General features: G+C 38.6%; 4 protein-coding genes and 1 long non-coding RNA gene across 6 annotated transcripts in view; 2 read left to right on the forward strand and 3 right to left on the reverse strand.

The window, feature by feature from the left end:
- Positions 1-13,482: 13,482 nt before the first annotated feature.
- LOC143863250 (pectinesterase-like) lies at positions 13,483-16,183 on the reverse strand. The gene is made up of 2 exons (XM_077373920.1): positions 15,077-16,183; positions 13,483-14,369 (listed from the first exon to the last, which is right to left on the reverse strand). Exons 1-2 carry the CDS (start codon positions 16,107-16,109, stop codon positions 13,675-13,677), a joined length of 1,728 nt encoding a protein of 575 aa, XP_077230035.1. The 5' UTR covers positions 16,110-16,183; the 3' UTR covers positions 13,483-13,674.
- Positions 16,184-36,786: 20,603 nt separating this feature from the next.
- Positions 36,787-53,769, forward strand: LOC143864062 (26S proteasome regulatory subunit 7A-like). The gene is made up of 10 exons (XM_077374882.1): positions 36,787-36,946; positions 37,657-37,738; positions 42,186-42,277; positions 42,380-42,457; positions 42,553-42,614; positions 43,623-43,767; positions 47,059-47,277; positions 47,455-47,636; positions 48,257-48,432; positions 53,432-53,769. The coding sequence occupies exons 1-10, from the start codon at positions 36,860-36,862 to the stop codon at positions 53,587-53,589; spliced, it is 1,281 nt and encodes a 426-aa protein (XP_077230997.1). The 5' UTR covers positions 36,787-36,859; the 3' UTR covers positions 53,590-53,769.
- Positions 53,770-76,910: 23,141 nt separating this feature from the next.
- Positions 76,911-79,449, reverse strand: LOC143863941 (CASP-like protein 2A1). Its single transcript, XM_077374744.1, has 3 exons — positions 79,163-79,449; positions 78,922-79,045; positions 76,911-77,392 (listed from the first exon to the last, which is right to left on the reverse strand). The coding sequence occupies exons 1-3, from the start codon at positions 79,432-79,434 to the stop codon at positions 77,120-77,122; spliced, it is 669 nt and encodes a 222-aa protein (XP_077230859.1). The 5' UTR covers positions 79,435-79,449; the 3' UTR covers positions 76,911-77,119.
- A 25,165-nt stretch (positions 79,450-104,614) lies between these two features.
- LOC143863577 (uncharacterized) lies at positions 104,615-113,060 on the forward strand. Of its 2 annotated transcripts, none has more exons than XR_013240907.1 (3): positions 104,615-105,027; positions 105,560-105,696; positions 112,403-113,060. It is a non-coding gene; the product is annotated as an uncharacterized LOC143863577 (long non-coding RNA). The 2 variants fall into 2 exon arrangements; XR_013240908.1 differs by having other exon boundaries at positions 104,616-105,027; positions 105,568-105,696.
- Positions 113,061-135,372: 22,312 nt separating this feature from the next.
- LOC143863477 (protein DETOXIFICATION 18-like) overlaps positions 135,373-144,179 on the reverse strand; it is a 12,090-nt gene continuing 3,283 nt past the window's right edge. The window contains exons 2-7 of the mRNA XM_077374148.1: positions 142,596-143,140; positions 138,640-138,726; positions 138,436-138,492; positions 138,099-138,337; positions 137,888-138,006; positions 135,373-136,072 (exon numbers count right to left, since the gene is read on the reverse strand). Of these exons, the coding sequence (XP_077230263.1) occupies positions 135,956-136,072; positions 137,888-138,006; positions 138,099-138,337; positions 138,436-138,492; positions 138,640-138,726; positions 142,596-143,140 (1,164 nt within the window). The 3' untranslated portion in view covers positions 135,373-135,955. The remainder of the gene's footprint in view (positions 136,073-137,887; positions 138,007-138,098; positions 138,338-138,435; positions 138,493-138,639; positions 138,727-142,595; positions 143,141-144,179) is intronic.

Genomic DNA, 144,179 nt, shown 5'->3' on the forward strand with positions numbered 1-144,179 from the left:
AACATAGTAAGAGATAAGCATAACCAAGGCAAGAGATAAATATAAAATTCCTACCTACTAAGATTGACCTAATTGCTAATTTAATTAAGCTACCTAATCTAGCTAGCTTTCCCATTCAACCCACTTGCGTAATCCCATTCAACTCACTTGCCTAATCTACACCAAGATAATCCAACGGTCTGATTTGACAAATCTTAACACCAAGATAATCCAACGGTCTGATTTGACAAATCTTAACACGCCCCCTCAAACGTATATTGATTGAAAATCAATAAACGTTTGCTTACAATAAAATTTTCCAAATTGATTACAATAAAATGTCCCCAACACACTTAGCGGTGCAATGCACACCAAGCTGATGAAGAAGGTCTTGATTGATTCTTCTTGCCAAATGTACGCCAAAACCGGTGGCCGAAAGGAAGCCACAATGGACTAGATGAGACTCAAGGCCCCTATGGACGAGTCTACATGAAATGGGCAAGAAACCCTCTCAGGCACGCACTCCAAGGGTCCGAGAATACACCTCAATGGACTGAAGCACCTCAACTGAGTAGAGTAGCTACTATTTCAGGCACATACCCCAAGGGTCCGAGGCATATACCTCAATGGACTAAAGCACCTCAACTGAAATAGTTTGAAGAATGAAGAATTAGAAGAAAAAGAAGATAAAAAGGAATGGCAACTAAGCGGCTTAAGGAAACAATTAGTGGCAAACATCAAAGTCATATGAAACCTTTTAAAAAGAAATGAGATAGTGTATCCACAAAGAGGGGTGCAAATATCAAATTGGGGGGAAAGATAGATAAGGACTTGAAGAAGGGATTTATGGATCAAAAGAAGATGATGCAAATCCAAGGGGTGCTGAAATTAATGTTGCCATGTATTTGTTTTTAAAGAACAGAAGCAAGAGGTCTGGTCATATAAAAGTTGGATATAGGCACTATCTTTTGCAAACCCAAGAGAAGGAAAAGAGAGTACATCCACACAAGACAAAGGCAACATGGTGGCTGTTGAATAATATTACTTAGCTTGCTTCCCTTGTATCTTCCAGGTCTCCAACCCATCAATTTTTCATTGATTAGAGAGCTTCATCCGTGTCTTGTCCCATCCAAAATAAAATATCACAACCTGCCTCATCAAAGAAGAAACCAATAACAGCCCCTTTGCAAAAAATGGGATGACAGGAAACAACACATGTTTTTTTTTTTTTTTTTGGCTGGGCAACGTCCTTGCATTAGTGGAAGGCTAACATGCTCGGCATAGGTGCACAGTAAAAAGTAACAACCACAAGCCCACAACACCGATGGAGTGGGAGTAGGATGGAGACAAGCAAGAAAGAGGTAATAAGCAAAAGCCATATAAGGAAAGCAGAGAGATAGGTTTAGAGTTGCAGCGGTAGTGGTCCGGCGGATGGCGGCAATGAATGACACACGGCAACAACAAACGGAAGATTTTAATGACAAATTAGGCGACAACACTTAACTTTTAAAACATAGGGCAATAGTAAGAAGGTTTATAAAAGATGGGATTTGCAATATGGGAGTTGATTATGAAACCCAAGAGAAACTATTCTCATCCGCCATGACAGAGAGAGGATGACCATTTTCTATGCGGAACCAAGAGAATCACCTTGTCTAAGATTAGAATGAAGGGGAACAAGGAAAAGAACACAGAGAGCACATGGCCCTGTGTGAGAAATGGAGGTCCGGCGTGGGAGATTGTAGGAGGCCCGGCGGACGGCTAGATCGACCGTCCGCCGGAAAACGGTGTAGCAAACTTCGCGGTTTGCCTTTTTATAAACAAAGATATCAGCACAACCATATTTGATATTCTCACAAACCATCTTGTCTTCTAGTAATTAAAGAGCTGTCAGAAGGTTATTACATTTCCCAAAAGGCTCTCACAAGCCTAATAAAGAAGAAAAGACAGCTGGGTTTGTGCAATATCAAAATATGGTTTTGTTGATAAAATTTTCCCAAAATAATTCCTATTCCAAGTCGATCTAGAATCCTAACACACAAGTGACAATTGTCCACTTTCTTTTCTAACCAAAAATCCTATTTTAATTAAAACTCCTTTCTAAAACCTAATTACTTTCTAAAGACTAATTAGAAACTAAGATGATTTGTATAGCAAGTCATATTCTAATTAGACTTGTATAACAAGTCAACAAACAAATTAGAAACTAATTAAACAAACACTCTTAACTGCTAAACTAACAATCATAGACAAAATTAGAAACTTCCAACTTATGATCCTAGTTTAATTAGGAATGATCCAGGTGTGGGCCTGCATCCGCCCGCTCGCGTTGGCCTGGCCCCTCCGATGTTGTGAAGAGTCGGCGATGACTCTCAACACTCCCCCTCGACGCTGATACTTTACATGTCAGGCTAAGCTCCTCTGTAAATTTCTTCAAAGTCGTTGGTTTTGTAATACCCACTTCACTATCTAATGTATTTGCATATGCCACATCCACAAAATTTAGATTTGGCTTCCGTATCCGCGAGGATCTTTTAGACATGATCACTTCAATGTCAGATTCCTTTAGCTGAGATGGTCTCATCTATCCAGTTGTTCTTATCTGATAAACATATGTTTTTCACAGACTTTGCTGCTTCAGACTTATAGGGCTCTCTTGTCTAGGCACCCCCTCCTTATAAGGTTTTGTTGATTCGGTGTCATCTCCACTTGGAACGTCCTCTTTTAGTCTCACTTGCATATTAGTCTCCAGCTCTAGACTATCTAGAAGACTAACACGTTTAGAAGACCACCATGATGAAGTTTCGTCAAACAACACATTTCTTAAAACGTGTAAACATTCAGTTTCTGGGTTTACACGTCTCCATCCCTTCCTTTCAGAGTCGTACCAAGTAAAAAAACATTGAAGTTCCTTTTTATCAAACGTGTTACGTAAATGGTCAGGTATAAACACATAACATACTGAACCACAAATTGTTAAATGGCTTACAATGGGTTTGGCACTGTACAACTTCTCATATGGTGAGATAAACCCAAGCTTCGGTTATGGAAGACGATCTGTTACATAAGTGGTATTTATCATACTAAGACGGTATATTCTTTAGATGCATTATACAACGCGAAACTCCTGTCAAGTGTCGATTCTTTCTCTCGACCGCCCCATACTGATGAGGTGTATTCGGACACGTGAACTGTCTATGAATCCTGTGCTTATGTAAGTAAGTTTTGAATTCGTTTGGTGTGTTCTCACCACCATTATCGGTTTTCAGGTATTTGATCATGCAGCCAAGATCACTCTCCACCTGTTCCTGCAACTTTATGATTTTTCAAGTATTTCTTATTTTTCTTTTAGAAAATAAATCCACACATAGTACAACTGCACAAAAAATCATCAATGAATGTCACCAAATAATTCATACCTCCGATGGATGGTATTCTCCCATTTCCAAAGACGTCAAAGTGCCCTAGCTCGAGTATCTTCTTTGCTTAAAATACTGAATCGGTATAAGGAAGTTGATGCACCTTTCCATATTAACACCCATCACGTACTATGTCATGCTAAACCTCTAGATCAAGAAGTCGCTTCACTAATTATTTTTCCATCATCACCTTGAGCTTTGAGTACCCAACATGTGCGAGTCTCGCATGCTTAGATCAACAGTTTAATTCTTTCGCATTCTTTGTACATATGCTTCTTGAGCCGATATCATGTAGATCGAGTCTACCCTTTTTCCGTCCATAAGAGGAGTACCCGAAACTTGTAATTCCTTGTAGATCTTCACATCGTCAAGGCCAAAAGAGAACATAATTTCCTGCTCTCATAAACCGAGAAACATACATTAAGTTCCTCTTCATGTATGGAACCTGGTAGACGCCCTTTAATAAATCATGCTCTCTACCAGATCGAGAAACATTACCTATGTGGGCCTATTATAGCTGGTCTCCGAATCATAGCTGCTGTATTTTGAAAATCTCTAATTTAAAATCCTGACATCTTGCTAAAACCCAGATAAATCTTGAAAAACATGCTCTCTGGAAAAACCATAAAATTATGCATTTGTAATCTGATCGTTTTTACAAACGTACGATCAGCTTTAGAACGTACAATCGTCAGATCTGTTCCCTCCAAATTGAAATTTGGAATTCTTCGGTAACTCAAATCGTATGAATTCAAATCATACAATCAAAATTCGTATGATCTGAATGACAATCGTGCATTTTGAATACTAAGGGAATTTGTACTATTCTTTGAGTTTTCTTATATTCGAGACTTAAGAGTGATTTTAGGGGTTATTTAGCACTAATCTACCCTAGAATCACCTACTGGATCTCAGTAAATATTAAATTACAAAGAATTCTGTTGAGGATGCATGGGAATTATGTAAAGATGCTCCACAATTCTCATGATCTAGCAATGGATCTCACTTGAATTCAAAATAACTAAGCTAATCATTCCTAGAAAAGCAGAAATCCTAGCCTAAACCTATCTAGTTTGGGGAGAAGTCTTGAGAATTACGGTATGGAACCCTAATTTGCTAGACTCCTCCCTAATCTAATCTAAGCTAAGGAAAATAAAGCAAATTGAAATGTAAAATACCTAAATGAAGAAACTCCAACAAACTACGGCAATCCGAGTAGCCCCACTCCGGTCCCTCAAACGATCTTTTTTTAATTTTTGATAGGTAGGCTGGGGTTTGGCGGGGACCCCTACAAGTTTATTAGAAAGTGAAAGATAATACAATCAGCATACAGAACACTAATCCTATCACAAGAATAGGAATACAGACCAAGAGAATAAAGACAAGACCTATTTTTAGAAGCAATATCTAAGGAAAAGTGGAAGCACAAAGTATTTTAAGAACCACTAATAATCAAAGGCGTCTATCATCCTCTGACTCAACTTCGCAGCTCTTTGGCACTTCTGCAAATTTTGGTAGTTCTTTCTATTGACCTCCTTCCACACTTCATTTTCGTGGGGTTCTTGAGTTTGCTATTCCTTTCCGTAAGCAGATCCTTCAGATGAATTTCCTTGATTGATATAATGTCTTTTTTTTAGAGGTTGATGTTCCTAGGTTCTAGTTTCTTCTTTCTTAACGTCCCCTATTTCCTCTGTTTCAGAGCAGTATTGCCTCTTCTATATTATTGTCTTCTGTCTTGGAGCTATCCAGTACACTAAACGTGTTTGCCAATGTGATATTACTTTTCTCTGAGCTTTGGGATCCATGATTCTCATGATGAATATGTTCTTTCAGATTGGGCTCCTCCTCTTCCTTGTGGAGAGAGGTAGTATCATTTTCTTTCCTAACCCATTCCTTCTTGCATTCCTTTTCTTTTAGGATCTTGTGGGGCTAATGGGCATCTAACAGTGACATGGCTGAAATCTTTGCAGAACTTGCATGCAGATGGTCTCCATTCATACTCAACAAGTTGTGTTTCTCGGCCAGTTGGGGTTTCTATGTGAATGATGTTTGGGAACTCTTTTCCAGCATCTATCTCAACATAGATTCTAGAGGGTGCCCAATGGCACTCCTCAATTTGCTTAGGCATTTTTTTGTCCAGAACTTTAGATGAAGGCTTGGGAACCTGAACCAGATTGGAATTGTTGTGAGTTTCAGACGATCAAGAGCACACTCGGGGGTCCATCATAAGCTGGGAAATATCCTTTTCATTTGTAAATTTGAAGATATAAAATTCGTTTGCCAGGTAAATATTTAGAACCCTCCTTTCAAATTCCACTCTTTTTACAAATAGCTTCTGAGAGTAGGGAAATGTGGTTTTTTGCCCATAAGGTATCCCACAAGGTTGCAAACCTATCAATCTTTCGCTTCATCGAAGTCGTCATCCTTTATTTTGACCAGAGTTACTTCCTCTTCTAGTTCCCCAAGATCATTATGATCGAGCTCTGAGGATTTACTGTTTGGTGAGGACCTAGAGAAGAGTTGGCTCCATTTTCCTTTATCTCCTTGAGATGCTAGCGTCTGATTCTTATTTTCCACCTTGGGTATATGTATCTCAGCTGTATTTCCCGAGTGGAGAGGAGTTGGCACAAAAATTTCTGGTTTCCAAATGGTTGGGCGGGAAGTAGATTTAGATTTTGAATTTTATGGAATACTCTTAATAAATGACTTTGAAGAGTCATTTTCCTTGACATTCACACAATCTGATATAGCAAGCTGCAGCTCAGGGCTTGCTGTATTTTGACCAATAGATAGTCTTCCAAGAGTTTTCAAACCTGCAGAAGTTAGGTTCTGACTTTGGGTTCCATATGTTGAAGACCCAATCCTTGGGGGTTGTGCTGGGTGGTTGCAACTGCCATGGTGGAGGCTGGGGGATATGTTTTTGAAATCGATTTCGTCTTTGATACTCTGGAGGTTTTTCTTGGATTTGTGCTTGTTTTCCTTTTTCTTCTTCTTGTTGGAGGAGCTTGAGCCCTTTTATGGTAGTTTAGATGAGTGAGAGAGCTCCTCATTGACCTCTTTCAAGATATCCATTTTGGCTTGAATGGAGATCATTAATACTTCTATTACTGACAATCTCTCTCAGCTTCAAAATCCCATCACTTAGCATAGTTGTTGCATTTAGCTTGTAGTAGATGGACTTGGTTAATGATAATGGTTGGTGAGAGTCATCCTCTGAGTCCGGACCTTCGTGCCCGATATGATCATGAGACTTGTCCAGTGGATCGTCGGAGGGGAACTCTGTCAGATCCTCCATTTTCTCTTCCCCTATGGCATTCCAACCCATTTCTCTGAAATCATCGAGTTCCAAGAAACCAAATCCCTCTCAGGCATTTCATCGAACACTCGTTGGGCATTTCATCATGCCCAACTTATTTGTCCAAATCTAGTCTGCAGAGATTTTAGGAGAACCCCTAAAATCATCTAAGTCAAAAGAACAATCTCAGAAACCAGTCATAAAAACCTTAAAATTTGCACCCTCTTCTCTCGATAAACAATGGCACTCTTCTCTAGTTCATAAGAATTTCACAGGAATAAATGATAATTAATAAAGAACTAAAGAGAAGACAGGTAAGTATCTTACCAAAAGTCGGCAAAAACAACTAGATCTATGAATCCAAAGCTCCAGCAATCCAAACTTCTGCACTCGTTGAACGCCGATCCCTCTTTACGTGAAAAAAACCCTAATTATTTCCCAGCTCCACTACACAACTCGATTCGCACTCCCTACAGGTTGGAACCCTAGAACTCTCACGAATCTCTCTGAGTTAGCAGGGTTTGAGAGAGATCAGTAATCAGAATCTACTCAAGGGTATTTAAAGTTGCAAGTTAGACTTTTGTGAGCATTGCGTCTTCGGCACACAGTACAGAGTGAGTTTCAAAACTTCAGTTCATTGAAGCAAGGGCAAGTTAGACTATCTTCACTCAGATGTGTGGGGACCAGCCCCAGTTGCTTCAAAGGACAGTGCTCTCTATTTTGTGACGTTCGTTGATGATTACTCTAAAAAAGTATGGGTTTACTTTCTACAGAGAAAATCTATGATGTTTTCTACATTTAAGCAATAGAAAACCATGATTGAGAAGCAAATTGGCAAGAAGGTAAAGTGTCTAAGGACAGACAATGTAGGAGAATACACGTCTTCTGAATTTATTGAGTTCTGCAAAGGCGAAGGCATAGTTCACCACTTTACTACACCGAAAACTCCACAGCAGAATGAAGTTACAGAATGACTTATCATGACTCTTTTAGAGATGGCTAGCAGTATGTTGAGCAATGCTGGATTAGAAAAAGACTTCTGGGCAGAAGCGGTTAATACAACATGTTACTTGGTCAACATGTCACCTTCGACAACGATTTCCTACAAAACTCCAGAAGAGGTATGGTCTGGTAAAGCTAATGATTATTCTATGTTAAGAATATTTGGTTATCCTGCTTCATGTTAAAAATGATCAACGCTCTAAACTTGACCCAAAATCCAAAAATTGTATTTTTCTTGTATATGCAAGCGGGGTCAAGAGATTTAGAGTGTGAGATCCTTCTTCTAACAAGCTAAGCATTAGTCAAGATGTTATTTTCAATGAATCTTCTATGCTAAAGTCACATAAGCAGATTAGTAGAAAAGGAAAATAGGACAAATGTGAGACCATTGAGGAGGAAGTTGACACTCCAAGAGAAGTGGAAAAAGAAAATATTCAAGTTGAATTTCCTGAAGCAAGATTGCCTGAGCAGGATCAACAGATGCACCAATCAGGAGCATAAGTTAGAAGATCTCAAAGAACTCATAAGCCACCTGTACGATATGGCTATGAGGATATGTTCACTTTTGCATTGGTAACTGAGAGTGGAGATCCAGGCACATTTCAAGAAGCAGTTTCTTGTGAAAATCCAAGCATTGGGAGGATGCAATTGGTGAAGAAATGAAATCTCTTCAAAAGAACCTGACTTCAGATTTGGTGGAGTTACCAAAAGGCAAAAGGGCAATTGGGTGCAAGTGGTTTTACAGGAAAAAGGAAAGAAGCTCAGAAAATGGTAGAGAAAAATACAAAGCACGTTTGGTGGTAAAGGGATATGCACGGAAGGAAGGAGTGGACTGCAATGAGATATTTTCACCAGTAGTGAAGTATACCTCAATCAGAGTATTACTTGCCATAACATTAGTATTTGATCTTGAGCTTGAGCAACTTGATGTGAAAACAACATTTTTGCACGTGAATCTAAAAGAGGAAATCTACATACACCAACCAGAGGGTTTTGATACTTTCATGATTAGACAGGGTTTCTATAGAAGTGAGTATGACTCGTGTGTTTATTTCAAAAACCTTAGTAATGGCTCTATCATTATTTTGATCTTATATGTTGATGACATGCTTATAGATGCTAAAAGCATATTAGAAATCAACAAGTTGAAAGCCGGGTTGAGCAAGCAGTTTGAAATGAAGGACCTAGGCACTGCAAGGATGATTTTGGGTATGGAAATTCGTCGAGACAGGAAAAAGGAAAAGTTGTGGCTATCTCAAAAGAAGTATTGATGCTCTCAAGGTATGTGATGGATAAAGCAAAGCCCGTAGCTACTCCACTTGGTGCTCATTTTAAATTTTCCTCTAAGTTGTCACCTACTACAAATGAAGAAAGGAGGTACATGTCTCGGGTACCATATGCGAATGCTGTTGGAAGCATGATGTATGCTATGGTCTGTACTAGACCAGATATTGCACAGGCGGTGGGTGTTGTTAGTAGTGTCACGCCCCAAACCCCACCCTGGGTGTGGGACGTGACATCATCGTACACCTGCAAGATAAATCCCACAAGCATACAAGGCGACAAAGCAATAATAGAAATAAACATGTCATTCCCTAACTAAAATATTAAAGTCTCAAATAATGTGGACCCAACATAGTCAAATCAAATCTCAACTCTCCCCTGAACCAAAATAAATAAGCATAGACGTAGTCTTACACATTTGTTTACTAATACTCACCGTCTGAAACAAAAGCAAATAAGGGAAATAAAATCTCCAAGCTCTTACGGTTCTGAAACTAAGCTTCATCTTTCTTGTTCACCTCACGAGGATCAAACTATGAAAATATTAATATAACCACAGTCAGCTGAAAAGCTCAGTACATAAGCATGCCAAGGCTCAATAAGGGTCGAACAAAAAGGTCAAAACCGAATTCTGAAGTCTCAAACAGAAAGAATGGGTATAACAATAATCAAAAGTGAGTATCAAAATAGAATACTAAAAGGAGGTGCAATCGAAACTAAACAATATCAAAATAGTAATTAAAGCTAGAATCGAAACATAAGTCAAAGCCAGAATCAAAACAGAAACCAAAGCCAAAAAGGGTGTCCAGAATATCAGAGCAAGAGTCAATGCCAAAGGGTGTTCAGAACACAAAATCTAGAATGCAAACTCCACTTCAAGATCATTGGCTTGGTCCAGAAGTCGCGTTATTGCTAACACCGACTCCCCACGATGTTGGAACTAGTTCCTCAAAATTCAGATACAAGTCAACAGGGCCAGCATTTTATCAGAAGTTCCAATGTATTACCCCCCACGGCAGGTCCAGAGTTGCCAATTGATTTACCCCCATATGTCAAGGTCCAGAAATAACCCAAGCCTCCACCAAAGTGTCCAGAACTGATAGTCCAAAATCCATAACAGATAATATCCAAAAGTCCAGATTGAGAAACAATAGTCCAAACAGATGGTATCAAAGAGTTGATAAGGATAATAGACAACGCTCAACAAAAGGGTTCCATAAGGGTTTCAAAAGTTCACTTTGTAGGTAAAATCAACAATATCGTGGCAAAGGCAAAAATCAAAGTAATCCATATTGGTACAAAGCCAAAGAGTCCATATCGAAACAATATAATAATGAAACTGAAATCAAATAGTCCATGGGGTAATAAGAATAACATGCTAGACCAAAGTGATAACTGAAAGTGTATAGGTACAAATCGAAGGTACACAAACAACAACATATATAATCAAAGAGAATGAGTTAACGGTTCACCCAAAGTAGTACGTTATTACGTACCTTGATGACGAAAACTTTTTCTTTTCATAATCACTTACAATCAAGAGTATGAGTATTCTTCATGAGTTTCATCATTAGTTTCAATCCTATCAATATATATATATATATATATATATATATATATATATATATATATATATATATATATATATCTCCTCCTACTTACGTAAGACACCCTTTGGTGCCCCATCGGAAAAGAATTGGTAAACCTTCCCAGGGTTCTTTTTTGTATTTTGAAATTATCATTATTATGGAGTCTCCAAAAAATTTTGAAACTATTTTTAACAGAAATTACGCTTTTTCAGCATGTCCGCTGAGTACAAGAGCGTCGAAAACGGATGAGAAACGAAGAAGTTATGAATTTTCAGAGTTTCAAAAATTCCTGCGTTCAGACCCCCGAACACCCCATCGGAAAAGAATTGGTAAACCTTCCCAGGGTTCTTTTTAGTATTTTGAAATTATCATTATTATGGAGTCTCCAAAAAATTTTGAAACTATTTTTAACAGAAATTACGCTTTTTCAGCATGTCCGCTGAGTACAAGAGCGTCGAAAACGGATGAGAAACGAAGAAGTTATGAATTTTCAGAGTTTCAAAAATTCCTGCGTTCAGACCCCCGAACACCCCCTTCGGACGCCTCTATGATTTTCTAGAGGAAAGTCACTCTCGGGTTTTCAAATCTCGAACCAAACTTCGGACGCCCGAAGACACGGACTGGGTTTTTCTACGATAATTCCAGATTCGTCCCCGATTTTACCAAAACTTCTATATACCATAACTTTCTCGTTTTAATTCCGACTCCCTCGTGGTCGGATCCGTTGGATTCGTATCGACGAGAAGAATCCATCTAATCTAATTTTACCCTCCAAAGATTAAAATCTATTTATCATAATTTAATCTATACTTTTAGGGCATAACCCAAACTTAGATTCTTAGAGTTCCAAAACTAAATTCTTTGTTTCTTAGGGATCCATAAATTCATCCCTAAATTCTTTACACCAAACATAATAATTAAATCATAATAACAAGTTTCATTAGATCCTAGTTTTAGGGTCCTTAACATGCTAAATCTTATGTAGAACATAGATCTTACCATGATTTGCGTTTTTCCAATTCCAAGACGTGATCTCCTTCTCCTTCATGAATTTCCTCTCTTGGGGCTAAAAAGAACGTCTAGAGTTTGTTTATATCCCTAATTTCCTCAAAAATGTTGTATTTATAGGCTTTCTTAAAAGAGCCCTAATCTAATTCTAATACTTGATGACAAAAACGCCCTCTTTAACAAGGGGAACCGAATTTTTTAAATTTTTAGGTATTTGCAAGTAGGTACATGGTAGACCTACGAAAAAACACTGGCAAGCAGTCAAATGGATACTTCGATTTTTGAAGGGTGCATCATCCCTTGGGATTTTGTTTGACAAGTGTAGTGCTGGAAAAGGAAATAGCATGGACTATGTGGATTCTGATTACGCTGGAGATTTAGGCAAGAGAAGGTCCACTTTAGGTTATGCTTTAAAGCTTGCTGGGGGACCTGTCAGTTGGAAGTCCACTTTACAGTCGACTATAGCTTTGTCTACTACAGAGGCAAAGTATATTGCAGCAACAGAAGCAGTGAAAGAAGTCATATAGCTGAGAGGACTTATAAGTGAACTTGGGGTCGAGCAAGAAAACACGTGTGTATTGCGACAACCAGAGTGCATTGAACATGGCAAGGAATCAAGTTTTTCATGCTAGGACAAAACACATAGACATGAGATAACATTTTGTTCAAGAGGTCATTGACGGAGATGAAATTTCCTTAGTAAAGGTCGACACAAGGAACAATGTCGCATATATGTTGACTAAGCCTCTGCCGACGGAGAAGTTCAAGCATTTCTTGGACTTGATTAATATTCGACAAGTTGGGTCGAACTAGCACGCTTCGGGGTGTGATGGAGAAGACTTTATTATGAAAGATATTTACAAGTGGTGGATGAACCAAATTCAAGCCAAGGTGGAGAATGTTAAAGTTACCTTGAATGGTAAAAGTCAATTACTAGTTTTAATAGGAATCTGGAATACACAGAGTCGGTATCTAGTGGTTTTGGAAAATAGTATCCGATTCACTTGGGAAACCTTATAAATGGCTTTGTGAGAGTTATCTTTTAACGCAAAAGATACCCTTGTATACAACAGAACACAAAATGTTGTTGGCGTGGGTTTGCGAAATAGAGAGAGGAAAAACATGCAGGTAACAAGGTATTAAAGCTTTGTGTATAGTTCAAGCACTTTGGTGAAGTGTGGTTTTTTCGGATCTCTCTTGGGCAAGGAAGAAGAAGAAGCAAGGCTATTTTAGGGAGTATTAGCCCTTGGATCCCAGACGGCGTAGAGATTGTTTCTCATGTAATCCGGGGAAAGTTTTGGGCTTTTGTAAGCCCATGAGTGCTTCTTCTAACCCAATTATTTTCCACACAGTAAAATCTTTTGAAGTCTTCTCCTGTGGACGTAGCCACACACAAGTGTGGTGAACCATGTAAATCTTGTGTGCTTTATTTATGGTTTGGCTTGCGCTTTTAGTTATTTGTTCTTGTGAATCTACTTTTGAAACATTGCGTATTGTTAACACATAAATCTAGAAACACACTTTCGTATTTGGATTGTTAACTTGTCACCGCTGAGGGCTGTTTTGAGCCCCAATTCCGCGACACCTACCCACTAGGACCTCCCTATATGGAAAAATTGCCTATGGGGACACCAAAATACAAGAATTGACAACGGGAGGACACAATTTTGAAAAATTGTTAAAGAGGGTTGATAACCCCCTTTTGAGAGTTTGATAACCCTATTCAGGGAGTTGATAACCCACTTTTAGAGGCCTCATAACCCCCATTTCGTCCCGCTCTAACAATTTTTCAAAAGTGTGTCCCCTATTGACAATTCTTGTATTTTGGTGTCCCAATTGCGCTTACCAGGTCCACTGTTATATGAACAAACAAACAAAAAAGAAAGAAGAAAATAAAACATACGCGTCGTCGGAAATGAAGCTTTTATTCAAGAAATAGACAAAACAAGCTGTCCGACTCACGAGGCATGCTCTTACTAAGAAGGGATACACAGAACTCTTCCTCCTCATTTAGCCAACAAAAAAGGGATAGAGCTGGACATAGAAGGTACACAAGTAATTTTGACAAGGCAAGAAGAAAAAGGGATAGATATTATTTCTATGATAGAGTAAGGGAGAAGGGAAAGCCAGTTGAGCCCAACCAATTACTACCCCCGATGAAGGTCCCAGCCGCAAATTGTTGGGCCTCGGTAGCGCTCGTAATAACCTTATATCCCTTCCAATTCACCCTATTTGCAGTACCAGAACCAGCTCCAGTATTCTGATATTCAGCATAATACAAGGTGTTTAGAGCGAAATTCCCGTCCCAAGGGAACCAACCTTCCGGCCGAATTACATCGCTTATCACTGATTGCATATACACTGTCCTAGAGTACTCCTTCCATGGACGGCCTAGATACGTGGGGAAAGAGCTCTGGACGGGCAGTAGATCAGATGTTGCACCAATTCTACACTTCTGGATGACGATGCCGGTGTTCTGGTTAGGGTCATCTCGGCCTTGGGCTGTGAGCATGTTTTTCTGGCCGGAATTGGGGAGGCGCGCATGGATGTCACATTCTTGGAAGACGGCAGCCGCGTTGCCAAAGATGAAATCAACAGTGCCGGCTAGAAGACAGTCTCGGTAGAATTGGCGGAGGGAATGGACGTAGAGTGTGTCCTGGTAGGCGAGCATGTCGCATCGATAGAAGGCAGAGAGGTCTGAACCCACGCGGAGGGCCACCGCCTGGTGCTTTGATGGGCCTGCAGTGTTCTGGAAGCTTATGTCCCGGGCTAGGAACCCATCCCCAACCACGGCTGTGTATCACAACAACAACAACAACAAGATTAATTATAGTCAGGTAAGCTAGCTTCAACCACAAACTTGTTCACCCCATGCGAACTACCTTTTGTTTAATGACATAGGTATCCCCATGCATTTTAGGGTGGGACTAATCCCTACGAATGCACGTAATCACCCATAAACCACGTGCATCGGGTAACTCTGAGGGGACTCGAACTCGCGTCTATGGGGAGCAAACCCACTACGCTAGCCGACGTGCCAACCATGTCCGGGTTTTACCCAAACAACCTTTTTTCTAACTTATCTAGGGACAACCCTAATTAATATTCAGTTCCTCAATAGATCGGCTCGAACTTAGCTATGGACCACTCCGATTAATAATCAGTTCCTAAAAAGATCGGATGGATGGAATTATCCTATGCAAATGACTTTTGGGCCACATTGTAATTACGTTGTGACCCATCAAATGGACGGTTTGGATCATCCTATGGTGTGTCCCTTATGGTAATAATGCAACATGACCAAGCCAGCTTTCTCTACCGTATCAGCTAGTAGATGACTTTCCCAAGCATATTGGCCATTATTTTACTTGAGGTTGTTGATTTCGAAGAGACACACTAGCTTGGTCAGACGGAGGTGAAACAATCTCAGAAAAAACCACCCTTAATCCTGAAGACTTCCTCTCTGATAATAAGAGAAAGCGAAATAGCAGATAACTTACCGACAGTTGCGGAATTGAAAGTGGTACTTCCATCCACGACGTTTCTACTCCCAGTGATGATGGTGGTCTTCCTCCCATCCCCTAAAAACATGATATTCGTCTTCTTCTTTGGCACTTCAACATTCTCCCTATACACACCAGCTTTTATCCTAATTACATATCTTTTGCTACTACTTTCCGGTGCGGCTGCCACTGCCGCCGACACTGTCTTGTAGTTCCCGCTCCCGTCCGCTGCCACCACCACATCCGGTGTCACTGTCGATGCCTGCAACAGTCTCCGATCACCTGCAGACAACCACGACGGGAAGCCATTCTCATTCTCCTCCAGCCAACGTGTAGAAGTAGAACTAGACGCAATGTCGGTGTTGGTCATGTTACAAATCATGGCGAGGGCATTACTACACATGTGGAAGACGTGAAGGAGAGATTTCTCTACAACTCTTCTAACTTTCTTATCGGCTTTTTCATGAGAGAAGCCGTCGAGGCAAGATTCCTGGTTGGTCATGGCGGCACTCATCAGAATCTTGAGATCGTCGGCCAGCATTTTCTTCTTCTTAAGAGGGTAAATCTTGAGGTCGTCTGAGGTCTTGTGTAGCTCGTCAAGAGTCTCGTCGATGTTTTCGAGGCAATCATGGAGTGCAGTTTTCTCCCGGACGGTCAGAGTAGGGGAAGAGACGATGAGCTTCTTTACCTTGAAGAAGAAATGCTCCACTGCCACAGTTGTAAGGTTTAATGATGCCAGAATGACGTCTTTCATTGTGGCGAGGTTGTTTGCCACTCCGGGAAGGGCAGCAGCGATCGACGAGTAGCAGAGGTCTGGGAACCTTGTATTACTGCATGAAGATCGGATGATGGCTTGAGAGGCAGAGTTAATTGCCTCTTCTGCTTCACCGGAGGCGTTCTTGTGCGAGGCAACGACAACAAGGAATGAAGAGAGGAGGAGGAGGAGGAGTTGGAAGAATCTGTTGCTCTTCCTTGCAGAGGCAGAAATGCGCTTGCCCTTATCTTTGAGGGTTGCCATGGTGTGGGTCATTTTGGTGACCAAGTTTGGGCAGTGAGTGTGAGGAGAAGGGGAATACAGGTGGGCCTTTTAACAGCAAAGATTCCTCCTGCTTCTTCTTCTTTTTTTACTTTATTTTTTTCATTTATGAAATGTACGAATTTCAAATCCAGTTGGATACTGTCATATTTTTCCAACCTTTCCTTTCACAAGAAAAAGTTAGAATGTCATATTAACAGTTTTATCTGCCTCCTCTCTCGCTTTCAATTTATTTATGAAAAACACAGTGTGGTGGGAAATATGACCGTTACTGGTAGAGACAAAGAAGCTCATTTATGATTTGACCGTTTGCTTGCTGTAGCAAAAGTCGAGCCGTGGCTAACGATGGAACCCACTCCTTTCATTTACAGTTGCTTCACTTCATCCATTGGTTTCATGTGCTTCTACCATACCGAGTCGGATTATCTTCGGGGGCCAAAAGACGGCTTTGCCCTTTCCTTTTCTCGTTATAACACTCCCACACAATCCGGCCTTATTATACTCCCGTCAATTTAATTTGCTAACTTTGTATAAGATGCAGACGGGAAATGAGAGATTTTATACGGTGTAAGCGCTTATAGTCTCTTATTTCTCAGAAAGTACTCTACGGACCACACTGATATATTATTCGTCTATATCGTTACAAGGAGATGCACAATTTATAGACGTGAATTTCATTGCTAACATTAAGTATTCGTCTATAAAGTGGGTGACCCAAGTAGAAAAAGGGACAAATATAGCATTTCCGTATATATTCATCTTCTTTTCTTCCGCAGGCCACCCTCCAGGGGTATTCCTAATATCCTACTACTCTTTTTATACTACAAGAGTTGGAACGGGTATGATACAAGTACTTTTGATAATGACACTACTCATTTTATTAAATACACTATTATCTTGATTGCTGTTGAAATTTGCTCATTATATATGTATGATGAATGAGAGGTACGTTGTACGGAAGTTGGGTGGGTGCCATTATGGAATGCATGTGAATACACTAATGCTTTGACACAGTCGGTAAAATTTTTAGGACGGGGGATGGTCCTACTGATTGTACCAACTATGTTATTTTATCCAATTATTTTTACCGAACCCGACCCGAGCCCAAACCCAAGGAGGGTCAACTTGAACTTAACCAGACCCTGCCTCAACCCAAAGAGCATTTCAGAGATAGGAGTCAGTGGCAGAATGGTGGTAGAGGAGATGTGGCTGCTGATCCTCTGTGGGTTAGGATGCTTCCAAGAGTGTTGTGAGTTATGTGGCGTTGCTATTTTTCGCCTTACACACTAGAAGATCATGAGGGTGTTGGCTTTTTATGGTGTGGTCCACATTGGTGGGACCCACTTCAAGAGAAAACTGTACTGTCAGTTTTTCTACTCCTCACTACAACAGTTGTGTTTTCAAATGGAGTCTTCAAATATAAATCCCTAAGTGTTTTGAAACACTAAAACACGTAGAGAACAATAGGATAATGACAAAATTAAAAAAGATTGGCATTCCTTATTTCTATTCAGTAATGTACGAATAGTTCCTTGATGTTGGGTAAGTGATTGAATCCTCCTCGCCTTAGAATAAAAAGGATTGATATTGGTGTGACTCAACTAATAGGGTGTTGCTTGCTGCTTGCTTCAGGAATAATAGAGCTAACACGCAACATACTGATAAGGGCGTGATAGGGGGCTTGACTTGCCATATGTGATAGGGGCATCCCATTAGCCCTATTAGTAAGTGATGCTTGATTCAAGCAAGATAGATTCGTTCTCAATGAATCCTTCCCGGTCCTTTCTACTCTGTCATGCCCCAAACCCTACCCTGAGCATAGTCTGCAAACCAAGCTCTACAAGTATACAAGGCTAGCAGAAAATATCAGATCCAAACATAAAATAAGCTAAACTTAAAGAAATTTAGCAATGTCTTTTACAGGGTTCACATAATACTCACTGTCTAACTGATCAAATCAAACTAAAAGATCTCCAAGGTTAAGCCTCGACTTCCTCGTTCGTCTCACGAGGATCTAAATCTGAAAATGTTATAAAGCACAGTCAGCTGAAGAGCTCAATACATAATAAAGCACTACTCTAAGTGTAGATCTAAACATGACAAGGCTCAATAAGGGTCAAACAGAAAGGTCAGAACTGAATACCAAAGTCTCAAATAGAAAAAGTGGGTATAATGATAATCAAAAGAGTATGTCAAAACATAATACTGAATCAAGGTGCAATCGAAGCTAAATAGTAATCAAAGCTAGTATCAAAACAAAAGTCAAAGCAAAAAAGGGTATCCAAAATATTAGAACAATAGTCATTGCCAAAGGGTGTTCGGAATTCAAAGTTCAAAATGCAAATCCCGCATCGAGATCATCGGCTTAGTCCAAAAAGCAAGTTATTTTCATCACGACTGTATACGGGTCCAAAAAGCGTGTTATTGCTTACACCGCCCGCCCACGGTGTCGGAACTAGTTCCTCAAAGTTCAGATACAGGTCGACAGGGCAAGCGTTTTATCCGACTGACGGGCCAGAAGTTCCAGTGTACTAGCCCCACGGTGAGTCCAGAGTTGCCAATTGTATTACCCCCATATGGCAGGGTCCAGAAATAACCCAAGCCTCCACCAAAGTGTCCAGAAATAGAAGGTGAATCCAAAGTCCATAACATATAATTCCAAAGGTCCAGATAACGGATCCAAAGTCTAGAGTCCAAAACATATATTCTCTAAAGGTTCAGGTGTCATAACTAGAATAACCAAAGCAATGGCGGTACCAAAAGCAATATGAGTCCAAACAGATGGTATCGAAGAGTTCATAAGGATCAGCGTCAAAGCTCAGCAAAAGGGTTCCATAAGGGTTTCAAAAGTTCACTTTACAGGTAAACTCAACAACATCCTGGCAAAGGCAAAAATCTAAGTAATACATATCGATACAAAACAAAAGAGTCCATATCGAAACAATATCATAACGAAACTGAAATCAAATGGTATATAGGATAATAAAAATAGCATGCCAGACCCAAGTGATAACTGAAATCGTATAGGTACAAATCAGAGGTACACAAATGATAACATATGTAATCAAAGAAAATGGGTTAACAGTTCACCAAAAGTAGTATGTTATTACGTACCTCGATGAAGGGTGTTTTCCTTACTTCGCCATAAGGATTTATTTCCTCGAACCGTTGACTCTGACGCCCACTATAGACACTGACGATCGGATAGCCCTCGATTCTGCTCTTCTTTCCTCTTCTCTTTTCTTTGGCACTTTGATGGCAGTGCACGCAACAATAAAAGATCATGACTTGAGGTGTCCTTCATGGACCTTACATCTCAGCAAGGATGCATCTTGCAGTGCATAGAAGTTGTTCCTGACTCCAAAAATATTCTCACAGGAAAGAGGCTTTGATGCCCACAAGAGAAAGCCCCCACTTCCTCCATGTCCATCGGTTCACTAACCCCAAACACTTGTTGGAAACACAACTTCCAACACTCAATATACAGTTAAGGTAGATGAAGCCATCCAAATCTCTAACAGACCTCCCTCGTTCTTAATTGCATGGTACCCACCTCCTTGCACAGCACAAGAAGAAGTAACTCCTTCTTGTTCACGCCTAGACTTTCCCAATGTCTCACAAATGTGTAGACTTGTTTACATTATATGGAGTAGTTCCATTGGCCAATGAAAGAGAACCCTAGTTACATTGGAAAGTTACCATTTAGTAAAATAGAATCTGACGAAATCTCCACTCTCCTCCTAGCCGATCAAACAAATATATTTATATACTATCAAATAAGGAAGCAAGAGCCCACATTTTGGAGCTCTTTTCACACGTCCATCTCCCTTCAAAGCTAAACATATTTAGCCTATGCTAATAATCATGAAACAATCTCTCTTTCCTTATATTTTGTGATCGTTACTATTTAAAAGAGGTGTTTCTTATCTTCTATAGATCATAAAATAAAAGGATAACAAGGCCCACAACAGCAGCCTTGTATTTTAAATTTCTTTTATACCTTTGATAGGGTAAAATCCAACCCTTTATTAGGTTATGATATCCATTCCTACCGAAATAAATGTCCCACGGAAATCTGATCCGTTAGGATTTCACCTCGGTAAACTCTTGCTCCATTAGTCGTTTCTAACCCAATAAAAAATAGGATATATTAGAGGACTTCTCAAACTTAATCTTTAAGAGTGTAGTGAATTTAAAACATTGTGATATTAACACTCCATCAATTTAATTAGCCAAATGCCATAAGCACCATGCTCCCGTTTGGCAAATACACCAATTCCAAGTTCCTTAAAAGAAAATAAAACCTTAAGCTCAGTTTTTAGTAGCGGCACCCTATACAAGCTTTTAAAAAAATTGCACCTAGTTTTGATAAAGACAGCCACTTTGGAATGGGGTTTCGTACGGTGGGACTGGGTATTACATACTCCCTATTGCTGCTATTTGAGAATCAGCTTCTCACCACTCCATAACTTCTATTCCGACTCATACATGCATCCAATCATCAGAGATCGGCATGGGCCAACAAAAGTGCCCCTAGCTGTGGGACTACGAGTGGCTATGGTTGCTGATGTACTCGACTGCCACCTATCGGGGATCTATCAAAAGTGTCGAGTGTGGAAGGACACAATTCGTGTGTGTGCTAAAATCTATAAATATGGGTTGTGTTTAATGGGAACAACACTCATACGTAATAGCTAAAGTTCCAACATAAAAGGGTCTCTAATCTGAGAGGAAAATTATGCCTGCGATTCCGTTGATCGAGCCTTAAGGTCTTATACAGCTTAGAAGATCTCGAGGGATTTGTGATCTTCGTCTCTAATTGCCATGGCCGGAGGTAAGTTCCACATTAATTCAATTAAAGTAAGATTAGTAGTTAGTATCAGAGTAGCCTTCATGCCGTGGTGATTGATTAAGGAAAGATCAATTTGTTTTTACCAGAGAATTCATATCAATTTTATCATTCATTTTCCCTTAATCAATTGAATTCGATTTATAATCAATGAGATGGTAGATAATTGAAAAAATTGATTTGAATCATAAAGAATATGATTCTAGGATACAATAATCTCTTCTAGTGTATTTACGGCATGAATCCCATTAAAATCTGCAACTTTTATGTTTAAGAGCGGATCGAGTTTTGGAAACCACCGACGATGTGACCGTCAGATCTATGTTCTGATGGCATGAATAAAGACTCTGTCTCGCTGTGATTCCAACACCACCAACAACGAATCAATCCGACGGCTAGATCATCGCCGGGGACTTTTTGAAGTTTTTCTAGAAAAATTTTCGAAGTGGGTTTCATAAATGAAGTGATACATGTTTTATTAACATAACAATTGGAGGAAGATGGGTGCATTAGGTATTGTGGGTGCGTCATGGTGACACACGCGTCATCACGACGCACATAATTTGTCTTTTTCCTCGATTTTCCTTCGGGTATGATTTTGGGACCTCAAATCTCATATTCTGGAAAAGTGATCAACTGTAACCTACATTTTTTCTGCGTTCCGGACACAATGGTACTAGTTTCATAACCATCTAAGACCTATAGTTTGTTGTTATGATGTTCTTACTATAAAAGGGCTTTAGTAGTTAGGTCTAGAGAATGAGATTCATTCCCAAATTTTAACGGAATGTTTCAAGCACCCTAAGGTACTATGTATATTAGTTTTGGACTATTTGTCTTGATGGGTTTCAGATTTTAAGAGGCCTAAGCTGTTTTTGCTTAGTTTCGCCTACACCCTCAAGGCTCTTGAGAACTTATTCTGATTCTCCATTAAGTCCATTTAATCAATTCAAAATTTTTACAATGTAGTTAACAATTGCCTAAAAGTTTACAATCTGAATTTAAAGTGTTTATGTTTCAGTTTCACATTATGTGCATGTTTCTTTAAATTTAGTTCCTTATGTTGTATGCAATTCCTTCGGTTATATTGGATGTTTCCAATCAATTAATCTTACCCCATATAGTAAAACTGTAGGAATATGACTTAAAGACCAGTCATGCACCCATAGATACCATTATAAAGAGGTATTCGATTAGTCTGGGAGGGGCCTGATGAGCACAATTATATGTGAATTGTAGGAAGGAAAAATATGCATATTTTATATTTAGAGCGGTACTACTAAGGTATTTTGTGTGTTTTTGGTGTTTCAGGGTTCTAATTGGAGTTTTGAATGAATTAAAGCTAAAAGATGAAACATTAAAGAGAAACAACCAATTTCCAATGTTGGCCGAATTTCATAAGAGACCAAGGTGGTTGAATTATGCACAACCCAAATTATGTTGTGGCACAAAAATTGATGGTCTAGATCGTCCTATGAGACTTATAAAATGGGCCGTGATCAATTCACTTTATGACCCATTTTTGGAGTGAGACGGAGGGTGGAAATTTTGACTATATATGATGATCCGGACCATTCGCTGGGCAACCCGACCGTTGGATTTGTTGAAATATCCGGACAATGTAAGCTCCCACTAATATTTTTGCACCGCTCATTGTGGCTTATCAATTGGAGAGTTTGGATCGTCCTACTGGTGTGATATGAAAGCAATTTGTGGGGCTATGACCAATTTACATTGCGACTCATCAAATGAATGATTTAGATCATATTATTGGAATTGTTAAGAGGGGGCAATCAACATTTATATTGTGGTCCAATAAAGTGAACGGTTTGGATAAGCCTTAGGAAATGATTTGAGGGGCGTTATTAATTTACATTCACTAAAATATGAAGGGCATGGAGATGAATTAGAAGGGCAACCCATTCATGTTGATAGCCCATCATTTGAACGGTTTGGATTACCCTATGGAGGAGTCATGTCTGGCTTTGGCCCACTCAGGCTCTTGCAGATTTGCCTCCATCATGACTCTTAACGAAAGGATTCTCAGCTCAACATGGAGGACTGCTTCCATTCCATACACCAGATAGTACGAAGTTATACCTGTAGAGGACCTGATTGATGTCCTATAAGCCCACAAGGCATAAGGGAGTTTATTTGACCAGCCCTTATAAGTCTCTATCATCTTGCTAATAATAATCTTGATGTTCTTATTCGCTGCCTCTACAACACCATTTGTTTGTGGTCTGTAGGGAGATGACTTGTGATGCTTTATCTTGAACTCTTCACACAGATGCACTATTTCTTTCTTGAAATGAGACCCATTATCAGAAATCAGCTCATGAGGTACTCTATATCTGCAGATAATATTTGTTCGAATAAACTTCACAACTGTGTTTGAAGTTATGGAAGCATATGAAGCTGCCTCTATCCACTTCGTGAAGTAGTCGATAGCTACTAAAATGTACTCATGTCCGCTCGAGGACCTTGGATAGATTTTTCTAATAATATCTATTCCCCATACTGAGAACGGCCATAGCGAGGTCAAAGAATGTAACTCTGACGGAGGCACATGAATAAGATTTGCGTAGACTTGGCACTTGTGACATTTCTTCACGAATGCGAAGCAATCTGCTTCCATTGTGGGCCAATAGAAACCAAGTCTAAGGATCTTTCTTGCTAACATCTTCCTATTTATGTGACGGCCACAAACACCTTCATGTGTTTGCTCTATGAGTTCTGCAGCTTGATCATCATCAACACACAGAAGTTGTATCCCGTCAAATGACCTTCTGTACAATTATTCACCACAGATGATGAAGTTGGCAGCTAACCTCTGAAAGGGTTTTTCTCTCCTTGCTAGAAGATTCTGAAGGATATCCCTTGCCTGAAATGAGATTTCTGATGTCTGTGTACCACAGCTTTCCATCCGGACATCTAGTAGATATCTCTATGTCATGCACATGTGCCAGAGCCCACTGTAACCTCACAGCTAAAGGCTGAACCTCCATTGTCGCAGAAATGTCTAACATTGAAGCTAGAGTAGCTAGTGCATGATCAAAATAATTCCTGGTCCTTGACAGATGAGTGAAAGTGATACTCCTGAACTTCTTGACCAGAAATTCTAAATATGTGTTATATAGGATCAACCTTGTTTCTCTTGTTCTCCATTGCCCATTAATTTGGCAAATGATCAAAATTGAATCTCCAAACACATCTATATCTTGGACTCAAAGAGCCAAAGCTGCTTCAAGTCCTACGATGCATACTTCGTACTCCCCCATGTTATTCGTGCACTCAAACTGCAACTTTATGGATATCAGAATGTACTCTTTCTTTGGTGATACAAGCACTGCCCCTACTCCCTGTCCTTGATTGTTTACAGCTCCATCAAAGTACATTAGCCACCTGGTACTCAGAGTCTCTTCTTCAATATTCATGATCTCTTCATCAGGAAACTTAGCCATTAGAAAAACATTCTCTTCTATAGGAGTATCAGCCAATTGCTCAGCAATAACCCGTCCTTTAATGGATTTTTGAGTGACATAAGTGATGTCAAACTCAGACAATAACAATAACCACTTTACAGTTCTTCTGGTGAAGGTGAGTTTCTCGAACAAGTACTTCAACGGATCCATCCATGAAAGCAAAAGTATTTTGTTCGATAGTAGATAATTTATAAGCCTCTGGGTTGCCCAAACTAATGCTAGACATGTCTTTTCCAAGATTGTGTACTTCATCTCGTATTCTAACATTTTCTTACTGATATAGTAGATTGGCTTTTCCCTTTTAGACTCAGGATCCTGCTGAGCAAGCATACAACTCATTGTCGTGTCTGTAATCGACAAGTACAACAACAATGGTTGGCCTAGAATAACTGGTGATAAGACAGGAGGCAAAGATAAACATTGTTTAACTTTCTCAAACGCCTCAAACGCCTCTTGATATTCGTCATTCCACTTTTTCGGAGAATTCTTCTTCAAAAGCTTAATGATAGGTTCACATGTCATAGTCAAATGAGATATGAACATTCTCAAATACTGCACTTTTCCAAGAAAATCCCGAATTTGCTTTTCTGTCTTCGGCGGTTCCATCTCTTGGATTGCTTTGATCTTTTGAGGATCCACTTCGATTCCCACGAACCATGAATCCCAAGAGTTTTTCTGATGTGACTCCAAATACACACTTACTCGGATTCAAGCGGAGCTGGTACTTTCTGATTCGCTCAAAGAACTTTCTCAAGGCAATTGTATGCTCTAGTCGAGTCTTTCATTTAACAATCATATCATCGACATAGACTTCGACCTCTTTATGAATCATGTCGTGAAGAAGAGTAGTCGCAGCCCTCTGATAGGTGGCACCAGCATTCTTGAGTCCAAAAGGCATGACTCAATAGCAATACGTGCCCCACTGGGTTATAAATGTTGTCTTCATCATATCTTCAGGTGCCATATTGATATGATTATAACCTAAAAACCCATCCATGAAGGATAACAGAGCATGACCAGTAGTATTGTCCACCAGGAGATCGATGTTCGAAAGTGGAAAATCGTCCTTCGGACTCGCCTTGTTAAGGTCCTGGAAATCCACACATTCGAACTTTTTCATCCTTCTTGGGCACCGGTACGATGTTTGCAAGCCATTCGGGGTATTCCACCACTCGAATGAATTTTACTTTCAAGAGTTTCTTTACTTCCTCGTAGACTTTCAACTCCCATTCTGTCTTGAGTTTGAGAAGTTTTTGCTTCTTAGGCTTAACTTCAGGGATTAGAGGTAATCTGTGTTGTACAATATCCCCACTCAATCCTGGCATGTCATCGTAAGACCATGCAAAAACTTCCCTAAACTCTTTAAGCAAGGTGATCAATTCTTCATGCTCCTCAGGAGATAAAGTTTTGCCAATCTATATCTCCCGAATTAAGGATTCATCACCAATATTTACAGTTTTAATTTCCTCTTCAAGTGGTTTAGCTCGACGACTCTCCTCTTGTTGGATCATATGTTTGATTTTAAAAGGAGTTTCGTCGGCATCCTCATCTGAGGGGGAGTCTTGATTGTCGTCATTAATTTTTTGATCAGGTTTAGAAACAGAATCAGAAATAGAAGCAGAAACAGAAACAGGAATGTACATGAAAAAGTCCTTTATTTCATTAGGAGAATCAATGATTACATCAGATGACTCGCCCACATCAGGCGTTATAATGGACTTTGAAGCAGAATTGCTCACAACATCATTGGAAACATCAACAGACTTACTACTACTATTTACAGACTCAATGAAAACATTGACATCGACAGATTCAATATGACTACGTATAGATGAAATGTCAAACTCATCAGATGATATCTCGCCAGACTCTGCATCACGTAGAGAAAACTCGTCACCGACTCCGAAAACTAACTCGACCTCTACAGTACCTGCATCAAAAGTAAAGTTAGAAATAACATACTCTGGGTCAGACTCAGAAACTGACACACGTTTTGAAACGACTAACTCTTTTGGGGAAACCTGACTGTACTGTAGGACTACCTGGGGAATATCTTGTGAGGTCCAGTTATCAAGGGGTCCCTCAGCTGGGATAATGTGGTCTCTTGGGTTTTCAAAGTATGTTTCTCCTCTAATCATTGCGATGACTGATGACTCAATCTGAAATAGAGAGTCCAGAAGCTGTGACTCAAGATTCTCAACCCAATCTGTGTCTAGTTCCTCTATCTCTATAAATTGTTCAGCGAAAAAGTCCTCTAGCAACTCATCGGCGAAGAAGATTTCGAGACCCGACAGTTTTGTTCCAGTTTCATCATACCATGGCTCAGGAAAACCGTAATACAGGCAATCAGCTCCCTCTTTTCTGAATCGGTCATTCATAACCATGTTATATGGTCCCATAAAAAATTCTAAGCCCCGGCGGCGGCATTCGGCCCACTTCAACATGTAAGCTTTCATTTCTTGCACCTCCTTGCGAGTTGGCTTTTATCCCAACCCAAACAATACATCAACTGCTTTCATCTCTGGCCATTCAGTTGGGCCCTGTAGATTTCTTCCTAGACCGGCTCCCAAGACATAACCATACCGGCGCATCATCTTAACCACTTGGACATTTGTGCTAGACAAAAACGGGATCTCTTCACTCATAGCTTCTTCTATGGTGATAGTTGAAATCTCTAATGTAAACCCTGTTAGACTAACATCTCTTATGTTTTCAATAACTAACTCCTTAGATATCTGTCCAATTTTTGGATCAGGATTTTCCTTGACTGTGATCACCCTGTTGTTTCGAATGAATTTCAGTATTTGGTGAAGTGTGGAAGGAATAACTCCAACTTTATGAAGCCATGGTCGGCCAAGGAGAAGAAAGAAAGAGATTTTAATGTCCAAAACCTGGAACTCTACTTCGAAAATCTCACCTCCAATTTCAATTTATGTGGCTAATGTTTTGATGACATCTCTCCTTGTTCCATCATATGCCAATATCCCCTGTTCCGACGGGATAAAATTGTCTGGCCCAAACCCTAAGGTGGTGGCAGTGCTCAAAGGACACACATTCAGAGCTGACACATTATCTACTAAAACTTCTGGCACTTTCTTTTTATTACAAAGAATGGTAATACGAAGCGGTTTTGTATGATTTTGGCCCTCTGGAAGCAAGTCATCATCAGTGAAGGATAAAGCTCTTGCCATGGCCACTAAACTGACCAACTCATCTTGAGTGATCTCAACTGACACTTGGGATGCATTTAACTCACGAAGCACAACCTGTCTGTGTTTTGGTGATGCCATTCATAAGCCCTAGATGGAAACATTAGCTTGTGTCTTCTTAAGTTGTTTCAACAAGTTATCTTCTTCTTCTTCTTCAACATTCTGTTTCTGTCTCTAGTTTTCTACAGCTCTTGCAACTTCGGCAAGATTTTCAACTCTCAGCTCCGCCAGTTTAAAGACACGTCCACCACGTGTAACATGGCAAAGCTCATCACATTAGTCATTCAGAAGTAACAGATCTTCGTCCTCTAGCCTTAAAACATAGGGGACTTTCTCTTCCACCTCTTCTTCTTCATATTTGAGGACATAGGAACACTCAGAGGATTCTGTTAATCCCTCATCTCGAGCAGACAGTACATAAGGTTTCTTATTTCCGATCTCTTCATCTTCTTCTTCCCATCTCAGAACATACGGTTTTTCAGAAATGACAGCACAGATACGTGAATGATCTAAAGCGACTTCTTCTATGAAGATTGCATAAACATTTGGTTGAGGAACTACATGTGTCGGCAAGGGGTTCGTAGTTACATTCGGCAGTTCAATTGTAAATTCCCCTTTGTCGATCATGTTCTGTATCTGGTGTTTCAAGGCTAAACACCTATCAGTGATATGGCCAGTACTGCGGTGATAGTCACAAAACTGATCATCTCTCCAGTATCTTGGCAACGGATTGGGTAAAGCCTTAATGTTAGGTAGTTTGATCTTCTTATCCCTCAACAATTTCTTTAATGCTACTGAAAGAGAATATGGCAAAGGATCGAAATGTCTCGGTTCCTTCTTCTCTAGGCGACCTTCACTAAAGTTTGTCCTCTTTTTTGGCTGGGAAGTATTTACATTATGGATCTAAGATGCTATATGGTCCTATGTAAGTGCAAGTCGTCCTTCAGACTAATGCAGGTTAACCTACATCATAGGTAACTAGGTTTGTCCTAGGAAAATATTGGGTGACTAGTGTAACTAGATCTATGGCACGGTTGCTATCCATAGCAAACAGCCGTGATGAGGCTGGACTCCTAACTCTAGGACTCCCTAAAACCTAGGACACAACGTGACGTAAGTGTTCCTAAGGGGCCCTAAAAGATTCCTACGATAGGAGACCGCAATCCAACGGCTCCTAAGACTTTGATTAAGTTAATTTAATTTGTTGAGATTGGTGATTTTTAGATTGACTGATTTTTTATTTTCAAGGATTTTCGATTCCTAAATATCTAAGAGATACCAAAGGTTCTATGGTATCTCTTATAGTATCTTATTGCCTGGCATATTTCTCAGGATTTCCATGGACAGTGAACCTCGGAGCCAATATCATACTATAATTTACACACTACAATTATGTAGGATCGATCGCAATCTGTATACGATTATGGTTGCAATCTCGGCTAGTAAATTATCGCGCTATGGCGAATTTTCAAGGGGATCTATGAATCCTAAGGCTTCTGTTTCAAACAAGTTAGGGATTGAATTCATGATGGAAAGTTAGGGTTTTTTTAAGATTTTACTGATTTTTGTGTTAATATGCTATTAAATTGTGATTTAATATCATTAAGACCAGATTGCTAGGATTACACAGTAACCCTAAGCAATAGAACTCCAAATTCATTGAAACTCTTTCAGTAATAAGATATGAATGAGTTTAGAACAAGTTTTGCTATCAATTTCTCAATTTCCAAACTTTAGTTCAGATTGCAAACTAACAAATCAACTCATAGCATATGAATCTCAAATCAAGTAAAATTTTTACAGTATAGATATAACCGTGGTATTAGACTACTGTAAAAAATTTTAAGATTTTTATTAAGATTTGATGCCAATTACAATTCTCACAAAATTCGGATAAAATCAATGAATTAATTAAAAGGTAGACTAAATGGTATCCTAAAATTATGTAAAAATTCCAGTAGATATATAATAGATTATATGATTTTTTTGCTAAAATTTAAAAATCCAAAAATTAAAGCTCCTCTCTAAAATCGATTTTTAAGTAAAAGAGATAAATTTGTTTCATAGGAATTAAAACTCATTTATTAAAATAAATTGTAAAACCTTATCAAAGCTTTGCAAAATCAATTAAATTTTTTTCTCTAACATTCCAGTAACCTAAGTTACTGGTTTTTAAAGAAATATTTTAAAATTTTGTTAATTTAATATGAAAAAGAATTACGGCACGTAAAACGGGGAGGCGATTGGAAAACAATAAAGATCATATTTTTCAAACTTTTTTTTCAATGGAAAATTCAATTTATTATTAAGCTTTAATTCTGAAAATTTTCATCAATTTTCACAACCTTTTGATATTTATTAAAAATGGCCGAAATTTAAAATAATTAATAATTCAATTAAGAAATAACCCTTTGTTGGGTTAACTTTCGAAAAATAGAACGGAAACCGAGGCGGTCAAACCATGGTCAAAGATCATGATTTCCAGTAGCTTTAGAATTTTTAGAACCCTAAAAAAATTTCATTTTTTGAAAAAGATCCTTTTTTAAAACATGTGTTTTGAAAATTCCATTTAAATCCATATTGAAAAGAAGAGAAAGAAATTCAAGATTTATGTGGAGGAAAATTAATTTTTGGGCGAAATTTTAGATTTTAAAAGCCTATAATCTATGTTATAACATACTGGAATTTAAAAAAAAACTCATAGATTTGATGTTTAAAATAAATAAATAAAACCATAGCATGCTTTTCTAATTCGCAAAGAAGGAAAATTATTACCGTCGATCGCAATCCGTGTCTCTTGGGTTGGTAATCCGAGATATTTGCTTTGTCCAACCCTTTGGTGTGATGAAGAAGACCCAAAGAACACCCCAAAGATCCTTGATGTGTGGTTTGTTGAAGAAGAAAAGGGAATTCAAGAATCCATTTTGTTAAGAACCCTTGAGAGAGAGATGAACACACTTCATGAGAGAGGAGGTTTTTTTCTCTTTTTTTTTCTTGGGAGGAGAGAGAAAAAGGAAGAATTTGGATTCTTTTGGATCCCCTTTGTGTTGTGTGCTTTGATTTTTATACAAAAAAGCTATGGTTAAGAGAGAAATAGTAATTTCCAATGTGAGAGCTCCCATCTTTGGCTTATTTCCAATTTTCCCCTCTTGCTTTCTTTCTTTCTTGTTTCCAAATTGAATTTGATTCCAATCTTAATTTTTTGTCAAACAAGACATGTTATTCCCATTCCACATTGCTTCTTTGGAAAACTCATTTTTAAGTAACCATTCCTCTTTTCTTTCTTTCCTTCTTTTCTTTTTATTCTTTTTATTTTTTTTTAACCAATATGATGTCACCACCATGACATCATCTAGGTGGGGCACCCAACTCATGTGGGTCAGCCATGTGGGGCGCCCACCATGGTGGTCGACCCACATGGGCTCCATTCTTGCGGGCTTTAGCCCAATGGGCCATTTCACACGGGTTTCGGGTTTTTTTCGTTAAAATTCAATAAAATCATTCTAACTTCAACATTTTATATATGGAACCAATCCTTTTAACATTTATGGTGCATCCCTAATACATGATCGAACCATCTTTTTTGGAAAAATAATTTTTCGGACCATAATGCCCCTATTTGACAATTACACATCCAAATGTGATCAAAATACTCTTAAATTGGTTCACTCCTAAAGGAAAAAGTTAGAAATGGAAAGTCTTTGTGATCGAACTTCAAAAATAGAAACTTTTAAAGTTCAATCCTTTTGGTGAGCAATATCAAACATGATCATTTGGTACCCCCTGAAAATACCCAAAATGCTCTTGACACATAAAATTTCCAAGTCAAGCGAAACCCCTGGGAAACTCTAAATTTAGCAAGCTTTTCAAAATTCATGATATCATCTAAAAGTCCTTAGACACACCCTAGAGGTCAAATGAAACATATTGGAAATGACCAGATTACCCCTGAGGTACAAAATTTGGTGAAACTAGGGAAAACCGTGAGAAATTCTAAAAATAGCAGTGTTTTCAAAATTCATAGAATCGCTCAAGATTTCTCAGACACAACTCGGGGGGTCAAACAGGACAAATCGGGAATGACCAAAATACCCCTGTAATGCAAAAATTGGCAAAAATGAGGGAAACCCTGAAATTTCTAAAAATAGCAGGTTTTTTCACTTACTTGGAAACTTGAACTTTCATCTTCCAGATACCATTGGAACACCCTAGAAACCTTTAGGATTGCGAATCAACTTCCAAACACCTAAAATGAGATGAAATCTATCCTAGAATGTATGAATACCTAATTTATTTGCGGAATATAGACTCGAGACTTGACAAACTACCAAATCTTTTACTTTTTAAAGTGTAGCAAAATGGGGGTGTCTACAGTTGGTACTGGATTACTTCCCTGATAAATTTGATCAACAAAATCTAAGAGTAAAGGAGAAGTATTGTCAGTTTGATGAGAAAGGAGCCACCTAGCATAAACACAAAGAACTAAGGCATGAATACGACTAGTTTGGTGTTCTCGAGTGTATTTTCCCAAATTCGAAAAAACTGTGACCAACTGAGGAACTGATAAACGCTTTTCATTTATAAAGAAATCGATGGGCTTAGGTGAAGTGGGAAGCAGTTTCTTGAAACTCGTATTGTAACCCAACTTAGATTCAAGTCTGACAAGAGGACCTTTATAATCAAAACCCAACAAATGACACCAGTCTTCAAAGATTGGACACATTTCTTGCATGCCAAAACGAAAAATGTGAAGATCGGGTTGCCAAAAATCAACAGCTGCTTTAAGAAAATTCCAATCTACTTTGATGTAGGGTAAGCTTTGGAGTGCATTAAGGTTATGGCCAGTATGGTTCTCTAAAGGGCGATACCCCCTTTCATCATTCATCCACTCTTTCAACTTTGCATTAGACTCACATGATAATCAAGGAAGGTACATAAGTTGAGAATAAAGCAAATCCTAAATATGGAGTTACAAAGGAATGGTATGGACAATGAATCATACACTCAAAGGATACGGGTAGAATCAAACTTTTCCATCAATGATCTCAATATGATCCAAGGGTAGGAAACCAATTACAAATAACAGGGATCTGATCCAAGATCGAAAGAATAGAGAATAAACCACGGCCGCAATATGGGTGAAGTAGAACCATTGGCCTGATCTAATTCTCAAGGATGGATTGATACACTTGATAGATTTAGACAAGAAAACCTCACTGAAAGTAGGTCCTAGTCCAAGATCATAAAGAACAGATGTATCATCAATAACTCAAAAGATAGATCATGGCCATGAAGGCAGCAAATAAAAGCTATCCGGCATCTGAAAGATGAACAGACATAACTGATTGAATTAGATAAGGAAGCCTCATTGAGGAGAAAGCCCTAATCTAATAATAAAGGAAAATGGGATTTGAATTTGTCATCAACAAATCGAAATATAGACCATGACCATAAGAATGGTAAGTGGGAGCCACTAACCAGGTCTAAACCTGAAAGATGAACTATTTGAATTGATTAGATCAGATAGGGAAATCTCAATAAATAAGAAAGCCCTAGTTTATTAATCAATAAATATAGATATATTTATATATACATATATATCCTAACCAGGGGCACCAATCCTAGTCTGATATAGTGAAGTCAAGAAGGTCTTGACTCATGACAAACTCGTGAGTATGTTAGGACCGTGTTGTAGCCACATAAAGTGAACTATCCTAGTCTAGGGCAAGGCTCCTAACCCTAGGCTCCACATGTGTAAGCAACACATGTTCGTCCCTATATGCAAACAAAAGGACAATGCAATATATAGAGGGGTAAGGCTGCGAGGTCCACCTGGCCGGGTGCATAGTTACTTGAATACTGTAATTGTCGCACAGCATACGAACTATGTCCGTTTTACACACGAAGTGTCCAAGTGTTGAGTATACTACTAGTACGGTGGCGCTAGAAGACGGGTATAGCCCTCACGGCTCCTACTTATAGTATCCCATAGAAATAGGTCAATTTGATAGCACATTCACAACAAACAACAGCAGGAAAGTAACCACAAAACAGGAATATATGCAAAGGATGAGAGTGAGTGTGTGAGCCCTTGTTTTATTTACGCACCTTGTGGACCCCGATCCCAGATAGGCGGGGGAGGAGCCCCCGAGAAGTCTCTGGATCATCCACGTGATGGAGAGCTCTACCAAGGAACTCTCGAAATAGTGACCCTCACAGCATGAGTGGCGATGTAAAGTGAGATACCTCTCGATTCGGGGACTAGCCCGGATTCGAGACGTACCTGAATCAAAGAAGAGTCGTCATCCAAGGAAGTAGGCCTTGATCCCATACTATACTTTGTCGCAACGGATAACCAGAGATAACGTCTACCTAGGCATGCATGTCACGGGGATGGAATAACAAGCACACACAAAATAAATGAAAGAAATGTCACCTAAGCATAGCTAGGTTATGAGTGGCATGCCTAATTGGTGTCTAAGTTCTGGTGGATAAACACATGCACGCTACAGCTAAAGGTATAAGGTCTATACAGGAAAGTAACAAAACACAGCAAAACACACAACATGACAAACCCTAGACTCTAATGTGATACTTGACTCGGACCAGGATGGCCATCCATCCCGGCCTCGGGAAGAATCAGAATCGACGTAGTTCGGTGACCTATTCTAAACTACGATGCCTAACCATCTAAGACCGCTATCCTAGACTCGATCAACTAAACCTGACTAGTTTTTTAAAGCTTTTTTGCACGATTGCTGAAGTTCAAGTGAATTATAACTTTTTAGGACTCTCTATATATTCTAACTAATGCAAGTTGGTTAGCCTTAAGCTAATCCAGGTGATTCCTATATCTTATGTGTAACTAGGCTGTGTGTCTTAAGAAAAACCATGGGCTAACTAAGTGTTTCTTAGTCTAGCCATCGGCTCGACTAAGTGTCTAATCGACCACGACTCGAGGCCTCCCAACTCTAGGGACACTCTAGGGCATATGTAAAGCATCCAATGACAATCAAAATTTTCACACCTTAATCACAACAGCCAAAACTTCTGATGAACTGAGAGTGAAATCATCTCAATTTTCTTTTGGAGATCAATTTATAAACTTAAAAGCTTGTATGGGGAATTTTCACACAAAGAAATATTCACAACAATAGATCATGATCTCAGAACATTAATAAAATAGAAGACCAAGAGAAATACCTTTTCTCTTTGTTATTTATCTTCTTGAATTAATTCCATTTTCTCCTTCTTCTTAAGATGTTGTAGCTTCTCCTTGTCTTCAATCCTTTGCTTACTATGCTCAGATGATCCAAGCTTGAAATTCTTCGAATCTTAGAGGTACGAAGGGGATTTGCAAAGATCAAACACAATGATGGATAAAAACAACAGTAAATCTGAAATTCACAATGGATCTGAGATTTTAGGATTTTAATTTAGGGTTTTTAGGTTAAAAGAAATGAGGGCTGATGTGAGAAAACAAAGGGAATCACAAAGAAACGAGAGGGATGTGCTGGCTGGAGACTCATCGGAGCTTGCCGGAGAATAAAGAGAATGATCGGAGAAGAAACAAAGGTTTACAATTAGGGTTTGTAACTTGGATCTAGGGTTTGATGGAGCTAAAAGAAGATCAAAGAAGATGCTAATGACTAAAATTTTAATCTTTACAGGGAGAGCAAGAGGTGTAAAACATTAGCCGGAATATGGCCGAAATCCGACCGAAGTTCAATCGGATTTGAACGGAGAAGAAGGGGCTTGAACGGAGAATGAGGGTCTTTTCTCCTCTCTTTCTCTTCCTCTCTCTGTGTTGACAAAAATGAGAGCCTCCCTAAAACAAACGAGCTTCTTGGCTTTTATAAGAATAGAGGGGAGCTGATATTGGCACAACCATCTTTTATAGGCGTGCGGTTGCGCGAACTTTTGATGGGCGCGCGACACCATCGTGACCCATATAGCTCATGCTCTGCACTGTCCAGGATATAGACCTGGCAAACGCGACCCGTGCCCGCGGGTCGGCCCGACCCACCCGCAAATTTGCGGGCACAGGTCTGAGTTTTAGTGACCCGTCAAAACTATCCCGCGGGTGACCCAACCCGCAAAAACACGGGTCGGGTCGAGTCAACCCGCGGGCACCCGCAGGTCACTTGGCTTTTTTTAGGGTGGTGATTTTGTTATGCTAATCTAGTTAGATGGCTTTTTTTCCTAATGCAAAGGATGATGATTTTGTCATGCTAATCTAATTTTAAGGGTTTGATGCCTGAATAGGTTATGGCTGGCACCATAGAATATAAATAGGTTGTGGCTAGCACCATAGGTTGATCCCAACCCTCCGATTTGAATGTTAGAGGGTTGATCACTTGATCCTAACCCTCCGATCTATAGAGGGTTAGGATCAACCTATTGAAATGATTTTTGGGGCACAACCTATTTAGGCTGTGGGCCATCTAATGGACGGTTTGGATCATCCCACGGTGCTGGCCATACCCCCCTCATCAAAATCCAGTGATAACATTTTCCAAAGTGATAACATTTTCCAAAATAAACAACTGTTTGAATTTGCGGGTGACTCGCGGGTTGATCCGGCCCACCCGCGGGCCGCGCGGGTTACCTAAATTCTGACCCGCAAAAATGCGAGTCATCTCCTGACCCGACCCGTGTGACCCGCACCTGCATCACCCGCAGGTTGACCCGGCCCGACCCACCCATTTGCCAGGTCTACCAGGATATATGCACCCCCCTTCTGTTTTTACACTACATACATTGTTCGGCTAGTTCGCTAGGCAAACGAACTCGGATTCCAGCGAAATTTTACGGGGACTTAGCTGGGACCCTAAGCTGCCCTAGGGGTGAAATTTGGGGTTCTAACTCATTGATTTGAAAGGATTTTGATCAAATAAAAGGAGATATAGGGGTTCGGTCAAAATGGGGTGTCTACACCCGACACCTCCACCCGAACCTAACCCGGAAGCACCTCCGGTTCAAGTTTTTCAACCCGAACCCGACCCGACTCGACTGGAATCCAACCCAACCCGGCCTTTTTTTCGGGTGTTGGACCCGCCCAAGTTGCACCCCTAGGCCCGGTCCCACGGTTGAGTAAGGTTTGCAATTTTAAGGGTTGTTTATATAGAAGAAAAGGGCAACTAATACAGCTTCAGGGGCTCTCTCCATCGCAAGAAAGCATTTTGGTGGGTGGGACACTCGATGGCGCCGGAGGCCGCAGAAGAAGAGATGAACGAGAAGAACCCACGTCCTCTGGACGAAGATGACATCGCGCTCCTCAAGACTTACGTACGCTTACCAACGCTAATACCTACAATCTTTCTTCCTTTTTTTCTTTCTAGGGTTTTGAAGCTTCCATTTCCTACTAAAGTTCATTTCCTTTTGTTGTGGAGATCTCAGAGTCACTTGTTCTTTCTCTTCGACTATATTGATCCTATCTTTGGATTGGATCAGGTTTTAATTTTCTCAACTTGACCTAAAATTAATTATTCTTTTGTATTTTTAGCTGATGCCTTTTCAGAGTAGAAATCCCAATATTTAATTGATCTTGATCTCTGATGATATCAATGAGCTCTAAGACTTTAATCTTTTCTACAATCATATTGAATTTCGGTTGATGTACCGTTTTTCTTGGATTGGATTATCTGATTTTTCATTGGATTACTGTTATATACGTTCTAAGATTGTGGAATTCTTTGCAACTTTGTTTTCAATGTCCTTTCTGACTTAAAGCTTCTATGTTTTTTGTTCATTCTCTTTATAAATATCAGTTCTCGCTCTGTAATGTGATCTCCTTTTTGCTTGTCTGAGTCTTTACCAGATGCTGTAAGCAATTTACTATTATAATCTCTTTTGAACTGCTACTCTAATAAAAATAATAATCTCTTTTTAGCTGCATAGGATTCTTCACACTCTCATTTGTTGGATATGTGGGTAACAATTTTGGTATTTACATTCCTCAGTTTCCATATAATCGTTTTAGAATTTTCTTATGGCAGGGTCTGGGTCCTTACTCTACCAGCATAAAGAAAGTCGAGAAGGACATTAAGGAAATGGCCAAGAAGGTCAATGATCTATGTGGTATGCCTGTTAATTTTACTTTTGGCATAAAGTTTAATGAAATAATGACTTTGAAGCATGCAAGGGAAAGTAGAAAATCAACTTTATAATGCATTTGATAAATGAAAGTCCTCAATGATAACACATTGATTTGTTTTTCCTCAAAAAAAAAAGAGAAAAAGATTGCGGCATAGTTACTAGAATTAGTGGATTGTTTTAGAAATGGATGTGATGCCTAATTGTTTTGCAGACTGTTCCCTCTCTCTCTCTCTCTCTCTCTCTCTCTCTCTCTCTCTCTCTCTCGACAAGTAAATGAAATCTTGGTAAACACAAGGGGAACAAGATGTTAAGGGGGCTGAGATGGCTCCAAGGGAACAAAACAAGAACTGGGTTGTTGCTGTCTTGCAGACTCAGTTAGCCCTTTTTTTACTATGAACGCCTTTATTTAGGCAAAAAAGATCATTTTATTTAGTATACAAAGCATTGCTAACTTTAAAGCTTTTTTTAGTGGGGATTATTTGATTTTTGACTGATAAAAATGTACAATAGGGGTTATTTTCTTCTAGGGGAGTTTATTCATTTTTAGATTTTATGTTTTTACATTCAATTCCTCGAATACTGGTTTGTGATACTTCCAATGCTCGGAGGAAGTTGCTGGAGGCATGTTTACTGATAATGTGATTCATGATGACCATATGTACAATAGTGATATGGTTATCTTTGGTATGCAAAGATAACCATATCACTATTGTACATTTGGTGGGGGTTGCTACTTCCGGAGTCAATCTTCTTATTCCTGAATTGCATCCGTCCCATCCAAAGCACCTAAAATGTCATGTTCACATTCGTTTACCCTTTTCTCTTTGGTATTTCAATGGACGGTTGCTCCTCCAACAAGAAAACGTAGAAATATGGAAACTTCTCTGCCATTTGGATCGGAGAATTTATGGAGGAAATCGGGGCAGGGGGTGGGAAAACACAAAAAACTCTGCTTTTTGGGTAGTTGCGGACTGGGAGTCAGCGGAAGCAACGATTGATCGACGGACCGAGGAAGATCGCTAATTACAGGCAGTGTGTTCCACCCATGAGAAGCAAAATGAAACTGAGATTTCCACTCGCCACCATCGGATCACCAAGGCTTCTTTCGTACCTGCTTGATGGGTGAGGCTTGCAGTCAAGCTTCCTTCTGCCAGAGGGGTGAAAAGGATCGGGGATCGAAGTGGCTATCACCTCATTTGCATTTCCGTTTCTCCGAAACAACAAACGAATTCATGAGGGGTAAAGAATCGAGAAAGGGAGATGATTTTCCCTCTCCTTTAATGTGAATTGTGGCAGACTTTAACTCTTTTTGGCATCAGATCACGTTAAAAAAAAGGCGAGGGGGGGGGGGGTGCATTATCCTATAAGGGGGCGAAAAAAATCATCGCCCTATTATCCAAGAACTAGCATTTCATTTCAGTCAAAAGCATGTAAGTGAATTTCATTGAATTTGTATCCCCCAAATTGACCCCGAATAGAGAAAGAATTTGTTTGAAAGGCCCGATTTTAACCAGAATTTTCTCTCTTTCAGTCCCCCTCATTAGTTTCTAATTTAGAATTACGGCACATCGAATTTCAATTTACCCTACCCCATAGTAAGTCCTTTTGAGCTCCCATCCCTATTTCTATCCATACTCCCATCCATTGCTTTCCCAATTCATTCGGATTTGAAAATTCAAATCAATTCATTCTCATTTCCTTTTTCTCTTCTCTACGAAAGATTGGATTAGAAGAACCGACGAAGACCCCGAATAGAGAAAGAATTTGTTTGAAAGGCCCGATTTTAACCAGAATTTTCTCTCTTTCAGTCCCCCTCATTAGTTTCTAATTTAGAATTACGGCACATCGAATTTCAATTTACCCTACCCCATAGTAAGTCCTTTTGAGCTCCCATCCCTATTTCTATCCATACTCCCATCCATTGCTTTCCCAATTCATTCGGATTTGAAAATTCAAATCAATTCATTCTCATTTCCTTTTTCTCTTCTCTACGAAAGATTGGATTAGAAGAACCGACGAAGATGAACGCCAAAATTCTTTCTCTTTATCTATTGGTCCAGCCAGCACAAAAAAGAAAATGAATTCTCGTTTCCGGGTAACCTTCATTATCTCAATCCCGATGTGGCGGATCACCCGGAAAGACCGGCTAAGCGTCAGGTCCAAGTGCTGCCCCCGCGGGAATCCGGGCAGTGGTCATAAATTCGTAAGGTCCATGACCTGAAAACAGAGAGGCTACCTTATTATCGGCCATTTTTCGAAGAAGTGGCAGGATGAAAGAGGACGCGGAGAGTGTTTAAAAACTCCTTGACTAGACAAGGAACTCGCCCCGCCCGAGTCGACTCATTTTTACCTTGGCTGCGTTTCGAGTTGCACCACATCAACATTCCGTGTTTTGCCCTACAGAGTCAATAAACTCCTTTGACTCTCCCAAGTTATGACCGTGTCAACCGCATTCTTGGCTGCGTCCACCCCGACTCGAGAAGGATTTTTCTTGGCAGTGTTCCGTGTCACATCCGCATTTTGAAACACTGCGTGGACAAGGACATGGTCTGGTCCTCGTGGAAGAGGAAGGAGTCGGCCTAATCAAATCCTTTGGTCCACCCTTACAGGTAATCAAGATTCCAATTGGACTTATCAATGATATGCAATAATTACCACGAACCCGAACTATGGCGTTTATGCCCAAGAAAATGTTGGCGAGGTCATCTCCCATCCACAAGCACCCGCCATGATTGTTGACAAAAAATTGAAGACTGGTAAGAAGGGCGCAAGCTTTCGCTTCATTTTAATCTATGGGTCCAATCAGCCCTGAATACAGAAAGGTTTAGGGATTCTGACTGTAATTACTGGAAGCTTCCTATTTGGGTGATAAGCTCACTTCAGAAGCTAAATTCTTTTCGCCTCATAAATTTGGGGGAAGCGCGCTTCCTCTTAAGTAAGAGTATGCTTCTTATATATGTGATAAAGTTTTCATAGAGTGTTTTCTCCGTTTGATTGTGTCGAAGGAGTGTCTTTAAAATTTTAAAACTCATATGAAGTTTCGAATAAAACATATGCCGATCCTTTTTTTTTCTCCAAAACTTGACATTAAATCTATATGAAAACATGTAAAACTACAAATCACTAAAACTTATAAATCTAATCAACAGTGAAATCCTCTTTATTACTTGTCAGTTGTAACCCTAACCTACATTATCCCTTGCTCCCTAACATACTATAACCCTATATCTTTCTGTACACCTTTTGTTCGCATCCAGGGAGGCTATTTATATGCTTGACGTTGCCTTTCGACGACACTTCCCACACATTTCCTCTATACTTTTCTTAGAGCTTTTTTGGTTCTCGCATTTTCTCTTTTGTAGACCCCTCTTTTCACACTTCAATTTCCTACGTCGCTTCTTGTATTAGCACCTCACTCTGGAAACTGTGGTCTAAAAGACGAAAAAACTCAATTCCTTCATTCATCACAACGTGTATGACAACATATAATTAAAATAAATTAATACCTTCTAAAAAAAAAACATATAATTAAATTAAGGACATGCTGGTTAAAAGACCAAAAAAATTCAATATTAAAAAAAACAACTCAGTTCCTTTTTTTTTGAAAGGCAAGATGTCATTAATAGATAAAGAAGAATATACAAAGCCAACTGAGAAGGTTGACAAAAAGAAACGGAAAGAGAAGAAAATACAACGAACTAAGCCATCACGGAGGGAAAAAAAAACTCAGTTCCTTCATTCGTCATAATGTGTATTACAACATATAATTAAATTACATACATACTGGTTAAAAGACCAAAGTCTTTAGTCATGGAATGACCCTATTTAAACACTCTTAAGCTAACTGCTAACATGTGCATATTGCGACATGTTCAGTTTCTCTTCGAAGTAGCTGTGATGTTCAGCCATGATTCCCTTAGTGAAGATATCAGCATCTTGCTCTCAGCTAGTAACACAACTAGGATAAATCTGACAATATTCTACTTTCCCACGAACAAAATGATAGTCAATTTCAGCGTGCTTAGCCTTGAAAAAAAGTGTTTTATGATAATTTATTGGCACTTTGGTTGTTCACAATCTAGGGTATGTGAGTGTGACATAAAATGATTTTCCTGGAATAGATGCCCAAGTAACGTCAGCTTATTCGTAGTAGACGCTATGTTGTGAAAGCTGACTCAGCTTGTGATGTGATCCGGGCTTGATGGCTTGACATCTTTAGGGACATTTCATTTGTAGTTTTTATTTCACCTGGCAGAAGGCATAAAAAAAGATTGAACAGAAAAAAGAAATATGCATCATTACGAGCATTTCTCATCTGCATCGGACTAATGAATTTGCACATGTATGGTCGTCTTGTATTTGTGTTTGCACACTTTCTGAAAGCTAGCCTTAATTTTCATTTAAACAATAATTTTCATTTAAACAACAGGAATTAAAGAGTCCGACACTGGCTTAGCTGCACCTAGCCAGTGGGATCTTGTTTCTGATAAGCAAATGATGCAGGAGGAGCAACCTCTTCAGGTTTGTCTTTTAGAATATTGTTTTAGTTGTGGTTCTTAATGAACTGCATACTCTTGTATGTTACATTTAATTATGCTCTGAAAGATTTATTCGTTTTGGCAGGTTGCAAGATGCACTAAGATTATCAATCAAAACTCTGAAGATGCTAAGTACGTGATAAATGTTAAACAAATTGCAAAGGTATATTTCTTTGTTAATATTTTTCTCATTGTGGTTGACACTAGTTTAAGAAACATGTCACCCGAGTGTTGTGTATAAGTTCTCTGTAACTGCAGTTTGTTGTTGGATTGGGTGACAAAGTCTCCCCAACAGATATTGAAGAAGGCATGCGTGTGGGGTAAGTATTCCTTTTTTCTCTATTTTAAAAGTTATTTTTTTTAGCGTTCTATTTTAAAAGTTATTCTATGATTTTTCTTGAATAATTGGTTAGTGGGACACATAGCAGAAAGAGATAGGCAGGATATTTTTTCCTCATCCTTGTTTGAGCATTATATTTTCTTGAGATCATATTTGCTTTGTATGATATTTTGGGTTTCTAGTTTCTTTATTTTTTAGTCCTCAAAATTTTTATTTCTTCATAATTGATATTTTTATTCAGAAAAAACTCAGTTATTTTCTCTCCGGAGAGAAACTTTTCCTAGTCTTCAGTATTGGAAAGCTTGATAAAATATGATAGTTTTTTTATGGGCTGGTTTTTCTTTGTTTCAAAAAATGTATAGTAATTGGATTCTTTTGCACTACTGGATAAAGAGCTTTTAAAGACAAAAGATGCCTAAGTAATAGGATTGGGAGCAGTTGAACATTGTGAATAGTCAGAAGACAATAGAAGTTTGTTGACTTTAGTTACATATCTGAGCTATGATGTTCTTTGAACATGATTATTGACAACAAAATAGAAAATGTTAGATGAACATTGGTTTCTAAAAGGAGTTCAATGATATGGATCCACAGGCATGTCAGTGTTTCCAATGACAGATGTAAGTGATAGAAATAACAAATGTGATTTCTGAAAAACATAGTATCATCCATTTTATCAGTTTCAGCTGAGATTACTGACAAATCAAAGAAGCTTTATATATATGTTTCCTGAGCATTATTCGTCCATGGATCCACAGTCATGTCAGTGTTTCCAATGACAGATGTAAGTGATAGAAATAACAAATGTGATTTCTGAAAAACATAGTATTATTCATTTTATCAGTTGCAGCTGTGATTACTGACAAATCAAAGAAGCTTTGTATATATGTTTCCTGAACATTACTCGTCCTCGTTATTTGCTCAAGTTTGAATTTGCCACCTCCACTGAGTCCATTGCTTTTGACGACAATTATGTGTTATGTGGCAGGGTTGATCGAAATAAATATCAGATTCAGATTCCCTTGCCTCCAAAGATTGATCCTAGTGTTACCATGATGACGGTAGAGGAAAAGCCGGACGTCACGTACAATGATGTCGGGGGATGTAAGGAGCAGATTGAAAAAATGCGAGAAGTGAGTATAAAAAAACTTCATACAGAAATAATGTTTTGTAGTGATAATTCCCTCGTTAGGGTAAAAAGTACAATTTTAGACTCAGCTTATGAACATCCCACCAGCTTTCAAAGACAGATTTATCATCTGAACTTTTCTTGAGAGATCGCCACTAATTACTTGAATTCAGATGAAAAAAGCCTTAAATAAACCATTATCTCCAGGATAGATGATTTGACCAACCGAAGAAAGACGTTTCACGAGTTTTCCATCCCTGTGTCCACCTCACATTCGATTCTATCGTCCTGTCCTAAATAACTTTCCCTTCAGTTGCTGAAAGAAAGATGCTGATAACATTTGTAAATGAGATTAAGATCCAAGAATGTGCTAGATAGAAAGATGCTATGTGCTGCTATTCCATCTATTTGTGGATCAAGTCCGAAGTAGATCTCAATCTATATGATTAAGAAATGATAGCAGTTCATTGTTTTTTAGGCTTTATAATATCCAGTCAGAAGTTGCTTCAGTGAAGCTGGCGGCCTATTTAGAAATATTGTTCTGTTCTGTATCTATTTTTTTTAAGGACGATGATATTTTCAACCCCCTCCCCCCGCATTACGCATGCGCCCCCCCTTATGACGTGATTTGACGTCAGAAAGCGTTAAAGTTGCCCACTTTTGACGTCAAATCACGTTAAAAGGGGAGCGTGCGTGTAATGCAGGGGGAGTGAAAATATCACCTCCCTTTTTTTAATTGCACAAATCTTTTACTTATTGTGCTTCACTTGCTTTGAAAAGTTTTATAGCTGCTCTGTATCTACTTTGGGTTCTCCTTAAACAGTGTATATTCTCTTCCTTGTTACTGTTACTCCTCTTGTACCTTTATGACTTCTTGTTTCTTCTGGTAACTAATTTTGTGTGCTCACACACTTATATATATATATATATCCTTGACCCGTCACTTTTCCACTTTCATGCTGTCCTAGACGGGTTGTCCTAGGAAGGTCTCTGGGCCATGGACTATAAATACTCAGCTAATCTTGTGCATGATGTTGTTTATACATTTTTAACTCATAGCTTAACTCAGCTAGCTTTCTTACGATCATTACCTTGGGAATGTTGCAATATTGCTTCTAGTAGAAGTGAGCAAAGTCAATATTCTTGAGTCGGTCTTGATGTTTTTAGGGTTCTATCTTTTCAATTCATGACAAAGCTTGGATTCGAGGTAAACACATGAGCAAGGTTTTAAATTTAATTTCGACCGAAATCCGCGGGTTTCGGTCAACCCGAAATCGAAATTGGGTAAACTCGAAACGTTACAAAATTTCCACCGAAATTTGGGTCGAAATTTTGTTTTCCCTATAATTTTGGTCCGAAATTTAAGGAAAATCTCCAAAAAATTTGGATTTTATTCTTTTTTAATATTTTACCGAAATCTCAGACGAAATTACCGCTGAAATTTTGGTAATTTTGTTCGAAATTTTTTACGAGATAAAATATTATTTTATTTGATTTCGTTAGATTTCGTCTGAAATTTCTAAATTTCGGCTGAAATTTCGGTTTCGGTGTGTAACGAAACTCATTCCGAAACCGAAATTTGAAACCTTGCACATGAGTGCTATCCAGACGTATTGAGATTCTTCTCGGCTGCCTTCATTGACTATACTGAGCTTTTCTATTTCCAGAACTACATACATGATTTTTATTTTATAATTAAGTTTGTTTGCCTGTCACTCTCCTAGGGAATTTCTCATTGGAATTTGTGGGTCTTCAACATTCTGTTCTTAGTATTGTTTGATTCTCAAAACTGCTCATCATGTCTTCTTTTTTCTAATGAGATGTTGAAAGCATAATTTTAAAACTCCCCTGCATGATCGTGGACTCCCCCAAGTCAACTCCCTTTTACCCTGTCCTCATTTTGCATTTTGCCCTACAAAGTTAATAAAAACTCTTTTGACTCTTGAATTATGACGGCGACAATCAAGTACTCAGCCGTGTCAACCGAGTACTAGACCACGTCGTGCAAAGTTGACTAGGACTGCACATGGTTCGGTCCGGTTCGGTTTATGAGGATTTTTTGAACCAAACCGATCTCATCGCTCGGTTTGGAAAAAATCCAAACCGTAACCAAACTGATGGGGGGTATAACCGAACCGAACCGAACCAAACCGATTTCGACCGGTTCGGTTTGGTTCGGTTTACACTTTATCCGTTTTTTGCTTCAAAATTAACGGATCACATTGCAAAATGAAAAAAAAAGACAACTAACAAAATGAAAAAAGAAATCAGGGCTTCTGAGTTTCATGATACATTTACAAGAAGAGGCTTTTAACACCCCCTGAATGAAACCCTAATAAACCAAAACAAAAACCTAGTGAGATAATGGAAGAATCCTAACCAAAATCGAATGAAACCCTAAAACCATAACTGGAATAGAAACCCTAACCAAAATGAAGAGAAATAGCCCTAAAAAAAACAATCAAAGTGAAGAGAAATGTACCTGTTTTACTGTTTGAGTGTTTGAGGAGGATTTATAAAGCGAAATGAGTGCCCAATCTTCTTCTTCTTCTTCTTTGACAATAACTCGCAGGAGGTTTTTTGGCAGAAAAAAACTCAGCGAGCAGTCGGGAACGAGAAGAGAAGTCGGCTAGGGTTTTTTTGCTCAAAAGCCAAAAAGTAACTCGGATTGGCGTATTCCCGTAAATCTAAAGGGAAGAGATATATTATTCACCCCTTTTCTTTACTTGGGACACCCAAAATAAGTATAGGTGGCAATCTTGCCTGTCGATTTACAACGCTTTATAAATTATAACCCAAATGGCAAAAATACCATCGGTTTGGTTCGATTTTTTGGATTAAAAAAAAAAAACCGTAAATCGATATGATCCCATCTGTTTAGTAAAATTCATAACCGTGACCGAACCAATGGCTAGAAAAACTGAACCGAACCAAACCGAAAGGCCCGGTTTGGTTCGGTTTATTGGTTTAGCCGGTTTTTTGTGCAGCCCTAGAGTTGACTAGGATTTTCTTCGGCTGTGTTCCGTGCCGCATCCCAAAGCGGACATAGCGAACCCTAATGTCTACATGTAAAAGTCTTGGCGAGGAGCTTAGGTGCTATTTATATCTTTTGTTTCCTGACTTCTGTTTAATTTTTTTAAAAGTAGATGCCATTGTCCACAGATTGAGGCTTTTTTTTTTTTTTTAAATTTTTTCGGATGAATTTAGTTTTTTAGGGCTTAGAATTACCATATGTTTTATAGATGCCACTCCATGAGACTCGTGGTTTTTCTTCGACATGATTTTCTTTATTCAGGTTGTAGAGCTGCCAATGCTTCATCCAGAAAAATTTGTTAAGCTTGGGATTGATCCTCCTAAGGGGGTGCTCTGCTACGGTCCCCCAGGAACAGGCAAAACTCTCCTAGCGAGAGCTGTAGCCAACAGAACTGATGCTTGCTTTATACGTGTTATTGGAAGCGAGCTTGTTCAGAAATATGTTGGAGAGGGGGCTCGTATGGTCCGTGAGCTTTTTCAGGTTGTCTCTCTACCACTGCATGTTTCATCCATCTGTTTGCAAAGTTGCCTTGCTGTTATTTTTATTATTCAGATATTTTGTAGCTTCGTTTTTGGCTTTATTATTCAGATATTTTGCGGCTTCATTTTTAGCTTTATTATTCAGATATTTTTCCGCTTCATTTTTTATTTGCTGTAGATGGCCCGTTCCAAAAAGGCTTGCATCATCTTCTTTGATGAAGTGGATGCTATAGGGGGTGCTCGTTTTGATGATGGTGTAGGGGGAGACAATGAAGTTCAGCGTACGATGCTTGAAATTGTGAATCAGCTCGACGGCTTTGATGCTCGGGGAAACATCAAAGTTCTGATGGCAACAAATAGGTCTGCTTAGTTTCTACTATGTTCGTAGACAATGCATTGTACTTGATCTTTGCTTGTTTTCTGACCGCTCAATCTCCTCTCCTTGTTTTTTTCCCTTGATCTTACCTTATTATCTTACTGCTTGATTTTTGCTTGGGCATGAGAAAGTTATGTCAAAATTCCAGCGAGATAAATGAGGTCACAGAAACCTGTGTATTTAAAATTTTAGATCTCACTTTTCGCAAAAAACCACAAGTACCCATCTATTTTTTTTGGAGATGAATCCATTTTCAATAGTAACTTGCAAATTGAAAAAAAGTTAATTGTGTGGGCTAGTGTAATCCCCTAACACCACTGTGGGTAGGAATGCCCGATTTTCTCTGCAAGGCTATACACTGGTCAAAATCATTTATTATCATTCAGTTTGAATCATCAAATGGAATTTTTTAAGTATTTTCTATCCTTCCTTCATTTCAGAGTTCTTGATATAGATTCAGTAAATGTTGTAAATGTTGTATTTAGCATGATAAATTATATGTTGTTCTATATCTCCATGAATCTAGGAACTTTTGCTTGCATTGTCTTATTTGGTCTACCTACGGGAACTGATGTTTTCCTTCATCCATATAATATCCTCTCAGGCCTGACACGTTAGACCCAGCATTATTACGTCCTGGACGGTTAGACCGTAAAGTGGAGTTTGGTCTACCAGATTTGGAGAGCAGGACACAGATATTCAAGATCCACACACGAACTATGAACTGTGAGAGGGATATCCGGTTTGAGCTTCTTGCTCGTCTCTGCCCTAACTCTACTGGTAAGTGAAGCGTCTCAATGCACTTGTCCCTTTTTTCCCCTCTTTTTTCTGCCTTGCTGCTGTCTAAAGTTAGGTTCCAGTTGCAAGTTTACCCACAAAATGCAGTTAGATGGAACATGCAAAGAGACCCCAATAGTTAAAAAAAAAAAATGATGTTTCCTCGTTTACCTATGACTTATTTGGACAGTGAACCTATTGGAACACATTCATATGCGCTGTTTTTTTCAGTAATTAAAATGTATGCCTTTAGACTAACTTTGATTATCCGATATGTTTTATAAATGCCAAACGGACAGAGGCATACACAGTCCTTCATGCATGCATAAATTGCGTGTGTAAAACTATAACTTCACAGTTCACAGTTGCATGATACAGAGATTTGGGATCTATGAATTTTAGTAGTAATAAAAATGTAGTACGGATGTCTGTGACACAATGTGAGTTACAGAGATTTGGAATCTGCAGATTTGGATGAATAAGCTGTGGAATACAAATTTATAGAATCGACGGAAATGCCGTGGTCTGTTCATCAAAAACCATCGTTCCTGTTGTGACTAAAATAGTCATCATTTCCTGAAATTACATCAAATAAATGGCAAAGTCCTTTTACCACAACAGCTATGTTGTCTGTATGGAGTTATTAAATCTAGAAACATCAAGGAAATGTATGAGTTATTAAATCTAAAAGCCCCCGGGGTCTTTTTGGAAGGGTTGTAGAAACTAAGATAGAAGGCAATCACCATAATTGTATGAGTTATGTCTCGGCCAAAATTCTAGCCCCCCGTTGGCATTTCATTAGATCCAGTTTTAAAATTAGAATTCTTGATCTGACCTACACCATTGGGGTTGAGTTCCCGGAGGATCCTGTTTCCTTGGGCCTCCCAGGATGTCTTCACTCGCCGGTGGATTCGTTGCCGGCGAGTGAGGGGTTTTTGGGTAAGCCTCTGGATCCTGCTTGGATTTCAAAATTCAAAAATCCTCAGGTATTGCCGCCAAAGGAAATGCCGTTGGCTAGCCTCATAAAAGGTGTGGTGGGCCCTGAAAAGAGGGACAAGACTGTTGGCCTACACCCTAGCGCAAGAAAAAGCTTTGGCTTTTGTGCCCCCGGAGGCTTTTATGATGGTTCAATACCCTTGGCTAAGGGGCAAAGATCTCAAGGAAAACTCCTCAAGAATATTCTGGAGAATATTTTGGCTACTAATTTAGGGTCAACAAAGTCAAAGAGCAGATTAGTGAACCTCCTAAAATCCCTCTCCAGATTTCGTAGGCTAGGTTCCCCCTTTTGTTAATTCGGATTTTTGGCCCTTGATGGTTGTAGATTTTGTCATTTTGGCTGAGGGGTCCACTGTTGTTTAGAGCATGCACCTGTCCCCTGATCTCTTTTTTGGGAAGTTGGTCCTCCTCACGTCTTTTCTAGGAGCGGACTCCTCAGGGATCGGATTCTCCAAGGCTGGCACTGGTATTAAAAGGTTCTCTTAGTCTTAAGAACCCCTGGTCCTATCTCACTTTGTCTTCATCAATGATGGTAAGAAAAGCCCCGGTGATTTAGGAGAATTTTCTTTTGGCTCTGGAAGAAGATGATGACAGTCTTGCGCTCTGGAATCATCTTCGGCTAGAGTCTCAAGTCAGGCCATCCTTTGGATTCAGATTCTGTGGGCTTATGTAGGGCTGGCAACGGGGCGGGTCGGGGCCGGATGTTGGGGTCCCCTAACCCTTCCCCTCTGCGGGGAATTTTCCCCCTCCCCTTCCCCTTCCCCTTTGCGGGGATGGTGGGGAATCCCCCTCCCCTCCCCGCGGGGAATATCTAATCCCCTTCCCCTTCCCCTCCCCGCATCCTTCGGGGACAAAATCCCCTCCCCGCCCCGCATCCTTCGGAAACAAAGGGAATTCTCCTAAAAGACTGTTATTGTTAAGCCTCCTGATGTTTCAACTTTCAAATCAAATATCCAATGTCAGAATCAGGCCAAGAACACAATTGTAAATACAAAATCATCTATGTTTTTACTTGTCAATTCAGAGAAAGAAGTCAAAGAACTTGAAATAATTCAATGGTTCAAAAAATTGATATATTTTTCTTTATGGGTTTCTGTTCAAGAACTAAAACAATCGAACTTCAGAAGCACTTTTCTCTTCATCAACAAGGTACTTACAAGTATTCAAGGCTTTTCAGGTGGCTTAAAGAAGAGGGAATTTCGCCAGTGAAGAAATTGTTAGACAGATCAAGTGTATGAAGTCTTGAGAGCTTCCCTATCTCTTGGGGAATAGGTCCTGATATGTTGTTGTTCTGTAGCAGCCTGCAAAACATCTCATTGCAAAAGTATTAGCAGAAAAACCAAGTCAATAAGAAAATTTCAAAATTATGTTATCTTTTTTTCTCTCTACTTACACAGTCTGGAGATTTGTCAAGTTTCCTATACTTGGAGAAAGAGTACCAGATAAATTTTGGCTGGGAGTTCCTCTGCAATAGAACCATTAAAATAACTCAGGAAAAAAAACCCTCTTCATTTTACAGAAGGAATAAGACCTCCAAGTTTCCATTTTTTGTTTGGTGCGATATAGGCATAATTTCAAACAGAAAAGGCTAGTTTTCTTCTTTGTTTTGCTGAGGCTCTCTAGTGCAATTAACAGAAAACTTGAAAAGAATTTCATTTCTTTTGATAACATAAATCAAAGAAAACAAAATTTCTGACAATGTTACTTTAGAACTTAGAGTCCAATGACTAGATTTTCAGCTGAACAAGTAACCATAGTCCAACTACATGGATCAACAGAGTCCCTATCCCAATTTTCTAGAATATTATGAGGATCCTCCAGAGATTCTTTTACACCCATCAAAGCTTGCACTGAAACAAAAAACTCAAGGTGATCCGAGCTGTTGGTATGGTCTGGCAATTGGCACTTTGGGCCTTTGGCCACCGCCTGCTAGATTTGAGATTAGCTGATCCACAACTAGGGGGCGAAAAATCATCTCCCACAAATAAATTGTACATTTTTATTGTGGGGCTAGGATCGTTCAGATCAGTTTTAAGCCGTTTCTTTCGTGGGAAGGAATTAAGGAAACCCTAACTCCCTAAGTCCCTAACCAAAATAAAAATGCAATTTATTATTTTATTTTCGCCACCGATATTGGGCCTGTTGGCACTACGATTTTTTGATAATTGCATACACTCAGCGTCTCAGCTTGTCTTTATTATTTCAACATCTGTGAAAAGGTTATTATAGTTCCCAAAATGCTCTCAGAAGCTAATTAAAAGGAAAAGACAAGCTAAGTTTATGTTTGGGGGAATCTTGTAGCCGATCCACAGAGTTTCTAGTAGTTTTCCTTAAAAAAAAACTTAAAAATTTACAAAAAAAAATGGCATTGATTATTTGATTAGCAGGGCGGGGCGGGGCGGGGCGGGGACAACTCCATCCCCTCCCCGCACCGGGGAATTTTTATATTCCCCTTCCCCTCTCAAATCGGGGAATCCCCTCCCCAAACGGGGCAGGGCGGGGCGGATCCCCGCTTTTTCGGGTGAAATTGCCAGCCCTAGGCTTATGTCGATAAAAGACACCCTTTTTATGATGTTTAAGCCTCCTTTGAGGTAAGGGTTGTGAGTAGGCAAATTTGGGCTGTGTTTTTTACGGTGGGTCTCTGGCTGGTGGAAGAAAGGCTTACGTGCAACTGAAGTCTGGGATTCCTGGACAGGATGTCGGAGGTCTTCGTTATCCTGCCGAGATCCCTTTCCCAGTTCATTATGGTGGAGGGGCAAAGTATGCAGATGATAGGGCGCGTTCTTATCAGCACAAATGCACTTAAATTATCCATCAGAGGAGTGTTTGGTTGTTGGTGACTTGTCCAACAGTACAAACTGAATGACTATGTAGATGGTGATGACGAGTCTATTTTGATGAATGCCTAGCCTCTTCCCTGTTGCAAAGAGGGGATCGGGACCTCAAGAAATAAAGGGCTATGGTGAGGTCTTTGAAGACCTTTGTAGAGGTCGTCATTAGGATCTCTTGGCCGTGGAAGTGGATGAAGATTTCGAAAGGGTAGTTAAATAGTTATTCGGTAAGGTGGCAACGCATGGGAGAGCAGATCCCGCTGTAGTGGTTGACCCAGAAGACTTTCTTTTTAATGGTCCCGGAGCATGCTATATACCACCCCAAATTGATTCTATGTAATGCAAGTAGGGATCCCTAGTCCCCAGTAATTTCCATAGTATCAATGAATTTGCCAATTTTCAAAAAAATAAAAAAATCTAGAAACATCAAGATTTGATTATGGAAGCTATGGATTTCTGTGATAAGATGAAACCATCCTCAAAGCATATTCTCAGACCAGCAAATGATATGGCAGACTTGTGAGCAAGGGAGGGGGTGGAAAGATTGGAGCTACTGTTGGAAACTCATATCCATTGTAATATGCCGAAGAAATGGACTGTTTTGTATGTATTTGTTAAGGGTCCGCTTTCCCCCTTGTTTTATTTTGTAATGCTGTTCTGTATGTACTCTTGAAGCTGATTTTCATAAATAATGTTTTATTGCTAAAAAAAAGGATTTGCTAGCGTCCAGCACAGAAGGCATTTTGTGGATGGGCTGTTGCATGTGAGAGCAGCCACATCATGAATGAAGACAAAATCTGTTGAAAAGTGAGCCGGTGTGGCTGCCTCTCACATGCAACAGCTCATCCGCAAAATGCCTTCTGGGATGGACGCTAGTAAATCCCCTAAAAAATGCAATGTGAATGTGCTCCATTTCAAAAGAAAACCCAAAAGTGTGGTTGCACACTTCTGCAAGCATTTGTACAATTATCATAACACATCCTCATCATCATCATCATCTTGTTCGATGGGCAATGCCGGGATCCGGCCCCTGATCTCATCCTTGTTGCTCTTATCTCGTGGCCAGAAAAAACTTGGCATGACTTATTGTACACCGAAGTACATGTTGTGAACTGTCTGTGAAGTGTTTTATTTTCCCTTTCCTACATGTAATTTGTTTTCCATTATCGATTCAGGGGCTGACATAAGGAGCGTGTGCACCGAGGCTGGAATGTATGCAATCCGAGCACGGAGAAAGACGGTGACTGAGAAAGACTTCCTCGATGCTGTCAATAAGGTTATTAAAGGCTATCAGAAATTCAGTGCAACCCCCAAGTACATGGTCTACAACTAATCATGGCTTCCTTTTGTTTTCCTCTTTGTGGCCTGATGTGTCATAATCCTTCTCTTATCGAAATCCAGTATTGGGTTTTAACAGTCATGTTGTTGTTATCTTACTGGATTAAAAGCTTCTGTCTCTTTTGGAGGTTATTAAGTTCTATTTTCAATTTTAAGCTGCAGATTTCTTGTATTATTATTAACTTTCGTGTTGGGGAGTGACAATCAACCCGTCCTTTTTATATTAACTTTCTGTAGGAATTTCATGAAGGGGGGAGGGGGGGGTAGAGAAATCAATTCTACTTTCATAACTCTCATCCCCAAAAGGGCGGGTATTCTGGGTATCAAGGATTTCAGACCAATCAGCCTGGTTACCTGCATGTACAAAGTGTTAGCGAAAGTTCTGGCATACAGATTGAAGAGAGTAATAGGGGAGATAATCTCAGAATTTCAGGGTGCTTTTGTTGGTAACAGGTAGATTCTTGATGACATTTTAATATGAAATCCCAATAGGCAACCCAGGAGGTAGGTGAATTGGGTTTAAAAAGAGAAATTCTATTTTTAAGTTGAATAGTTAAGTACTTAAAATATGATTCCAAGTATAACACTTAAAGCACAAAGGAAAAATCAAATAATTGAGTTATGAAGCAAATCCTTGTTAATTTGTAAATATGAATACAACTACCCCATGTTAATTTAAAGATGAAAGAAAATAAGGCAAAGTAAAGAGCATACCAATCAAGTGTGAAGGAGGGAGTGCGAAAGAGTCAAGAAGATGAACACCATGATTTTTATAGTGGTTTGGCACTTAGCACCTTGCTAAGCCCTACATCAACTCTACTAAGACCTTCTTGGCGCTTCCATTATGTGATCCTCCTTTCTTAATGGATCGGATCAAAGAACCCTCTTGATTCACCTTTCTTAGCGGGCCGACTCAAAGACCTTCTTTACAAGTTTGATTCACCTTTCTTAGCAGGTCGAATTGAAGACCCTCTTTACAACTTGAAGAAATAAGAAGATAATATAGTCTCTATGTAAGCTTGATTACAAGTTGAAGTTCACACAAAAATTCTCTCAAAGAAGATTACAAGTAAAGCTTAATTGACTCTCAAAAGAGTTTAATTAAGATTAAGGCACGGATGAGGTGGAGAGAGATGTTCAAGGCAAAGAAGATTTGTAAATGTGTATAGGCCTTAGATATGTTGGAAAACATTTTTCTACAGTTAAAATGCAAGTTTAAACCAAACAATGTGGGCCCCCACTGTATTTTAAGCTAGTGTGTAGAGAACTCTCTACACATATGTGTAGGAACCGTTTTCTCATATACATATGAGAAAACGGTTCCTACACATATGTGTAGATAAGTTATCTACACACTAGCTTAAAATACAGTGGGGGCCACATTATTTGGGTGAGCTAAACCATTCATTTTTAAGGCCCTCACATAGATAGGGTGTCCACAAAAAATCAGATCCATAGGATCATCCTAACCATTCGAACTGTGGAGGCAAAAAATGGACTAATTTGTGAAGGTTTAAAGACATCCATTTTACCTACACAAATCGTAGGGTTGGGATGATCCTATGGATCTGATTTTTTGTAGACACCCTATCTATGTGAGGGCCTTTAAAATGGATGGCTTGGATCACCCAAACAATGTGGGCCCCCACTGTATTTTAAGCTAGTGTGTAGAGAACTCTCTACACATATGTGTAGGAACCGTTTTCTCATATGTATATGAGAAAACGGTTCCTACACATGTGTAGATAAGTTATCTACACACTAGCTTAAAATACAGTGGGGGCCACATTATTTGGGTGATCTAAACCATTCATTTTTAAGGCCCTCACATAGATAGGGTGTCCACAAAAAATCAGATCCATAGGATCATCCTAACCATTCGAACTGTGGAGGCAAAAAATGGACTAATTTGTGAAGGTTTAAAGACATCCATTTTACCTCCACAAATCGTAGGGTTGGGATGATCTTATGGATCTGATTTTTTGTAGACACCCTATCTATGTGAGGGCCTTTAAAATGGATGGCTTGGATCACCCAAACAATGTGGGCCCCCACTGTATTTTAAGCTAGTGTGTAGAGAACTCTCTACACATGTGTGTAGGAACCGTTTTCTCTATACCAAACTTATGGTGAGCTAGCTTGCCCAATCACATGGGGGGCCACTTTGTTAGGATAATCCAAACCATTCATTTGAAAGTCCCTTACATAGATGAGGGGTGTACAAAAAATCAGCTCCATAGGATCATCCTAACCCCTCCATTTGTGGAGGACAAAAATGGACAGACACAAATCTGCTCCATTTTTGTCCTCCACAAATGGAGGGGTTAGGATGATCCTATGGAGCTGATTTTTGGTACACCCCCTATCTATGATAAGGCCTTGCAAATGAATGGTTTGGATCACTCCCCAAAATGTGGGACCCATGTGATTGGGCAAGCTAGCTCACCAACTTTTGGTGAGCTAGCTTGCCCAATCACATGGGGGCCCACTTTGTGAGGATGATCCAAACCATTCATTTGAAAGTCCCTTACATAGATGGGGGGTGTACCAAAAATCAGCTCCATAGGATCATCCTAACCCCTCCATTTGTGGAGGACAAAAATGGACAGACACAAATCTGCCCCATTTTTGTCCTCCACAAATGGAGGGGTTAGGATGATCCTATGAAGCTGATTTTTGGTACACCCCCTATCTATGATAAGGCCTTGCAAATGAATGGTTTGGATCACTCCCCAAAATGTGGGACCCATGTGATTGGGCAAGCTAGCTCACCATAAGTTTGGGGTTTCCTCATATATATATAAACTGTTGGTTAAGCTCACCAAACTTATGGTGAGCTAGCTTGCCCAATCACATGGGTCCCACATTTTGGGGAGTGATCCAAACCATTCATTTGCAAGGCCTTATCATAGATAGGGGGTGTACCAAAAATCAGCTCCATAGGATCATCCTAACCCCTCCATTTGTGGAGGACAAAAATGGGGCAGATTTGTGTCTGTCCATTTTTGTCCTCCACAAATGGAGGGGTTAGGATGATCCTATGGAGCTGATTTTTGGTACACCCCCCATCTATGTAAGGGACTTTCAAATGAATGGTTTGGATCATCCTAACAAAGTGGGCCCCCATGTGTTTAGGCAAGCTAGCTCACCATAAGTTTGGTGAGCTTAAGCTCACCAACAGTTTCCTTATATATATATATATATAAATAAGCCGGTACAAGGGCAAAATGGTAATTCTGTTCAACTTTTAGAGCTCCAACGGCTATTTTTTTAAGTTCCAACGCATTTCACAGAATTCCGTGGGATCCCACGGAATTCCGTACCCCGATTTCCAAATTTCAACTTCCAACTTGTAAAATTCATATCTCATTCGTTTCTTATCGGATTTCGACATTCTTATACCCGATTTGAAAGGAAACGATGAGATCTTTCTGTTGAAAATGTTTTAAAAAATATTTGAAAATGCTTTGGACAAGTTATGATAGGATTTATGTGCTAGATCCATTTTTCAAGTGCTAATTTCATATCTTTCCATTTTGAAACTTAACTTAGCACTTGGACTTTGGGGCCACTTGATTTTGGGTCACTTTTAAAAATAATTTAGTGTATTTTTAAGTGTGCCTTGATCAAGAATAAGTCCTAAGAGAGAGGGAATATACATTCTACCATTTGAAGCACTCTCTTCGGTTATGAAAGCAAGGAGATATATGTCATTGGTTTTGTTAATGCTGATTTTGCTGGCGACTGAGATAGAAGGAGATCTACTAATGGTTGTTTTTTCTCCATGGTAGGTTGTGCAGTTAGCTGGGTTTCAAGGTTGCAACTAGTTTTGGCGCTGTCCACAACAGAAGGAGAGTACAAGGCAGCTACACATGCTTGCAAGGAAGCCATTTGGTGAAAGAGACTACTTGGATAATCCATGGTTGAATAGAATGTGGTGAGGGGGTATTATGATAGCCAAAATGCTTTACATTTAGTGAGAAATCTATCATTTCACTCTTAGAAGAAGCACATTGATGTTTGATATCACTTTGTACGTGATGTGGTAGAAGATGACCGGGAACTATTAAAGAAGGTGCATACCGCAAGAACTTAGCAGATATGTTGACAAAGCATGTGAGTCGAGAGAAGTTCGAATACTATAGGGCTTACTTGAAGTTTCTTGATAATCGCAACTTGTGGAGTGGTTTCCTGATAACTTTGTGACGAAACACATCTTCAAGTGGGAGAATGTTAATTGTGAAGACAGTTTACAGCAGAAAGTTCCCATGCGGCAGAAACGTGTAAAGGCAAAAACACGTTAAAAGAACGAAAATCTATAGTTCACGTCGTAAGTACTACTGACGTAAACTTGGTGCTCCTTTTCTTTTCCTCATTAAATCATGGAAATGGAGTTTTATGTTTGGGAACCCTAATATGCATTTACTATGTAGAAAAATAAGAAAGGTAACGAAGAAAGTTTTTGTCAATTTCTCTTCGAGAGGCTAGGGTTCTTTATCTATTTTCTCTCTGGACTTGTTATTGTTGTCATTGTTAAAAAAAAGTAGAAGATCATTCCTGTGGACGTAGGCTTTAGCCGAACCACGTAAATTTGTCGTCTCTAGTGTGGTTTGTATTTTTTTCTTTGTCTTTTACTCTTTCTTTATGATTTTCTTTCCACTACATTTCTGTATTTGTCTGCAACTGTTTTCTCCTCGGGCTTATTTTAGTTTTAACTGTGGGAGAAAATGGATGGTGTAGATGGTGGGAAAAAGAAATGAAATGAGATGCTTCAAGGCACGTTGTTGCTTTCCTTAAAATGATATTCGCTCCCACCAATTAGTGTGCAAGGGGAACCACAAATTCTCCTCCAAGATACAATGAAGCCCGGTGTTTTCTACACCAAATGTTTGTAGACCTGGCAAACGGGTGGGCCGGGCCGGGTCAACCCGCGGGTGATGCGGGTGCAGGTCACATGGGTCGGGTCAGGAAATGACCCGCATTTTTGCGGGTCAGAATTTAGGTGACCCGTGCGGCCCACGGGTGGGCCGGGTCAACCCGCGGGTCACCCGCAAATTCAAACAGCCATTTATCTTGGGAAATGTTATCATTGGATTTTGACGAGGGTGGTATGGCTGGCACCGTGGGATGATCCAAACCGTCCATTAGATGGCCCACAGCCTAAATAGGTTGTGCCCCAAAAATCATTTCAATAGGTTGATCCTAACCCTCCGATCTATAGATTGTTAGGTTCAAGTGATCAACGCTCTACATTCAAATCGAAGGGTTGGGATTAACCTATGGTGCCAGCCACAACCTATTTATATCCTATGGTTCCAGCCATAACCTATTCATGCATCAAACCCTTAAAAATTAGATTAGCATGACAAAATCACCATCCTTTGCATTAGAAAAAAAAAAAGCCATCTAACTAGATTAGCATGACAAAATCACCACCCTTAAAAAAGCCAAATGACCCGCGGGTTGACCCGACCCGACCCATGTTTTTGCGGGTTGGGTCACCCGCGGGTCAGTTTTAACAGGTCACTAAAACTCAGACCCGTGCCCGCAAATTTGTGGGTGGGTCGGGTTGACCCACGGGCACGGGTCGCGTTTGCCAGGTCTAACGCTTTGGGTCAAGTAGAATCAAATGCCGATTCACCTTTGGAATGCAAGTATGTGAGACAATAGTTACATACTAAAATAGAATTTCTAAAAGGATGTAAATTAGAAACTTTCAAAGGTTTTCAAGAGAGTAAAATGCTTTGGAATTTTGCAATTTGGAAGCCTTTAATTGTGAATTTCTAAATCTGTAAGAAATAGATAGAATCTGTTCTTTTTTTAGAGCTATTGGTGCCTTTTCTGTTTGATTTGCACCCCTATAAACACCTTTTTAATGTGGGATTAATTCTGGCCGTTCGATTGCGGCCATCCAAGATTCTATGGTCCAGATCGATCCTAGAGTGATTGTTGGTTTGTGTGAAACCTCTGTCCTCCCATATAACTGCTAGATCACAGATCTATAGTGCGGATTGCACCCGATCAAATCCACATCGCACCCAATCATCTATTAGCCATTACGCACGATCTGACACTTTAGATCGCAGCCGCTGCCACACCAGCAGTCGGAGCACATCCAACCAATTGACCGATCCAATGGACAGACCGATTGGGATCCTCTAACCGATCCAACGATCCAATCAACCACCCAACATGACCGATCCCATGGTCAATTTGACCGATTGACTCGGATTACACCGATTTTTTATCAGACGGCCCAGATCTCTAATGCAAAGTGCGCCAAAAAGTGTCACTAGCGCTCTAAAGCTCCACGCCGGGTGTGCGCGGATGGTGTCTTGTGGTTCTCCCCATTGCTACAACCCATTGTGCAACAAAATAACAGAGATAAGTGGGTACAACTTTATATACCCTTCTCTAACTTTGTGAGTTTCTAATGTGGGACAATTCTTCCAAATCATTTTTACATCTCTTTTAAAAGCACCCACTTTTTACAAACAAAATGCACTTTTCATTTAAAAACATTTTCAAAATACACTTTTAATTTGAAAATACACTTTCACTAACAAAATCCTATCCTAAGCTTTGAGACTTCCTTGCTAAATGCTCTTTTTAAGATGTCTCGACTCGTTTCCAATGTCGTTGGATTTCCTGGAATAACTGCCCGTTTTGAATATATAATGTAAGGGCATTAGAGCTCAAATCCATCTGTGTCAAAAACATAAGAATCTCGTATCAACATCCGTATCCAAGGTGATCAAGTTTGTCTGTGCTTGACCAAAGTAGAACATGACACCTGAAATGCTGTGATTAGGTGGGGAGATCAAAACCCAATCTCCACGTGGCAACTACACATCAGGGAAGGTCTCATGGCCTCTCTGGCACCCACTTTCTCTCTCACTCGAAGCAAAATCCCTTCCTTCCTATTCATGAACAAGAGACAAATGCAAGGCCCCTCATATTATATTAAACCAGATCAGCTGCACACATAATATATACAAGAATACAGTCATCTTCATACATTAGTTTACAGAATATAATCTGCAAGTTTTAATAAATAAGGTACGTCGAGCAACTTTCGAGTCGCCACGCCCCCCAATAAGAAGCAATTTCATCAGCTTGGACTTGAATTTGCACGGGTTGGTTAGGCAAAGTGGTGCAGGGTGGAACAAGCATATGAGAATTGTGAGTCGTCAAAGCGAGAGATCGAGGAGCTGAGCGAGTCTCTAGTGAAAGTTTCAATTACACATCATGGGAGTGCGAGTCAGGCAGCAAACATTGCCTCCCACCTTTGATCATCTACCCGGCATCATGTCTCCATAACCTATTCCATTGCCCTCCCTTACTTGAGCACCATTCCTTTTCTCATGCTTACTTTACTACTTTTATAATCTTCTTGCACTCACTTTAAAATATCCCCTAACTATATAAAACTCCACACCCACGTTCACTACTTAAAATATTACTGATAAGTTACACCTTTCCATGCACTCACTTCCGGCCTCAATTTTCGAACCTGACCATGTTCACTCCCCCTCTCTAAACCTAGTCAACCTACATCTCTTTTTATCTGTACATGTAAACATACATCCTTATATAGCACAGAGTGCGTAGCCCTTAAGGGTGTGAGATTTGATATACCATGTCAGAGAGTCATGCTAAGTCGGCCACTGGCCATCCAAAGAAGGGCAGGCATGGCTTCTCCAGGAGGTGTGCTTCATTGGTGAAGGAGCAACGCGCCAGGATTTACATCCTTCGGCGTTGCGCCACCATGCTTCTCTGTTGGTATATCCATGGAGATGACTAGGGAATAATACCACCTTTTCTGATCAATTCAGGTTTTCTTGCTTTTGTTGTTTCTTTTTTGTGAGCTTAGCCGGTGCACCTGAGCTGCCTGGTTGCCCTTCTTTCTTTCTCTCTTTTTTGACCCCGCTGATTGACGGCAGCAATCAGCTGGGTTTACGGGCACGGAGGGAGGTTTGTGGGCACGCTCTTGGCATTTTACCGAATTGGGTCGGGGATAGAATAACCATTTGTACTAGATACAAGAAGGCTTCTTTGCTGGTGGGGGAACTAACATTGTACAAGCCTACCAGGGCTCTGTATAATTTTCTTCCCTCTTTCCTTTTTCCTTTTTGTATTGCTGACATTGAGAGTAAAATGTACTTTCATGTTACTATACAATGAGGTGTAATTTCGCTACCTATTATGTCAATCATATTTATTCGCCTCATTTAGCAATCTCTCTCTCTCTCTCTCTCTCTCATATGGGATTTGCTAGGGACCATCGCAGCGGGATTTCGCAGGCCGGCTGTTGCATGAGAGAGCAGCCACATAGGCTCACTTTCAACAGATCTTGTCTCTCTCATGCAAGAGCCGGCCCGCGAAATGTCATCTGTGATGGTCCCTAGAAAATCCTCTTATTTATTTATTTATTTGCGGATCTTAAGAATTCGGTCAAAGGCTTCTTCTTTATGTTGACGAAGACTATTTCGCTTGTAATATATTAGGTGAAAGTATTGCCGATTTTTAGGTTCATTTCCTCTTCGGATTTGTGGTGTTGCTCTAGGGAGATATTGTCTTAGTAAGGTGAGGGAGGAGAGGCACCCTCTGGTCATTGGTTGGTTAAGCTCAACTTTGATGCATCAAATATCGGTAACCACGGTCCTACTGGTATTATATTAGAGGTCTTTTGAGAGATGAGTTGGGGTACACAAAGTGGTCCTTCTTGGGCCCTATTGGGATCATAAATACCTGTGAAGCAGAAGTTAAGGCTATTTTACTGATCATCAGGTTTACCGACAAAGGTGACTTGGATCAGCTAATACTGAAAGGGAATTCGTTGAATGTCATCAGGTAACTAGATGGGAGAAGTCCCTTCTCTTGGAGATTCATGAATTTTATCAAGGAGCTCCGGCATTGGTCGCATGGTTTTCTGACGTAGGATACTAGATTATTAATTATTTGGGTTTTATCCTTTTAGAAAGTAGGTGATAAGTTTATTAATTTATTAGGATTTTATTTGCCAAGTGTGGTTGGATTACCCTTCTAAATATAGGTGTTCTAATTTAGTTACTTTCTTTATGCGTTAGGATTCTAGATCTTTCTTTTAGGAGTTTACTCATTTAGGTATTTCATTACTTTTATATAAGAGGTTGTAAATTGCCAGTTAGAATCAATCATGGAATAATATCAAAGACGTTTTGTCTCTCTATCTCTCTCTTCTTTCCTAGTGGATTCTAGGGTTCTTCTTCTTCTTCCTACTGGATTCTAGGACAATCTCGGATCGTACGCTTCGGCTGCAATTTTTGTTCGGATCGTATGCTTTGGCTACGATTCCCGTTTGATCCGCTGCGTTAACTGGTATCAGAGCGAGATCTCTCCTCGGATTGGACCATCTTACTTCGACGTCAAACACAACAAGGAGGCTTGGATTTGTGATTCGGATTTCCTGCACAAGCAAGCTTTCCTGATCTTTGTCCAAGTTCTATCCTTCAATCTCTACCACCATCCACCACCAAAAAAAAAAAAAAAAGAAAAAAAAAATCAGCTGAGCTTATCCCTTCTCAGTCATCTAAAACTCTACCCACCATCCAACACTTGTTGATTTTTTCCGCAAACACCCTCACCCGTACAAATCTTCCAACTTCCATTTTTCTCGTGAAACCACAAGCCTATCAACCTTTAGCCCTCTGCCTTGTCCTAATTTTTAGACTTATTTTTTTCCTATTAATTAGCCGTAGTTATCCTATAAACTATTATGAGAAAACATTCCCCTTATATATCCTAATTTTCAGCCGTCCAAAAATTCCTATATTCACCCAAATTTCCCTTCTTTTTAGCCTCCCCAAATCTCATCCGACCCATCCATCCCTAAACAATTGTGGCTATCAAATCTTCCCTAATCTTTAGGTGCACAAAAAAATCCATTCCTATAAGGAATGTAATTTCGAACATATTTGTCCAGACATCCCAAAATTCAAAACTTCTCAGCCAAGAAACATTCCTATCTTGCGTAACTAAACAATCCACGATTTATATTCCTAAAGGGTTAATTACTGTTACGCGCCGGAGAGTGCAAAGTATGACATGAAAATGTTGGCTTTTAAAAAAACTCAAAAAAATGCTAGTTTATTTAAAAAATAATTTTTGAGGACGAAAAATGCCCTTTAGGTAACTTTACTCTTTTAGTTTTATATTTTACAATTTTACTCTTCTCAAGTTCTCCTTTCTACAGAGACGCTCGGAAGGTTTCTTCTTCGGCGAAATCCTCATTATTCCGGCGATTGAAGGCTTCTTTTTCGGAGAAAATCTTCATTTCGCCGGCCACAGATCCTCATTACTCCTCCAAATATATAAAATCTCATTCTCTTTGTAACGATTTCTCTCCTCCAAATATACAAAATCTTCATTTCCTGTTTCTTTTTGCAGAGACTTTCTCTCCTCCAAATAATTTTCCTTGGGTTTGATTGTTTTCCTGTTGTACATTGGTACAGATGGCCCAAAATATGTATGTAGCGCTGAAAATAGCATAAAAACAGTTAGTCGAAGCAAAAAATAGTTACTTGTAGCGAAAATTATTTGTACAAGGCTTTGTATCTTTTGGCTTCGACTATCATGTTTTTTACTTCGACTAGCCTTTTTGGTTTGCAGTCGCTGTTTGCCTTTGGACAAGTTTTTTTTGGCTTCGAGTAATACCTTTTTCGGCTTCGATTAACATTTTTTTGCTTCGAGTAACACTTTTTTGGCTTCGACCAAGAGTTTTGATTTCCAGGAACTTTTATGCTTTCGAGCAACAATTTTTTGGCTTTGAGTAACATATTTTTGGCTTCGAGTAACACCTTTTTGGCTTCGAATAACACATTTTTGGCTTCGACCAAGACAAAATAATATCCAGTAACATTTTGCCTTCGAACAACAGATTTTTTTTGGCTTCGAATAACACCTTTTTGGCTTCGACCAAGACTTATAATTTCCAGTAACATTTTGCCTTCGGGCAAGAGATTTTTTTGGCTTCGAGTAACATCTTTGTGGCTTTGAGTAACACATTTTTAGCTTCGAGTAACACCTTTTGGCTTCGGCCAAGACTTATAATTTCTAGTTACATTTTGCCTTCGTGCAAGAGAGTTTTTTTTGGATTCGAGTAACAAATTTTTGACTTCGAATAACACATTTTTGGCTTCGAGTAACACCTTTTGGCTCAGAATAACACCTTTTGCCATGCAAAACTCCAAATTCAACATGAAGATAAAACACCCCGAACTCACATTAAATCGATCCAAATATCCCTAAATATGCAGAAAAATGCAAGAAATCACAGAGTATGAAAACATCAATGCAACAAAGAAATTGTTAAGTTTTTTACCGCGATTCGGCGTGAGTAGCAGAAAACAAGGTGAAGCCTTGGGATTTCTCTTTTGCATCCAAGATTCAGAGTAAACGAGGCCAGAGAAAAGAGAAGATTTCACCGGAGATAAGCGGAGTTTCACTCGTCTTCACTCGTTTGGCGTTTGATTCGAGTAGGAAAATTTTAGGGTTTGAGTTAGAGAGGTAAAACGAATGGGTAAAGTAAGCTCGGAGCATTTCAGTCCTTAAATTCTGTTTCTTTTAAAAATGGGATTTATTCGAGTATTTTCAAAAAGCAACAGTTTCTTGTCATATTTTCAACTCTCTAACGTGTAACAGTCATTAACCCTTTCCTAAACCATCTAATCTTGCCCTCTTTTTTTTTCCTGCTCTATTTGCCGTTTAGCACCTCATAAAGCCCTTGATTTTTGGCGTAAAGCCATGGGTTTGCTCCCCAGTGACGAGCGTTCGAATCCCCCCTTGCTTACCCGATGCGTGTGGTTTCGGGGTTATTGTGTGCATCCGTAGGGAAATAGTCCTACCCCCGAAGGGGGTGGGGACACCCTTCCCTACCAAAAAAAAAAAACCCTGATTTTTTATTATTCGATCCCTAAATAATAGCCGCAGCCCCACCCTCCTATTTTCAGCCCAAACCAACCATCCATCATACCTTGTTCTCAAACCCAGCCACGAGCAACCTGTTTCACCCTAATTTCATGAGCAAAAAAAATATCCTTAAGTCATCTTAGCCTTCAAACTGCCCCATTTCATCCCAACTTCCTGAATTTTAGGCACACCCCAACTCCATTTTCTTTCCCTTTCCCCTAGTAGAATTAAACTCGAGGACGAGTTTTTTAAGTCGAGGGGATATGATGTAGGACACGTTTATCCGTTTTCTTTTCTTTTGTTTATTTTTATTTTAAAAAGATTAATAGTTAGAGATAAGTTAGGAGTCCTAGAGATAGAGTTAGGTAGAGTTTGAGGTTATTGTAATCTTAGAGAAAAACTCTATAAATATACGATTGTATCGTCTGTAAAAGATCGAAGATCTTCATTATGGACTAAAATTCCAGTTTCTTTTATCTTTTCCTTGTGGATTCAAGGATTCTTATTTCTTTCTTGTGGATTCAAGGATTTTATCAAAGAAGACGGTGTTTTTCTTCTCCAACGGTTGAAGACGGTGTTCTTCACCTTTCCGCATGCTTATGCCTATGTTAGTTGGTATCATAGCAAAGTGAAGGATAATCGTGAAAAAATTGTAAGCTTCAACGCACAAGTTGAAAATGAAAGAAGCTGATTTACCCCATCTCTTTGACAATGTCGTTCAAACCGAGCAAAGTGAAGGATATGTTCTACCTCAATTACCTAGGATCAAAGAGTTTATTGAGGCCTTGATTTCTAGTCGAATCAAGTCCAACCTTCTACGATGTAGATGGAAGTACCTGGTTTTATGGAAAGGAATTCAATTCAATGTCAAAGCAAGCAGTTCATCTGTAAAGATCTATTCCACGAAGGATCTAAATTTCATCTTGTTCAATTCATTTTTCTCTAAACTCGAGGGCGAGTTTCTTTCAAGTGGGGGGGACTGACGTAGGACACTAGATTACTAATTATTTGGGTTTTATCCTTTCAGAAAGTAGGTGATAAGTTTCTCAATTTATTTGGATTTTATTTCCTAAGTGTAATAGGATTACCTTTCTAATTATAGGTGTTATGATTTAGTTACTTTCTTTATGTGTTAGGATTCTAGATCTTTCTTTTATGAGAAATTTACTCATTTAGGTATTGCATTACCTTTATATAAGAGGTTGTAAATTGCCGGTTAGAATAAATAATGGAATAATATCAAAGACGTTTTGTCTCTCTATCTATCTCTTCTTTCCTAGTGAATTCTAGGGGTCTTCTTCTTCTTCCTAATGGATTCTAGGACAATTTCGGATCGTACGCTTCGGTTGCGATTTTCGTTCGGATCGTACGCTTCCGCTACGATTCTCGTTTGATCCGCTACGTAATTTTCAAGTTTTCCTCCATCATATCAAGCGGACAACAAATAGTGAGGTAGACCGGCTGGCCCATCTAAGGATTAATTGCGTAAACTTAGAATTCTTTGATTTTCCCGCCATGAGACGGCCCTTTGTTTAGGCTTTGTTTTGTTTTGGCATTGTTCTTGGTTCTTATTGACCATCCTTGGTCCCTCTTTTTACTAAAAAAATTAACCACTATTAAAATACACACACACACACAGATATATATATATATATATATATATATATATATATATATATATATATATATGGAAATGATATTTCTACCCCTTCAACATTTTCATACCATTTTACGTTTTATCCTAAAATTGAGTGCATTTCTACTCTTCTGTTCATCTTTTCCCCAAAACCAAACCATTTTGAAGAAAACACAAACAAAGTAGTGTGGAAATATCATTTCTATATCTCCCTATTTGGATTGGAGGAATCCTCTGAAAAAGTTTGTAAAGGAAAAATACTTCTATAATTTTCTACTTTTTTTACACATGAGAAAATATATTATTTTTTACTCCGAGAGACTTCAATTTATGATAACATCCATCTAAATTAACTACTTGGAAAGAAAAAATTTCCTAAGATTTTTTCCGTCAGAAATATTGTTCTTGCAATTGTTCGATCTAAAATCGTTTGGCGTGGTCGACCATTGCACCGATGATGGATGGGTGGATGTGTATGTATGGTGAATGCCTGAGTGTGCCAGCCTCATAAGAAACAAATCGAAACTCAATTCGAGAGGTCGATGATTGAAACATTTTCACCCCATGGGATTGGATTTCAGGCAATTGAGAAGAATAGAGGAATATCATTTCTTCCTTGGGCTCCTCTGCCTTTACACTCATGGAAATGATTTTTTACACTTGTGGAGTTTGTCGGGAGGTCATCCCTTGCGCACTCATGAGGGTTATTCTTCTTGTAGCGTTTTCTCTTGTCTTGAATTTGGATTTGAATGTGCTTTGCTTTTCCTGTGAATTTGGGATAAAATCCGAATTTCACAAAAGAAGCAACTGGCCAGAGCATATGACCCATGATTAACCCTGTAGGTTTGGTCTACGAATCAAAGTTGGGTAAGTTACCTAGTTTCAAGATTGGAAAGTGTTAGGCACCAATCTTACCCGACAAAAGTCGATCTTTACATTTTAAAAGCTTCGATTGTTTAAGTTCTAACTAAATGGGGGTAAATGTGAGTGCCTTATTTGAATAACCTAAATTTTTCTAATGACTTGGCTGTTCATAGTCTATACTCATGTGGGTCAGGAGTTGTGATCTTCTTTTTTTTGGTTTTTGATTGATAAGCTGAGGTTAGGCCAACCCCTACCAGGATGTTAATTAAAGAAAGATGAGACAATAGGAGAAACAAGGTGACAACTCCTCAATTCTTAGAACATTGTCTAAGGAAGGGGCAAAACTACCAAGGATATGATACCCTTCCTTGATAACAAAACTTGTTAGAATAACATAAACAAGCAAGAGATAAGAGAATACACAAGATCTCTAGAGTCAGTTCCCATTAAGACTACTGATCCAAGAGGTCTTTCATCTTATGGCTACACTTTCTTGCTCTCTGGCTCTTCCTCAACTTTTGAACCTTTGTGCTCAGTTCTCTTACACTGGTTTCCGCAGAAACCAGCCTTATTTTCCACAGAAACTAAAAATTAACGTGTTCTTTTACTTTCCTCGGAAACTTTTTTTTCAAACGTGGAAAATAAAATTAATTACGTGGAAAATGGGTTCCCTCGACTTTTCTTCTCTTTAGTTTCCAATATAAACTATCGGAAACCCTAGCTTTCCCTTCCCTTTCCGCGAGAAGAAGAAGAAGCTGCTTCTCTCTCTTTCATTCGTCGTCTCCATCGTCTCCACGATCTCAAACCTCCATTCCCAAACCAGGTACTCTCTCTCTCTCTCTCTCTCTCTCTTTCTCTCTGTGTGTGTGTGTGTGTTTCATTTTTTTCCTTTTTTTTGATTGCTACGTCCGTGTTCTTGATGTTGATATGGGTTTTGTTTTATAATTACTGCCATTTTTTTCCCTTTGCATTTTACAACTATTTCTGATTTTATAGATTGGTTAGAATGAAACCCAAATTTCTATTTCATTTTCACCCATTTTTACTTTACCACAAGTTTTCCTCTTTATCCCTTTGATAATCTTTGATTCAAGGTAATAAATCTAGGGTTGCTCTGAATTGCCATGTTATGAAATCAGTTTTAATGGGCTTCACGAGTTGGATTTTTTAATCAGTGTTATGGAGGATTAGGTAGTCAGCCCTAGAAAGTTTAGCAGAAGAGAGTGGAGATAGGTGAATGATACAGAAAAAAGACTTAGTGTTATGGCATTTATTTTCTTTATGTTATAGCACTCTTCTGTCGTGTACTCTGTGTTTTTGCTGTGTTAAACCACATAATTGTTAACTCATGATTCATGTTTTAATTAGGTTTTGACTGTTCACGTTTTAATTGTTATTGTTAACTCATGATTTATTTTTGAGTACTGTCCACTTGTTGTTAGATGGACGATAGGAGACTTAGAACCGAGGATGGTTGCCCCACAAAGAGGGCAAAGTTGATTGTGAGTGCTGTTGCGACAATAGTGAGCACAGCAACCACTGCACTCGTATTCTTCCAACAGTATTACGACGAATACCTACGAAGAGCTCCATACGAAAACAACTACTTCACAGATCGGGAATTTATTACGAGTGCCGTGACGTCAGACGAATATTGTAAGCACTTATTTAGGATGAACGTCAGGTGCTTCGGACGATTTATTCGACTGCTTAGAAGCACCGGCGAACTTCAAGATACAATACATTGTAACATTGACGAGCAGGTTGCAATGTTCTTACATATTGTATCTCACAAGCAACGGAACCGGTCAATTAGAGTCTTCACACAACGATAAGGTTCCACGGTTTCTCGTTATTTCAACAAGGTCTTGAAAACTATTCTAAGCTTGAAATCCGAGTTTATAAAACCTCCGACGAGTGAGATACCAGAAGTCGAATTGCACTAATCCAAGATTCTGGCCTTATTTCAAGGTAACCTCAAATACTAAGATTCTGGCCTTATTTCAAGGTAACCTCAAATACTAAGATTCTGGCCTTATTTCAAGATACTGACTGATATATTTTAACCTTTCTATGCTAGGATTGCATTGGTGCAATAGACGGAACTCATATTCCTCCTAAAGTGAGAACCGAATATAAGCCTCGGTTTATTAATCGAAAAGGTTACCCTTCTCAGAATGTGTTGGCAGTTTGTGACTTCGATTTAAAGGTCAATTACATTTTGGCTGGGTGGGAAGGATCGGCATCCGACTCAAGGATATTAGGAAATGCAACATCACGACCTAATGGGCTTCCTTGCCTTCCAGGTATCCTTTACCTTTCCTTCTACTTATTATGTCGGTTATGAATAGACAATGGCGATACTGAGACAATACTTTCTTCGTTGTAGGGAAGTTTTATCTCGGGGATGGTGGCTATCCTTTACTTCGTAGTTTTATAACACCGCACCGAGGCATAGCGTATCATTTAAATGAAATCAGGGGTCGAAGACCACGAACGCCAGATGAACTCTTTAATCACAGACATTCATCGTTCCGGAATGTAGTGGAACGTGCATTCGGCGTCCTCAAGAAGCGCTTAAGAATTTTAAATGAGGAACCGATGTACCCATACGAAAAACAGATTGATATTGTTCTAGCTTGTTGTTGTGTCCACAATTTCATTCGGAGGGAGATGGCAGATGATGATCTTCTTAATGACGTAGATCTAGAGTTACGAGCAGTGGTCCCGCCTGAGGAAGAAGAGCATGTCCCATATGTTCCACTTAGTAGGGTGATGATGCACGACAGGGGACTAGGATTAGAAATGAATTGACCACGAATATGTGGAATGACTTTCAACGTTGATTTATGTATCGCCTTTTTTTTTATGTTTATGGCTTGTTTGTAGCTTGTTTTTAAAAAACAATAAACTCATATTCTATGGTCTCATGAGTTTTATGTATGGTCTCATGAGTTTCTCGTTATTGTATGGTCTCATGAGTTTCTCGTTATTGTTTCAATTCATATAGGATGGCTGCAAGTCGCGTGGGTAGGAATCATTACTGGAATACTGAGATGCATAAGGTGTTGGTGGATGCGTTATTAGAACAAGTATCGGAAGGGCACAAGATACCCAATGGCTTTAAAGATGTCGCATACACGGCGGCAAGCAGAGCAATGAATAGTCGATATGGGAAAGATATGACGAAAGAACATATCAAAAATCGATTTAAGACCCTAAAAAAGAAATTCGTGGCTGTCAACACTATAATAAACACAAGCGGATTTGGCTGGGATGACGTCAATAAGAAGATCGAAGTGACGGAAGATGTCTACAATGCTTGGGTCGCTGTGAGTACAAAGTGACATCTTTGTTTCATTTGTTAATTACTCTGGCTCGTAATATTTATAACTATTTTTTCCGAATTTCTTGTAGGTTCACCCTGAACATAAGAAATATTTTACAGAGAAACATGTGTTGATAGATGATTTTCGTCACATTTTTGGCGAAGACTATGCCACGGGTGGGTGGAGTAGGGATGACGTTGCTCCTAGTCAGGAGGTGCAGAGTTCAGCTCCGCATATAGATGACTTGGGGATTGACGATACCCCTGAGACTGAAACAATTCCAGAGTCTCCTATGGTGGGTGAGAGCAGTAGGGGACCTAGGCCTAGAACTTCATCTCCGATTAGAGATTTTGCAAGAAGCGATGAAGGTCAAAGGGGGACGAAGCGTAGTGCAGCAAAATATATGAATTTGATGGAAGGGTTTACTTCAACTTTGGAGAAGGTTGCAGATGCAATCGAGGATCTATCGAAAGAACCTTTTGACAATGACGAGCTTCATGCTGCCGTGTTTGGGTTATAAGGATTCGAGGAGAAAATCTTGGAGAGGGCTTATGAGTACATCAACCGTAACCCTACGAAGGTTCGTGCTTTTATGAAGTACATCGTAGAAAGGAATGAGCGCTACATGTGGAGGAAGATGGAAAACCTTGAATTCTGAGTGATTGTGGATGTGGATGTGGACGTACATAAACATGTGGTTGTTGGATGGTTCTGGATGTGGACTTCATTTGGACACGATCTTTTTTTTTGTTGGCTTGTCTGTTCTTTTTGGTGAACATGTTTATGCACTATTTTTATTAGTTAGCTTGAACTTATAAATGTAAGGACTTGACTTGGTCTTTTTATTATGCGATATTACGGTCTGCTTCTTCTTGGCAACTCTATATTTATGACAATTTTTTGTCAAGTCTATGTTGGTTGCCTGATTTATATCTTGGCAACTCTATATTTGTGACAATTTGATTGGCATTGTTATTGTTCAACTTCTGTTTGTCATGATTTTCTTATTTTGATTGACTTCAGAGGGTTAGACCCACTTATTTTAGACTAGATTTTATGTTGCATCATTCTGCATATCAGTTTGTCACAGTTTCTATTTAACAGGTTTCTATTGAGTTTCCCTGCAACGAAACACATATTTATGTTAGTTTCTGTGAGGTTTCTGTCAGGTTTCTGTGCAACGAAACGCTCATCTGACAGGTTTCTGTCAAGTTTTTTTTCCTTTACTTTCCTTTCTGCCACATCAGTTTTCTTCCCTTCACTTCCCTTTCATTTCTTTTCCCGACGAGAGAAGAGAGCATTGGGGATTCTGTTTTTCTTTGATTGAGGGGCTTAGTTTTCTTCCGCTGGGGTGCTCTTCGGGGTGCTCTTCTTCACCATCTTTCTGTTCCGACTCTTCCTTAGAATTCTGCCCTTGTTGCTTCTGCGGGATGGGTTCCTCATTGGATTCTTTTCCATCTAGATTGTCAAGGGTGCTGAAAGCATTGTTGACGGGGACTCCATCAATGGTTTGGCTTTGATTCTGATGTGCATCCTACTGTCTTTCTCCATCTTGTAGCAGCAGCCTCCTCCCGAATCTTGGGAGGAAATTTAATGGATACATTGTTGTCTGGAGAAAGCGTTTCAACAGATGGGGTGCCTAGGGATAGAGGCTCAGCATTAGCAAAAGAGTTCTGAGTTTTTTTAACCCATTCTTTCTTCGTTTGGGGTTTTGGCCTGTCTTAGGGTGATATGGAATAAGGGCAACGTTCAGGGGAGTGGCTAAAATCCTGGCACTGTTTACATACTCTTGGCTTCCAGTCATATTTGACCTCTTGAACCTGGGACCAAGCGGTGTACGAATAACAACAGATCCTGGAAGGGAGTTCTCTGCTGTGACTTCTACACAGACTCAGGCATAGCTTAAACGAGAGGCTTCGGCAGTTTTGGTGTCCATATACAAAGGCTTACCGATGGTGCTCGCTATCTTTCCCAATCCTTTTGCGGTCCAGAACTCCAGGCCAAGAGCTGGAAATCTAACCCATATTGGAATACAAGAGAGCTTCTTTCGGACAAGGGGGCATCATGGGTACCATAGTTGAAGAATGAGAGCTCTCCCCCCCATAGGTGGTGGTGGGGGATTCCAATACCTTGGTGCAATCTTCATTATTCCCGAATTTGAAGAGGAAAAAATTGTTTGGTAGTGCTATCAGCTGGAATTCTGCTTTCAAGTTTCATTTTCTTCTCAAATGGTCTTTCAGAGCTGCATAATATGGCCTCTGCCCAGGAAATACCAAAACAAACAGTTGTTCCATTTACCTTCTGCTTCACAGTATTCATTCATGTCAAAATCTGCTTCAGCAGACCCATCATCTACCAGTATTGGGGGAAAGAAGTCTAAATTTGTGTCTATCCTCTATAGCCTCTTGGGGTGGCTTGTTGAAAAGGTCTATCCAGATACCTGATGGATGGGATGCTTTGGTTTCTGAACTTTTCTGGGGAAGAGGGAGGAAGGCCTCAGTTTCTTTGGGGAGGAGGTTTTGCTGAGTTTTGGCGGGAGACTGAAATTCAAGTTTTGGAAGACTAGCAAGCTGTTTCTTGGGGGAGCATTTAATGCGCTGTCTTGAAAAGTGTTCAGGGCAGGGATTTCATTGAAATATTCATTTTGGTTTGAGAACAGAGCCTGGTGACTTTGACCATGCTTTGATGAAATTTCAAAGCTTCCTGCCTCAGCTAGCCGAGGGTTAATAGGGAAGCTAGTGCATTGGGAAGGTAGCTGACAAGGGTGATAGGGGAGGACAGGAAGAGGCAGAATTTTTAGGACTGTCGTAGGTTTTCTTGCTGATCTTGGGATCCTCACCAGGAGGGGAAGGAACGGGAAGGATTGAATCTGGTGATGAGAAATCATCTTCTAGGTTTGGGTCTTTCTTTTCCGAGACGCAAGCTTTCTGAGCGAAATCGCCATTGAGATGGCTCCCATCAGTTGCAGAAGGAAAGAAGGGTGGGATTTGGAGGAGGTTTGGATAACTCAAACTCCGTAGGGGATGAGAAGGCATATTTCTTTATTTTATTCTTTTTTGAGCTGGACCCTGAAAGGCTTGGAGAGGGGTTTTTTTTTCTTGCTACATGATTCTTGCTCTTCCAGGTCTCTCTGGTCAAGCAGGTAGGTGAGAATAGCTCTGCTATTCGATCTAGGATCAGGAGGCTCGGGATTGAGCTTTGAAAGGGACATGGACATTGAAGCTAAGATGAGACTAAACTAAAACTTATTGGATCGGAAATCGCTTGAATGAAATTAATCATACTCTAGGCTGAAAAAGAAAAAAGAAGATAGAAACATACCTTCAAGCTTAGTTTGTGATCCTTATGCCTAGCTAGATGCCTAAGTGCCTATGTGAGTTATTTGATAGCTTATGGGATTGATGATGATTTGATTGTTGAATTGAATTTGATTAAGTGATTTGAGTGAACTATGCTATATGAACTTAGATTTAATGCAATGAACTTAAATTGTATTTTTAGTATTTTGCATAATTTGGAATCTAAAGATTTTATTTGAGGAATCTGGAGTGAAATCTCTAAGTTAAGAATCTAAGACTATTTTTGTTTTGGAATTTAGGATTTGATTTGAAATGCTTACAATTTTTTATGATTTAGATGAAATTCTTAAGTTCCTTAAGGTTTTCGAATTCTTTAGGGTTCTGAATTAGGCAAACACAACTAAGCATGCAATTTTTTATCAAAATAAGCAAAAAACAAAGAATGGAAACAAACAACCTAAACATGTGATTTCTAAGCAACAAATCATGTAAGAATCATGCAAAGAAGCAAACATCTAAACATGCAACTAAGATATGCAAAGGAAATAATTAAAGCATGCGAAACAAGAGAGCAATCAGCTATGCCATAGAGAGAACTAAACATGTAATCTTAACAAAAGAAAACAACTATCCTGAAAACAATTGTTTTGGGAAAGGGAAAGGAAATGGAATAAGGGAACTTGGGTTCGCCAAGTTGCCTACGTACCCTAATCATTAGGGATCAAGCCAAACATAGTTCAAAGGGAAGTTGGAAGTATAAATTTAGAAAGGTTTACAATTTGGGATCAAATATATAAATTTAGAAAGGTTTACAATTTGGGATCAAATATGTGTAAATTTAGAAAGGTTTACAATTTGGGACCAAACATGTAAATTTAGAATATTTTCAATTTGGGATCTCTTTCCAATTTTAAAGCTATTTTCAAAAAGTTTCCAAACTTGGAACAACTTTCTAAATTGGAACAAGTTTGTAAACGCGTTTTCAAGGGTTTCCAAATTTGAACTTGTTTTTCAAAAGTTTCAAATTTTCAACTTCTTTCCAAAACTTGCTATTTTTGAAAGGGAAATGAAATCAGCGCCCCAATGGTTTGATGTTCATGCTCAAGTTTCTTGTCTTTTAGAATCCAAAAGGAGGGGTCTGATGCAGAGCATCCCCTAGTGCATCGGCTTTTCATTGGACTGCATTAGCTTACGGGTAGTGTATTGCATTTTGTCTTTAGTTGGAGTCCTTATTTGTCATTTTTCCTTTTAGTGATAGCCTTTTGATCAGTTTGTAGTTTTATGTCCTTAATGATCATTGTTCTTACTATGGGTACTTTACTCTTCTATTGTAATGGGTTAGTGTATAAAGCCCCATGGTTTCGCATTTTACCTAATTTTTTAATGAATTGAAATTTGCAGAAAATTTCTTCTCTTCTGAGAGAGTCTCTTGTATCTCCATCTTTTTCTTGTGAAATGGGAATTGTAGGCCAAGGATTCTGGTTTTTTTTCCATTTCTCCCTTTTTTTACTCCTTGTTGCATGCAAGGATGCGTTTCCCTTTTTTTACTCCTTGTTGCATGCAAGGATGCGTTTCCGATGATCCCGTGCTTGATCCGACCATAATTTTAAAATATACATACATCTATAGACATCATATAATACATACTTTTTGAAAAATAACTTGGGGTCACTTTTTCCACACATTCAAACCGTTCAATTGCTGCGCCCCAACATAAATCAGCGATGCCGCAAAAATCATTTTTCATATGATGACCCTAACTCTTTTGACCCTTAGAGAATTATATACGGTGTTGTTCGTCTACAGATCTTCACTGCCTTCAGATCGGAGGATTTGGATCATCCTATGGAAATGATTTTTGGGTCACAACCCATTGCTGTAGGTTAAACAAGTGAATGGCATGGATCCTAGCTATATTATGTCCTTGATTAGGTGCACATATATATAATAGGTGGCCCCACTGTACATGGCGTCTGCCCGTATGTGCACATGTTTTTTTTTTTTTTTTTTGCGCAAAGCTTCGAACAAGGTGTACTCTGCGCATACCTTTTGTTGTTGCTAAATAGGAGATGTTAGATGACGTTCATGATCCTTGTTCGAAGATCTAAATCATTCATTTGTTTGGCCTCAATGTAAAAATAGGTGTCCCAAAAATCATGTCTATCAGATGATCCTAGCCCTCCAACTGCTTCAGCCAATCATCCACTCCATATATCCTTTCCATGGAATCAAGTTAAAATTATTTGGAAATAAAAGTTGATAACTCAAAGCGATCTGATTTGATTACAAGACATCTGCACGTACAACAGTAGGGAAGCTGGCCAAAAACCATTTTATTGAGTAGCTCTTACATGGATTTTGTTCCTCCCCCTAGTTAGGGATGTGGTTTATGGGAGGGGATATATAATCTAGTAGAAAGGAGTTGGAGGGAGTGTGAATATGAATTAGCTAGCCAGGGAAGGCTGCGACTTCGAGGCCCTTGGTGGAGAAGCAGATGGGGGCATCGTAGGTCGTGAAGAGGCGATAGGAAGAGATGAAGGAGAGGGGGATGTAACATGCAACTGCTCCGAAAGTGAAGGCAACGGAGACTGTGGCCTTTCTGCAGAAGCCACCAAAGACTTGGCATGCTTGGCTCCAGGTGGTGGCGCTGTCCCCCTTGTACGCTAGATACACCACCTCTGCTGACACCGTCGCAGCCGCCAGTATCACATATGTCACAACCTACACCATAAAACTATAACATAATCATTTACATAGTAAGCGAACAGAAGCTAAGAACAATGCCATTTATGCACGGTGTTTGGGTCCATCTCTGGACCATTTCCCTTAATTGGTATACTCTTATTAACTAATCCTAGCCCCTTATCAAGAGTGATGAAATATAAATTTATTTAAGGAGCAATGATAGGATGGAAGGGCGCCTTGCAAAAACCACCTTCAAGAGGGGAGCCCTTAAAGAAAGCTGGTTTTGTATATTCCTCAAAGAAAGCTGATTTCTTGCAAGGGCACCATCCATTCTATATTCCTCTTATTTAAGATGTCTCCAAGCCATTAATTCTTTTGAATGGGATCCCCCAATTAGGGCTTGAGCCCACATAGATATATATTAGCGTCCAAGGTAATTTTGTAAAATCCTATTTTGAAGCCCCTAATGGCACTTACGCCTAGGGTTGCAACTCGGGTCGGATAGGGTTTAGTTTTCTTTGAGAAAAACCTAGATTCATAAACCCGACCCTACCCAAGATAGTTTCTCGGGTTGGTTCGGGTGGGGTCAGGTTTTTATTATTTAGTGTAGTTTAGGGGTACAACTCATGTCCCTATTGGGTTCAACCCGAAAAAAAGTCGGGTCAGTCGGGTCATGTCAGGTCAGGTTTGGGTTGGAAAAAGGGTTCTTTGGGTTGGGTTGAACCTCGTCGGGTTGGAAATTGGGTCAAGTCAGGTCGGGTTCGGGCTGGAAAAAAGGGCTCCTCGGGTCGGGTTGGTCTTAACCCGTCCCCACATAACCCGAGTTGCACCCCTAAGGATAATGACTAATTCCAAAGATTGTTGAAAATGACTAATTTTCACACCCAAATTGTCTAAATATATATCATCAAGTGCATAAATTTAAGAAGGAAAGTACTTTTTCATATCTGAAAACAATTATATCAATATATTAGAAAATAATTTGCAATGTTATTCAATAGATATTTAAGTAAGTCATATAGGACACCTATAAGAGTCCGGTTAGGTTTCGGAATTCGGGTTTTTTTTCTTTTAACGAGACTAGACCCACAATTGGGTCGGGTTTCTCAATCTAAAACCATAACCGACCCAGGACCCATGATTTCTAAACCCGACCGTGTTATTTTCGGGTCGGGACAGGTCGGGTCGATGTGGGTGGATAAAACCTTTACCAAACCCAAGTTGCGACCCCACTTATGCCTTGTCCTTAAATTTTCTCCGGTAAAAAAGGCAACCTCCATCTGGGCCCCTCTTTTTCGAGAGAGAGAGAGATAGGGGAGTAATCTCATATCTGAACTTGTTTAGCCAACTTAGCAATTTTCTCCTGAAAAAATGGGATAACTGTAAAATAGGTTTTGATAAAGGGAAATGATATTTTCCCCCTCTTAAATTGTGGTCGGGTGAATTTGGGGGGGATTTTATCCGTCAGAGGGGAGGAAACTATCATTCCCCTATGATATATTGCCTAAAAATTTCCATGAAATCGATTTTGATAACCCATAGAAAGTAGAAAGTGGGAGACTGGCCTGGTCGAAAAAAAATACGGTCCACGCCCGAGACAGAGACATGTTGATTGAGCGAGGAACGGCTGTGTAAAAAGCAGAGAAAAGAGAATAGCCGGCACAGATCCCATTGGCGTAGAGGAGGTACCTGCGTGGAGTTAGTGAAATGCAATAGGGGATCAGATTGATGGCTCAGAAGGTATGAGAGAGAGAGAGAGAGAGAGAGAGAGAGAGAGAGAGATGGGAATAAAAAGGTGTTTGTTACTTGAATCCCCCTAAGTTGTTGTATGAGACGGATCCGAAGTCATTGGCCTCCACATTCTTTATCATCACGGCGAGAGCGGCGATGCAGAGTGCAATTGGGACGAAGCGGAGTAAGGTCTCGGCAGTGTGCATGCTGCTCATTGGAGAAGATATCTCTTCTTTCTTCTCCATCCTAATCAATTCTTTCTTTACTTTTCTCCTTTGGTTGTTTTGGAGTGGTTGGGAGCTATAGAGTTGGGCCTCATTTATTAAGAGAGGCTGTGGGTAGGTCATTATTAAAGAGGGGTGTGCGTGAGTGAGAGAGCGGCATTCAATTAATCCTAATGGAAACCACACATCCCCAAGTGCCACGAATTGAGTAGAGTAATGGCGGATCATAAATAATTCTAACTACCTATACCCTTCAATTTACCCTCCCTGTTCGATCATCTTGTGTCCTCCCTTGGATAGCGGGTGATAAACGTCTGCCCCATAGACAAGTGGAAAAGGCCATTAAATGCTTTCGTAAACCGAGCACCATGTGTCAATTCAATTCAATTCAAAGGACCATTTTGTCTTCCTCATCGCTTTCTCTATTCTTGTATTTTCTTGTTCTCCACCTTCAACAATTGTATCCGCCCACCACCCAATCAACACCGGAGATGAAGAAGAAGACGAAGAAGAACAAGAAATTAGAAAAAAAGTATGATTAACTTCACATCGGCAAAAAACGAACGATCAAAATGATTAAAAAGGGCCAAATTGACAAAAATGAGATCAAATTAAAGTTAAAATCGAATCAAATTGACAAAAATATGGTATAATCGGCAAAAATTAGTTCAAATCGGTAAAAAACAAAAGTTCAGACGGATAAAAATAAAGTCAAATCGACAAAAATAAGTTCAACACAGTAAGAATTGAATCAAATTGGCAAAATAATAAGTTCAAACAAAATATGGGTCAAATAGCCAAAAATCAAGTCAAATTGGCAAAAAATGGGGTGAAAATAAAAAAATATTGTAAAATCGGAAAAATCATGTCAATTAGACTAAAAATAGGTTAGATTAGCACAAAAATCAAGTCAAATCAACAAAAACAGGCTAAAGAAATAAAAATTAGATAAAATCAATTCAAGTTGAATTAAATCGACAAAAAATGAGGCCAATCATAAATTTAAATCAAATTGGCATAATTCAGGTCGAATTGGTAAAAATAGGTCAAATTGACAAAAAAAATGTGTCAAATTGGAAAAATAAGATTAAATCAGAAAAAAATCGGATCAAATTAGTAAAAATCAAAGCTGACACCGGCAAAAATGTGTTGGTGGGATTTATTGCTGATGGAGATTTAAGATCAAAAGTAGTAATGCTTCGAGGCGCGTAATCGCTTTCCTTAAGACAATATTCGCCCCCACTAGTAGTGTGGGACGATCCTACAAATGTTTAGCGACGCTTTGCACAAGCGGAATCAAACCCAAAATGCCCTTTAAGAATGACAAGCCTTAGAGAAATTCACTAAAACTGTTTCTGTAGTAAAACAGTTTTTAGTGTATTGTTTTCATAAAACTCAATCTTTAAAAACTAATAGAGTAAACAAGATTGGGGAATTTCAAGAGAGAAAAGTCTAGCAATAACTAATTCATTCTTTAAAAGACAGATTTTCTGCTCTTTCTATGGAGTGACATATGTCTTTTTAATGTGAAAAGCATCTCTTCAAAGTACCCTTTAGAATGTTAAAAACATCCCTTCAAAGCACCTCTTGGATTGGTTCGAATAATAATCATTCGATCTCACATCTTTGCAATTTAAAGGTTTTGGATCATCCACAAGGTGTCCCTTGTGTTTGAAAATCATCCATGACTGTTGGGAAGCAAAAGACATGAAGAAAGGTTGAAAAAAGGAAGTGAAAAGCCACGTCTATTTTCTCTCAATGGATAGATTTTCGAACATCCGCGGTCGACCGGGCTACTGCGGTCGCCCGCCGACATGCTTCTGTCTCTTTTTTTTTTCTCAATCCAAAGAACCGCGGTCGACCGGCCCTACTGAGGTCGACCGGCCATACCTTTATGGAAATCACATGCATTTCCAGGTTTCAATCCGCGGTCGCCCGGGAACCCCCGGTCGACCGGCCTTGTCTGAAAATCTGTTTTAATTCTCTTTTCATTTTGATAAAACACTTCAAATATTTTTACTTAACCCAAAACATTTTGAAAATTTCCAACAATCCCCCACCATTTTCAAAATCAAAGAAAAGTTTTTCATCAGGCTTGGAAACCTTATGCATAAATAAAGGTATCTCACAATTTGAACCTTCACTTAGTGAAAACACATCAAAGTTAGCCAGAATTACATAGTAGACGTATCTTTGAACTAGCTATTCTATTCGGCTAACCAGACATATTTCACACATAAGTTTTCATCTCATTAGGTAGTTTTTAAGAGCCGACACGTGTATTGGCCTTGTGTCAATATCTCGGTTTCATGAGCGCTTTAGAAACTAGCCAAGTCTCATAGAAGGCGGCACCACCTTCACACTCACATAGGTAGGCTTAAGAGTGCCCCTGTAACTATAGCACCCTAACATCCTGTTATAAGCCTATTAAGAACCAATTGCTCATCCTCCTCCGTTACACATTACAAGTACCAGGCACTTTCCTTTGGGATCGATGATAAATAAAATAAAATATATTATAGTGCTTGCAATCACTCCGAATGATGTACTTGGGCTCATTGAACTCAAGACTTGATGTCTCATCAAGCGTTGAGTCGAGTTTCCATCGTTGGTGATCATTGGTTAATGGCTTTAATCCATCCCTTTATGGCATTTAACCACTATCCATCACGCGAGATCTTTCAACAAAATTTTTGGTTTGAAATTGTATAACCATTCGTTACTTCACCGTATGTGAGTATCTACCTTACATAACCACCTTAAGTCATATATATCCTGACTTACCACTGGGTTATAGGACTACAATAGTGCAAGAACCCACTAATGTAATTTAAACAACATTGGCTTATTTCAAACTGGAATTTCCAATAACGAATTCTTAAGCCAATTTGCCTCTTCATACTAAAAGCCCAATGCATTGAATTTCGGTGCCATAGAATCAATTATGCATCCTTGCTTTTAGAGGCCAGGGAGATATACCCCCACCATGAGTGCATATCATTCACTCATTCATGTGTGCTCAGTCATCTAACTGGCATTTCCATATCCTTTTATCATTACAGGATACCAACTATAGACATTTCTATAGTTCAAAATTCTTTTCAGTCATTTGAAAATCCATACATATTAATGTACTTGACCTGAATTTTTAGTAAACATACAAGCTTACATATTTCTTTTGCATTACCAGGTTTAACAGCTATCAAAGCATACAAAAACTATCAATAACATAGTTTTACTGAGACTGAAAAAACAATTCTTCTACTTTCCAATTTTGGGTTTGAACCAAAATTATATACCTTGGTGTACGTTCAATTGATTGAACCTTTGGGTATTTTCTATATAGAGACATAACACGAATTTTACTCTTTCTCATATTTCAATATCCAATAAATCATTTAATACACCAAAATTTTATAAATGATAAAATTTCTTTAGTATATTAATACCCAATTTTCTATCAGATTTTGATCATAAATTACTTACGACATATATAATACCAATGTCAGCATCAAAATCACATGTTAAACAAATAAGACAACAACTTAGCATTTTAGATTTGCTATAAGCATACTTATTGCATTATGTATCCTCAAATCATTTGATATTATACCCTTATCAAATATTTCTTATTCTATTTGGATACTTAAGCAAAACATATAATGACTTTCATATCTTATTTCTAGATTAGAAATAACTGAAAACCTGAAGTCATTCAATATATATCCATATATACTTTGTCATCAAGATTACCATCAAGATACAATCTCTACCATCCATTTAATATTCATGAATCTTAGAGATTAAGAATATGGTTTTTAAATCTTAGCATTCAAAGCCTAATTGTCAATACAATTTATCTTGGCTTTCTTTATAATCTTTTGCAACCATCTTGCTTCAGATTATTTATTTACTTATATCTCTTGATCTTGGTCTTGGTCTTGATCCTTTTAAAGATCAATTATAGTAAAATAACTTCCACAACAGAGTCTATTTCATTATTATCTCCATTCTACAATAGAATCTAGATACATTAATTCATCTTTATAACCTTGAGGAGCAGACTCTACTCTTAGACTTATTAAGATGGGAGTTTAAGAGATTATTTAGTTTATCCTACTAAATAAACTTATGAAAACAAGATCATATTATCTTTTATTTCTCTTTTTCTTATTATTATTCATTTGGTTTCTCATCTTTATATTGTTGTAATGATTTTAGAATGGATTAAAATCTTCTTACTTTTGGACAGAGGAGAATTTAATCTTTAAAAGATTACAACAAATAGGTCAACAACTTTGTGACCCTACTTCTTAAGCATGAAAACTTACATATCTAGGAATATGTACTCAATACTCTTCATTTCTAACTTCTTCTTGTATTTGGGTACTTGAAATTAACCTTCTTATAATTTCTTCCTTTAAGATCACCTAAGAAAAGTTTTTACTTTCTTCCAGATCTTATAAGGATATACAAGATGAGTTTAGAGGCTAGTAAAGTTTATACACTAACTAGGATTTCTGTTAAATATCATATTCATTAGTTTTGCTTCATTACTTCATCTAAGTATATATATAAGTCAAAACTTATTTCACATATTTCAACAAAATCAAGAAAGAGGTAATTTCCCTAATATTATACATAAAATACTTGATCTTAATTTCATCTTGATTTTCTAATCTTATGTCAAAAGTTTTACCTTTCTCAAAACTTATCTTTATAACATATATAAAATATGCACATCCCAAAACTTAGGTAACTTATCATGACTTTCCATATACTTTATTACGGACTATCATATATCACCATGAATAGATTAAATATTCATTTTGAAATTAATTTATACTTTAGAAAGTATAAAAACATGCATTTTCTAATGATAACCATGTTTCATTCTGTGATATCATATTTGAAGTTTTCAAACGATATCAAGATTAAACATACAACATATCATTCTTAATCATGAAATTAAGATTTTCATACTAAGAATTATGTGAGTAATATAATTACTTGTATGACATCAACATTATACAACCGATTATTCTCAACTATGCTTGAAAGATATCACTTGTTTTATTTAAAACAAGTTTATTCCACACTTTATCAAAGTGTCACTAAAGATTACCATATCTTTAATTTCAAACAAACAACTTATATTGAATATACCAAGGAATTTCCTTAGAATAAATCTATTCTAAACATTCTTTATCCTTTGACCTTATTAGTGACGATTGCCCATTGAACAAAATGCTTACATTCTTAATTTGACCGTTAAGTCAAAATAGGCCATTGTCTTTTTATAGACATTACTTGTCACTCCCAAGTCAATACAACAAACATTTTCACCTTCGAGAATATAATCTCGAATTTCGTGGCTTCCAAGCTTCTTTATCTTCTTGTGCTTCTAACTTCTTTAAGAAGTATGCACCAATTTAGGCCAACTTTAGCCATAAGGAAAACCAAGCCATACATGTTCTTGTCAAGAATACTTTACATGTTTGTTTCTTTTTCCGAGTTCCAATCAAGGAATAAGTGGTTATAAAATTGAACTTTATCATACATGGATAACATTTTCACTTTTATCAATTATGTCCTAAATGACATGTCAAATTTGAAAGTGAACATTCTCATATGCCTTACATATATTTTCACATAAATTTCCCTTTTACAAGAATCTTATTCTAAATAAGAAAGTAATAGTTACGCCCTTTCTTACTTCTTCACCAATTGACCGTGTATACGATGGTAAGAGTTTATACTCTAATTTTTCTAATTATTGACATTCAAGTCAATTTTCTTAAGAGACTCAACCATAAGAGTTTTAAACTCTACTTTTCTCAAAATATTAACATAAAGTCAATTTTTCAAGAGAATTAAACCTCCTTGAAACACAAACAATTGTGAAAGTGATTTCAATATGATGGATTCCAGTCTTTTAAGGAAAATATGAAGATATCACAAAGCATATAGAATTAAACATAATTCCCTATGTTTAATTTGATCAAATCAACATGATTTATAATCTGAAAATAAAGGCGTACCTTATGCAATCAAGTCCAACAAAATGATTCATACCATTGTATCTAATTCATCATTTAGTCTTCTTGAAAACATGCCTTGAAGATCTCCATGGAATATTGTCTTAAGATTGTTGGTGGGATTTATTACTGATGGAGATTTAAGATCAAAAGTAATAATGCTTCAAGGCGCGTAATCGCTTTCCTTAAGACAATATTCGCCCCCACCAGTAGTGTGCAACAGGGATCCGCGAATTGCCTCCAAGATACAATCAAGCTTTGTAGGATGATCCTACAAATGTTTGACGACGCTTTGCACAAGCGGAATCAAACCCAAAATGCCCTTTAAGAATGACAAGCCTTAGAGAAATTCACTAAAACTGTTTCTGCAGTAAAACAGTTTTTAGTGTACTGTTTTCATAAAATTCAATCTTTAAAAACTAAGAGAGTAAACAAGAGTGGGGAATTTCAAGAGAGAAAAGTCTAGCAATAACTAATTCATTCTCTAAGAGATAGATTTTCTGCTCTTTTTATAGAGCCACATATGTCTTTTCAATGTGAAAAGCATCTCTTCAAAGTACCCTTTAGAATGTTAAAAACATCCCTTTAAAGCACCTCTTGGATTGGTTTGAAAAATAACTATTCGATCGCACCTCTTTGTGATTTAAAGGTTTTGGATCATCCACAAGGTGTCCCTTGTATTTGAAAATCATCCATGACTGTTGGGAAGCAAAAGACATGAAGAAATGTTGAAAAAAGGAAGTGAAAAGCCATGTCTATTTTCTCCCGACGGATAGATTTTCGAACATCCGCGGTCGCCCGCCGACATGCTTCTGTCTCTTTTTTTTTCTCGATCCAAAGAACCGCGGTTGACCGGCCATACCTTTCTGGAAATCACATGCATTTTCGGTTCCAATCTGCGGTCGCCCAGGAACCCCCGGTTGACCGGCCCTGTCTGAAAATCTATTTTAATGCTCTTTTCATTTTGGTAAAACACTTCAAATATTTTGACTTAACCCAAAACATTTTGAAATTTTCCAACAAAATGTATGACCCAATGTTTTGCTAATTCAACCCAATTTTCACCAATGCAACTTGTTTTTATTTATTTCACTCATTTTTTTGTGATTTGATCTATTTTTATAGATTTATAGTTTTCATAGATTTCACAATTTTTTTACAAATAAATCCTATGTCCAATCCCTTGATTTTGGTTCAATAGAGGCTCAAAAGTCTTTTCAACTCTAAATGATATTCAAATTTAGTTTGGGATAGTGTTTAGTATAGAGGGTTAGGGAACCCATATTCAAATTTGGCCTCACCCTATCTATGCCAGGGCCCATCAAATGAATGCTTTGGATCATCCAAACAATGTGGGCCTAGGACAGTGTCTCTAGTTGGTCGACTAGAGAACCTTCTCTAGTCCATCGACCAAAAACACTGTGGGCCCACATTGTTTGGATGATCCAAAGCATTCATTTGATGGGCCCTGGCATAGATAGAGTGTGCCCAAAAATTCAGCTCCATAGGATCATCCTAACCCTTAGATTTGTGGAGGTTAAAATGGATGTGTATAAACCCTATAGATGGGGTGTGCCCAAAAACACGTGGTCTCATGTTGTTTGGATGATCCAAGTCATTTATTTGATGGGCTCTGACATGGATAGGGTGTGCCCAAAAAATCATCTCCATAGGATCATCCTAACCCTTCGATTTGTGGAGGTTAAAATGGACGTGTATAAACCTCCACAAATCTGTCCATTTTTAACCTCTACAAATCGAAGGGTTAGGATGATCCTATGGAGCTCATTTTTTCGGCACACTCTATCCATGACAGGGCCCATCAAATGAATGCTTTGGATCATCGAAACAACGTGGATCAATAGTGTTTTTGGTCGGCGGACTAGAGAACGTCCTCTAGTCGACGACTAGAGACACTTTTCTCTCTCTCTCTCTCTTATATATATATATATATATATATATATATATATCTTATATATATATATATATATATATATATAGAGAGAGAGAGAGAGAGAGAGAACGGTTTCTACACACAAGTGTAGATAAGTTATCTACACACTAGCTTAAAATACAGCGGAGGGCATATTGTGTGGGGGGATCCAAACCATTCATTTGATTCGCCCTCACATAGATAGGGTGTCCACAAAAAATCAGCTCGATAGGATCATCCTAAAATACAAGTGTGACAACCCAAGAGGGGGGCTGAATTGGTCAATTAAAATTTTTGCCTTAATTAGATGTAGTATTAAAACCAATTTTGGCAATTAACAATTTTAAGTTCAATTATTATTTCGAAATTAGCATCAGTCAAAATCTAACCCTTGTTCAAATAACAAGATAATAGAATTTAGGGTTTAGATATTACTATCAATTATATTTACTAACCCTTGTTCAATAAAGCATAAACACAAGTGAGGGTTAGAATTTCCCAATCACCAAAAGAGAAGAAGAAGAAGAAAGAAGAGCCAAGCCACATGGAACACACGAATTTTACAGTGGTTCGGTCTATCAACAAGACCTACTCCACTCTTCCAAATTTTCCTCCTTGGGTACTCCACTAAGATGAGATCTCACAATCTCCAAGAAGTACAATATCCTTCTTCACTTCCAAGGGAACAAACCTTTTTCTGCACGAAGCCTTTGGCAAGGACACACCCTCATACACTGGATTCACTTTTGTTAATGGGCCGAATCGGAGACCCTCAAGAACAAATGAAGAACTAAAATAAGAAACTCTCTTAACCTCTTGATAGGCTTGATACAAAAATAGAAGCTCTCAATCTCTCCAAAGATAATAAACAATGTAGAAGCTCTATGGAGATCCTCTTGATAAAGTGTATAATGCAAATTCAAAGCATGAAGAGGAGAAACCTTAGATTTAAAAGTGTTAGGCTCAAATAGATGTGAAATGATTTGCCAAAAGGTTATTTAGATAGTCTTGGATAGGGTATATATAGCCCATTTGAAAATATGACCGTTTGGGAGGTAATATGGTAATATACTAGGTTTAAAAAGTCAAGCTCTGCAAGTCCCAACGGCTAGTTGTTTAGGCTGCGACGGTCGACCGGGTTACGACATTCGCCCGCCCTTCATATTTTTAAAATTCACACCTTCGCGGTTGACGGAGCCAATGGCGGTTGCCCGACGAGGTCTCCCTGATTGATTAAAAATATCGCTCAAAACCTGTCCGCGGTCGCCCGCCCTAACCATGATGGATTTGTTTTTGTAAAACAAAAACATATCCGCAGTTGCCCGGGACACCCCCCATCGACCGACTCGCTTTTGAAAGGTAAGTGCTGGATTTCCAGCACACCTTCTGCGGTCGCCCGGGACACCCCCCATCGACCGACTCGCTTTTGAAAGGTAAGTGCTGGATTTCCAGCACACCTTCCGCGGTCACCCGGGACACCCTGGTCGACCGGCCCTGTTTAAAATTCTATTTTAACATTTAAAATTCCAAGGTTTTCGGCCATGGTCTTTGGGCTTTAGTCTAAGGTTTTCAAACACATTTTGGGGTGTGTGGATGGTTTTCAAAGATGTAAAAGTTGTTTATGAAAGCCATTTGAAAAACCTTTGAAAGTGCATCAACATATAATCAAGAGGACTCCAAATTCAATCTAAAAATATAGAACCTTAAGTCTTTTTGGATTGTCTTGGCTCCTTGGCACTTTCTTGGACATCCTTGACTTGTGAGTGAACTTCTTTAACTTGATTTCCTTCTTGTGATTTTCTCCAATCTTCAAAACATGTTGAGAGGTACATGAGGTGTCACCAAGGCAGGTTCATCTCCAAGCTTCTTCTTGACACATTGCTAGGCTAAGTTGTGGGATCTTCAACTTGAGCTTCTTGACTTGAACATCTTCCAATGATAATGTCTTCAATATATGTGCAAGCTCGTCTTGGTTCCTTTGTGCATGTTGATCCTCAAGCCATGTGTTGTGATGAGTTGTGTAATGATAATATGACATGTGAATTTCCTGTCTTAGGCACAACACATTAGTCCGCAAAGGCTAATCAATTTTGGTTTGCTAGCATCAAAATAAGAAGATAAGGTGAATGATTGAATCCATGGGAACCCTTGGGCTTACACATCCCAATCCTACGATTTGTGGAGGTAAAATGGACGTGTATAAGCCTTCACAAATCTGTCCTTTTTTGCCTCCACGGTTCGAAGTGTTAGGATGATCCTATGAAGCTGATTTTTTGGGTACACCCTATCTATGTGAGGGCCCATCAAATGAATGGTTTGGATCACCAAAACAATGTGGGCCCCCATTGTATTTTAAGCTAGTGTGTAGAAACTATTTTCTCGGGGTGAAGGCAATTTTAGATGGATGAAAGTAATTTTTGATATAATGAATATATCTTAAGGTATAAAGAAAATTACTTTCATGAACAAATATTAGAAGAGCAGACTATATAACTTAAATTGATTAATTGAAATTGTGGTTTATTTTTTGAGTAATTATGGGAATTTTGTTTCTTGTTAAGTATTCTTATGGTTATTTGGAAATGATAAACTTGAAGAGTTATAAATAGAATGGCGTGACAACAAAAAGCGGAAATTTTAGCCTTAAATAACTTTATGAATTTGTAAATGGAAATGGTGGTTTTGTCATGAGTAATTATCGATTTTAATGGCAATGGTGTGCTTTAGTGGAGGGATGGAAGAGGAAAAGACAGTTATAGGAATAGATTGTTTCAAAGCGTAACAGAAGAAAGGAAAAAGTTCCTGTAAATGTGTAGACACCCCCATTTTGCTACGCTTTAAAAAGCAAAAGATTCGGTGGTTTCATCAATTCTTGAGTCGATATTTCACAATAGATTAGGCATCTATGCATTCTAGGATAGATTTCATCTCATTTAGGTGTTTTCGCAATCCTAAAGATTTCTAGGGTGTTCCCAACAGTATTTGAAAGATAGAAGTTCAAATTTCCAAACAAGTGAAAAAATCTGCTATTTTTAAAAACTCATTGAGCTTCCACATTTTCATCATCTTATGGATATTTTGATCATTTTCAATATATCCAAAATCATCTTGAGGGTATGGCTGAGGAGTTATGAGTAATTTCATAAGTTTTGGGAGACCTGCTAAATTTAGATTTCTCAGAGTTTATCTTAGTCTTACACTTCAGGGGTATTTTAGTCTTTTTCTGTGTGATTCATTTGATCCCTGGACCGTATCTGAGAAATCTCGAGTCATTTCGTGAATTTTAGGAGACCTGCTATTTTTGAAATTTCTCAGGATTTTCCCTAGTTTCACCAAATTTTGCACCTCGGGTCCTCAGGGGTAATTTGGTCATTTCCAATGTGTTTCATTTGACCTTTAGGGTGTATCTAAGAAATCTTAGATGATTTCATAAATTTTGAAAAACCTGCTAAATTTAGAATTTCTCAGGGGTTTTACTTGACTTGGAAATTTTATGTGTCAAGGGCATTTTGGGTATTTTTAGGGGATACCAAATGATCCTGTTTGATATTGATAACCAAAAGGACCCAACTTTAAAAGTTTCTATTTTTGAAGTTTGACCACAAAACTTTCCATTTTTAACTTTCCCCTTTACGGGTGAACCAATTTGAGGGTATTTTTGTCACATTTGGATGTGAAATGGTCAAATAGGGGCATTTTGGTCCGAAAAGTTATTTTTCCAAAAAAGATGGTTCGATCACGTGTTAGGGGTGCACCATAAATGTCAAATGGGTTGGGTCCATATAAAAAATATTGAATTTAAAAGAATTTTATTAATTTTTTATGAAAAAAACCCAAAACCCATGTGAGAAGGCCCATTGGGCAAAGCCCACATAGGAAGGGGCCCAAGTGGACCCACCCATGTGGGTCGGCTACATAAGTGGGTGCCCCACATGGGTGGCCCACTTAGTTGGATGCCCAACATGGATGAGGTGGGATGATGATGTCATATTTGATGTGTTTTGAAAAAAGAAAAAAGAGTGAAAGGAAGGAAGAGATAATTAGAAAGGGCTAATATGACCAGGTTAGTACAATGGCCATAACTTTTTACCTTCTTGTCTAAAAAATTCAAAATTATACTTGTTTCGAACGTCTCGAAAAGATCTACAACTTTCTAGTTTACGACGTTCCTGAATCAGCCTATAAATAGGTCAAAATGAGCTCAAATGTTGGGCAACCCTCTTTGGACGAAAATCATTCATAAAAGCTAGTTTTCTATGTGAGAAGGCTTCTAGATTGATCTTGAAGGATCTCTATTGTGTAATTTAGCATTGCTTAGCTTGCAAGAAACAAGGTTTAGAAATAAGTTCAATGTGAAAATCAAAGAATGAGAAAGTCAAAGCACAAATTGGAAACAAGCTAAAGAAAGGAGCTCTCACATTGAAAACTGCTAATCTTCTCTCAACCCTAATCTTTTATATAAAAGCAAGCACACACAACCTTTGGCCCTCCCCTTGAAAAATGCGTCCCTCTCTCTCATCCCTCTTGGAATTTATTCCACTTTTTGTGTGCTTTGGTGTTCATCTCTACCACTTGGTTCTACACAAAGTGCTTTCATATATTCAACATATTCAACATATTGGAGGCTATATTATTATTCTTCGAGATTTTCTTTGCGCTAAAAAGGGTAAGTTAAAGCATATATCCATGGATTACTTACCCTAAAGACAAGGAGAGCTAGCAAGGTTGGTCTTCCAAAATCCTCTTTCATGTAGCTTAAATTAGAAGCCTGCTAGGAGTGAATTTGTGATTTTCTTTGAAAAGTTATGAAGATGAAAGTGTTTGCATGTGAAATTTTGAGAAGATGAGATCAAGTTTAGGTTATTTTTTCATCTAAAATTTTTCTTGGAAAATCTATTTTTTTAATATTAAAATCTAATTTTTGAACTTAAGAAGGATTAAATCCATTTTACAAAGCAATTCTAATCAGCCTTTGTAATTTTTTGAATTTTTCAATCTCTGAGTCTTTTGTGTATTAAAAAGTATAAAAATCAGGAATTTTCAGGGATTTTGACTTCGTTTTGACCGCGATTTGACCTTTTGAACTCTACCCTTAAAGGGGTAAAATTTCAAAGATTGAATTTAAAAAGATGTCAAAACAAATAAAAAAATCAATGCAAATTTAAATATAACAGACTTTTAAGGTTTTGAAACGGTACGAATGTTTTGAAGAATTTTGGATTTAATTTAAGGTTTAAACTTTATTCAATTCTAGGGGCATTTTTGGAAAAAATTATTTTTTGAAAAATATACAAGGTTTTTAGAAGTTAAATTTGGATAAGAAGTAACTAAAACCTGATCAGATCTCCAGTGAATGTTTCAATATTTTTGGTTACTATTAGAAATGTCTTATGATTTGTTTATGCTAAATCAAGCATGCCATATTAAATCTGAAAAAATAGCAAATTACAATAAACAATTCTGAAAATATTTTCTTGCTATTTACTGCTAGAATGACATGTTCTCACAAAGTTTGGATTGATTAGGATTACTTTGTTTCTTTGTAATTTCATAATCTGGACAGATATCTTTAAAATCAAGAATTGATAGTAAATCATCTTTCAAATCCATGAAAATTTTACAGTAATCTTCTCTGGTCAAGAGAAAGCTACTGTAAAATATTCAGCTTTTTTCGATTAAATTTGCTATAAATTTATGTGTAAATTTATAATCTAGACAGATATCTTCAACATTGGAAAACGGATAGCAAAGCACATTTAAAATCCATGAAAATTTTACAGTAATCTTCTCTGGTAAAGAGAAACCTACGGTAAAAATTTTAGCTTCTTTAGATTAGATTTCCTATAAGTTGATGCGTAAATTTATAATCTGAACTGAATTTTTTTAAAATCCTTAAGAAAATCGAAATAAATTCAAATTGTTATAAAAGTTTACAGAGAATTCTAATGCTACATCATGTATTCAATCTCTAAACTATCGAAACAGAAACGTTAGGAATCATTGATTTTCTTTGTAAATTTACAATGTTATGATAGTTTAACTGCCAAGATTGCATTCATAATGGTATACTAATTGTGATCAATCATTGATAATTTGAGCATGTAACTTATAGTAAATTATTGGCTCCGAGGTCTACTGTCCACGGAAATCCTGAGAAACATGCCAGGCAATAACATACTATAACTTACGTGCTAAATTATGCGATGGTGGAAAGCATGATTCCCTTCCATGGATGCAATTCAAGGCTGAAACTTGCCAGTGTTAGAGCCATTGGTATTCCTTAAATTTTAGGATTCAGAAACCTTTAAAGAACTAAAAATCATTAATTTCAGCAAACTGAATTAATTTAATTCGTGTCTTTGGAACCGTTGGATTGTGGTCTCCCATCATAGGAACCTCTAGGGTCCCTTAGGAACACTTACGTCACGTTGTGTTCTAGGTTTTAAGGTGTCCTAGAGTTAGGAGTTCAGCCTCATCACGACCGATTGTTATTATTAGCAATCGAGTCATATATCTAGCTACACTAGTTAACCCATTTCTCTATAAGACAAGCATAGTTAACCTAGGACGTAGGTTCACCTGCATTAGTTTAGGGAACGTCTTGCACTTAGATAGGACCATATAACATCTTAGATGAAGTCCTAGGATAATAAAAGCTAATGAATTTTCTTAAACTGTTGAAACAGTTAGTCCAATTTAGATTGATGTCCAAGATGTTTAGGCATATAGCTTAGTTTAGGCATCGTACTACGTCGACTCTGATCCCAGTGAGGCTTGGGTACGTAGGGAGCTTGGATGCTTGATGACATATCAATCACGAGTCGGCCCCACACACAATCAGTGGGGATTTTATGATAGTTTTTATTTTCTTTTCTTATTTAAAACCTTAAATTAAAATTAATTAAATCACATTGGATTTCCCTCGAATTAGAATTTTAGAAGAACATTCACTTAGATTGAATCTAAACAAATTAAGAAAATCAAGATACACATTAGGGATTACATTGAAATTATATTTTAGGATGCATGTCACATAGTTCACACTTTAGTATAGAGTTAAATGAGCCATTTAAAAGAAATTCAAGAGAGTTAACTTTTGAAATTGAAGACCGGATTATCGGGCAAGAATGGTGCATGTGTTGGTAACTCCCCATACCTCTCATTCTCGTAATCAGGTAACCAATCTAGATTTCTGGTCACTTATGGGTCCTAGATCTCTCATCTAGGTGATGACTCTGTCATTCTCTTTTGCGTGGAATTCAGATTGCTGTAGTGATCCCAAGTTCACATGAAAGAAGATTTATATCATTAATAAAAAGCACATGCCAACCGCGTGGGTACGAGAGACCAAGAGAGAGGGAGGAGGGCCGCACCGCCCCTTTCGCGGGATCGGGTCCCACAAAATAGAAACAAATAAGTACATTGAATATGTTTATATAGATTAATGGAAACATTAATATTATCAGAATCTGTGTTGGAGGGGTGGAAAATGAAAAGACTAAATAAATGAAGACATATACGTAACAGGTTGGAGTTATTGTGCCATGTAGTTACAATTATTACCCTTCATTTTAATCATGCATCTCAAGCCATAGAAACTTGTTCAAACAATATAAACTATACCCTGCTTTTTTGTAGGTTCAGTGAGATAAAACCTCAGCAAATATATCCATAAATTGACATCACCAATTAGTCCCATGCTTAGAGGGATATCGTTATAAATTGAAGTAAATGATCTTATCATGGCTTGATTTAGAGGGATATCATTATAAATTGAATGTGGCTCTCAATAAAACTTAGTTTAAGTTCGTAGGGTACTAATTTTTTGCAATTCAAATCTGAAACATATTTGCCCTGGAAAAAAAATAATACATTTTTCATGGCAAATCCTCATGTGAAACATATTCTCCCTGAAAAAAAAACCCATCTTGTTCAATGCAAATCCATCTTCTCCTACAAAATTTCTTTAAAAGAGAAAAATCTCCACACAACCAATGAAAGTTTACAAATTTGGCATCTTCCAAAAACATTTTAGAAAGAATCCTAAATGGAATAAATACAATGAATATGCTATAAAGCTATATAGGAAATTAACTCTATTTAGAATACAAAGTTTAGAAATGTCTACGGTAGCTTCTTTAGGAAAGGGAGCCATGTTGGAAACCTGCATCTTCTATCTTTAGAAAATCTTCTGTATCTTGGAATAAATCATAAGTTAAAGGTTCTATGAATCCCGTAATATCATCGATCCACAATTCTCGCTCACCAAGCTTTTCTCTGCCATTAAAAACTCAGCAAATCAAATTAGAAACAATACCTCAATCATCTGAGAAAATTATAAACAAACAGCAAACTTACATCAGCATTCATGAAATGAAAAGGGAAACGAAGGAAAAGAAAAACAGGATACTCGTTTCACACACATACACACACACACACAGAATGTAGTGGAGGGCAACTATGAAATGATGCTCTCCTATTGAATCATATGGAAATAACAAATAAATAAATAAAGCTTACGAAAATATCTGATGAACATACCCACGCCATTGAAATGTGCAGGATCACATACACACACAATACCATCTTTTTCTGTCAGTTCCATATAGGAGTAAAGAACATGTCAGCCATCAAGTTGGTTCAGAATCAATTCAACCTTTTTGATTGAAAAGTGTATATAGTAATCAATTACGATGTATATTCATTTTCAAAACAGTATCGCAATTAAAAATTCAGCAAAGTCGGCATATTAAACCTAATTTTTCAGCAAAATATGAACACGGCCAAACTATGAAGAATAAATTAAATGCTTGTGAACTATGAAGATTGAATAGTTGTTACATGGTGACATGCGAGATTTCAAATGCAAGATGACCAAGAGACTGCATTAGTTCATGACTCGACGCATGAAATCTGCAAAATGTAGTCATGGATCAAATCCCATAGTAAACGTATGTGAAATAGTCGTGGCAAGAGGCAAGAGAAAAGACACTTTAGGGTTAACTTATGGAAACAAATTCCAAACAGGTACAAATTGATGGGAAAAGAGAAATTGTTTTGCAGATTTGGGACGGAATGAACGGGATTTAATAAGATTTAATGGAGATTAACTTCCATTTATATCAAAAGAACAGGCTAATTCAATTTTGGGAGACCTTTCGAATTCTCACGTAGGATTGAAGTGATTTTCGGAGATCTAATTGGCAGTGGCAAGTAAAAGTAAAATAAGGATTTTCCACTCTGTGGTTTAATCGGGGTGTTTTGTAATTATTGGAAATGTTCAACACTTATGGAAAACGTTGAATATTTATGGGAAGTTACTGTGAATGCGTTTTGGAAACGAATACAATTGGTGAATTATTTGGAAACAGTGCGATAATAGAAATAGTTTTTTAAATTGGCAATGCCACGTTGGAAATAACTTGCCACTGATTTTTATGGAAATACTATTTTTAGAGACCAAAATAGAAATCAGCAAGATTTTAGGAAATCAAATCAAATAGGAAACCGATAGGGTGTTTAAAAATAAGCAAGATTTTAGGAAACTAAATTGAATAGTAATGGAGACAATCTTTGTTGGAACGGATATCCTTCTTCTGGGCAAGTTTTGAGAATGAGGGATTTGTGAATTTGGTAAAAAAGAAAAAGGAAAAATATATTGGTGAGAGAAATTTATGAAATATAAAAGATAGGCAAGAAAATAGGAAACAAAAATATATCGATTTGGTGGATTCTGGTTTTGACAGAGAGATTTAGATAGATTTGGAATAGAAAAGATAGGCTCGGCAATAAAATAGGAACGTTACTAATACGGGTTCTATACGCGTTTTGTGAAGGGGATGCCACCTAAGATCAGATGGGGGACTGTCCACGTGTCATGAACACTGAAACCCCAATCCTGCTATATTATAATAGATATATAGGGGGCGAGGTTTCTGAGCTATAGCTTAGCTTGAGCAAGCCACTATAAACACATCATCTCCATGTTGTTTGACTCATCCAACCCATTCATTCCATAGAACCTCACATAGATAGGGTGTTCCTAACAAACCATCTCCATACAATCATCCTAACCATTCGATCTGTAGAAGCCCACTTTCTAGCCGTCCATTCTAAAACTTCACAAATCAACAGTTACCATGATCCTTTGGAGATGATTTCTTAGGGACACCCTACCTATGTTAGCTCCTGTAGAATGAATGGGTTGGATGACTCAAACAACATGGGAGACCGTGTATTTAGTGGGTTGCTCAGGCTACGCGGTACCTTAGAAACCTTTTCCTATATATATGTAAATACCCGAATTCGCCCTCCCTTTAAAATTCGCCCCCCTTGTGAATCAAGGGTAATTTTGTCACTAGAAGTTGGATTAGAATTAGGGCTTCTTTAGAAAAGCCTATAAATAAAACTTTAAGAGAAATTAAGAAATCCTAAACCGTTTCTGAAGCCCTAAGAGAAGAATCTACAAGAAGAAAGAGAGGAAGAGCGTGATTTGGAAGGAGAGAACATAAATCGAGGTAAGATCTATGTTCTACATGAAATTTAGCATGTTAAGAATACTAAAAACAAAGATTAAAGTATTTAAAAGTATGATTTGTGATCGATATGACTTAGAATAAGAACCCTTTGACTGATCTTGGATTCCATGAGTTTGATATCGCCCTTCGATCCCCAACGAACCCAAGATCTGGCCGTTATGTCATAGAATATTAGTTTTAGGAATCTTAGCCTAAAAGATTAGATTATTTTTTACAATAATTATTCGTACCGATTCGGAGCGTGAAATTGATTTAGATGGATTCCTCTCGTCGATACTAGTCCAACGGATTCGACCATGCGCGAATCGGAGCTAAAACGAAAAAGTTTGGTCCGTTGAAGTTTTGGTAAAATCAGGACGAATCTGGAATTTTCACAGAAAACCAGTCGGATCAATAGTGTCGGGCGTCAGATGAATAGTGAACCCGAGAGTGTGATTTTCCTTCGGAAGTCTCAGAGACACTCGAATGAATAGTATCGGGCGTCTGATGAATAGTGTCAGACTTAATTTTGGGAGGTTTTAACCACTGGATTGGCCACTATCTTAGGCCTAGTTATTGATATGAATGCCGTTGTTTGGGATAGGTATTGTGCCCTAGAAATTGTTGAAGGGATATATATTTGTCATTCGAGGTATGTAATTTTGTACTACTTTAGTGCTGCGATTTACCTTTCGAACACTATTGCATTGTTGATTGTGAGTCCCAAACTCTCTGAGTCTTTGAAGCAATTGATAAACTTTAGACTTGACTTGGGTCTTGCATGCTAATTCCGTTATTGTTTGAAACCTATTGAATCTTATGGAAAAGAGACTTACATTGAGTGCTTTTTCCAATATATGAAACTTTTGTGAAAAAACATTTGTGATTCCTTCACACTTATGAACTTTGACCATTTTGTGACCATCTACATTAACAACCTTATGAAAAATCCATGTGAATTACTATCTTTGAATGTCGTTTGAACCCTATTGAACCCTGTTATTTAGTACATATTTTTTCAGATGGAATAATTTGGATTTATGAAACCCCTTTCAGTTTTTCTAACTATATGAATCTTTGAACTATCAGACATCCTCTACTATATAAATCCACTTTGGAACTAATGTAAAACACTCACTTTGAACTTTGAACACCTCCTTTTGGACTATGTGAACTTTGAACACCTTTTTTGAGCTGTGTGAACTTTGAACACCTATTGAGAGGCTTATGTTATGTGAACTCAGAAAAGACCCCCGCTAGTGGAGCATAGGCATTAGCCATATGTGAACATAAGAACTGTGATCCCACGAATGGGGATAAAGTTGGCAGTTATGTGAACCCAGGAACTAGTTCCGACACTGTGGGCGGTCGGTGTAAGCAATAAATTGCTTTGTGGACTCGTGGGCAGTCGGGGTGAAAATAACTTGCTTTTTGGACTAAGCGGATGATCTCGGGGTGGTATCGTACCTATAAGAGTTTTCCTTCTGTGACCCTCAGAACCTGTGACTCCCTTTGTTGTGACATTATAAGACATCTTTTACGAACTCTACTTCTAAGCTATTGCTCTTGTGATTAGCCATGCCTTGTGTAGCTTATACCTACTTTATTCATTATTGGCCTTTGATCCTTTGAATATTGTGACTCCTTTTTGTAATGACATTTTGATCTATGCCTTTATGAACCTTACTCCTCAACAATGAACTTGTGTTAATTACTTCACTTGTGGCTTAAATCCCTTTCATTCAGTTGTGAACGTTTCCTTTGTAGCATGCATGACCCCACCTTCGTAGTGCGTTATTATGTACTGAGCTTTTCAGCTGACTGCGGTTATATTAACATTTTCAGAGTTTAATTCTTGTGGAGTCGGCGATGAGGCGCAGAAGTGATCTCTGATTTTTTATTTTTGTTATCTTTCAATACTTTACATTCTTTAGACAGTGTAATCCCAAGGGTTCCCATGGGTTCAATCATTCACCTTTGCCTTCTTGTTTTGATGCCAGCAAACCCAAATCGATTAGTCTTTATGGACTAATGTGTTGTCTTTGAGTGTTGTGTCTTATATAAGAATGTCACATGTCATATCGCCATTACACAACTCAACACAACACAAGGCTAGAGGATCAACATGCGCAAAGAAACTAAGAGAGCTTGCACACATTGGATGAATCATCCATGGAAGATTTCCAAGCATAAAGCTCAACTTAAAGATCCCACAAGCATGCCTTGCACAATGCAAAGAGGAGCTTGAAGATGAACAAGTGTTGGTGACTATCTCAAGCATTCAAAGTGAAAATGATTCAAGAAGGGAAATCATATGTACCAAGCATTCTCAAGTGTTCACTTACAAGCCAAAAGCCGGAGGAAGACCTTTGAAACCAATACGATCAAGGTGCTAAGTAGTTTATCTTTCTAGATTGTATTAGAGATCTTTTTCAAGTAGTTTTGCATTTCAAAGTGTTTTTCAATCCTCTTTTAAAACCAACCTTGAAACCTATTTTTATTTCATGTAAAATTATTTTTAAAGGTCTTAAATGTTATTAAAACAAAAGTACATAGCCCAAGAACGAAATCCCAAGTGTTAACCAAAGTTTACAAATGAAAAGGAATGACATTAGCACTTGAATTATCAAAACACAAGCATAAAACTGATTTAAATGGTTTAAAATATTTAAAAATATTATTAAAATATTTTTAACAGATAGCTCTCATTTTTCTCTTGTCCGTAGAGTATAAGAACATCAAAATCTGATAAGAAACGAGAGAGATATGGATTTTACAAGAAGCGGCTGATAAACTATTTTTTGCTGGAATTCCAGCTCACCAGCGGCGGGCTACCGCCCTACCGAGGTCGACTAGGCCCGGTCGACCGGCACTCCCACGGGCTACCGCGGCTGGGCGAAAAATTTGCCGTTGGGGCATAACGACTAGTGAGGTTTTTGACCCGTTTTTTATCTTTTCTTGCCCAAACTACCCCCAAACATTGACGAATCATTGTAGATTATAAATATGATGTTTTCTCATGGATTCTAAGACTTTTGGACTTATTAAAAACCTCATTTGAGCTTTAACCTTCAAAATCCATTGTTTCTCTTCAAATGCTTTGAACTTGCATATCCTTTTGAAGAAGATCTCCCTAGGACTTTTATCTTTGTTATCTATTGGAGAGATTGGTGAGCAATTATCTTTGTATCAAGCCTATTAAGAGGCTAAGAGAGTTTTTCTTTTCATTTGTTCTTCATTTGTATTGAGGGTCTCCGATTCGGCCCGTTAAGAAAGGTGAATCTTGGAGTTGTGAAAGGGGTTTTCGCTTCGGCCTTTGAAGGAGAAGCTAGATTGTATAGAGGGTTTATGATTCTGCCCGTTAACAAAGAAGAATCCGGAGCTAGAGGGTTTGTCCCCTCGGAGGTGAAAAAGGAGTTGTAAAGCTTGGAGATTAGGCTTAAAATCTCACCATTAGTGGAGTACCCAAGGAGCTAAACTTGGAAGAATGGAGTAGGTCTTTTTTATAGACCGAACCATTATAAAAATCGTGTGTCTCCTCATTGTGGTGTGAATCCTCTTCTCTCCTTTCTTCTCACTTGGTGATTGGTAACCTCTAACCCTCTTATGTGTTTATGTTTTAATAGAGAAAGGGTTAGTGAATGTATGATAGTAATATTCAAACTCTAATTTTATTATCTTGATATTTGAACTAGGGTTTGATATAATTAACTTAAAATTGGCAAATTTATCTTTCAAACTAATTAAGCCAAAAATCTTAATTAACCTATTCACCCCCCTCTTGGGTTGCTACACTTGCATTTCAGGCAGTGAGTATTTTAGGATTATTGAGATTGTGTCATTTGATTCTGTTACTTTGATTCTTATGGGATTATGGGTTAGATGAGAGAATTTGAGATTTTAATAATTGATTGATGTAAGAATTTTAAATTCAGTTATTTAGATTATTGCAGATGGTTTTGATTATTTCTTTGCTAGCCTTGTATGCTTGTGAAGCTTGCTTTGCAGGCGTACGGTGCTGTCACACCCTTAAGCCTTGTGTTGTGAATATGTATGTATGTGTTTGGCTTGGCGGCGTGACAATATATATATATATATATATATATATATATATATATATATATATATAGAGAGAGAGAGAGAGAGAGAGAGAGAGAGAGAGAGAGAGAGAGAGAGAGAGAACGGTTCCTACGCACATGTGTAGATAAGTTATCTACACACTAGCTTAAAATAGAGTGGGGGCCACATTATTTGGGTGATCCAAACCATTCATTTTTAAGGCCCTCACATAGATAGGGTGTCCACAAAAAATCAAATCCATTGGATCATCCTAACCATTCGAACTGTGGAGGCAAAAAATGGACTAATTTGTGAAGGTTTAAAGACATCCATTTTACCTCCACAAATCGTAGGGTTGGGATGATCCTATGGATCTGATTTTTTGTAGACACCCTATCTATGTGAGGGCCTTTAAAATGGATGGCTTGGTTCACCCAAACAACGTGGCCCCCACTGTATTTTAAGCTAGTGTGTAGAGAACTCTCTACACATATGTGTAGGAACCGTTTTCTCATATATATATATATATATATATATATATATATATATATATATATATATACTAGTTATAGACCCGTGCGATGCACGGGGCGAGGAAGAACAATGATTAAAAAAATACATTGAACCCTTTTTATAAAAAAAAAGAATAAATACCAAACTTAAATTTAGTGCAAAGTAAGAGAAAAAGATAGATTGTAAAGAGAAATTGATCCTAATGGAAGGAAATAATCATCAAGAATTTTGACATTGATTAGAAAATAATGCTGTCTTAGGAAGAAAAAAATTTAACCAAAAAGTAAATGATAAGAATATAGAAGAAAAGAATTAGGACATGGATTTAGAAGAATTCATGTTATGACTTTTTCATTAATAAGAAATGTAATAACAGGGCTGTACATCACAACTCGACTTACCTCCAACTGAAACAAAGTATAAAAAGATAGTAATTGTACATTCATATAGAATAATAGTTATCATATCCTTTTGACCAGAAGGAAAGAAGAACATTCCAGCCTTTATAACTCTAGATAGTAGTTGGTTTGCAAGGAAGGGTCCTTTGTATGCATATTTTCAGTCAAAATGCACTGTAGTCCAAAATCACATCAATTGGCCGTTGCTAATGTTCCTATCAACAGTAAAAGATCCACTTTGAACTAGGGCTGCAACTCGAGCCGGGTAAAACCCGACCCGCATCGACCCGACCCGAAAATAGCCTGGGTCGGGTTCGGGTTTCATGGGTTTCGGGTCGAGCCGGGTTCAGCATTCAAAAGCCCGCATGAATCTCGGGTCGAGCCGGGTTTGAAGGGGCCCGACCCGACCCGACCCGAGTTACATAAGTTATAGTATGTACATTTTTTTCTATTGTTAGGTAAAAGTTAAAGGGATAATTACATTTACACCCCCTCTAGTTTTTGACACATCCACTTCCACCCCTATAGTTTAAAACGTGACAAATACACCTTTGTAGTTTCAATTTGTTTAAGGTAGGCCCCCTCAGCTGAAGGTTCTTCCATAGATTGAAGGGTTAGGATGATCCGATGGAGCTGATTTTTTGGGCACACCCTAACTATGTCAGGACCCATCAAATGAATGCTTTGGATCATCCAAACAATGTGGGCCCACATTATTTGGATGATTTTTTGGTAGTGTTTGGATTCGGGTAGGGACCCACATTATTTGGATGATCCAAAGCGTTCATTTGATGGGTCCTGACATAGATATGGTGTGCCCAAAAAATCAGCTCCACGGGTCATCCTAACCCTTCAATCTATGGACGAACCTTCAGCTGAGGGGGCAAACCTTAAACAAATTGAAACTACAGGGGTGTATTTGTCACGTTTTAAACTATAGGGGTGGAAGTGGATGTGTCAGAAACTAGAGGGGGTGTAAATGTAATTATCCCAAAGTTAAAAGTGAAAACCCACGCACCCACTGTTACTGTATGTGAGTGTAATTTCTGCTTCTATGAGTTGAGTTGATTCAAGTGTTTGATTCAGCATTGTTTGATTGTAATTACAACATTGTTTGATTACAGCATTGTTTGATTCAAGTGTGATGTGAGTGTAATTACATCATTGTTTGATTCAAGTGTAATGTGAGTGTAATTTCTGCTTCTATGAGTTGAGTTGCCTTGCCAAACAAGAATTTTCCTTAAAAATTTGCGTCAACGTGAAAAAACTCGACCCGACCCGAACCGACTTGAGATTTATCATGGGTAGGGCTGGGTTTGGGAATCGTGGGTTTTCCGAAAAAAAACCCGACCCGACCCGATATATTTCTCGGGTAGGGTTGGGTTCTCCAAAACCCGACCCGCCCGACCCGATTTGCAGCCCTACTTTGAACCTGCAACATTTTAAGTTTCACAATCATTACAGTATCCAAATTTGCAAATAACAAAAGAATAGTCCTGAAGAAGGGATCAAGAATGTACCCAATAACTAAGATGCCAAGTTCACGCATTCGCTGCGAGTGATCACAACTTGCAATAGTTTAAGTTTCACAATCATTATAGTATCCAAATTTGCAAATAAGAAAAGAAAAGTCTCGAAAAGAGTTCAGAAATGTACGCAATAACTAAGTTCAGAAATGTACGCAATAACTAAGACGCCGAGCTCACAGGCCTTATACTACAAGAAACGTGTTTTCCAGCGGCGGACCTATAAAGGCAGTCTTTAAAATCACCTCTGTAAGTACAAAAATACAGGCAGGCAAAGACAAACACATATAGAGGCAGTCTAAACCGCCTTTACATGTTCCCAAACCTAGAGACAAACGAAAATTAGCCCACGGTATTTTTATACACCGACCGTCTTCACAGCCTTTATACATTCTTAAAGGCTGCCTCTACAGCTCCTCTTTATAAAACCCCAAAATAGATCAGCCCTAGTCTCTACCCACGATTTTTTTCTCTCTTCCCGCTTACCTCCCAAGTGAAAATTTCTCTTCGATATGTGTTTCGGCCAAAGTTTCCAACAAATCTGAGGTCCTAAAAACCCTAATAGATCTCACCATTTTAGTTTTGATGTCCTCAAACAAAGTCAGGTTAGGGTATTTTTTCATTTCTCTCTCGTTTTGAGGTCCTCAAAACAAAATCAACTTGTTCTGTAATTGCTACTGAGATCGTCCTCCAATCACTAATATTTTCGCGTGGATCGGGGATTTGGTTCGGGTAAGCTCCATTCTATGAAAATATCCTATTTTTTTGAATCATGGAGTCATTTTGTTCTCTCTCTTTTTTATTAGGGTTTCGATCTTTTGCATAAATTTTCCATTTGATTCTCAGTTTTTTGCATATTTTTCATGTATATTTTTTCTTCCAAGCAAAATGTTAGGGTTTTGAAGTAGGGTTTTTTCTTGTTCGATTCATAGTATTTTTGTTTCTTATAAATCCAGAGGTAAATCAGTAGTAATTTTTAGTTTTTGCTCTTTGTTTCTGGGCTAGAAAACCCCTCTCCCTCTTCGATCAGAGCCCTATCCCTTGTTGCTGGTGATCCTCTCTCCGGTCTTGCTCTATCCATCAATCCTCTCTCTGGCCTTGAATACGAGGAGAAGAAGGGTTTCACGTTTTTTTTCTTTTCTCTCTTCTCATTTTGTCATTTTCCCCTCCTTCGCTCAATTTTTCTGATAGATCCGAGTATTGGGGTTTCTTCTTTTTTTTTTATGATTTTCAAAGGTGCCACAAAACTCAGATTCTGATTCAGCTTTTCAGATTGGCGTAAGAGATTCTAAGAGATACAGTCATAAGATTTGTGGGAATTCAGACGAGTTTCGTATCGATTGGGAGACGGAGATCTCCGAGAAATTCGTGGTTTCCATCTAATCTGCAGTGTCTTCAACGGTAATTCTTTGGTGATTTCTTTTTTCCTGTTTAGGATATGTGGTGATTTCCTTGTTTTTTATCAGAGCATGTCAATAGGTCAGCTTTGAGTTGTAGTGTGATATGAACATTTGTCTACTAAAAATTGAATAGGGTTGGTTCAAGTTATTTTTTAGTGTGTAAAATATATGAACTTTTACAAATATTTTTACTTTCCTAACTTTTCCAGAAAATTCCTGCAATCCAAACAGGGTCTTAGTTCTTCATATCCCCCACCCTATAGATTGCAAATCTAGAACCTTAGTTAGAGCTGTTTTATGGTAAATGTCTACAAGAAAAAGGGAGTGGCAATTGTCAAATGATCCAGGCCATTCACCTGTTGAGACCCATTGTGGATAGGTCATGGCACCAAACAAATCCTAACACTTTGAATTTGTAAGCTTCCAATGGACAATTAGATTATCAAACCAGATAGTGTGACAAAGTAGGGAACCCACCAAATCTCTGCTCGCCACATGGCTTAGAGAGCAGTAATGTTTCATTCATTTGGAAAATCAAAAGGGTAATTTTAATGACGAAAGGAGATAGAGCAGTTCGGTTCTCTAATTTCTGTTGTACAACTGTGGTGATATTATGTCATTTTTTGGGTTCCGAGTCAGTTACTGAACTGTTTCCCATGTCATTTCCCATTTAAGGACACCTCCGATACCACTAAAAGTTATTTGCATATAATCTTACATGTAAATGGTTTTGAAGTTTACTATGATTATGTACAAATAATGTAATAATACTTGTAAAAATGATATAGTTAATGGCTTCAAAAGTCCTTAATGTCCCGTTTGAAATAAGGCCATTTTTTGGCATCCAAAGAGGCATTTGGTGCTGTTCGGCAACCATTCTCTGTCCTCATTCTTCCATGTGGTGAATGAGAAATTCATAAAATCTCTGAAGATGAAGTTCTGCAACTGGGCCGGTCTACCCATTTCTATCTTTTCCATTTTTTGCGGTGGCCAAATGATGCGGATTTAGAATACCTCGCAGATGCCTTTCACGACTCATGTAGAGATGCTTACTATATTATCATCATCTTATACAAACTAGAATTGAGATCGTTGATTCATCATGTATTGGACAGAAACAATTAGGCCTTGAATATCCGGAATTAGACTTTCAGTTGTAGTTTAAGACCATAAACAATATGTTCAGGTCGCAATGGGTATTCTTGCTTGTTTGTCTTTATTTTTCGAAAATGTGAAGGAGATGCTTACATGAGGTGATTTTATTGAAGAGTTTCTTTGTGTCGAGTTAATTATCGTAATGAAAAAAGAACAAAAAATCATAGCTTGATGGATGTACCAACAGGTGGAGTCAAAGAATCCCTTGGGATCCTACAAGATCATTTCTTTTTTATTCTCCGATAGATGATCAGCACTGGTGAAATCTGTGGATTTTTTATTTCGGGGGAAATGCTAGGGTTTGATTTTTTAAGAAACAAAAAATCTGTGGGCCAAACTAGAAATTCTCCCAATACTAGGGGTGTTCGTTCAGTTATAACCGAACTGAATAGACCGAAATTTGATAACCAAAATAATTTCGGTTATCAAATTTCGATAACCGAAATTTCCAAAAACCGAACCGAAACCGAACCAATTAAAAATTAGGTTATTCGGTTATTCGGTAACCAAATAACCAAATAGTGGGAGAAAAAGAGGAAAAAAAGCAAAATCTCGGTTTGGATCGGAGGGCTAGGATCATCCTATCGGAATGAGTTTTTGAGCACAACCTAATTAAGTTGTGATCAATCAAATGGATGGTTTTGTTCATCCTACAGAGCACCCATATAGCACTTTTTTTGGAAAAATAATGGTTTTTATCCATAATTTCAGTTAACCGATTTTTTTTTTGAGATACCCGAACCCGAATAACTGAATTTTCAAAAAAAAAACCGAAACCGAACCGAAAAGGAAAAAAACCGAACCGAACCGACCAAACCAATTCGGTTCGGTTCAGTTATTCGGTTATAGCCGAATAAGAACTCCCCTACGCAGTACAAGTGAAGTAGTGGAGGTAACAACTTTTTCATGGATTTAGTTTAAAACCCTCTCGGCTTCCGCTCCCCTAGTGTCAATGGACAATGAAATTCCACTTTGGAGTTGGGTCTTGTACATGAGGTTCATTTGGTTCCAATGTTAATATTAGTATTTGCAGACTAGATTATTCAAGTTGGGTGTCTTGATATTGTGCCATGTTATTAATGTTGTTATTTTGTTTTCTTTCAGAGGATATTTCAATTGTGCAAGTTAGTTTATGGGATGCATTGTCATTTTTTATGTTATGATATTTTATCTTATATAATAGATAGAATTGCAGACTTCTATGGCTTGTTTAACATGTTATCTAGATAGAAAATTATAACTTAAATAATATCTTTTGACCATTCTCTATAAGAGGCTATGTTGATATGCTGACATACAATTGTTCTTTTTATTTGTTTTTTTCACACAGTGACATATATAACTGTGGTTTTTTTATTTGTGTTTAGGTTTAGGTTGTTGGGTTTAGGGTTTGGGATTGAGTTTGAAATTTGTGTTTGGGTTTAGTTATATGTTTTTTACTATTAAAATGATCAGATTCCAAGGACTCCATGAATGGAGCCTAGATAGTTGGAATGACACCCATGTTTTGTATGCAAACATGTTTGTTCAAGTTTGGGTAATTGATACTCATACCTTTTTAACGGATCTTCTTCATGTGGGAATTTTTCAGTTGTACATGTTTCTTCCATTCGATATCACATTGATCTCGAGCAAATCAGGAATAGAGTAATGGATCGACACTGGATTCAACTAGGCATGTTCGAATCTCAATACATTTTTTGTTTTTCAAACGTACATGGATTCAATTGATGCATTATTTTAACATGTGTCAAGTGTGTTTCTCGCTTGGATGAAATATGGATGACCCAGCGTACAAGGAAGGGGTTAAAGAGTTTATAAAGTTCGCATTTGCCAATACACCTCGTTGGAACAAGATAATATGCCCATGCAATAAATGTGTCCTTGTTAGGGTGGTTGATCAGACACAGGCGGAGGAACATTTATTATGGAATGGGATGCTTAAAGGATACACTAGATGGTATTTCCATGGGGAAGGGTCTTCAAGTGCCGCTAGTGAGGGTGATCGCCCCATCATGATGACCCGAGTAGACAAGATGGTATGCATGACTCGTTGCATGACACATTTTGAGTGCCGAGTCATGATGAAGAAGTTGAGCCAACGGATGATGAGTTTGATCCAGTAGATGATGAGCTTGGTCCAGGAGTTGCAGCTGGAAAGCGTCTTGATGCAGATGCACAAAAAATTTTCAGGTTATTACAGGACGCTGAGCATGATTTGTATCCCGGCAGCAAGTTATCAAAATTGAACTTCGTTGTTCGGCTATTTCACATAAATTGATTCAATGGATGGAGCAACAAATCATTCACCATGTTGCTCGAGTTGTTGAAAGAGGCACTTCCCGAGGGGGAATCATTGCCAAACTCTTTTTATGAAACGAAGAAGATTATTAGGGATTTAGGCCTCCATTAAAATAAAATAGATGCATGCCCCAACGATTGTATGTTGTACCGGAAGGAAGCGGCTAACGATTCGGCTTGTTGCATATGTGGGGCTTCCAAGTGGAAATCAACTGGACAAAACTCAAACGACGATAGAAGTTCTTCATCTACAGGAGTACAAAAAGTATCTGCCAAGATTCTGCGTCATTTCCCATTGAAACCAAGGTTGCAGAGGCTATACATGTGAAAGAAAACGGCTTCTTTCATGACCTGGCATGATGGAAGTCGTACCAAAGACGGGCTATTAAGGCATCCTGCAGACTCCACCGCATGGAAAACATTGGACGACAAATACCCAGTATTTTCTTTAGAGTCTCGCAATGTTAGCCTTGGGTTAGCAAGTGACGACTTCAATCCCTTTAGGACGATGAGAATCGCACATAGCACGTGGCCAGTTATTCTCATGCCTTATAACTTGCCTCCATGGATGTGCATGAAGCAAACATATATGATGCTCTTGTTGCTTATTCCTGGCCCATCTGCACATGGAAATGATATAGACGTGTATCTGCAACCTTTGATAAAAGAGTTGAAGGAATTATGAGAGGATGGTTTACAAACTTACGACGTATCAAGGAATGAGACATTTCGAATGCATGCAGCGGTGTTATGGACCATCAGTGACTTCCCTGCATATGCTAACTTGTCAGGATGGAGCACCAAAGGAAAACTGGCTTGTCCTTCTTGCAATAAGGACACATGTTCTCGTTATTTGAAGCAGGGAAAGAAAGAATGTTACATGGGCCACCGACGATTCTTAGCCACCAATCACAAATTTCGATTTGAAAAGTGGAGTTTTTATGGCACCGTGGAAGACATGTTAGCTCCGATTCCATTGACAGGACTTGAGGTACTAGACCGATTAAAAAGCATTAACATCACATTTGGCAAGAAACAAGACAAGAGTACGAAGAAGCCAGATACCCGTGGCCAGAAGAGGCCACGTGAGGAAAATCCCTTAGGATGTGAGGAGAATCCTTTGAATAGGTCCAATTCTGCTGCCAAGAATAAGCCTACTAAGGAACACAATTTGAAGAAAAAAAAGTATATTCTTTAGTTTACTGTACTGGGAATGACTCCTATTGCGTCACAATTTAGATGTGATCCACATTGAGAAGAATGTATGTGATAATGTAATTGGGACGCTACTGAATATTGAGGGAAAAACAAAGGACAATTTAAAAGCTCGGCTGGATCTACAATAGATGGGAATAAGGAGAGCACTTCACCCAATGACTAATGGAAAGAACAAAACATATTTGCCCCCAGCATGCTTCACAATGTCAACAAAGGGAAAAGAAGCTCTTTGCAACATCTTGAAGGACATCAAAGTTCCAGATGGCTTTTCCTCTAATATCTCGCGACATGTAAATCTTCAGGAGCGAAAAAATTCAGGATTGAATAGACATGATTGTCATGCCTATACAGTCATGATTTAATAATTTCCCCATAAGAAATATCTCCAAGCTTTAAATGTTAGGTCTAATTGACTAATTTTAGGGTACTAACTGGTTCTGCTAGCTCAAACCGATTTTTATGGAAAGGGATTTATTCTTAAGAAAGACACCCATCACAGCACGCGCTCACTTGTTTTTAGTTCCTGAAAATGGCTTTATTTTCAATAACAGGAAAACAAAAAGCTGTGGAAATGCTGCCATTTTTTTGTAGAAGATAACCAGAGTGGTTATGATGGAAAAAGAGGTGCAAGTATCATTTACCCCTATAAATATTGTTATGAAAGAAATTCGTCAGTTTCTGAATCAACCAGCATAAGTAAAACGAGATCCTCTTTTTTTTTGAATGGCAGTGAAATATTACTAAAAGCATATGACACAACAAGACCAAGGAAATCTCAAGAAGAAAAGAATGGAAAAATACACAACATCTAAACAGAAAGGAAATGAAGGTACCAAAACTATAATGACTCAAAAAATTCCTCCCAAAATCTGTAGAAGAAAGTTAACGAAATTCCCCTCAATAGAAGTTCTCCTGAACAGAGGAATATTAGTTGCCCATTAGACAACCATAGAGAAAATATGGTGCTCCGCACAGTCCTTGATATTCATTTAAAGACTATTCTTCCTTTCCATCCAAACTAACGACAGCACAGTAGAAAAGATAAGGTTCCAAAGAACTTACCGTTGGAGTGCCTTCGGTGCTCTGCACACTCCTTCCTCAAACGACTGTTATGAGGCCAAGAATAACCCAACATTACCTTTAAAAAAAAATAAAAAATAACCCAACTAACTCCAAAAGGGCTAAAACAAAAGACCAAATCGCACTAGTGAACAATGAATCAGCAAATGATCAATTGACTCAGCATCCTCAAGAAATAAGCACAACGGTTAACTAGAATCCTTCGTCTATACCAGAGATGGTCCGCAGCAGTAAGGACTTGATCAAGTCAAGAGGTCCAACAAAAACCTTGACCCTAGGGGAGGGGGACAAAGGATTCCATGTTCTCTAAGCAGGAGAGGAGCAACCTACCCAACAAGATAAGTAGAAAGAGCACACCAAAGTTTTCCATTCGAGGATCATCTCCACTCTTCAGTCAGCAACAAATTCCCTAAAATTCGATTCAATACTAGCTAAGAAAATATAGCTAAGTCAACCTCCCAATCGAAAAAGTTATTTCTACATCTAATGTTCCAAACCACCTTACCATTCTGCTTGAAATATGAATCAGCCACGCTAATATCGTTATCCTCGCTAGGCCATATTCAACAATAACGAAAAGTCTGTGGATAAAGGTTTATTGCCTCACCGTTCATCCGGCCGTAATCTAATTATCTCTCCATTTCCAATTCTGAAACGAAAGCTAACAAGAAAGGTAGCTCTAAACTTTCCAACATCTTGCCAAACAGAGGAAAGGGGCATACAATAGATAGAGAGATTTGCCAACATTGTCTTGGTAAGAGTTGGGGATGCACAATGGTAAGCCTAAGTAAGAGTTGGGGATGGACCCAGCCCTAAAACCTCTCAATTTCCTCAATCTCAAAATCCTCTAATCACTCCTATAACTACAGGCCTACTAAAGTTTATGCATTGCCCCAAAATCGCTCCATACCATCTAAGAAGTGCCTTGATATTTTTAATCTTCGATACCTTAGGGAAAATGAGGAGCAAATTTCATACACGGTGGGCATGATCCTTAGAGAATGGGGTATAGTTGCTAAGGAGATGAAGATATCCCCCCCAAATTGCACCGAGATGGGAACCACCACCGGAGGGTTGGTTTAAGTTAAATTTTGACGGCAGCTCTTTGGGGAATCCTGGCAAAGCTGGCATAGGCGGAATACTTCGGAATACGGACGGACACTCCATCATGACTTTCTTGGGTCCTGCTGGGATCTGTGATGCTAATGAGGCCAAGGCGAAAGCCCTCTTAGTCGGATTGCAATGGTATGTGAGCCATAATGTGGGACCATTGATCATCGAAGGCGACTCTACCAATGTAATTGGATGGGCAAAGAACTTGGGAGGTGGTCCCTGGCGGCTCCACCAAATACTCGATGAAATTCGGGATTTAGTGCAGGAGGTTCATCCATTACTGCAACACCGTCGGAGAATGGCAAACACTGTAGCGGATGTCCTGGCCAAAGATGGGGCACATCTACCCGATACTCGATTCATAATTCAAATCGAGTCGGGTATTGAAGGCCTCCTGTGAAAACATTGTATTTTTTTCTTTTCAGGGGACATCTTGTCCCGACCTGCTTGTACTGTTTTGTTATTAATAAAAGTTAACTTTCAAAAAAAAAAGAAAAAGGTATCCTCTGCATACTGAAGATGAGAAATATAGACCAAGTCATGACCAATGTGGTAGCCTTCAATTAGGCCACAAGAACTAGCTTTATACATCATCCTACTGAAAGTGTCCACCATGATCATGAATAGAAATGAGGAGAGAGGGTCACCCTGATGTAAGCCCCTGAAGGCCTTGAAAAAGCCTTTAAGTGTGTCGTTCACAAGTATCAATACCCAAATGGAGGATAAGCAGGATCATATCCAACCTCGCCATCTCAAGCTGAAACATGTCCTACCGATGATGTAATACAAAGACTCCCCCTCAACATTTTTCGTATGCTATTTCCATATCAAAATTACAAAAACTCCCCTCTTTCCAGTATGATGCATTCAATAGCAAGTAAAGCTCGATCTAGGATCTGCATGTCATTTATGAAAGCATTAAGATTACCAATGACGCCTCCTAGAGCCTCATAGAGTCTATCATCCAAGACTTTAGGTAATATCTTATAAACACTTCCCATTAAGCTAATCGGCTGAAAATCGACAAGGCTTTCCATGCCATCCTTCTTGAGGATCAAAGAGATAAAAGTGGCTTTCATGTCTTTACTCAAGCTCAAGCCTGCATAAAAAATTTGGAACATCTTCACGGTATCTCTTTTGGTCCACTACCAAAAAGTTGGAAAAAGGCTTAACATAGACCATCTGCCCCAGAAGCTTTGTCTTTTTGCGAAGAGAAACGGACAACCCAACTTCCTCAAAGAAAGGGCTTTCTAGCCCCTCATTGAGCTCCAAATCCAACTGATCAAACTTGACATTCTTTGGTCTAGGAAGAGTCTGATTTTCAGAGAAGCATAAACCATAAAAATAAATGACCATTCAAAAAAATCCCCTTAGAAATCAAAATTTTCTCAATGACCCTCACATCATCAATAATTAGCGAGTGGATTCTATTGGTACATCTTCTCGTGCTAGCAATATTATAGAAGTAGGAAGCGTCATGATCCCCTTCTTTTAACCGTTCGATATGGACCTTGGTCTCCACTTCAATTATTCTTATAAAATGATTTGGCTATATTCCTCAAATAGTTGGCATTTTTCAAATTCATCTTCTGAGCTAATTCTAGCTTCACTAAAACCATCAAGGATCTCTCAAATCGCCATCTTTCTCTACTCCACATCTCTCAAAACTTCCTTGGCCCACAATTTAACTTAGCTTATACAAATCTCAAAATTTTCCCCATTCTCTTGTCAGTCCGGTCATACAACTCTGCTTCGACGCACCAAGACTTTAGTTACAGTTTCTCTTTCAGGGAGGGGACTTCCAGCCATGGGAGTTAAATACAAAAGGGAGATGGGTCCCAAGTTCCAAACCTAAGATCCATAAAAATAGGACAATGATCTGAAATAGATTGTTACGTGCTTGTCAACATATATGGATTTTCTTTGTGTTAATCTTTTCTTATTTTGATAGGATAATAATGAGCAGTTATGAAGGCTATAGAAGAAATTGCTATTTGATAGGGATTTGATAAGAAAGTTACCTATTTAATAGGTGACTAGCCTATTTCGTTGGGAGGTATTGTGCCTACTTTCATGAGATTATCACGTTTGTAAACAATTATTTAATGCCTGTAAAAGGCATTGAAGTGAATGAATGAAGAAAATTGTTTTGAAACATGTCTTGTGCACAAAGGAGGATTGATCCTTCCCTCAAAGTGGATCAAGAGGCTGATCTTCCCTCTAAGAAGATCAAATCCGGTGCGAACCGGATCAGGTTCGTAACAAAGTGGTATCAAAGCCGTCAATCATGCGCCATGGGTTGCGAGATTTTGGATTCAATTCTTAATGATTTTTACAAGATTTTTTGAGAATTTATGGAAGAAAATGGCGATTTTCGGAAGGCCTGAACAAAATCAGTATGTTGATCAAGGAAATGCGAGAAGAAAGAAAGCTAAATCATAAAAATGCACAAACTAATGCCGGTGAAGATGATTTAGTTGAACGACATGCAAAAATTCATCTTGATTTTGTCAACCCATTCGATCATTCCATCTCTTTGATTCGTCGCAATGAAAAATCGTATTTCTTTTCCTGTTTGATCACTAGAGATTTTGAAGGTAGAGTTGGGAGGTATTGCGCCTACTTTCATGGGAGTATTTAATAGGTGACTAGCCTATTTCGTTGGGAGGTATTGCGCCTACTTTCATGGGACTATCAAGTTTGTAAACAATTATTTAATGCTTGTAAAAGTCATTGAAGTAAATGAATGAAGAAAATTGTTTCTAAACGTGTCTTGTGCACAAAAGATGATTGATCATTCCCTCGAAGTGGATCAAGACGTTGATCTTCCCTCTAAGAAGATCAAATCCTTTGCGAACTGGATCGGGTTCGTGACATAGATCTATGTAACCCAGTCTACAAAAGTCCTAAAGCATTGATCCATTGTGGGCATAAGAGAAACCCCCTTAACAACCCCCCTCTTTTGTAGCAATGCATAATGCTAGAGATTACAAAAATCGTGGAAGGGCTAAAGCTACTAACCCAAAGAAAGATCCTCCCAAAATCTAATCGAAAACCAAGGTGCCATTCATTTTGGGTTAGAGAAATCATAGAACTATGCCCCCGCCTTGGTTTTCGATTAGAATTTGGGAGGATCTTTCTTTGGGTTAGAGAAATCGCAGAACTACGCCGTGTGGCTCAACCTAATGTTTCCAATTGGATTTATGGAACTCCTTCCATGAATAAGGTGCTTAATTTTATTCCCTTCTTTTCCTTCCCAAAGAAAGTGAAATTCCTCAAATCTATCTATTTTAGAACCATGGAACTTAAATGAGGACATAAAGTACACCGGCATATGAGCAAGTGAAACCATGATGAGGGCATAGTTTTAAATTTCAACCGAAAATGAAACAAAACAACTGAAATGTTTCCATCACCGCCGAAATTGAAACTGAAATGACCGAAATGCTTAAACCAAAATTGTAAAGGGTGGCATGCTCATTGTACCACTTATGCTTGGGTACCATAAAATTTCTCAACAAATTAATATTTGTAGATGAGGGCCACATTTACCGTTGTTAAATCCCTTAACTGAAGTTTTTTTTTTTTTTTTCAAACAACGTATATCGAAAAGAGAACAATATCATTATAGGAAAAAGATTTCCCTTTGGGGCACATTTGGTTACCATGAAATTTTTTTCATGATAAATTGGTGCCTGCAAGTGGTGAGAGAGGGGGGGGTTCACGGGTCAAGTGGATAAAAGTTGAAACAAAATACAAGAAACTAGAGTGAGAAGGGGCTAAAAATAAGGAAAAAAAAAATCTGCTCAAAATTTGATATAGTGTTTCGTGATCTTTTGCTGCTTCTCATTACTGGAGACACTATTTCTTGTTTTTTGTTTCCCGATTTTTAGCCACTTCACCCTCATCTCAACTTTGTGACCCCCGATTTATCATGAAAACGAAAAATCATGCTAGCCAAACGTGTTCGTGTTGGTTATAAGACAGATTTCTAAATTAAAAGACAAATAAATAAACGGCTTTATGGCCTTTTTCAAAAACAGACATTTCTTACTGATTAAAAAATTAAGGGAAAATGACGTGAAAAATGGTGACCAAATAGGCAAATATCCAAAATGAGGGGGAGTTTTCAAAATGACCAAAGAGGGGGGGGAGAGAAAACTTAAGCCAAATCCGGACCAAAGTGCCCTTTTGCCTTCTCTCTCTTTACTGTTTTACCGTCTCTCTCTCTCTCTACTATTTTTCCCTTTCCCTCTCTTTCCTCCACGGCAATGGCAACGGCACGAAAAGGTACCGAGTTTTCAATTTTTTTGAGCTTCTGAACCACTATTTAGGGTTCTCGAACCTCCATGTAGTGTTCTTGAACTATTTAGGGTTCTTGGACCACTATTTAGGGTTATTGAACCACTTATTTAGGGTTCTTGAACCTCTATTTGGGGTTATTGAACCACTAAAATAGTGGATTAAAGGTTGTTAAACAGTGGTCCAAAGTGTTAAATATGGGTTCAAGTGCCTAAATAGTGGTTCAAAGTGCTAAACTAGTGGTTCAAGTTTGTAGAACAACCGTTCAAAGTGCTAAAATAGTGGTTCAAGTTTCTAAAAGAGTGGTTCAACACACTAAATAGGGGTTCAAGTGCCTAAATAGCGGTTCAAGTTTGTAAAACAATGGTTCAAGGTGCTAAAATATTTATTCAAGTTTGTAAAATAGTGGTTCAAAACACTAAATAGGGGTTCAAGTGCCTATATAGCGACTCAAGCTTGTAAAACTGTGGTTCAAAGTGCTAAAAGAGTGGTTCAAAACACTAAATAGGGGTTCAAGTGCCTAAATACTGGTTCAAAGTGGTAAAATAGTGGTTCAAAACACTAAATAGGGGTTCAAGTGCCTAATTAGCGATACAAGTTTGAAAAGCAGTGGTTCAAAGTGCTAAAATAGTGGTTCAAGTTTGTAAAACAGTTCTTCAAAACACTAAATAAGGGTTCAAGTGCCTAAATAGTGGTTCAAGTTTGTAAAACAGTGGTTCAAGTCTGTAAAGCAGTGGTTCAAAATACTAAATAGGAGTTCAATTGCCTAAACATTGGTTCAAAGTACTAAAATAGTGGTTCAAGTTTGTAAAAGAATGGTTCAAAACTAGGGCTGTAACTCGAGCTGGGTTTTACCCAACCCGCATCGACCCGACCCGACCCGAAAATAGCCTGGGTTGGGTTCAGGTTTCATGGGTTTCGGGTCAAGCCGGGTTGAGCATTCAAAAGCCCGCATGAATCTCGGGTCGAGCCGGGTTTGAAGGGGCCCGACCCGACCCAAGTTACATAAGTTATAGTATGTACATTTTTTTCTATTGTTAGTTAAAAGTTAAAAGTGAAAACCCACGCACCCACTGTTATTGCGTGTGAGTGTAATTTCTGCTTCTATGAGTTGAGTTGATTCAAGTGTTTGATTCAGCATTGTTTGATTGTAATTACAACATTGTTTGATTACAGCATTGTTTGATTCAAGTATAATGTGAGTGTAATTACATCATTGTTTGATTCAAGTGTAATGTGAGTGTAATTTCTGCTTCTATGAGTTGAGTTGCCTTGCCAAACAAGAATTTTCCTTAAAAAATTGCGTCAATGTGAAAAAACCCGAACCGACCCGACCCGACCCGAGATTAATCATGGGTAGGGCCGGGTTTGGGAATCGTGGGTTTTCCGTAAAAAAACCCGACCCGATTCTCGGGTAGGGTTGGGTTCTCCAAAACCCGACCCGCCCGACCCGAGTTGCAGCCCTATTCAAAACATTAAATAGGGGTTCAAGTGTCTAAATAGTGGTTCGAGTTTGTAAAGGTGGTTCAAAGTGCTAAAATATTGGTTCAAGTTTGTAAAACAATGGTTTAAAACACTAAATAGGGGTTCAATTGCCTAAATAGAGGTTCAAAATCCCTGAATAGTGTGGTTCACAAGCCCAAAAAAATGAAAAATCGGTAACTTCTTGATTCGACATCGTCGTTCTCCCGTGCCATCGAACGATGGAGAAGAGAGAGGGAGAGGGTAGAACAGTAGAAAGAGGGAGGGGGTAAAACAGTAGAGAGAAGATATTTCGTCAACTTTACCATTTTCACGTCATTTTCCCAACAATTAGTTGTTTCCACATGTTAGCATATTTAAGGTGCATCCCCTCGCCCTGTCCGTATCTACGGACAACATTATTCATAGTTGTGTTTGGATTTGTAGAGCCAGGAATCGGAATCAGCATCCTATTCTAATTCCTCTAGAAATTGGATAGGAAAAGAATTTAAATAAAAAGAATAATTCATAAAAATAAAAAAAAATATTCTGACTGGTAGAATCAGAATACCACCTCTTGATGCGGGGAACAAATTCTGGCAATTCTTTCCTCCTTTGATTCCGCCTCGGTGTCATTTCTGATGCACTAAGGGGGGTTTAGTCGTGCGGGATTTTAACGTGTGGACATTAATGTGCGAACTTTTTCATATTGTCCATGACTCTTTGGGGACTTAGACTTTAATGTGCGGACACTTTGGATTCTGAGGACTTCAGCGGGGACTTTTTAGAGTCATGTAGACATTGAAATCACTCGTTAGTCATCAACAAATACATGAATTTGAAGTCCTTGAGTTTTAATATTCAATTTTACTATGATCATGGATTTGTGGGTCCTACTAAAATATCTAAGTAATATTGCTAAGTGCAAGGCCAAAGTAGTCATTTCACTTTGGATAGCGTCATAAGCTCCCTGTCTAGGCTAATAATAAGTTATTTGTTAGATTGATCTGAGCCGTCCACTTGATAGGGCTTGGTTTGGATCTCCTATAGCCCCAAAATCAGGCCAACTATACTGTCGATCTGAACCGCCCACTTGATAGGGCTTGCTTTGGATCTCCGGTAGAGGCCACAAGAGATCCAAAACAAGACTTATCAAATGGACAGCCGGATCATTCTAAGGTGGTATTTTCAGACGATCACTAGCATTTGCATAATTCCTCCCCTTCATCCTTGGACAATATGAAGCGAAGCTATAATAATACCTGAAGCAAAACCAATATCCTTAGCCTAAATCTATTACACATATGCATGAATATATTGAAGCACAATATCTGATAAACAAAAAATAATTATCTTTTACCACATATAACATTATAACAAAATTAAGAAAACCCCACAATATCAATCCATAATATCCATTACCAATATCCTTAGCCTAAATCTATTACACATATGCATGAATATATTGAAGCACAATATCTGATAAACAAAAAATAAGTATCTTTTACCACATATAACGTTATAACAAAATTAAGAAAACCCCACAATATCAATCCATAATATCCAAAGCATCTTTTACCGAATAATATCAAAACAAAATGAAGAAAATGAATTGTCTTATAAATCCAAAATATCCAATAAGAAACTTTCATCTCCACGATATCACAAAACCACACAAAAAATATCAGTCTAAATAAGCAACTTTCATCACCACAATACCACACAACCACAAAAAGATATCAATCTAAATAAGCAACTTTCTCCTCATGCTCTCGGTTACTAGCTTCTATTTTCGCACTTCCATAACAAAAAATCCCTGCGAGCCTCTACGTCCATATCTATAAATTGCTCTTTGAATTCTGGGGTATTCAAGAACTCAGGGGCCCTATAACGAAGGTCACGCTCTAGGTTCGGAATCTCATTCAGTGCCCTTAGGCAATTGGTGTGGGTGGCATTTTTGGGATTAAGGTCCTTCATTTCTCTAACTAGCTCAGTAAATGATTCTACAAGCCCTTCATTGAGGTCTGTACCAAGTCGTGCCCTCTGACGAGATGAAGTAACCCCCTCAAACCCTTCATCTTTAGCAATTCTCGAGATTCTTGAGCACTCCATTGCTCATATGCAACCTTACCTCTTGATGGCTTTGCCATCTACAAACAAATTATTATTTATTAGAATCTTGAGAATTTAATGTTTAGTACAAATCATTCTAGAAATATAGCATAAAAACAACAAATCATTCTAAAAACAACAATTCTAAGTACATAAGTGGGAACCCATTCAACGAAAACCTTGATGGAATGCAGCTCACCAAAGATTTTAAGAAACTCTTACTTGAGCTAATCTGTTGAGATACGAAGTGCGTGTTTGGCATACCGTTTAAAACACCGTTGGCGTTTGAAACACCGTTTTAGGGCCAAACGGCCGTTTGGGAGTGTTTGGGTGCGCAACCACCGTTTGAAACGCCGTTTTGCAAATGGAGGGGGGAGGTCCGTTTGCAAAACGCCGTTTTGAACGGAGTTTTTGGGCTTTGGGTTTTTACGTGTTTGCCCTTACCAAAACCCATTTTTACAGCTTTTTTTTTTTTGCCCCCCCCCCCCCCCCGCCTCTCTCTCTGCAACTTCCCTAAAACCCTCTCATTTCTGTTTCTCTCTCTCTCTCTCTCTCTCTCTCTCTCTCTCTCTCTCTCTCTCTCTGCAACTTCCCTAACCCTCTCATTTCAGTTTCTCTCTCCCTCTCTGCTCCAACCGTGGGTTTCTCCCTCTCTCTCTCTCTCTCTTTCTCTCTACAACTTCCCTAAACTCTTCGAAGAGGGGCTTGCTGCAACCACCATTTTTGCAAGGTATTTTTTTACAAGAGCTAATCTATGGGTTTTGGATGTAGATCTATGGGTTTTAGAAGAGCTAATTTATTGTGAGTCCAAAACAGATTATTGAGCTCAAAATTTAACTAAATTTGAGTCCAATAATTGGTTTTGTTGGGCCCAATAATCGGTTTGGGACCCACAATTGGTTCCCAAAATCCAAAACAAACAGGGTCTTATTTGCATGAAATATAGATTTTTCAACGAAGTGTTCATTTTATCAGTAAACAAATAGAGTCTTATTTGGGGGTCATTTTGTGAGGAATCCACGATTGAGTTTCTCTTTGCAAATTTCTGATGTTACCATTGCATGAGTTTCTCTTTAGTTCTAATTTTGTGAGGACCCCTTGTAGAGTTTTCTAGAGAATTTCTTGCTACGCTTTGAATTTTTTAGATGGAAAGTGATCAAGCAAAAAAATCTTCCCAGACTATAAAAGGGAAGGCAAATGGAAAAGAGATTATTAAGAAAGCTCAATGGGACACTGATAGCCATTATGCTTGGATTGACATATGTAAAGACTTAGTTAGGAGGGGATTTAGACCTGGTTCACACTTGAGTAAGGAAGGGTGGGTGCTAACAACTGATGGTTTTAATGAGAAGACGGGCAAGTGATTCACTAAGGAACAAATGACAAATCATTGGAACTCGACTAAAAAGGAGTGGCAGTTGTGGCATTCTTTGTTGACCAGTGCAACTGGTTTGGGTTTTGATCATGCAAAGCATTGCATAGATGCATCAGACGATTGGTAGGATACTCAAATTAAGGTAATCAATAAACTTAAACTTAATTTATTTTTATTATAAGTTTTTTTTTTCATTTCAGTAAAATGATAATGTTTCTTTTTTTGTTTTGTGTAGAGAAATAAAAAGTATGCGTGCTTTAGGAGTCGAGCCTTGGAAAGGTGCTAGGATCTTGAGGAGCTGTTCTTAGATGTTTCTGCAACTGGAAGACTTGCATTTTCTCTTTCTGCAAGCCAAGTTGAGACACAAAATGGCAAACCATCTACCCCATTTGATATAGAGGAAGAGGGAGATGAAGATGTAGGCACACCAATATCTTCGAATGAGCCTGTTAATGGTGAAGATGAGACGGAACCTGTTGTAGTAGCAAGGAAGATAGAGCCTAATGTAAAAGAAAGGGCTGCAAAAAGAAGATCGATTGCAAATCATATTTCCAAAAACTTAGAGCGTCTCGCGACTGCAGTGGAAAGCAGGAGAACGACTACATCTGTCCGTATGGAGAAGTTTGATGCTGACATGACTGAAATCGTGAGGCAAGTAGCCTTGTTGCCAGGTTATGAGAGGGGGTCACTAAATTTTTATGCCGCTTGCAAATTGTTTAAGGTGAAAGAGAATCGTGCATTGTAGGTGGCTATGGGAGATGACAAAACAAAGATTGGCTGGCTACATTATAAGTTGGGAGTCCCATTGCAACCGTCATTCGATGATGACGATGTTTACTATCCCCAACCCATTGATTAGTTTTCTATCTGTTGGTTGTGAACTTGTGTTACTTGGATGTTGACAAGTGAAGTTATTTTTTATCTTGTGATCGATGGTTGTAAACTTCTGATAGTTTTTTGTCTATTACAACTTGTTGGTTGTTACTTTTATTTTGAACTAGTTGGTTTTTATAAGTTAGTTGAACAAGCTCAAGACAATGTATAACTTTTCCTTCGTAGACAATTTATTTTGAACTGTTTTTACACTACAGAGGCCTGGAGCACACCAGTAACATCTTCCCTTAGTGTGCCATACGGGATTTGAATATGCTAGTTGTTGGTTTTTTATATGCCGGGAATATGGATTTAGGAGATGGGTCAGATGCATCAATTTAATCAATTGTCAGTGACGAAGATTATGATGATGAAGATTTGATGGCCATGACTGTTGAAGGTGTGCAAGATGCAATTAAGTATTATTCTATGTATATTTGCAAGACACCATGCCAAACAAGTAAATACACTAGGCATAAATTTATCATGGACCTATTAGATGGTGCACCAAACCGATGCTATGAGCAACTTCGTATGGAGAAACATGTATTTAGAAACTTGTGCAACTTATTCAAAACAAGATATGAGTTAACACCAACGAAAGCAATGTCTATTGAGGAGATAATGGCAAAGTTTCTGTTGACATTAGGACATGGCGTTTCTAATAGGTATATGCAGGAGCGGTTCCAACATTCTGGAGAGACAATTAGCAAGCAATTTCATGAAATTTTAACTTGAGCAATGCGATTTTCGTCTGATATGATTAAGCCAGAGCCTAATTACAATGATATTTTTTCGGCATACATCAAAAATAGGGCAAAATTTTATCCATACTTCAAAGATTGTATTGGAGCTATTGATGGCACCCACATTCAAGTGATTGTGCCTCAAGAAGAGCAAATTCCATATCGATGAAGGAAAGGTTACACCTCAACAAATGTCATGGCATGCTGTGACTTTGACAAATGCTTCACCTTTACATGGGCAGGATGGGAAGGTGCTCCTCATGACACAAGAATATTTTTAGAGGCACTGCGTACGCCGGATCTTAATTTTCCTCACCCAAGGGGAGGTAAGTACACAAATAATACTGTAAATATAATATAATATATCTTACATGATTTTTTTTCAAATTTTGATGTAGATAAATATTATGTGGTTGATGCCGGCTACCGCAATATGAAGGGATACTTGGCCCCGTACAAGGGAGAAAGGTCACATGTTCCAGCTTTTCGACATGGTACTCAACCAATAAGTGGTTCAAATGAGCAATTTAATCAAGCACGCGCCTCTCTTAAGAACATTATAGAGCGCACATTTGGTGTATGGAAATATAGATGGGCCTTGCTATCCCGAATGCCTAAATTCGATTTAAAGACCCAGATACAACTAATTGTAGCATCAATGTCACTACACAACTACATCAGAAAGCATGCAAGTCGTGATGAGGAGTTCGATAAAGCTGACCATGATGATACATATATGCCTACTGTTAATGTTGGTTTGGGTTATGATCATGCTATGGATCAGAATGATACATTTCTGATCCATTTGACTATGCACATGATGATGCTTTCATGGGTTCGGTTCGGGACCGCATTCGTGATGAATTATGTACTATTTAAATTACTCATTGTGTTACTTTTTAAATTTATTTTTTGTGAACAATAGTATAACTATTTATGGCAATGATGTTTAATTTTAATTGTGTTTGAATGAGATCCTAATGACCTTTTAATATTGGGCCTAATGAGAGAGTAGTTGAGTTACATTGAGGCCAACCAAACAATGCACTTTTTGGTCATTTTACCACTAAAACTCCGTTATGGGGCAATTTGCAACCAAACACACAATACCTCCGCTTGCCGTTTAAAACACCGTTTTGATCTGGCCAACCAAACATGAAAACGCTGTTTGGCAAAATGCCGTTTTGGACCAAAACGGCGTTTCAAACGCTATTTCAAACAGTATGCCAAACACACCCTAAGTGTTGTAGCTTGCAAAAAATACTCTTAATCTGATGAGAAACTCATGTGACAAAAGTAATTTTGCACACTCGAATAGATCTGCTTGCAAAGGAAATCATGGGGTTGTGTTTTAGTATGCGCACATAAGCACATATTGAGCTATATACCATCATACATCTAAGTGAAGACATGAGCAATAAGCTATACACCAAAACTAGAAATCATATGCAACAAATACTCAAATGCTATTAAAATGGATAAGACATGGTTATACCAAACTCCATATTATATTGACAATTAAATGTAGTAAAATGATGCAGCTACCACTTCAAACAATGGAGAAAATTCCAGGCAAGGAGTTGTAGTGCCAGAAGTAATTGCTCCACAAATGCACACTAGCACATAGCTGACTGCTTGCAATCCACACTTAAAAACAGAGCAGAAAGAATAAAAAAGAGGAGAGCATAAAGTTCAAATAACAATAGAAAGAAAAAAAAAAGGCATTACAAATCCGTCAAACCCAAGAGTATAAAAACGAGAGATGAAAGCAATAGAAAGAAAAGGGGCAAATCACTCAAACCAAAGAGTGTTAAAATGAGAGGAGATGAAAGAAAGAGAAGGGGGAAACCACAACAACCTTTCCTTAGAAACAAGAAGGAAAATCAGAAACCCTTCATCAGAATCCTTTTTAAGAAACCCTTAAAAAACCCTTCATTAGAAATCCTTCTAGGAAAAACCCTCCATCAGAAAACCTTCTAGGAAAAACCCTTCATCAGAAACCTTTCATGCTTCTCGGGAGAGAGGAAAACGAAAACGAAAATAAGAAACCCTTCATCAGAAACCCTTCTAGGTAGAGAGAGAGCGAGAGAGAGAGCATACCCTGGTCGAGATTAGCGCTCGTTCTTTTTTTCCTAGAGACGAGGTTTGCGCGAAAACGAGTGGACTTTTTAAAGTTTCACCTCGATAAGGCGAACATTAAAAGCGAAGTTTTCCCTTATAACATGAGACTTTAAGTTCACGCATAGGCGAAAGTCCATGATTTGGGGATCTTCCGACTAAGGTCGCATTTGATGGTTCCCGTAGAGGCAGCTACGACTAACGACGGATTCTTGGAATTCGCCAAAGATCACCGAAATCCCTCCGACTAAGCCCCCCTAATTGCTTTACGTTTTTGAACCAAATGTTGGAATCAAGTGGGACACTGATTTCGACACCTGATTCTAGTAATCCAAATGCACCCTTATTAGGTCCTGTTTTGTATCCTTTTATAGCCAAAAAAAAAAAATCACGTTAATCATGCAATCTTGACTTTCTGATTGTGAACCTTTGCCTTTATGTAATTTTTATTTGTCTATGTCCTATCACATGTATACATCATCCCATTCTTGATAGTTGATCCAACAACCTCACTTTGTTAGGGGCTGCTGTTGGATCATTATCAAGGGTCAAGGTGGGAAACGGGCCGTGCCGGCCCGCGGCCCGGCAAGGCACGGATAGCTACAGTGACGCGTATCGTGCCACACGGCATGAAGCCGCGGGCCGTGCCGGACTTGGTTGGGCGGCCCGGCGGCCTGACACGGCACGACCCGCGAGCCCGGTTCCCCCTTTATAAAATGTTTTTTTTTTTAAAAAAACCTGAAAATACCCCCCAAAAGTTGTTTCAAAAGGCTAGTTTGGGGGGTATTTTTGTCCAAAACATATATTTTCAAAATAAAAATAAGATACGGGCAGGCAAGGCATGGCTGGCCACGGGCCGTGCCGTGCCGTGCCTCAAGGATTTCGGCCTGGCACGGCACGGCCCATGAACCCTTCCGTGCCGTGCCGTGCCCGGCCCGCGGGCCTATCCGGGCCTCATTTGGTCGGGCCGTGCCACCCCAGCACGGCGCGTTTGCCACCTTGAATCAAGGGTTACGGGTGTTCGTTCGGTTACAACCGAACCGAATAGACCGAAATTTGATAACCGAAATAATTTCAGTTATCAAATTTCAATAACCGAAACCGAACCGATTAAAAATTTGGTTATTCGGTTAGTGGGAGAAAAAGAGGGAAAAAAGAAAAATCTCAGTTTGGATCGGAGGGCTAGGATCTTCCTATCGAAATGATTTTTTGAGCACAACCTAATTATTGTTTTTACATAGCACCCACATTTTTTTGCCAAATCAAGGGCTACTTTGTCTCCCAAAACCAAGTAATATTATGTTCATTGGAAAGTACGCGGAACGAGGAATCCAATGCACCTGACCGCGCGTAAATCCGAGTTCAAACGAAAACGTTATGCGCATTTTAATACGAACAACAAAAGAGGCAGAAAAGCACTAAATTCACCTGGGGCGAATTTGGAATTCGCCTAAGGTGAATTTTGACCGACTTTGGCCAATAAATCCCCCTCCCAAACTCTATAAATAGAGGGGAGGGGTAAGGGTTTTTCATTCCTCTCTCTCTCCCTCTCCCTCTCTTCCCCCCTTTTTGGTTTTCTCTCCCCTCTCTCCTCTCCCTCTTCTGGTATATACACCCTCCTTCAGTGTATTTCTATACACCGAACCCCCGCCAAAATTCAGAAAAATCCCTAGTTAGCTTGCTTTTAGAAGAGAGAAAGTAGAGAAACACTAGGTTGCTCACACTGGGCGTCGGCCGCCGAAATTTCGAATGTTCGGAGCGACACCCTCTTTTTGCGTCGTTGTTCTGCCAAATTTCGCAGAACTACGAGCTGCTTTTCAATAGCAGCGCCGTTTTTCTGCCAAAATCTCGACGAACTCGGAGGCTTTTCGGCTATATAGTGCCGTTATGCCGCCGATTTCTCCGCAACCCCTGTAAAGTTACATTTTCTTTCTGTAATTTTCTTTACAATTCGAGTACGTGGTGGCGACGTTATAAGATCCCTGGTGTACATCGCCTAGATCTTATAATATAAACCCCTCTGCCTTCCTTCTATTTTCTGCAATTTACAACTTTCTGTAATTTCCTTTACAAAGTAAGGTAATGGTGTAATATCATAAAGACTGGCTGTGCTCAAATTGCCCCCAGAATCTATGATATAAATCCCTCTACCTTTCATTTACTTTCTGCAATTTACAGTTTTCTGTAATTTACTTTACAAAGTAAGGTACGAGGGCTGCAATTTACTGCTTTCTGTATAGAGATTAACTTGATCTGAGTAAGTTGCGAGTTCCCACGCCTTCAAGGAGCCATACACAGCTTTACAAGAGGATCAGGATAACCTTTTCCTTTCTTTACTTTCTGCACTGTCTTTTCCGTTAATTTTAAGTTAACCTGATCGTGAATAGTTGCGATATCTGGATCTTCCGTAAACAACTTACGATATCGATCAGGTTAACTACTGCTTGTTTTCGGTCTTTTTTGTAAATTCATTTCATTTACATTCGGAATTAAGCATAACCAAGATAAAGGATAAAAAGATAAATTATCCTGATTCAAATTCTAAGTTAAGAGACCGGATTAATCCGGGCAAGAGGGGTGCCTAACACCTTCCCCAATTGTAACCACAACCCTTACCCAGATATCTGTAAAGACCATGCCTTAAAAACAAAGCAAAATATAAGGTTCAAAGGCCCAGGCCCTTTGAGTATTGTTCTCCTAACGAAATTCGAGCCTGGTTGCTCATTTCCTTAGAAGAACAGATATGGGTCCTAGGCCCTAACCTAGGTGGCGACTCTGAGTTTCTCTTTCTTGTGAAGTTAGAACCACAATCCTAAGTTCGTAAGCAGCGCAAATCAAATAACACTCCCATAAAAACCCGATGTGGTGATCCCCTGTCGTCCTCCGCAGCACGGAAAAAATCAGCTCCCACAAACTGGCGACTCTGGTGGGGAAAGATTTAAAACATGATAAATCCTCTCAGCAAGTCTGTTTATCAAAATTTAAAAAGTTGTAACTCTATATAACTAAGTTGGCATTTTCGAAAGAATTCAATCAAATAATTGAACCTTTTTCTCATTTATTAGGGTTATCCTTAACTCGATGTAGTCTTCAAGGGTATTCGCAAGTTGCAAACATTTCGCAAGTTGCGAATGCTCCTGACAAGCGAAATAAAACAAGTGTTAGATTTACTTTCCAGTATATATACACTCGCCACACATCTTTTGCAGGGATTGCTACGAGCTAATGCTCAAAATTGTCGCCAAAAATTGCCGCCCATTGTGCGAAAATGCCCCGGGAGTCACCTAAGCTACCCTTTTTTTTAATTTTCACACACACACACACACACACACACATATGGAATTTCATCACCCGCTTGCATACTTATTTACGCGGGAGTGACTAGCCCTTGGAACTGATTCGGTTGTATTTGGGATTCCATCACCCGAATCTCCTGGTCACGCATCCATTTGAGGTGAAAGCACCACCTCTTTGCACGTCACCCTTGTGGTGGCGTTAAAATGATGATGTATTAACTTCCCGCCGCGTCAGGGAATATTGGGCAAGGGATTGTTTAAATCACATTGGCAAGAGGAACCTTCAAGCTTTCATCCCTGCATAGCTTTGCATACTACGCACTTAGATGATACCATGCCCGGCTTAAGGGCATGTTGATCTTAGAGTTAGGTAAGTCTCCCAGTTACTCTCGAGAGTTGTGAGTGTCTTCCAAAATAAGGATACACTAAACCTTTAGCCCACTGCGTGCATGTTGAGCAAGTCTAGAAAGGTGTCTCCGAGGTGCCTCAATTCTTGCTAGGGATGTCATTACCCTAGCCCGATGCGCAAACAACCGCAGTTCATTTTACCTAAAATTAGAGGTTATGTTTAACCTGTAGTTTTGTCCAGAGTCATGATTGCAAACCCATATCATCAAATTTTCTTGGATAAGCAACCATTGTACCCTGGAAGAATATCTGTTTTACGGTTAATTCGCTTAACCAAAGGACCCTCATTCTGGTCCCATCTTCCAAAAATTATTGCAATCCTTCAAATCACCTCCTTAACCAGACCACCTCGGTCTCAACCTCATCAGGCTCTACTATTAAATGAGTTTAGACTCGTCTTGACCATCGTTATGGTCAAAACGGCAGAGCTCTGCTCAAATAAATATTCAGACCGTCAATATCCAAACCAACACGGTCTCAGCCTCATCAAGCTCTATGCATTTTCGAGCCTAGCTATGTCCCGACCATCGTCATGGTCAAGACGGCAAAACTTTGCCCAAATAAGTCTATTTATAGACTTGTCCAAACCATCCTGGTTATATCCATGTCGTCCCGGTTAAACCCCTGTTTAAAGTTCATCCCTCCACACAGAGATAAACCTTCCTGGCCAATTTTTATGGTCTGTGGTGGCGAAGCTCTGCCCAAATTTACCCATCTTCTGGTGCGAAGATACTCCTGTCACGACCGTTGTTGTGGTCACTGTACCCGAGCTCTCCTCAATCCAAGTCAATCCTTTCTGAAAAGATAGACTCATCACATACCTTTGTTATGGTCAGCGGTGGCGGAGCTCTGCCCAAATTCACCCATCTTCTGGTACGAAGATAATCCTGTTCTGACCATCATTATGGTCACAGTACCTGAGCTCTGATCAAATCGAGCCAGCCTTTTCTGAAAGTATATACCCTTTCCAGGCCTTTGTTATGGTCAGTAGTGGCGGAGCTCTGCCCAAGTTTACCCATCTTCTGGTACGAAGATATCCCAGGTCAGGCCATTGTTATGGTCACTGATGAGCACATTTATGTGTGAATGGTAGGAGTTAAAAGCATATATTTTTCTCATTTAAGGCGGTACTACTAAGGTATTTTCATTTGTTTTTGGTGTTTCAGGCTTTTGCGGGAATTCCGAGGAAAATAAGCTGAAGAGATAAAAATCAAAGGAAAACAACAAATTTCCAAGAAAATCCGAAATTTCAAGATACTTTGGTGGCCAGGTTCAAGATGCTTTAGTTGGGGTGAATTTAACGGTTCGGATTATCTTATTGCAATTAGTTTAAGGAGTGCAATCAATATTTATATTATGGCCCAATAAAGTGAACGGTCTAGATCAGCCCACAAATTTGGATGTTTGAGATCATTCTTTGAATGATTTAAGGGTGAAATGAAAGAGTGGGTTGTAAATATCAATAGTGAGTTGGGGCTGTGAACATAAAAATTGAATAAGTGGGGACCTTCAATTGGGCGGTTTGGATCACTCCCTGATGCCCTTTCTCTAATTCATATTCGAAAAGGAAGTGGGACCAACCAACATAGAATTGGGGATTTTATACAGGCCATTCGACTAAGGTGGGACCCACTTACATTCTAAACATAGCAGAATATACACACGCCCATGTATATTCAGCTCGTACGTTTTGAAACTTGGAACTTGGAACTAACAATAGTATTTTCTAATTACTTATGAATGCAATGGTGGGACCTACGTGTGGGATATAGTATGTTGAAGAAAATTGCACCGACTTATGCATGCAAGAGTGGAACTGACAATAGTATTCTCTAATTACTTATGCCTATTTTGGTAATTCACGTTTCTAAATTGCAAAAGTGGGACCCACATGTTATTCTCTATTTGCATGCAACTTTCCATTCACGTGAATAGGCAAGCACCTCAAATGGATATATAGGAAACCTTCTATTCTTTATCTTTCCAGGCACAACTGAGCCCACTAATGTGAAAAAAATATTGATTTTCGGAAAGATACATACTCAGCCAAATTTGGAGGAGGGCCACCATATCGATTTCTAATTTTCTTTCTAAATAGGATTCGGCCAGGTTTGGTGTAGGCCCCACATTTACGTTTCCAATATTTGAAAATGGGCTGGAAAAAGGCAATAATTAAAGTATATGTGGAAATATGGGTTGGGTATGGGAGTCTTCTAATTATGAGAAGCTATACAACCAAGCATTATAGAATGATTCCAACCGACATTATCTTTCTTGGAAGGTATAAATCGAGTGATCTGCTGTCTTTGCTAATTACAATTCGTACAAGTGGGACCCGCTTGGGTTATATTAGAAGGCTCAACAATTTCTTTCCACATTCGGGTTCTATGGGCAATTTAAATAGAAAGTAGAAAGCAAGCAATCTCTCATTTTTCATCTTAACCGTTGGATGGATTTTGTCTTTTCTTTTGCGACTCAATGGAAATCCAATGAGTGATGGATTTGGTAACCCATCACTTATATATACTCTCTAGCTCCCTCTCCATTCGGTTCTTCTCAATCTCTCTCTCTTCCCTTAGTAGCTCTCTAATTCCCTACTACTCTTGAATTTTTTCGTCTCATTCCTCTTCCTATGACCTCTTGTTTCTCAAGTTCTCTTGCTTTCCCATGTTCTACTCTCATGCTTTTCTTCCTCTCTCACTCTCTCTAGTTTTTTTTTATCTCTTCAACCAAGGATCAACCATCAAAGGCTCCACTCCAAGGTGACATCAAGAGACGGAGAAGAACAAGTTGGCAGTTGCTCGAAGGAGAAAAAGACTAAGTGTTCTTTAATTTCTGTTATTTCTTTCAATCCTAGTTAATTGTATTTTTGTTTAATTTTAATTAAAAGAGAAAATACTTTGTGTTTGATTTTTCTTTTCAAGTTCTTAATGGCAATTCTCTTCTCTATTCTCTCTATTTTCTTTGTTTCTTTCCCCTTCTCCATGAATAACTAAATCCATCTACTTGGGGTTTAGATGAAGCCATGGGGAAGGAGAAAGATGATTAATTAAAACCAGTGGCTTATATAACAACTTATGTAAGGATTTGTATTTGTTGGATCCCAATCACGTATGCCACTGGCTTTCCCCAGTCGTATAAGTGATTGCCGATAAATAAATATAATTTCTTATATAATATCTTTAAATTGAGTAGTATATTTGATAAAACACTCATGGGCAATGACATCAATAGATCTTATTCCTCATAGACTAAATTTATCAAATACACTATCCAATACAGAAATTGGTTTGATTAATAATATAATTCCAAACCCATGGTGGATTCTAACCCTAAGTAATCTTTTATATTGAATTAAGGTTTTTATACTATTCCAAATTACTTTTGCAATTTTCCAATTTACTTAAGCCCTTAGAATTTAGTTTTCTAATTAAATTAGATAAGTAGTTAATAGAGACCATTAAAATTTGGTACACTTTGCCTAAATTAGGATTTTAAATCAAAAAGATCTTAGTTAAATTTGATTCTTAGATTGAATAGAATATACGCTTATATATAGTGTTGGCTCCGAGGTCTAAGTCCACGGAAATCCTGAGTCCATTCCAGGCAACATTATATCATAGCTAGTATTCTAATCGGTAAAAGAATAGGATTGATAACTAGATTTCTCTTCCTTGAGTTCGACCCGTATTTACACGATCCGTGCACTTGCGGTTATTTAATTTCTCTAACAGTCACAATACCCGAGCTTTGCTCAAGTCCAATTCGTCTTCCCGAAAGGTTAGACTCATTTCAAAACCATTTGTTATGGTCTGTAGCGGCGAAGTTCTGCCCAAATTTACCCATCTTCTGGTACGAAGATAACCTTGTCAGGACCATTGTTATGATCACAGTACCCGAGTTCTGCTCAAATTCAAGTCGGTCTTTCCGAAAGGTTAGACTCATCCTGACCAACTGTCATGATTCAGACATCAGCAGTACTCTGCACAAATTATCTCTATCTTCCTTCGGAAAGATAGACCTCCTTTTCCAACCAGAGTCTTGTTCATAATTTGGGAGTCATATCCAGGTCATGTTGTCTTCACTTTTGGAGACAAACCTATCTTGTCTACCTTTTTATGACCAACGTGTCAGGGCTCTGTTCAAATACTATGTCGTCTCGCTAGAAGATATACCCAGCCAAACCTTTGTCAGCCAAAGTGTCGGACCTCTATCCAATTATCATCTCGAGATCAGGCTTATCTGAATCCTGATCAAATTCAATCTTTCAGCAACGTCATCAAGTGTGTCCCACTTTCGAAAAATGATGTACCATTTTTACAGTACCCGTGAAACGGACCCATCATCCATCCCGAACTTGGGTTTAGAATCAACAAATTCACATGTCTTCGGCTGCTTTGCAAGCCAGAACAAGACCTGAGGGACCCTCAGACGGTCTTTACATAGATAGGTTCAATGAATCGTATATCCCAGAAGGAGACCTAGAAGACATAGCATTCCAGCAACGTCATCAAGAAGCCCATATATTTTGTGCGTACACAAAGTATCTTCTATGTCGGGAATATTTTGTAGCCTTTCTCACCCCTCTCAGTATTGTTGACCAATTGCCATTAGATGTTAACCCAGCATCCTCCATGCTTGCCGAAACCTTCAAGGGATTAGATAGCGTCTCTTGGTACCCTCATCTCCCTTTCAGATGATGTCCAACTCTGCTTTACATGTGGCTATGCCTAAAGCTTCGCATAGTTATCCCTCATCCCTGGATAACCCCCTGCATCACTAACTTTGAATCATGGAGACCACAAGTTCGCTTTGATACTAAACCTAAGTGGTACAACTGGTTAGGAACCCGTGCATCATTCGCTCCACCAATGGTAATGACTCATTTTTCTACCGGATGTATAGTGTTGTCCGCCGTCATAATAGCATCATTGCCTTCATAGTTTTAGAACTTTGAGAACTTAGATTCGTCGCCGGTAAGATGATGCCCACAACCGGAATCAACAATCCAATCATCCTCAAAATTGATGGATGCCAAAGCACCCACCGTAGTAGTTTCCGCCACGAAACATCTACCCCAATCCTCTTCATTTTTTCGATCATCAACATTTTCGGGAACATTACTATCCTTCAATTTTACACGGCAATTCTTTTGTATATGCCCAAGTTTACCACATCGGTAACACTTGATACCCTTTCGGTTTCCATTACGCATAACGGATGATCCTTCTTCATCTCCACCTTTACTTGCAATATTTTTCGTATCTTTATACTTGTTTGAAGGCTTCTTGTTACTTGAAAACAAAGCTTCTCCTTCACCCCCGGATATTGAGCAACCCGTCATTTGTCTAGCTACAGACTCTTGTGAAGCTAGAAGATTTTCAAACTCCACCAAAGATGGTTGCTGATCTCATCCTTGAATCGACATACCATAAGGAATGTGCTCTCTTTTCAACCCATAAATAATATGTCGCTTCATTTGTGCCTCTGAAATAGGCTCTTTCAGATCCAATAGAGAAATCTCTGAACAAAGATTCTTAATCTTAAAAAATGATTGAGAAATAGGGAAACGACGTTATGAAGTATTTGCCAACTCATTTTCCAACATTTGTAGAAGAGCCATATTCTTCTTGTTGAGCAATCCATCAAGAGTAGTTCAAATCACACTCGCCGATTTACACCTAATGATGTGCTCAAACAAGTCATGAGAAATAGACCTCTTCAAAAGAGATTCAGCCTTGGCTTTCTTCATCCTCCACGCCTTCAATACATCGTCATTTTCTTGTGTATCTTTCAGAGCTACAACGGCATTGCCACAAACAACCTCCCATAAATCTTCTCCCACTAGATATGACTCCATGTTCTTCATATCTTGTAATTAAATTGATTTAATAACTCAATGCCAAGTCCACTAACCCTTTCACTCATATCCATCTCCAAAGCACCGATTGAACTTCTTCACCAAGGAAATCTTGACAAGCACCAACTACCACCCTTGTGGTTCTGATACCATATAGATAAAGGCGGATTTCACTACACCAGAAAATCCTCTTCTCAAATAGTGAAACCAAAGTTTACACTAGCCCAAAATCAACAACCAAAGCAGAAGAAGAACAATGTCTAAAAGAGATGTGCTTCAATATATGAAGGAAGAAAACAACAGACAAGATAAGAACAAAAAGATAGAAGAAAGCTTCAATACATAGAGAAAATATGGGAAAATTGGCCTTTTCTTCAAACACTAGCTAGCATACAAGAAAGCTTCAATAGAGGTCTTCAGTGGAGGTCCCGCTAGTGGAGAATCTCTACAAAAGTGAGTTAATAAGACTAGTCTTAGTCTTAGGAAAGTAGAGATGTAATGGCTTGGGTAAGTGGTAGTGGGTATGGGAAAGTGAAGTCTTTAATGCTTAAGGAAGTGGTGGGTTTGGAGTTCAAGTAGGGTTTGAATTTGAAATGGGAAGTAGTGGCAAAAGATGGAGCAAACATGTGTGGTTCACACATGTGCAAGCTAGGGAAAATGACCAACATGCCCAAGGACACAAAAATACATAGTTGCCCTCACTACATCTCTCAAAATAAACTAAAATAAACTAAGCTAAACAAAGTGGGGTTCCAAAAAATACAGTTCAAAATTTAACATTAATGTCAGTTCGACATAGAACTAGGATAGCTCATGATATTCAACAAGATCAACGGCATCAGTTACACTTGATCATTCACAGAGATATCATTCATCTTTTTCCATTTGGTGCGGAGCGTGATCACAAGCAGGGTACAGGCTTGACAAATAAGACCACAAATTAGACCTAACCACAGTCCCTGTAGCAAATAACCCCAATTTCAAACTTCATTAGATACTTAATAGTGTAAGTAACTTGACTTCTCCATATAAGAACATTGTTAGATAGCATGGAGATAGAGAAGTATAACAAGTCAGAAAAGCTTGAAGTAGATAGTACTTGAGTATAAGATATTAGTTAAGATGGTTCAGCAGGTAAACGTAGCAAAGGATTCTGGTATGCGTAAAATGGGTTATTGAAAAAAAAAAAACATGGAAGTAGACTTGGATTTCCTATCTAATTTTCGTTGAGAAAAGCATATTCAAGATCTCAAGCAAGTCACAAATTGTCCCATTTGTTTCAAAAAAAAGATTAAATATAATGAATATTGAAAAGAATAATGATATGGATACCGATTTGGAGACCTTTGGAGACCGAGACTACAACCGAACTAATAGCCTATTTGCACGTTAGCAATCTTAGGTTCCTTAATTTTCGGCTTTTTTCCCTTAAATTGCAAAACGACCCCTCCCATGTCTATGTGGCATGAAAGGATTTATTCGGCTGTACTCTAGGTCCCCTACTCGGTCTTCATAGCCGCACTCTATTGAAAAGGAGAACAAGTATATCATGTTAAAATGGTTTTGTTGAAGAAAAAAACAATTAAACAGAGAAATCAACAAAAACAAAACAGAATAGAAGATTTTCATGGTTTGTTATGTTGTTTGACTACGTCCATGTCCAAAGGTGAACTAAGAGCTTCCACTATCGGCGAATATTACAAAAGTGCAAGATACCCAAAAGGTCCACAGCCAAGACAATATATTAGAAAAGTGCAAGATACCTAAAATGTCCACAACCAAGACATCATATAGAGATTTCCAACCCTAATCCCAAGAGGACAATTTCTCCCACAGGTAAAAACTTTAGAATTTTCACATGACAAAAATAGCCCTATTAGCGCCCCCAATTTCCACCTGGGGATATCAGCCGAGGAAAGGTCAGCTACCCCTTTCATTACCACATCAGCAGACATCATTAGGAGGGGGTGGGGGTAGGTGGTTGGGGGCGAGGGGAGACATTGGAAAATATAAGATAGAATTTGTGACAAACATACAGGGGTGCCAACGGGAGCCAACCCGAATCCGAATTTAAATGGACAGAATCTAGACACATTATCAAGTTTCATAGACACATTTCGGGACCTGATCATAGGATCCAAAATTATTACTGATCAGATCCAGACAACCAACAGAAGCCTACGAGATGGTCCTAAGTCCGATTTTATTATACTCTTTTACAAAAATACCCTCTAATTTTTTATAATGCCAAGTATTAATTTAGGGGTAGTTTAGTAGAAATAAGCCATATGCATTTTTTTTTCCAAATGACTCTTATTTTTAGTATTTTTTCATTCATCTCTCTTAAGTCTCGAGTCACCCTCTTCTCTTCCTTCTCTAACCATTGACCCTAAATCCCTAACCCACTGCATTGCTGCCACTGCAGCTCGCCCTATTTAACTACCGGTCAAATTTGCATTCACTCTCTTTTGAGAATTTTCACGATGTAAAATGTAAGTAGAACCTACTAGGACACTCCAAGTAGAACCTACTAGGACACTCCGATGGACGGTCCAATTTGAAATGGATCGTGACATGAATGTAGTAAGTAAGATCCGAAGAACACTCCAAATCCGATGCGATAGATAAGAAATTAGAATGGACCGTGACTAAGACATAGGTAGATCCTATCAGAACTGGATCGGTTGACAACTAGCATGTTTCAATAAACACATGTGGGTTGTCAAAAGGAAAAAATGTATTTAGATCTGAAGTAAACTAAATTGATGACTCACCTTAGCATATAGCTTTAACTTGAACGCAAGTAAGACAGCTATTGGCATGCCAATCAGATAGAAGGATGCCAAGTTAGTCCATGCAGCCAAGTGCTGCCAACCACATCCTCTAGCCACCCCTGCAAATCATGCATCAAAGATAACATGAATACAATTCATCTGAAAACAACATATAGGGATGGTGGCAATAGTAAATAAGAACTTGGCACACCTGATAAAACTCCCTGCGCAGAATCAAATAATATGGACACAGAAAGCAGGGGGGTCATGGAAGCAAATTCTTTCTTTATCACCTGGCTGTTACTGAAAGCGCTAGCCCAAATGCTATGACCAAAGACTAGTGAAAGAACAACTGCTAGGGCAAAAAAGAAAGAAAGCTTCAGCGTCACTTGCACAGCGTTCTTTGCTCGATCAATGTTCCCAGCGCCCAGCTCATTTGACACGCGAGTGCTGTCACAAAAACATATACTCACTATCTGGGCAGAGAATGGAATTAGTCTAATAGACTCCAAGTTACCAGCAAAATATAGAAATTTAGAAGAACATACCTCACTGCTGCACTGAAACCAATAGTAAGCATATATGTGACTGCTTCCGTATTCACACTGTAGATATCAACTCAATAACATTCAGTATTCAGGCTCAAAATATTCAGTTATTCAGGCTCAAGTGGCTACAGTACTTCAGTTCAGGAAAACCATCTTTATTATGAATATAGTGAAAAAAGTATTAAGTGGGTAAAGAAACGATACCAGATTGCGATCAATGAGGTACTATTTTCTGAGTCTTTCATTAATCCCGCCAGCAACACTAGAATTTCAAAAGCCCAATACTCCAAGCTGGGATGGTATGAAACATCAAATAATGGAAATTAATGAGATAATTACGTAGATTAATGCATCAGGACAATCACTTTGTTGAGGAAAGGAGCCCATGGAGGACCATGTATGCTGTAGAAAGTAGCACATTGCTGGTAAGTTCAAAGAAGTAAGGAGCACCTTATCAAGAAACAATAAGGTGAATGTGTTACTTTTGGGAATCATACATCTGTGTAAGAGAGAGAGAGAGAGAGAGAGAGAGAGAGCATGCTTTCCCTTTTTTACTTCCAATTCTCAAGTCACACTCCCTTTCAACTAATTCACACCCTCATTTTTGCTTTACTTCTCAAAAAAACTAATGTATTTTAAGAACTTGCCTGACTCACCTGACTCAAGTGAGCATTCAGCAGAGCAGACTCGGATTTACTTGGTCTGAGTTTTGACCCACATCAGCATTTTGAAACACTGGTGTTACCAAGAACAACATTTAAAGATAAAAAAGAAACATAAAAATTGGATGTCCACACTTGTGGTAGTAATAAACACCATTTCATGTTTGTGAAAATATTGTACCCATAAATGAATTGTGATGCAATTGATACCAATATGTTCAATAGCAGCATGTGTTTTTTGCTCCCACACCATGTTTTCAAAAAAAGTCTAAAGAAGCCTGCTGGAAATGAGATTAGGGTTAGAAGAGAGCAAGAAGAGGAATGGAGAAGATGGGGAAGTCTCCACTAGGGAGCTCCTCATGTAAATGATGCATATATAGGCCCAAATATGGCATCCAATGTACAATGATTGCAATACCCCTAATCTACATGTAATGCCTAATCTACCCTTATACATTACTCGATACTCCCCCACAAGCTAGAGTGAAGGGGAGTGTTGAGAGAATGGAGGAATGTTGCATGGATTTCCCCCACTTTTTTTTTGCCTTGAAAGTCTTCTTTTAAATTCAAGTTGAAGGCCTTTGGACTCACTTGAGGGGGAGTGTTATCTTAGGATTGTCTTCCTGAGGGAGTGTTGTCTTGTTTTTCATGTCTTGTTTTCATATATCTTCGTGTTGTTTTGATGTTGTCCCCCTTGTCTTATTGTCGATGGGTAGTATTGTTGGTAATTATGTTCTTCGTCTCTTTATGTTCTTGGCTTTATGCCTCTCTTTTTCAGGCAATGGTTTCCCCATCGTTGGTTGGCTCTCTTATATGCGACGGCTTCGTTTTTCCGTCGACCTATCTTTTCCGGGCGATGGTTTCCCTATCATTGATCGGCTCTCTTATAGGTTACGACTTCGTTTTCCTGACGATCTCTCCTTTCCGGGCGATGGTAACCCCATCGTTGGTCGCTCTCTTACGGGCGATGGCCTCATTTTCTCGTTGACCTTTCTTTTTAGGGCAATAGTATCCCCATCATTGGTCGGCTCTTTTACAAGCGACGGATTCATTTCTCATCGACCTTCTTTTTCCCGTCAACCTTGTTGCCGGATTATGGTGTCCCCATAGTTGGTTATCTTCTCTCTCATTTTCTTCCTATCATCAGGTGAAGATTTTCATGCCATCGACCTTGTCACCAAACGGTGATTTCCCCATCATTGGTTAATTATCCTCTTCCTATCTTCTTATCTTCAGGAGACGATGTTCATGTCGTTGACCTTGTCACCGTACAATGGTTTCCCATCAGTGGTTATCTTCTCTTGGCGTTGTGCTACTCAGTTGGTGTATCTGTTAGTTAGTGTTACTTCGCTGATGTTCATTGTGCGTACCTTTGGTGTGCCTATTTTGCTCGTTGGACTATTGTTGTATCCTGACATGACGCCTCCATTGCTCATTGATATGCATATGTGTTCGTTGTGCTCTCATTCAGGGGGAGGCGATGTTTGATCGCGCTCGCCCTTGTGCTACTTCAGGAGAGCTGCTCCTTTTTTTAATGGCCGTTGATCTCGATGTTGTTCACTGTGGTCGTTGTTATCTTTTATTAAACTTTTCATTATGTATTCACCACGCCAGCTTGAGGAGTGTTATGCCAAGCTAGATGTGTGTTTGAGCTTAGTGTACTTTTTTTTGTACTTTATATTAAGTTGGAGTTCCATAGTATATACACTCCAGCTTGAGGGGGAGTGTTGAATAATGTATATGGGTAGATTAGGCATTATATGTAGATTAGTGGTATTGTAGTTATTGGACATTGGATGCCCTATTTGGGCCTATATAATCATTTACATGAGGAGCTACCAAGTGGAGAATTCCCATCTTCTCCATTCCTCTTCTTCTCTCCTTCCTTCCCAAGCATCTTTTACTCTGATACCATGCTATAAATAAGATTAGGGTTAAAAGAGAGGAAGAAGGAGAGGAATGGAGAAGATGAGAGGTCTCCACTAGAAGAAGGAAGATAAATCAGTATGATGGAGAAGGAAGACAAAACAATGAAACAACACAACGGACAAACGAGAAGGCTGTAAGAAAGGAGAAAAAGGTAATTTGGTAAAAGAAGTGAAACAGAGGTAGCCAAGAGTGGATAAGAGTTGTGGGCGAAACGAATGCCAAACAAAAAGTGTGGATGTAAGTCATAGCCAATGGATAAAACAAAATTGAGTTTTATCAAGTTGGATAATCAGAATATGGAGGAAGATATCATTTTGGCCTTCTTAGACAAAACAACAGTAATCTAAAAAGAAAATCTGAGAAAGATAGGGTGTCAAAGATAAAATGGGATTGTAGTTGCAATGATAGAGGAAAAATAAAAATAAAAATTACACTAGAAATTGTAGATCCCCATGATCTTCATAAAGAAATTTCAGGAGCTAGTGCATACTCTAATACAATTTAATACAGAAGAAATGGAAGTCGTTCACTCAACTGCAGAGACATTACAGTGAGTTATGTGCATGATCGAGATACCGTATGAGATTACCATACAGATCTCGTAAGCCATGACGAGGGACCTGTGTTTCTCGGACACATCAGAACACAATAAGAAAATAAAATAATAAAAGTAGAGGGCATCCTAAAGAAACAAATCACTGCAGCCTCGAGCAACTGCTTATCTAGTAGATGGCATTAGAGAACTGATCCCGGTATTAACTTAGGCATTACACAGATTTATCTACCTTAGTGAGACGAGCAACTTTTGGAATGGTATTTCATTTCAAGCAAAAGGGAATGAATTTCTAATGACAACTTTTTTTTACGTTGACTGGTGAAACGAGCTTGAGACCAGTGAAGTAAAATGAACAGATCAATTACAAAATGTTAATTCTGAAAATTTGTAACTTGCACGTTTGGAAGGTTCATGAGAGATTCACATGGAGTAGAACAATAAATAGTAAGAGAGGAACACTAAAATCTGCTATATTAATGTCAAAACAGTGAGAACTTTGTTTTCAAATGTTCCAAGTTGTCAATATTTTGATAATCTGGAGTTTTGTATTATTTAGTCTCTGTAGCTGGCATTCCTACACGCATGTGCCTGCCAGAACGCCTCCTTGGTTCGGGGCAAAGCCAAGCCAATACATACGATGGGTGAATGAAGCCCCCCCCATTCATAGTGGCTGGGGAATGCAAGTTTAATGGGGATTAGAGAGGAGAGGCGGAAGAAAAGTCTTGGGATGGATTTAGGAGTCCCTGTGGTATGGATTCCTTGAGCATCTTCTGGCTTCTCTATTTTCTTATGCATCCCAATATTGAGATGATATCTGAGCTAACAAACCCTTTAAGCTATTCAAGCCTCCATTCCATTGCACTGAATTCCCAAAATGTTATTGAGGAAAAAGAAACACGGTCCATGCACGATCTATTTGCAGACATGATAGAAGAATGACAAAGAGAATTCAAAATAAGAAACGCCAACTAGCAATATTTCAGGAGAAGGAATAACTAGTGAAGCTAACTTACCACACCATCACTGCTGAGGGCATTGCCAGCTTCATGTTTGGAAGTACATAATGGAAGGACTCCAGAGCAAACCCTTCCCAAGTATGCATGAATTTCTTCGAATATTTCACATAGAGTGCCATCAAAATAAATGAAATCCAAAATGATATTGAAGCTGCTATTGCGGCCCCCTTGAAGCCGAGAGATGTGTGATGAACCATTAGATACGTTATCCCCACATGGACAATAAATGTGATAAGTGACACTATGACCAAAGGTATCACAACGTTTTGTGTTTGGAGAAATCTCAAAATGCACTGGAGAAAACCGTATGCAAATACTCCCGGAATCAGATACCTCAAAAATAGGCCAGCCATTTTTGCTATCTCTGCGTCTTGATGGAGAAAAATTAGTATTGATTCTGAATAAAACCACACCACAGACACGATGACAGAAAATAAGAACGAAGTAATGATTGAGGATTGTAGGTAAATTCCTAACATTCGGTACAGATTTGCACCAAATCCTTGGCCACAAAGAGTTTCAAGTGCACCACTTAGACCAACCTGAAACAAAAACACATGGGGAAATCAATAAGAATTTTAAATAAAAAAATCCACTAAAACGAGGTAAACCTTCTTCTTGGAGATTTTTAACCACATTCACTACATCCTACATAGAAAAATGAATTCAACAACCCATCAACAAGAGCATTGCTAATAAGCAATTTATTTAAATTAAGGGGAAAATAGAAACTTCTTGTTTGAGAAATAAAATAAATATAAATATAAAATGATAAGGTACCAATCATAGCAGAAAACCAAACCACTGAGAACATCCTCAGGTTATGAATCTCTCTTTGATTACGGTTTATCATCTCCTTCTGGACCATAGATTTGCATCATCTTTCTGAAAAAGTTTTAATTCACAAAATAGATTTCTGTTTTGAATTTTTAATTAAACCAGGTCATCATAGAAGCCATTTGTAAAGCTTTGATTTCACTGATTTCACATCTCTTGATCATTTTAGTTAAAAATCATATCGCCTAAAAGCTCCAATCAATATGATCAGATCAAGCTGTGAATTTCAAGAGTTGGTTGGCCATGTTTACAAAAACTTAGATTACAATGAGCACTCATATAGTCTTGCAGTCAAGGACTGATCCCGCTGCTCCTTACCAGAAACTCCTTTTTGGTTCCCATTCTTCCTCTTTTGGTCAGGAACGAAAATCGCCACATAATCTGACCGTGTGATAATACATTACATCACCTTCTAAACTGATTCAAAATGCTAGCCACTCTAAATCCTGCTTACATATTGTCAGAAACTATGAATATTCTAGTTCAAGCATATTCTTCCCATCCTGTATCAATATCATTTCCATATTAAACTATGTCAGTTTACTCACGAAGCTCTTCAACTTTACCCTGGTCCTGCACCCCATTATCTCCGTTTGACAGCATATTGCTGAATGAGCTGGTAGATAACAAGTATCAGACATTAACAAGTCTCAATGGCTTCCGAAAATTTAACACTGGTGCTTCTTAATTACCAAGCCTCACTGAATGGAAGATGCTTTGACTGTGCAACCAGAAATAATATAT

Source organism: Tasmannia lanceolata, unplaced genomic scaffold (genome assembly GCF_043159265.1).
Source record: "Tasmannia lanceolata isolate RefF3 unplaced genomic scaffold, GAP_Taslan_0.1 ptg000044l, whole genome shotgun sequence".
Classification (NCBI taxonomy): Eukaryota; Viridiplantae; Streptophyta; class Magnoliopsida; order Canellales; family Winteraceae; genus Tasmannia; species Tasmannia lanceolata.

Coding starts and splice junctions, on each gene's coding strand:
- LOC143863250 (XM_077373920.1), bottom strand. CDS start 16,109: ATGACCCACACCATGGCAACCCTCAAAGATAAGGGCAAGCGCATTTCT. Junction 14,370..15,076: donor TTTCAATTCCGCAACTGTCG/GTAAGTTATCTG, acceptor TGTGATACACAG/CCGTGGTTGGGGATGGGTTC.
- LOC143864062 (XM_077374882.1), top strand. CDS start 36,860: ATGGCGCCGGAGGCCGCAGAAGAAGAGATGAACGAGAAGAACCCACGT. Junction 37,739..42,185: donor GAAGGTCAATGATCTATGTG/GTATGCCTGTTA, acceptor TTTAAACAACAG/GAATTAAAGAGTCCGACACT. Junction 42,458..42,552: donor ATGTTAAACAAATTGCAAAG/GTATATTTCTTT, acceptor CTGTAACTGCAG/TTTGTTGTTGGATTGGGTGA.
- LOC143863941 (XM_077374744.1), bottom strand. CDS start 79,434: ATGACCTACCCACAGCCTCTCTTAATAAATGAGGCCCAACTCTATAGC. Junction 79,046..79,162: donor AACAACTTAGGGGGATTCAA/GTAACAAACACC, acceptor AACTCCACGCAG/GTACCTCCTCTACGCCAATG. Junction 77,393..78,921: donor CCGTATTTTTTTTCGACCAG/GCCAGTCTCCCA, acceptor TTTATGGTGTAG/GTTGTGACATATGTGATACT.